At 38.1% G+C, this 144,179-nt stretch overlaps 1 protein-coding gene across 3 annotated transcripts; it reads left to right on the top strand.

Annotated features, from left to right (window-relative positions):
* Positions 1-90,293: 90,293 nt before the first annotated feature.
* TSC22D2 (TSC22 domain family member 2) lies at positions 90,294-140,196 on the top strand. Of its 3 annotated transcripts, XM_045503291.1 has the most exons (4): positions 90,353-93,416; positions 104,719-104,790; positions 136,355-136,406; positions 137,386-140,196. In XM_045503291.1, the coding sequence occupies exons 1-4, from the start codon at positions 91,438-91,440 to the stop codon at positions 137,644-137,646; spliced, it is 2,364 nt and encodes a 787-aa protein (XP_045359247.1). In that variant the 5' UTR covers positions 90,353-91,437; the 3' UTR covers positions 137,647-140,196. The 3 variants fall into 3 exon arrangements, 2 of the variants coding, with proteins under 2 accessions (XP_045359248.1, XP_045359247.1); XM_045503292.1 differs by lacking the exon at positions 104,719-104,790 and having other exon boundaries at positions 90,294-93,416; XR_006718643.1 differs by lacking the exons at positions 104,719-104,790; positions 137,386-140,196 and adding an exon at positions 116,547-116,706 and having other exon boundaries at positions 90,367-93,416; positions 136,355-136,411.
* Positions 140,197-144,179: the final 3,983 nt, after the last annotated feature.

Here is a 144,179-nt window from a genome sequence, read left to right as displayed (position 1 = left end):
TCAACCAACTGAGCCACACAGGCACCCCTCAATTTGTTTTTCTCTTTGTCACTTCTATCATTCCTAAACTTATAAAGGTATCCGTGCTCCAGAGATGTGGGAAATTGTTAAATTTGCCTCCTTTCAGTGTGTATGTGTAATATAAATATATGTATGCATTTGTATGTGTGTATATACATGTACATAAATATATATGTATATACAGACTCTTGAACCCACATGGACATTATCAAGGTGCACAATATGAGGCATTTGGGACTTTTTTTTTCTGACCCTGACACTGTGGCTAAGCAAAGAATCACTCTGCCAGTGTCCAGATGAGATACTCAGCCACCAGGATTTAAATCTTTGACTTACCTTTGCTCCAAGTGATATGATTAAGCCAAGATTATTTAACCCAAGCTCCCATGAGTCATTCCAAACCCTTGAATCATTCTGACAGACTTGAAAAAACTTCTGCTGAATTACTGCCTTGGAGAATTCTTTGCATGACTAGTTGAATGTTGAATGTCTGCAAGCCTTATGATTTATAGTCCTTCATCATCTAGGCATATGTCTGACCAAATGGGCACACCCATTGTATTTCCAAAGAGAAGAAATATCTTAGGTATTAAATTGGTAAGTCCCAGTTGGTTCTAAAGTGTAGGTCAGTAGAACAGTGCATATAATATGCTCCCATTTAGGAAGAAAAGGGGGTGGGAATATATATCTTTCATTTATAGAAAAAGATGGATGTAAAGATATCAATATGGATATAGATATATAGATGTAGATATATAGAAGGATACACAAAAACACTGGTCAGACCCAGGGGGCCAGGGGTGGTGAGGAGTGGGGGCATTTTCACTACTTATCTTTACGTGACTTTCTGAATTTTGTTTTGTGTGCCTGTATTACCTATTCACAAATAATTTTTATATTAAAAATAATTAAAATTCAGGAATTTCAGTGGTGATACCGTAACATTTTCTAGTCACCTTATGGAAATAATGCAGGGTTGATCATATAAGAGGTGACTAATTCCAAGGTGGTTTGGTAACATTCTGCATTATTCAAAATTTAATGTTTTGTGATGGGCAGTCCACATCTTTGCTCCCACCTGAATCTAGTACTCTGCTTTGGTTACAGGGAACTACATTTCCCAGACTCCTTTGATCTCTGGTTTCCACCTAGATTTAGCCAATGGCAGGCATGGGCACTTAAAAGAAGGGTAGGGAGAAAAAAAAACAAAAAAACGGGAAAAAACAGCTACCAGGGTTTTTTGTTTGTTTTTTGTGGGTTTTTTTTTTTTTTTTTTTTTTTCTATTTTCTGTGGTATTGCAGCACCAGTTATGTGGTCTCAGCTCCAACTGGGAAGCCTGCACTAAGATTCTAATTCCCACTGGGTGACTCTGGTTTCTGGTCTCTGATGATGCCACTTCCTCCCTGTTCCACCCAGTTCTAGGGTGGGAGGAGCTTTCTATTGTTGCTAATCTCTGGAATTTCTTTCTGGATTCCATGTTTGCCTTCTCTGGTCTTCCATTTCCTAGGTAACCAATTCTTTGTATCAAATTTCCTCTGTTGGAAAAGCCTGGAATGACTCTGCTTTTCTGGTCAGAGAGCCTGACCCATACACTTCACAAGTATACATTTTCTATTTCTTGCTTTGAAATATCCTTGCCCATGAATAAGAAAGACACCTCAGGACTCTTTCATATAATGTACGATCTTAGTTTCAGATCGCAGAGTTCCAAACACACTGAGCATTTGGTTGGTTTTTTTGTGCTCCACCCCTATATTTCATAACTACCACTCTTTATCATTGCCCAATGATGCAGATGGCTTTTTAAAGGATGCTATTTGTAGATACATACTTAGGAATAATTGCCTTTGCATTCTTTTCAGAACCAGACAGAGCACTTAGGACATTAAATGTGGAAACCCCTCTGGTCAGACTCTTCAGGATAGTGGCCTGGGGCCACGTGAGGCTCTGGCTAAGCTGTGAAAAAGTCAGACACATGGCCTTTCTCTGATAGATTTTAAGGGGAAATGACTGTGTGAGGCTCAAATAGAGACTTTACGTTTCTCAACTGGCTTTGGTTCAAGCTGTTCTAGTGCTAGAAATCAAAATCCCATTTCACATGTTCCTCCAGAAAGATAATTGTTCTTGACCAAGCCCCTGACCTTTATCTAAAGGTCATAGGCCTCTTATAACCAAAGGGTACTTGCTGAAAAGTTTAAGCCTAACTGATACAGATGAATTATAGGTTCATGAAGGTTTGACAACAGATTTTAAAGTTTTAACTCATCTGAAATGGTTGGGTTTTCTCAATGCATAAGTTTTCCAAACATATTCTGGCCTGGTATGAGCACTATAATCCTTCATAATTACAGGCAGTGCCTGACTCGAGGCTTCTGACTTATGTATGGTCCTTGCATCACTGCTCCTCTGGACTTGGTGTGACCCCACCCTTCCTCACCACCCCTGCACCTGTCACTTCTTTCCTCCATCTGCTAGTGGTGGGAATGTACCTCCCTTCCTCCCTCACACTCCCCTTCCCTGAAGCTGACCCAATCCTTCTACCCCCTAACCACAGCAATATGGAGCTAGCCTGAACCCCTGCACCCCATCCCACTTCAACTGTAGATTCTGTCCCCATCCTTCCACTTTGGTCTTTGGACCGCACCCACTCAACCTTTCGCTGACCCTGTTGATGTCCCACATATGGCCCCATCCTGCTATCCCAAAGGCCCTGCCCCTCCAACAATGTGCCCTTCGCCCTGACTATCCACAGGATAGTCCCTGACACAGGAACCATCCCTGACACAGGAACAAACAATCCCAACTATTAAAATCCCACCCCCATACATTGACCTTGTGAAGGTCCTGGCATCTGTCCCTCTTGCCCTTTAACTACTCCCCACTAATCTTCACTTCTTTTGTCAGGTCTCCCATCCATCAATTGTGACTCCTAACCTACCCTGTCATAGGTGTAGACACAGACTTACTAGAATGTTAATAAAGCTTAAACTTCAGAGGTTCTCTCACAGGTCCCTTCAAAGGTCCCATGTTTAATTTTGCATTCATAATGGTGCATTCTTCCTGAAGAAGGCCCCACACGTATTAAGGTCTGAAGTTCAGGCCACAAAACCTGGATCTGCTCCTACTTAGGTGATAACCCCCTTATTATCTTGGAATCAGGGGAATGTTCCCCCTCCCATCTCCTTGCTGCTTCTAGGAAATATGTGCTTCTCGAACCACAAAATGAACTTTGAATGCCCTCAACCTTAGACACATTGTTAAACTTAGTGGTTCGTTTTAATTATAAGACTGGTGTTTTGTTTCAGCTCTTTTTTAGGTTAAATAGGTTTTTGCTGATTGGCTTTGGAAACCAACCACTGAACAAGTGACTTGTAAACAAACTTCTGGAATGTAAGCCATTGCTAAATTGTAGGCTTTAGGGACTTAACATTAACAAAAGGCCATAAACTACGACATATATGCACTATTTTATATGTGTGGAAACCCATGTATAAATACAGACATTTTGTCACATGAAAAAAATTAACCAGTAATGTCCATCAAAAACATGTAGCAAAATTTGTAATATCAAATGAGTCATGATGTATAATTACAACCAGTCATCTATATTTTCTGAGGCAGTTTCAATTTTAAATGTTTTGCTCTACGATCACCCTGTATGACTCTCTAGTTTGTCATTTCATACCCAGAAACTGGTATAGTACCTGGCACACAGTGGGTATTCAGGCAATGCATGAGAAATGAATGATTGTATAATACTGTTTCATAGGCTATGTGCCCTGCTTTGGTTTTAAAATTATGGTTACTGACTATAATGAACATATACAAACAATTTAACTTTTTTTTTTTTTTTTTTTTTTTACTATTTTCAAGTATACATTGGCAGTTCCATAAGTTTATTTAATATTCCAAATTTCAGGGGCACCTGGGTGGCTCAGTTGGTTAGGCGACCGACTTCGGCTCAGGTCATGATCTCGCAGTTTGTGGGTTCAAGTCCTGCATCAGGGTCTGTGCTCAGAGCCTGGAGCCTGCTTTGGATTCTGTGTCTCCCTGTCTCTCTGCCCCTCCCCTGCTCACGCTCTGTGTCTCTCTGTCTCTCAATAATAAATAAACATGAAAAAAATTATTTTTTAATTCCGAATTTCACTTGCAAAATAAGATGGCTTGTATTTGAATGGAAGAAACAATATATACATTACTGTTTCTCTCCTCAGTGAATCTTTACCAAATGATTACACAACCTCTTGCAGAATATTGTGTTTATTTTCTTATTAATGTGGAGGAATGCTTTTATATCAATTTTGGCATGTAAATGGTTTTATTTTTAAAAAGTCAGTATACTTACAGCATTCTAACCTCCCACATAGTCCTGCTAAATGCTACAAATATGTTACACACACTCCAATTTTTAGCCTAAGAACTCATTAACTTTCAGTGAGACTGTGGAGTCCCTCCAGCAAATAGATTAACAAGGTGAGTTTGATGAAGAAAAATTTTCATGTAAATTATCTTAATCCTTCTAAGAATTCAAAAGGATTAATTATAATTGAATGATGACCAGGAATGCCTTTTATTTCTGGATTCCTGGACCACACCAGTATTACAAATTGGTTGCAGCTTCTCCACGGCCTCTTTCCCCTCCCCTTCTATCCCTTTATCCCCACAGGAGAAGTTAATTGTCAACTGTTGGTATTTGAAGGACACATATGAGTGTAAAATGACAGGAAGATTTAAAAATTGTAGATTGAAAATAAATTCTTGGTTCTAGGAAAATGTATAACTTTAGAGCTAGTTTTGGGATTGAACCATTTGTGTCTCCATCAGAATATCAGTCATTAAAGGGTCATCTGGGTGGCTCAGTCGGTTGAGCGTTCGACTTCGGCTCAGGTCATGATCTCACAGTTCATGGGTTCGAGCCCCGCGTTGGGCTCTGTGCCGGCAGCTCAGAGCCTGGAGCCTTCTTCAGGTTCTGTGTCTCCCTCTCTCTCTGGTCCTCCCCCACTCATGGTCTGTCTCTCAAAAATAAGTAAACATCAAATAAAGAGAAAATATCAGTCATTAGAATAACGATATGTTCTGATACCATTTGTCCTTTTTCTTCACTCCACCTCCCATTAATCCAAGAGCACTCCAGAAGAAACAATTTTTTCCTGTTCTCTCTCTTGTTTTTTTCTGCCACAAACATTTTTCATCCCAAATCATACAAGAGCACATCAAGAAATCTCTTGGTCCTGAACTGCAACATATACATGTGTCCACTTCCTACCCTGACTTTTAAGGTAATCCCTGCCACCTTTATTCCTCATCTTTGACCAACAAGTGAGAAATACAGCCAACTCCCTTTACCACAGAGCATGACTCATGCCCTTCATGGCCGGGAATTTACCCAGAGCAGACATAGAATGTGATAAATCTTACAGATTTTTATTTTTATAAGTGCATGAGTGGTCTCCACATAAGCTATGAAAGTTGCTCAGAGTCTGGAGTTTTCAGAATACCTGAAAGCCAGATTCCACTTAGTAGTTCTTTGAAGAAGAAAATTCCAGACATTTCAAAGGAGCAGATCATTCAGACAACTGGTGCTCCCTTTGCAAACCAGCTTCCATCCTCCCCACCCACTCTTTCTAAAATCTCCCCATCAGAGGGTCATTAGAATGCTGTTTGAAATGGTGGTGGTTTTTCAAAAAATACCAGCTTCCCCCACTTCAAAGAACAAACAGCAGAGCCATGAGTTATTGTTTCTTCCTGAGGAGTTCTCCTGGACAGAAGTCTAAGGAGGTGCCTTCATTTTCCCCTACTCTGTCCAGGCAGAGAGGGGAGGATTTTTTCTCCTTCCTAGTTCTCTGAACTAGCCTGAAGATAATTCCTTGTGAGGAACACTTCAGGCAAAATGTCAGATCTCCTACCTCATTTTATGTTTGTAGAGGAGGAAAAGTGGGAATGCTGGGGGAGGAGAGAGCAGTGAATTTAGTGCTTAAAAAACACACAGCACAGGTAGTAAAATAGTTCATTTTCTTTCTCCCCCCAGGGGCCTGAGGCAGCCTCTTCAGGACCTTGGTGCCTAGGTACTGGAGGAGGGAGCGGTTCCATCTAGTTCCATGGAGATAGCCATGAAATGTTGCTCACTTACTTCCAGCAGTTTGGGGTCTTTAATTACCAGTCCATGCTCCTAGAATAGAACTCAGCAAGAGGCTGGGAACCAGAGCTCTAAATGCTAAATTCTTTCTGCCTAAGGCTTGCTAGGGTACCTGATGAATTCTTGACCTTGTTCATAAACCTTGTTTTTATCAAAGTCAAATGGAGCAGACTTAATACTATTGAATATTTGACTATATTAACTACCTTGCCTTTTAAAGCAACTTTCCACTTAGAGCAGGAGCCTCCATTCTTTTTTTTTTTTTAAGTTTTTTTATTTATTTTGAGAGAGAGGTAGAGGGTGAGTGGGGGAGGGGCAGAGAGAGAGAGGGATAGAAAATCCCAAACAGGCTCTGTGCTGTCAGCACAGATCCCCACACGGGGCTGGAACTCATGAACCACAAGATCATGACCTGAGCTGAAATCAAGAGTCAGACGCTTAACCGACTGAGCCACCCAGGTGCCCCACCATTCTTCATCCCTGCAAGAGACAACAACAATCTCTATAACCCAATCTAGGAAACCAGAAGTAAATGGTCAGTGGACTCAGAAAAGGTAGAGAGGGGCAAATGTTCACAGCAATGCTGTTTCATAATAGCAAAAAGGTGGAAAAAGCCTAACTGTCCATCAACTGATGAATGGATAAGTAAAATGTGGTATATCTATTCACAGGGAAATTATTCAACCATAAAGAGGGAATGAGATACTGATACATGTACAACACAAGTGAAACTTGAAAACATGCTAAGTGAAAGAAGCCAGTCACAAAAGTCTACGTATTGTATAATTCCATTTATGTAAGATGTCCAGAGTAAGCAAATCCATTGAGATAGAAAGTAGATTAATGGTTTCTAGAGGCCGAAGGGGAGGGGAATTGGAGAATGACTGCTGACAGGTACAGGTTTTCTTTTTGTAGTGATGAGAATGTTCTGGAATTAGATAGTAATGAGTACATGCACAACTCTGCAAATATATTAAAAACCATTGAATTCACCCACTTCTATGGGTGAATCTTACGGTACAGAGATCATAGGTCAATAAAGAACAAAGAAAGAAAGGAAAGGAAAGGAAGAAGGAGAGGAAAAAGGAAAGAATGGGCTAAGGAAGAAGAAAGGAAGGGAAGCAGACTGGTTTGGGTAAATACTGAACTAAGTTTAATCTTACCCTCTCAATATCTCTTGCCTCAACAAGCCCCTCCCAGGAATCTTCTTCCTCTTCCTACTTTGTCAAATTTGCCCCCAGAAAATGAAGCTTTTACAGCCAGTCATGACCTCCAGCCTCCTTGTAATTCATGAAGCTGACCTCGGCCACATCCGCTTGGCACATCCTCCTGTCCCAACACGAATGCTTGGCCTCCCTGCCTTGGGCCCTTTGCTTGCAAGATTCTGTCAAGATGCCTCTGTATTGGTGGTTTTGCTCCTCTGCTCATCATGGTTACACAGCCCAAACCCTCTGCGAGTGTGCTGGGAGAAGCTAGCTCAGCAATGTGCACCCAACATCTCCAGCTATGTCCTCCTCAGCCTGGGGAAATTCAGAGTGGCTCCTGCTTAAACTTGAAAGAATTCCTCCCCAAAACCAAGTGCTTAGTATCCATAATTCCACTTAATCTTCACAACAACCCTATAAAGAAGTAATTATTAGCTCCATTTTTCAAGAAGAATAAACAGATTCAAAGTAGGTAAACGACCCAATCAAAGTCTTGTAGATTGGAGTTAGATTCAAACCCGAACTGTCGAAGCCAGCACTCTTTCTACTGTCTCAGATAAAAGTTCCCTCCCTTTGTTGAGCATCTATCATATGTCAAACAGTGTTCTAAACATATTAACAGTCTTATTTCATTGAATCTCACAACCCCACAAAATAGGTACTAGCATCCCATATAATGGATGGAGAAACTGAGGTTCAGAGATTAATTCTTTTTTAGAGAATATGTATTTGTCACTCACTGAATGCCTGGGAGATTAAGAAGATTTTTGCTTTCTCTGCGAAAAGTGAAAGATGCAAATAGTGCTGTCCTCTTTCTCCTTCCTCTTGCCTTTGAGCAACTGTTATGAGACCATAAATGAAAGGCAAAAAAGGAAAAATCAGAAATATTTTCCCAGACATCAGCAACCTGACAAATAATAAAGTACCTTTAAATCTCTTATTACGTAAGAATATTGAAATCCTATTTGTGTAATCCACTGTAGGTAGATTTTCTGTTACTTATAGCTAAGCACATTTCTAACTCGTACAGGAAGGTCCTATTACTAGCTTCTTACAGATAAAGAAACCGATGAAGGGAAACAGAGATGAAGTATTTTTCCAAAGCTCACAAATAGTAAATGACTGTGGTCTACTGATCATTTTCTCCCCTATGCTTCTGTTAATAACTTAATTTCCCCAGTTGTAGCTGGGCACATGGATGTCCAGATGGTCCAGAAAATGGTCATTTCCCAGACTTCCTTACGGCCTTGTGGGCCATATGACTATGGTTTGGTTAATGGAATGTGAGTGGAAGGTAGGAATATGATTAACTTCCTGGTCGTGCCCTCCAATTCTTCTTTGCTTCTTCCCATTGGTGGTGATGGTGAACCATCTTCAATCACATGGTCCAGGTTAACACCTCAAGAGATGGCAGAAGAAAAAGATAGAAGGAGCCTAGGTTCCTGAATGACCTCATGGATTGAAGTTGCCCTATACCCTGGGATTACTTATCAACTTGGGCTTTTAAGTGAGAGAGTAATACATTTCTATCTCATTTAAGCCATTGTGCTTTGGTGTCTCTTAAAGCACCATTATTAAGCAATATCGTGGCCAACCAATTTGCAAATATCAATCTAATTCCAGATTTGGGTAATTTCCCCTACAACTCCAAATATCTAAATCAGAGTTTGTGAACTCAAATGCCTACAGATGCTGGGTGGATAGCAAATTAATGAAGAAGGCTAGGCAGAAAGTAGGGTGAACTGGAGAGCATATATGTGGTTACCAAGTTCTAGGTCCTTTTTTCCCCGCTAGACTATATTTCTCAGCTTTTCTTATAATTATTTAGGGCCATGCAACTGAGGTCTGGCCAGCGTAATGTGGACAGCAGGAATGAATGCTGCATCCAGGCCTGGCCCACGAAAAAATTTCTCACTCAACAATGTACTCTTTCTTTTCCCTCAGTTGAAGTGGAAAAGATGCCCTGGGAAGTCTTAGGAGCCAAGCAGTGAATATGGCAAGGCCACAGGATAGAAAAAGACTGGATTTCTGGGCTACCACTTGGAGAAGAGCAGCCTAAATTACATTAACATGTAAATTTTGACATGAGTAAGAAACAAAGTTTTCCCAAGTTGATTCATTACATGCTTGGGGCTACTGTTAGCACCGCATAGAATAGCTTATCCTCACTAATACACAAAGGCAGCCCCAGTAGGAAGGCAGGCCCAGTATTGTCAGATCCTTTATTTATTTTTTTTTTTAAGAAGACAGAATGTTAAAAAAAAAAAAAAAAAAAAAAAAAAAAAAAAAAAACACAGAAGTATTTTTGTTTTGTTTTTCTTTTTTAAAGAAGACAGAAAGTTAAAACATCTCGTTTTCAGTGTTAACCAATACCGTAAAGGTCAGACATGACCACGATCCAGATGGATCCCAAGGACTACAAGTTTCCCACCTCTGCCTCAGTGATATAATGTACCCTGACCCTGAGACTTCAATCAGCTTCCTGTGTCGGTCCCAGGCTCCTGAGGTACAGATTCAATGGCCCAGCAAAATCCAGTTAATGTTCCAAGACTTGCCCCAATTTGTTTAATGCAGGCTTATTAAACTTTAAGCCAATGGTTTTTGGAGTATAGCTGGAAAAGCAGGAAATCACCTATTCTCTCATTTGATACAAGTAATATTTCCAAGCATTTGTCTGGAGCTCCAGTGTTTCTCTTTCATTCATATATTCTTAAAGTTGGACCTAATAATGGCTACATGTCCAACTACATTCATCAAAATGAAACTACAGTGAAACCTTGGTTTGCAAGCATAATTCGTTCTGGAAACATGCTTGTAATCTAAAACACTTGTATATCAAAGTGAATTTCTTTCTTTTTTTTTAACATTTATTAATTTTTGAGAGACAGAGAGAGACAGAGCATGATCAGGGGAGGGGCAGAGTGAGAAGGAGACACAGAATCCCAAGCAGGCTCCAGGCTTTGAGCTGTCAGCACAGACCCCGACGTGGGGCTCGAACCCACAAACTGCGAGATCATGACCTGAGCCAAAGTAGGATGCTTAACAGACTGAGTCACCCAGGTGCCCCATCAAAGCGAATTTCAAGAACCATTGGCCCAGTTGTGATCAATCATGTGATGTTCAGCGTCACAGACTACTCGTATAGCAAGACATCACTTGTTTATCGAGTTAAAATTTATTAGAAATTTTTGCTCATCTTGCGGCGGCACACTCGCAGAACAAGCTACTCACAATCCAAGGTTTTACTGAATTTATAAACTTTTCTCTTTCTGGCCACCTGCCAAAATTCTTTCCAACTCAAGGCCCAACTCAAAGATTATATCCTCTATGGGGTCTTTTCCATCCAGCTGGAGGAGGATGTTCCCCTTCTAAGTAGTGATCTCCTAAGGAGACCAGAAAATTTTCCTCTTCATAGGATCCGTTCCTGGGATGACTTCTAGCTCATAATATGTGCTCAATACAAGGACTCGTTGTATGTATTGGTGTTTTGTGATTGTTGTTGCATATATTATTATTGTTTTGTTTCACTTGATGTGTGCCTAAATCCATGGTTCATCATAATTGTGCCTTCCATTCTGTGGCAAGACGTTGTCAGGAAGCAGTGGAACTGAGGGCATTGTCTGCAATAATTGAATGCAGAAATGTCAAGTATCTTAGCTATTTAGAGGAGTAGACTCTGGAGCCAGACTCTGGAGACTGGGTTCCTATCCCATTTACTTTGAGTTGTATGTATCCCATACAACTTTGGGCAAATTACTTAACTTCTCTGCTTCTTGGTTTCCTCAACTGTAAAATAGGGGTAATAACAATAGTACTATTGTATTGGTCTGCTAGGGCTGCTATAATAAAGTACCAAAAATTGGGTGGCTTATGTGATCTCACAGCTCTGGAGGCTGGAAGTCTCAGATCAAGGTGTCAGCAGGGTGGGTTTCTCCTAAGGGTTGCGAGGGAGAGGTCTATTCTAAGCACCTCTCCTTAGGTGATGACTGTCTTCTCCCTGTGTCTTCTCTCTATACATGTATGTCTCTGTGTCCAAATTTCCCCTTTTTCAAAGGACATCAGTCATTTGAGATTGGGACTCACCTTGATGACTTTAGTTTAACTTGATTACCTTTGTAAAGACTCTATCTCCAAATAAGGTCACATTTGCAAGATTGGGGCTCAGGACTCCCACATGTCTTTTTGGGAGAGAACACAATTCAACCCGTAACTGTATTACACAATCAGGCTGTTGTGAACATGAAATGAATTAGTATGTGTAAAACATTGAAGAACAGTGTCTGTTACACTGCAAGCTTTTAAAAATATTGGATGGTATTATTATACTTCTTAAAATCTTGTTATACCAAGGTGACCCTTAAACATAAGTCATTGGAAATTATACTGTTTTGGTAGAGTTGTTTGGGGCAATGGTTGGAGAAAAGTGATGGCGGTTTCAGTCCTTGCTCTCAGTATACAGCAAAATAAAGGAAGTGTCAGTTCCTGACCCTGATAATACAGTAGAAGGTCTGGCAAGAAACAGCAAGTTATTGCACTCACCACAAGCTTGAAAATGACTCAGTTTGAGGGGTATGTCATACACTAAGAGGCACACCACAATGAGAATTTGTCCTCTGGATTATTATTAGGAATTGTTAATTCATGGTTAACAATAATCACTAAATCAAAAGTACAACAAAAGATTACAGCTTGAATTTTGCAATTCTGGAATTTGAGCTCTTTTAAATACAGAGATGGGTTTCAAAGTCTTAGATATTCTAGAGTAAGACGTTTAACTAAGTCAATGAGGCCAGTTGATGGTTGTGTGACTCAAACCCTAAAATAGAGCCCAACAAGCCATTCGAGTCACAAAAATTTATAAACATAAGTATTTCCTAATAATGCCCAGGGATGCAAATCCCTGATTTGTAAGAATCCCTACAAAAAGCAAAGATTCTCTCTAGTGGATATTATTTATCCTTGCTTAACAAAAGGGGAATACAAAACGCCAGTTCTCAATGTTTTGCTCTCATTCTCTTGAGAATATTTCAAAATTTTTAGTCCAACTCCTGAATCATTCATGAATGCAATTCTGTGGTGATATGGTTTATGCATTCCTTTCAGTCCTGACAGCATTTTAAATTCTGGCCTCTCAGTAAAAGCTTCAGCACAGGTCCCATTGCATTTGTTGGTGTCACAAATGAATGGGTCATCAGTAGGAAGAAGCCAGTGTCCTCTCAAAAGCCCCCTTCAAAGCAGAGGCTGCTTGGGTAGCATGTGTGATCTGAATATTACCTGCTTACATGGCAGTCAGTGATGCAAGGACCACCCAATCACGTGCGTAGCTGATTTCTGAATTATTACACCAGGTCAGGAAACCTAGCTCATAAGTATGTACCATGGCAACCCTCAAAGTTCAGATACACCATTTCAATTACATTAATCTGCAAATCCAGACTATTTCCCCAAAGTCATGCTTCCATCATTTGTGAGCTTTGAGAAGGGTAGGAGGGTATACCTGAGGCATCTTTTCTCTGCTCCCATCTCCTTCTCTATATATTCCCAACATTGTCCTCCCCCCCACCCTCCTCCACTCCCCCCACCCACACACACACCCCATCTCTCTCTTCTTTAGCACCTATTTGGTTAAGGTACATTGAACTAAGTCAGTTGCAAGATTCAGTCTTTTCACCTGAAGTATAGCCATCAGCCCTGGGGTAAAAATAGCTTTTTTATTTTATTTTGTTTTATTTGGATTTTTTTTCTGCTACTTTTAAGCAGGTAAATGAAGATTCAGAAGAAAGCCTTATGCATACTTTAAAAATAAATTATTTTCGGGGCGCCTGGGTGGCGCAGTCGGTTAAGCGTCCGACTTCAGCCAGGTCACGATCTCGTGGTCCGTGAGTTCGAGCCCCGCATCAGGCTCTGGGCTGATGGCTCAGAGCCTGGAGCCTGCTTCCGATTCTGTGTCTCCCACTCTCTCTCTGCCCCTCCCCCGTTCATGCTCTGTCTCTCTCTGTCCCAAAAATAAATAAACGTTGAAAAAAAAAATTAAAAAAAAAATAAAAATAAATTATTTTCTTATTATGGAAGTAATCGTGTTCGTTGTAAAAACTTTAGAAATATTGATATGTATTTTTTTAATTTTGTGTGTGTGTACACACTTAGTTTTATTTCAAGGAAGCAACTTGTAAACATTTAACATTTAAAACTGAGCATCATCTTTCCTTGCCCATGAAACAAAAAGAAAACTTTAAAGTAAGCAGAAACAAAATTATGATAGAAAATCTCAATTCCAAATAAGATCCTACAGGTTCTGCTGATTCTCCCATTGACTGGCAGGGCTCAAGTCCTCATAAGGAGAGAATTTTATTTTAAAAGTGTCACCTTGAACTGCAAGGATCGCCATTAAACATCACAATTAAATGCGTCAAAGAAGAAGCCTTGTTGTCAAAGTGCCCACTTAATCCATCCAAACATCTGAAACCCACCCTTGGCTGACCTTCTATAACCTCAGTTTCTAAAGTTTTTTTTTTTTTTAAACAAGAGAAAGTAGACAGATACATATTGGTAAATGCTAACTGTCCATATTTCCACAAAGACACAGTGTAATCTCTGAGCCAGTATAAGAGAAAGGAGGGAAAAAACTAGAATTCTATGCACTACTACACAAGAGTGTAGCACTCTCCAGCTTCCAGCAGAGCCGAGGGAGCAAAGAGTTTTTCTTTTTTCCCCAAAGAGCACAGCGGTATTGAGCTCATAAAGTTTTTGTTAAGACAGGAAGGGATAAAAATGAATTTGGAACAGAAATGGGTAGAGATTTTTTTTCCCCACTGTATTCTGTGCTAGGTATTTCGCTGCTCCACCCCGTCACCAAGTAAGTTGAGCACCATGTATAAAGGGAAAGAAAAGAGACTTCAACAAACAGGGCGAATGAGCACAAGAGGGAAAAAAGACTGCAACTTGCTCCCAGGGACTGGAGAAAATAAAAAAAGAAAGGTTCGAATCTATCAGTGTTCCATTAGTCATGTTCTCCTTCTTCCCCCTCATCATCATCATCATCTTCTTCTTCTTCTCCTTCCCCTTCTTCATCATCCATGTTGGGAACCAAGTAGTACTGTGATGGATTTGGCCAAATATCATCTTTGATGACCTCTCCTAAGTCATCTTCACCTGCATCAGAATGGTCAGGAAACCAGGTGAAGAAACTCTCTGGTTCCTCATGATGTCTCTTCCTGCTGGCTTCATTCTGCGCTTGACTTGAACGTGTGGTCACATCCTTTCCAGATTTCCATTTGATTTCAGTGGACTTTGAAGATGAATTACCACTCTCATTCAGGCAAAATTCTTTGGATGGAACTTTCTTTTCAAAGTAAGGGTTTTCCTCAAAATAAAAATCTATTTTGTAACCTGATTTAATACCCTCAAATTCTGTCACTTCAACTCTTGTCGAAAAATGCAGCACCTCTTCATCCTCTTCCCCAAACAGTGCAGACACTTGTGCGTGGTTGACAAATATTTTAACTAAAACCTTGGCATTTGGGGCATCAACTGGACCTCTGCTTAAAGGACGGTTGATGGAGTTTGTTATATTTCTGTCCTACTTTCAAAATCTCCTCACTGGCTTGTTCGTGAAGTCTATTTCATTTTGTACTTCATCAATATGTTCAGTTGCTTCTTGCTGTTCTTTTTCTCCCTTCAGAAAGTGCTGAGGAGTTGACGCCTCAAAAAAGGTTTTTTTCTTTGAGGTGGGAGCGAAGACTGGTGTCGGGGGGCCTACTGTGACAAAAGTCCAGGAAACAAGAGCAGACGTGTGTCTGGAAGAAGCTTTGATTACTCCAGATACAAATGTATTGTATTGTATTGTATTGTATTGTATTGTATTGTATTGTATTTTTTAAGTTTTATCTACTTAAGTAATCTCTACACCTAACATGGGGCTCAAACTCATGACCCCAAGATCAAGAGTTGCATGCTCTTCTAACTGACCCAGCTAGGTGCCCCAGATACGTATTTTTTTTTAGCAAGGAAAGATAACATCCCACATCCTGAAGCCCAGAAATAAGCATGGCTGACTAACATTTTGATGCAGTTTGTCAACTTGCATATACTTTTAAATCTCTGAGTTACCGTAGTCAGATCACCCAACTAGTCTGTCTAGAAGAAAGGCAGATTCTGAGAGGAATAAATACCAGGTTGATGACCTCCCCCATCCTCCCACACACACATACACACACACCCCCCACTCCATGTCTAGGAGCACTCTGAGGGACCATATCAATCAGTTTTCAAACTCTTGCAAAAGTTTCTGTCCTGGTTGCTAAGTCTCCCCATTTGTCTCAAGTCAAACATTATTCCAATGTTGACCGCTTGGCCTCAGATCATCAACTGACAGGTAGAATATAAATATACAGTAAAAAGGAAAAGACCTCCCAAATTTTTGAAAGGAGAAAAACAACTTTCACTAAGGCTAACTGGCTGGGCTAGTTCAGTGAGGAAGCACATACTCTGAACATGTGGACTCCATATTTTGAAAACTCAGCTCATGCTGAAGAAATTTACATCTACCAGGAGGAAAAATAATGTCTCTTGGTAGATTTTACAAATGCCTGCAGTTGAAAATGTATGTCCATGGACATGTCCAGACTCATTTTACATATAAAATATATACAAACTTGCACATCTTAAGAACATTTGCTAGAAAAGAATATTTTAACTATAAGTAGTATCCTCAAGAGAATATTAAAAAAAATAATTAAGGTTGTAATTCAAGAAATAAATACAATAAAAAAGGTAGGGCCCAAGAATAAAAAAGAGTTCTTAGAAATTAAAAATATGGTAGGTTAGGCAGAAATTTTAAAAACAGATTGAAAAATAAAAATCAAAGAAATCTCAAAGAAAGTAGAAAATACAGGTAGATTGAAAATGTGAAAGAAAGGCTAAATTGTAAAGTATAAATCCAAGCGGTGAATGTTCAATGACTAGAAGCTCCAGAGAGAACAGATGAGATGACAGGAAACTATAAACAAAAAAATAATAAAAAAGAATTTCTCAGCTGAAAGACACGAGTCTCTAGACTGAAGAGAGAAGGAAAAAAAATGCTATAATGCCAGACACAGTGAATGAAAAATGAACCCCGCTCAGTCACAAAATGGTGAAATTTCAGAATATCAAAGATTTTTTAAAAGGTTTTATTTAAATTCCAGTTAGTTAGGGGCGCATGGGTGGCTCAGTCGGTTGAGCATCCGACTTCAGCTCAGGTCACGATCTCGCGGTCCGTGAGTTCGAGCCCCGCGTCGGCTCTGTGCTGACGGCTCGGAGCCTGGAGCCTGCTTCGGATTCTGTGTCTCCCTCTCTCTCTGCCCCTCCCCTGCTCATGCTCTGTCTCTCTCTCTGTCAAAAATAAATAAACATTAAAAAAGAATTTAAAAAAAAATAAAAATAAAAAAATAATAAATTCCAGTTAGTTAACATAACATACAGTGTAACATTAGTTTCAGGTGTGCAATAGTGACTCCACACTTACGTGCAATAACTAGTGCTCACTGCAGCAAGTGCACTCCTTAATCCCCATTACCTATTTAACCACCCCCCACCCAACTCCCCTCTGGTAACCATCATTTTGTTCTCTATTGTTAAGAGTCTGCTTCTTGGGATTGCCATTCTCCCTCTCTCTCTTCCCCTATGCTGGTTTGTTTTGTTTCTTAAATTCCACATATGAGTGAAATCATATGGTATTTGTTTTTCTCTGACTTATTTCATTTAGCATAATACTCTGTAGCTCCATCCGCATCATTGCAAATGGCAAGATTTCATTCTTTTTTATGGCTGAGTAATATTCCACTGTGCGTGTGTGTGTGTGTGTGTGTGTGTGTGTGTGTGTGGACACTTGGGTTGTTTCCATTGTTTGGTTATTGTAGATAATGCTGCTATAAACATAGGGGTGCAGGGGCGCCTGGGTGGCTTAGTCAGTTAAGCGGCCGACTTCAGTTCAGGTCATGATCTCGCGGTCCGTGAGTTCAAGCCCCGCGTCGGGCTCTGTGCTGACAGCTCAGAGCCTGGAGCCTGTTTCAGATTCTGTGTCTCCCTCTCTCTGACCCTCCCCCGTTCATACTCTGTCTCTCTCTGTCTCAAAAATAAATAAACGTTAAAAAAAATTAAAAAAAAATAAAATAAACATAGGGGTGCATGTATCCCTTTGAATTAGTATTTTTGTATCCTTTGGGTAAATACCTCCTAGTGTAATTGCTGGGTCATGGGGTAGTTCTATTTTTAACTTTTTGAGGAACCTCCATACTGCTTTCCAGAGTGGCTGCACCAATTTGCATTTTCACCAAGACAGTCCGTGCTCATGAATCAGAAGAACAAATACTGTTAAAACAGCTCTACTACCCAAAGCAATGTACACATGTAATACAATCCCTATCATAACATCAAAGGTCTCTTAAAATCCAAAAATTTTCAGAGAGGAAAAGTAAATTGTCTTCCTTTCTAAAAAATCAGATTGGCATTAAACTTCTCTTTAGCAATACCAAATGCTACAAGACAATGGAACTCTGCCTTCAAAGTTCTGAGAGAAAATTATTTTATTTTATTCAATACTCAAATTATTAATTAAATTTGAGAGTAGAATAAAGACATTGTAAGTCAAGGAAGAACTCAGTAAGTTTACCTCCAATATTCCCATTCTATGGAAATGACTCAAGGATGTGTCCAGAAAAATAGGGGAGTAAACTAAAAATTTGTGGAGCTCAAGAAACAATTAAGCCAGTCAGGAGAAAATGGAAGGAAGACCTAGGGTGACAACTTTTCACCAAATGTAGAACCCAAAAATCCAGTTTAGAACTGGTAGAACAAGGTCTCCAAAAGGTAGGTGTCTGGAAAGAAAATGTATATGAGAAAGAATTCAGATTTGATAGTATCGTGAAGAAGTTGGAATATCAAGTTGTAAAAAATGCAGCAATGCAGGATATGGGGTGGGGCAAAAGAGACAATTAGAAATCCCAAGAAACACACAAGACTATGTAAAAAAGATATGTAACTATAGTACAGTACGTGGCTGATCTGTTAACAATCTTCATATAGAAAAAGGCTGTAAACCCTGTTGACCAATTTGCAGCTCTTGGAATCAACGCACACACCAGGAAAAAGGAACACTTAGGTCTGGTGGTAGAACAAGATGCATGTTCCCTTTCTTGACAATAGAAGTTAAAACTAAGCATTTCGGGGGCACCTGGGCGGCTCAGTGGGTAAAGTGTCTGACTGTTGGTTTCCGCTCAGGTCATGATCTCACAGTTTGTGAGTTCAAGCTCCACATTGGGCTCTGCACTGACAGCGCAGAACCTGCTTGGGATTCTCTCCTTCTGCCCCTCCTCCTCCACTTGTGCTCTCTCTAAATAAATAAATAAATATTTTTAAAATGTTTCCAAAAGAATTAAGCATTTAAATGTGGTAGAAAGGAATACAGAGATGAAGGAAAGGATAAAGACATTCATATGTTCACCTCACAAAGTGAAGCGTCAAGAAATATTGTCAGTAGTTGATGGAATTAAAAATAAGGATGTCACTATATAAAACTATATTTTTATACAGTTACAAAGGCAACTAACAAAGGATCTAAAAATGGTGACGTAATCGTATTGAAGTGGAGGAGAGGAAGGCAGAGTTTGGAAGATGGAAGATAAGTGAACTCAATCCATGTCTATCATCAAAGAAATCAACAGAGATTGTCTAAAATTGTTAAAGAGGAAAAGAAAAACAATCCGCTGAAGAGTGTGTAATAGTCTGACAACCATAGCACAAAGGCCAGGACAGGAGAAACAGAGCTGTGGTGAAGATTCTTATACCATACGTGTAATGGCATATCATCACCTAAAGGAAGATTATGATAAATGAAAGAGGTACAAAATATTTCTGCTTCCAGTCAAATGGAGTAAGAGGGACGAGATTTACCATCCTGCCTGAAACGACTAAAACATCAGACAAAATATATGAAAAAATGGCACCCAATGTACTGGACTTTAGGCAATAAAGGACAACGATCATTGAAAGAGAAAAGAGAGAATATAATGTATGTCTACGCAAACACTTGTGCACAAATATTCATAGCAACTCTATTGGTAATAGCCCCAAAGTGGAAACAACCCCACTGTCCACCAAAAGATGAATGGAAAAAGAAATTGTGTTACATTCATACAATGGGATGTGCCACATAGCAGTAAAAAAGAATAAACAACAGATACACATAACTACACGGACGAGTCTCAAATTAATTATGCTGAGTAAAGGAAGCCGCCCCTCCATTTGTACTTACCGTAAGATCGCGTTTATATAAGATTATAGAAAGAGGAAACTAATCCATGTGACAGAAAGCAGATCAAGGACTGTAGAGAGAGATAGGAGGGATGATTTTAAAGAGGCATGAAGCAAGTTTCAGGGGTGATAGGTATGTTCACTCTCTTGATTGTGGTGATAGTTTCATGGTGTACACAAATGTCAAAAATTTTCAAATTGTTCACTTTGAATATAAGTGGTTTATTTTATGTCAGTTTTACCTCCATGGTCGGGCTCTGGGCTGACAGCTCAGAGCCTGGAGCCTGTTGCAGATTCTGTGTTTCCCTCTTTCTCTGACCCTCCCCTGTTCATGCTCTCTCTCTGTCTCAAAAAAATAAATGTTAAAAAAAATTTAAAAAAAAAAAAGGGGGGGGCGCCTGGGTGGCTCAGTCGTTAAGCGTCCAACTTCGGCTCAGGTCATGATCTCGCAATCCGTGGGTTCGAGCCCCACGTTGGGCTCTGTGCTGACAGCTCAGAGCCTGAAGCCTGTTTCAGATTCTGTGTCTCCCTCTTTCCCTGACCCTCCCCTGTCCATGCTCTCTCTCTGTCTCAAAAATAAATAAATGTTAAAAAAAAAATTAAAAAATTTTACCTCCATGGTTAAAAAAGAAAAGAAAGATATTGCATAAACATATTACAGCGATAAACAATAATACATGACAAATATATATTTATACATATACCATATAACACATAACAAGTACATAAAAATATATAACAAATAATAGCAAAATAAATAATATACAGTATGTCATAAACATACTCTTTTTAAATATTTAGTTATTTTGAGAGAAAGAGAGGGAGAGAGAGATCCCAAGCAGGCTCCACGCTGTCAGTGCCGAGCCTGACGTGGGGCTCGATCTCATGAACTGTGACCCAAAATAGAGTCAGATGCTTAACTGACTGAGCCGCCCAGGTGCCCCTGTCATAAATATATTCTTTTACAGGTATGGTGACTACCAAAAGAGCTAAAAAGAAAAACTGTTAAAAGTGGTTCCCCGTGTGAGCGATTGGGGAAAGGCGTTCTTCAAGAGGAGGATGGGGAACTGTTGCTTCTTAGGATAAGCCCTTCCGGATTAGTTCATTTTTAACAATGTACATATGTGTCATTTCAGATGCACAGAGAAGCAGATGCTAGGATGGGATTTGACATGCCAGAGATTTACTGAGGGGAAGCCTATGAAGGACAGAGGGAGACAGACAGAGTAGGAATAGACAAAGAGAAGGTCAGACCATGATCAGGTCCGCTGCCTGTGAAGGGAGAGGGGGAAGTAAAGATTGGATAGGAAGAGCCTCAGAACCTGGCACAGTTCCGAGAAAGCCTCGACAGGCTGATGGGGGAGGGTCTGCACAAAAGTTGCCCATGAGAGGAATCCTGTATCAGGCAGGGTGGACCGGCACGGGTACCCAGGTACCTCAGCAGTGTTCGGTCAATGGCCCAGAAGGGTGGGGCTCCGCGTGAGTGCTATAGGCTCCAAAGATGTGGCACCTGGGCTTGCCATTCTGCCAGACACCCACAGCAGGTTCTCTTAAGGGGACATCTGAACAATGTATCTCTGTGGCTGCCACAGCAGGCATTGAATTGATTTTTATGTTGTTCAAAAAGTTTTTTTAAGAGAAGAATAAATTGGGGTGCCCCGGTGGCTCAGTCGGTTGGGCCTCTGACTTTGGCTCAGGTCATGATCTCACAGTTCTTGAGTCCGAGCCCCACATCAGGCTCGGTGCTGACAGCTCAGAGCCTGGAGCCTGCTTCGGATTCTGTGTCTCCCTCTCTCTCTGTTCGCCCCTGCTTGTTCTCTGTCTCTCAAAAATAGGTAAAAATTAAAATTTTTTTAAAAAAAGGAATAAATTCCTCTAATCAACAGGTGAAATGAATAAACATCCAAGTAGCACAGTCTTTTTCTTTTTCTTTTTTTTCCAGCAATTCTATACATTATTCAGTGCTCATCGTAATAAGGGTACTCTTTTTTTTTTTTTTTTTTTTTTTAAATTTATTTTGAGAGAGAGAGGAGCAGAGAGAGAATTCTAAGCGGGCTCTGTAGCACAAAGCTCGAGGCGGGACTCCAACTCACAAACTGTGAGATCAAGATCTGAGTGGAAATCAAGAGTTGTACCCTTAACCAACTGAGTCACCCGGGTACTCTTACTGTTCATCACCTATTTCACTTAGCCTCCTACACCACCCCTTCTGGTAACCACCCATCTATTCTCTATAGTTAAGAGTTTGGGTTTTTGTTTGTCCCTTTTTTCTTTGTGTTGTTTGTTTCTTTGTTTGTTTGTTGCACAGTCTTTTATAAAGTGCATCACCCACCTGGTTGGTACTGTGTATTTTGCATTCCTTTTTTGTTTAAAGGTATTGCACGGAGTAGGTTAAATTTATTTGTTTTTTTCTTAATTGAAGGGTTACAGTGAAAAACTGGAGAGGCAGCCATTTTCTTCAAAAACTATGCATAGAGTCAAGGAATAGGAGTCAACAAAGGAAGAGAGTCAAAGAATGGAGTCAACAAAGAGGAGGGTTGCTTGAGGACCTATAGATTCTGATGAAACAATCTTGGAATTACATACAGCCATTTAGAACAGACCGGGCTCATTAGAAGCCCTCTAATTCTGTAACTCTCAAAGCTCAAAAATTCCCAATGACTTCACAAATAAGACTAACAAATAATAAATTCTGCTTACAGTACAAGTAATTGGAAAAAAACAAAACAAAACTGCCATTTAGAGACCAAGTCGTATCTCTAACATTCTAGGTCCTGAATCATGATTTTTCCATGCCTAGTCAAAAAAAAAAAAGAAGAAGAAGAAGAAGACAAAAATTTATAAAAGCAAAATGCTCCCAAACACTTAATCCCACCCTGCAGAAAGGCAAGTGTATACGTTCTGCAGGGCAGGGGCAGAGAGGAAAGAGACGGCCGTCTTCACAATTGTGACTGAAGTTTCTCACTTTTGTTAACTTTATGTAAATACATGACCACGTGAGGGGCACCTGGGTGGCTCAGTTGGTTGGGCGGCCGATTAGAGCTCAGGTCATGATCTCGAAGTTTGTGAGTTCGAGCCCCACGTCGGGCTCTGTCCTGAGCGCTCAGAGCCTGGAACCTGCTTCCGATTCTGTGTCTCCTTCTTTCTCTGCCCCTTTGCTGCTTGCTCTCAGTCTCTCTCTCTCTCTCTCTCTCTCTCTCTCTCTCAAAAATAACAAACAATAAAATTTTTTTTTTTTTTTTATAATACACGACCATGTGAACACATTGCTAGCACCCCTCCCAGGGCCTTGGAAAGGGCCCTGCTGCTGATGCTTTCATCAGCATTTAGTAAATTCACATTTCTACACAGCCCTATTTGAAGAGGAACAGAAAAATAAAGGAGTGTAGATTCTCTTAACAAGTTTGTGGATATAAATACGGGTTGCTGGGCAGGGAGTGGCCCTTTACACACATGTTAGTACTGAAAATAAAAAGAATGTGTGCAGAGGCGACTGGTCGTTGGTATAAATCATTTCCCATGTGTCTGGCACCCCCAGACACTGATCACTCCCTGCCAGGCCCTGGCTCCAAACCCACGACACCCTCACGGGGCCTTCTGCACACTTAGGGCACAGTCACATCTGATTTCCCTGGGAACCTGTCACTCAGAGCAGGGAGCTGAATGACAAGAATGAGCAAGGCACATTATTGGGTTTTGTTATTAAAGAAAATGAACTTGGCTTGTTGAAAGCATGGTATACAGCGTATGGTCACAACTTCTTTTTAAACGAGAAAGAAAATGGAAGGAAGTACATGCAAATGTTAATAATAGTTCTCTTTGGGTGTCAAAAGTATGGGTAATTTTTATTAGCTTTCCCTCCACATTTTCTTTAATAAGCATGTATTGTCTTATTTAGGAAAAATAAACTTTAAAAAGCATTTACAAAGAAAGGTATTAACTTTAGACATGTATGCATATACAATATGTGTATTAATACATGAGATATGCAAGGAACTAAGGAGGTTTATTCATTTATTTTAAAAGATAAAACCTTTATTTTATGTTGATCTATTTTTGAGAGAGAAAGAGACAGAGCATGAGTCGGGGAGAGACAGAGAAAGAGGGAGACACAGAATCCGAAGCAGGCTGCAGGCTCTGAGTTGTCAGCACAGAGCCCGACGCAGGGCTCAAACTCACGAACCCCAAGATCATGACCTGAACTAGTCAAAAGCTTAACCCAATGAGCCAGGAACCCCGGGAACTGAGGAGATTTAAAGCTTCCGAGGACTCCTGGTAAGAATATTTCACGTGGTAGATATTCCGAGTGTGATCGGAGGATCAGAAAAGCAACGAATCCCCGGTTTGAAATGACCCTTGTATTCATTATCTCTGGCTGCATAACAAATTACTCCAAAACTTAGCAGCTTAACCCGGGAAACATTCATTATTTCACACAGTTCCTATGGGTTAGGAATCTGGGTATGACTTAACCGAATGGTTCTGGCTCAGGGTCCCTGTCGAGGTTGCAGTCAAGCTGTCTGGCAGGGGCTGCAGTCATCTGAAGGCTTCTGCAGCACTGAAGGATCTGCTTCCAAGATGGCTCATTCATATGGCTGCTGGCAGGAGGCCTCAGTACCTTGCCACATGATGATTCACAGGGCTGCCTGACTGTCCTCACAACCCAACAGCTGGTGCCTCCCAGAGGGAACGATCAAAGAGACAAAGAGAAAGATTGGGAGGCAGAAGCTAGAATGTCTTCTACGATTTAGGCCAGGAAAGGACATACCATCACTTCTGCCACAATCTTTTGTTGCACGGACCGATCGTGATGCCGTGGATTGTAGGAAGTGACTACAGCGGGGCATAAATTTCTGGAGGCAGGGATCAGGAGGGGCCTTCAATGTTCCATCCCCGTGGCATCCTTGAGAAACTAAAATTTGCCACACAAAAGAGTCGCAAAATAGAGAAATTTTTCTAGAGCAATATTGAGCTTGTGAGTCAAAATAATTTAAGCCTATAAAGGAAACAGGTATTTGAATTCTATTTTATATTCTGACTGATCAGATATGGCTCTTCTGAAAACTTACTATATTACTGGTTATGAGTATAATGTGACTTTTTAAAAATGTCAATTGGTTTCACTTCTTGGAACGTTACAGAAGTTTCTTCCTCCTGTCTTCAGAGAAGATTGGGTAGGACAAAGTAGGGATTTTTCTTTTCTTTTACAAACTTTACATTTTGGTTGCGTGGCTGTCAATATTTTTGTAGGCAAAAACAAACAAATACCCTTCAGTGGTTGTTTTCAGACCAGCTAGATGTCTAACTGATAAAAATTAATTCATCTCCCCCCTGCAGGTCAAATCTGTAATACTCTCCCCAGATTCCAACATAAGGAAAAAGCGGTTCATGAAATCAACTTAGAAGCCATATCGTATTGTTAAAAACAGTAGCCAGAATGGAAGGTCTCTTTGACTTGGGATTTTGTTTTCAAATGAGTTAATTTATTAAGGTGAAAAAGCATAATTAATAACATCAAAATTCAACCTACTTTAATACATTTAACCAATGGCTTTAATAATAAGAGTAAACTTAGGTGAAATGAGAAATGTCTTCAAATTTGCGACGTAAGATAATAGAAATATGGGACAGTGTGTCACGTCCTCAGAGCTATTCCTAACCAGAAAGAGAATAGGAGTTAGTATTTGCCATTACTGCAGACTCTTCAAGACCAGGAATTCTCCTGTCTTCAAATCCCAAGTGCCCAGTAGAATGCTAGGCATAAGGAGAAGGTCAGGAAGTATTTGCTGAATGAAGAAGGAAGGGAAAAGCAATAAATGTTTGAGGGAAATGATACGCTACAAAAGTCATTCTCATCCTAATTTCCACTCTTCCCTTTGCCCGCTCTGTTCCCAACTTGCCCTGACTTCAAAGAGAGTAGTTCCCAGGAAGAGAGCCAAACTCAGCCTCAGCATCTATAAAATCACCAGATCCCCAATGGCTCCTGATTTGTCATTCCACCAAGTCCAGTTAATTCCCTCTTCACACTGATATTTTAAATTCTAGTCCATAATACTAAAAGAAATGAACACCCCCCCCCCAACTTCTTGTTTTGGGCATCTATTTTCAACACCATCCCACAAATTTCTCTGAATCTACTCTCTCCCCCAGTATAATGATGGAAATGGAACATAGGACTCTATAGCCGATGGATTCTAACTCCTGTCTTTTTATCCAGCTGGAAAGCTACTTACTAGTTCTTTGTCTTCTTTTAGTAACAGCTTTTCTCCTAGGAATCTGCACTCTTGCTGTTAAAATTCCCAGCAAGTTCAAAGGCACTCTCATCCCCTCAAGATCTGCCAGTTAACTCACTGTTGCTACTCGGTACTGCCTTTGATAATTTAGCCCTTCCCAGAGTCAGGTTTTTCTCTATCTCAGGATAATATAAGGCTTTATCAAGCTGTCAAAATCCTGGATTTTGGCATAGCTTCCAAAAGGGTGTTGAAATATTCCCGAAGGATGAACCCTCTTGAACTAAGGAATCACTGAGGGGAAAGGAATGCAGGCAGGTCTGACAGGATCTGCAGCTTTCCCCTGATTTATTGTACCTTGCTTTATAGGAACTAAAGGCTCCTTCTGGTGAGTTCAGTACAGATGAGATACTCTCCGTGGATGGGGGATTTCACCACATGCTATTGGGTCATGCTTATCAAAACTCAGGTGTGCTCATCACTGACTCAGTAACCTCATTATTCACTTGGTTTCAAACTGTTTATCCCAGCACGCACTGTACCCCTCAAATATTTTTTCTTTGAGGGCTGAGATTTTATCAGGCACCATTATGGTTTCTGATAAGCTATTCAAAGTTTAAAGTACATATTTTTTTTTTTTTAAGTCAGAGGCCTGCATCTCCAAGTACAGGGTGGTCCAGGATAAATCAGACCCATGAAAAATATAAGGACTATGGCTGGTCTTTTTGTAATTGTTGTTCGAAAGGTAATTGTCCCAAATTACAAAAAGGAGAAAAAAAGAAAGAAGAAGAATATAAGGAATAATTCTAGGATAGTCTTTTGGTATGTTTCCTTTCAGTCTTTTTTAAAAAACATAACAGGTTAAGTGAAAAAAATTAAGAATTTTATCACAAGATTTTGTCCCCATTATGCTACGGAGTCTGCTGCTTCATAACTATGGCTTTTAAAGATGGCTTTGGGGGTGCCTGGGTGGCTCAATCAGTTAAGTGTCTGACTTCAACTGGGGTCATGATCTCACAGCTCGTGGGTCCGGGTCCCGCGTTGGGCTCTGTGCTGATGGCTCAGAGCGTGGAGCCTACTTCAGATTCTGTGTCTTCCACTGTCTCTGTACCTCCCCTGCTCACACACACTCTCTCTCTCTCCTTCAAAAGTAAATAAACATTAAAAAATTTTTTTGTTAAGATGGCTTTGACATGGGGCGCCTGGGTGGCGCAGTCGGTTAGGCGTCCGACTTCAGCCAGGTCACGATCTCGCGGTCCGGGAGTTCGAGCCCCGCATCAGGCTCTGGGCTGATGGCTCAGAGCCTGGAGCCTGTTTCTGATTCTGTGTCGCCCTCTCTCTCTGCCCCTCCCCCGTTCATGCTCTGTCTCTCTCTGTCCCAAAAATAAATAAACGTTGAAAAAAAAAAAATTTTTAAGATGGCTTTGACAGAGACAGGTTTTAGTGAACAAAATTAGGCTGGGAATTAAAAAAAAAGGGGGAAACAGAAGTCATCATATATTTTTCATTATATTATTTTTCATCATTATATTTCATCTTTGAATTATTTCTTATATGTATTTTAGAGTTTTGCCGTTCCAAGCATTATCAATAATACATTATATATGTTTAAGGGAAACCTTGAACTTGTTTAAAGGTTTATTTACTCTACCAGGGATCAGTGACACTTTTCATCTCTGTTTCTTAAAAATTAAAGAATCCAGTCACATCAAAGAAGAGGAATTTCCAGAATTGAGTTCCATAAGAAACCAGTTGATATGAATGTGTTCCCCGAGGTATAAAAATGTTTGCCAGTCCCAATACAGAGTGAGAAGATCTTAGGAGAATCTAACAAATGACACAATGCAGATTGCCTATCCCAAGTCCTCAGTCCTCAAAATTTAAATGCAGCATTCCACTTGCTCCTTTTTAAAGTTTAATAAGAAGAATAAGGTAATGTGTTGGAGGATTTTGGAAAGTGAGTGAAGATGAAAGGAGCAGTGTCTTATGTTTGTGTTTCTTTTACATTTGATATCTTCCCATATTAGACAGGGAAAGAAAATATGCAAGAATACAAAGGGCAGTGTTTTTAATAAAACCTTGGCTGCTTTTCTCTAAGAACTAATGCAAACAATTTTATCTCTTTAGGGGTCATTTTCAAAGCAAAGGGAAGAAATAAATTGTCAGGATCCCATAAGGTACTTGGAAAATACACTCTTTTTGTGCTTTAACTCAACTAGGGAAAAGAAACTAAGCAAAAAGCAAGATTTCACTCAGGTCTACTTCGGCCTCATGTGGAAGGAAGGAAGGAAGGAAGAAGGAAGGAATAGAGGTGTGTGGGGGGGTGGGGGGAAACCCTCTCATACTCCATACCCTGTATCATAGCATTTATTAAAAAGAGACTTTAATATTTGTTCTTTAACTATACAAATTTGAGGGGTGCCTGGGTGGCTCAGTCGGTTAAGCGTCGGACTTCAGCTCAGGTCACGATCTCGTGGTCCGTGAGTTCGAGCCCCGCGTCAGGCTGTGGGCTGATGGCTCAGAGCCTGGAGCCTGTTTCCGGTTCTGTGTTTCCCTCTCTCTCTGTCCCTCCCCCGTTCATGGTCTATCTCTCTCTGTCTCAAAAATAAGTAAACGTTAAAAAAAAATTTAAAAAAAACTATACAAATTTGAGTTTTCTAGCAAGGGAAGAGAATTATTTTTCTATTTTTCTGACATGATATGAAAACCTAAGTTAGCACAGAGACGCTGCTGTCAAGCTGGGGCCACCTGGGCTCCCCAGGAAGGAAATCCTTGGGAAGGATTGTATTTTATGGACCTACCTTTGACAATTCAGCTATGCTTCATTCCTAGATGCATTTCTGCCTCATGTGTTAAAACAACCAGCAAAATGTGTCGTCCCTCAAGTGGGCACATTTGGAAAAACTAGACGAGAACGAATGTACTTGGGCCACTTTCTATCTTAGAACAGCTACGAGGTGAGCTGCCACAGAAACAGAAACAGGGCACATCTGACAGGTTCTGGGTTTCCTTTTGAAAACAGGATATAGACCAAGCTTTCTGAAAGAGCCACTGAAGTTTGCAAAATGCTCTCTGCCCCTGGCTGATTGAGTGAAACAGAGCCAACTCTTAGTTTGGATTGGAAATCATGTGAAACTTATTTATGCCCTTTTTTATTTTCTCTCTTTAACTCTCTATCCGTCATCGAGCAGAGTCTGAGCATCTGAGCCGAGAATCTGTGTCTGGAGCTGGTTTACATTCATACTGGAAATAAAACTCAATATGGGGTGAGAATCCAGGCTAACTGAAGTCAACTCTTTGTGAACAAAATAACCACTCTATGTCCCTCCTCAAAGCCTAGAAGCTCCTGAGTAGTTCCCATAAATCCAGGTCCATTCAAAGGGTCTGCTCCTGGCTTTCCACCAGTAGCTTGCGTCCACATGCATCAGATTCGACTGTCTCTTAAATCTGCAAAATGTTATCTGCCTCACGGTGCACAGACTACTGTCCCGAACTGTATTCAATCCAGATGGGCGGCTTTGCCACTTCCTGACTTCCATCCTATTACAAGTATGAATGTTTTGAAACCAGGCAACCAAGAGACTGATATCCCAACTGAATGCGAAGCATATAATATTTGGGGAAAGCTTTCTGGTGGTATCCCAGAAAATGAGGCTATTATGGCCCCCATTAATCACTGGATGTCTGAAATTTTCAACCTCCCAACATGTGGATCAGATCACATTTGTGGGAGGACATACCATGGGCATGCCCAGGGTCACACACAGTTCTCAGGGAACCAGCTTGACCTCCACATCTTTCCGTATCACTCACAAAAGAAAGTCAGAATATTAATTTGATATTAATATTAGTTTGAATAAATGATTATCACAGGAATAAGCCATAACCTTTTAAAAAAATAATTTGCAAGCACTGGTGACAACAATTTATTGCAACAGCTGATCGGATCCATTAGCAGTTCAGCCCTAGTCTACTCAGATCACTACCATTCCCATAAACATCAGACCACTTCTCAATCATACGGTGGCAATTGGTTTATGTATCCACCTCTTCCTTGGGGGGCAGGGCCGAGTCTTGGCCATCACTTTATATAAACCAGTGCTCAGGCTATCGCAAGGATTCAATAACAGTTAGGAAAAGGAAGGGAGGGGCGCCTGGGTGGCTCAGTCAATTAAGTGTCCGACTTCGGCTCAGGTCAGGATCTTACGGTTCGTGAACTCGAGCCCCACGTTGGGCTCTGTGCATACAGCTTAGAGTCTGGAGCCTGCTTCAGATTCTGTGTCTCCCCCTCTCTCTGCCCCTCCCATGCTCACGCTCTCTCTGTCTCTCAAAAATGAATAAACCTTTAAAAAAATTAAAAAAAAAAAAAGAAAGAAAGAAAAGCAAGGGAAAGTTAAATTTATGCCTTGAATATCTCTAGAAGGATCCCCAGGAAACTGGTGTCGGGAGTTGTCCTTAAGCAGAAAATCTGGAGGACTGTGGTGTGAACTTGCTTTTCACTATATTATTTTGTATTCATTAGACTTTTTACTCTGTGTTTTATATGTGAGTGTGTTAGGATAGATATTTACTGGCTGAATAAACAAGTAGATGAATGAACAAGCTACATCCAGGAGCACAAGGTTGACGCCCGAATATTTTTGGCTATACTGACTTAATGGCAGTGTTTTCCTGACCCTGAGTTTCGAATCCTTTTAGTGACTCATATTCAGTTGTGTGCCAGGTCAAGAGAGTGCTGACACTCCAACTGACTCAGTGTGTCCAGACATTTTTAGCCTCAGAAGAGACAAAGAACTGTCACAAAGGCTAGACTTTATTGGTTTGGTTTTGATGCATTCAGCAGAAATGGAAATGCTCACTGCTTTTCTCAAGATTAGACGTTGCATCTTATCTGGAAAGAGCGACTATGATTACTTCTTTAAGATAAAGCTCTAATCCAAGCTCAAGGAAAACTGGAATTCTTTAGGAAAAAAACAAACAAACAAACAAACCACATTTGGTTCATGTCCTTAGCTTTGTGTCTCCTTTGAGCCCCAGAGAGGCATATTAATACTGTGAATCTGAGAACAGTGGCTTTGGGGTCAGGCAGAACTTTCCCAACTGCCCCAGGCCTCACAATGCTCGGTTGTATATAAATTGGGAACAATGGTATCTATCTCACAAGGCTGCCATTAGGCCTACATTAGCTAATGTATTTAAAATCCCTGAAACATAGGGCTCAAAAAGTAGTAGTTTTTATTTTTATCCTAAAATAGTCTCATGGCCCCGTTCATCCTTTAAGTTGGCTGGGGATCGACACCAGTCCTTCCTTTGAGACAAGCTTTGAGGCTTACCTCTGATGTGCAACCACACTTTGAGTTTACGAATGTGTTGCTCCCTCCTGTAATGAGTATAGTCTGGGTGTGCTGTTTTTGGCATGTCACTTCTTTTGCCTACAGTGTAAAGATCAGCAATAAGCTTGCTACTTCCAACATTCACCATGTCCTCTGCTTATCATAATCCCTGATCAGTCTTCTTCGACAGCATCACTTTTTATCCAACCGGGTCCAGATTATATAGTTTGAGGGCCGCCCCGGTGCTGTTGGAAATTTGTCAGCCCTGTCCTTTAAAGGGTGTTGGAAGGACATCGGTGCTGCAATCAAACATTGTGACAGTCTTGCCATGCCAAAAGAACTTGAGATGAGTTTGGGTTTTTGTCGTTGTTGTTGTGGTTGTTGTTGTTGTTTGGAGCTGGGGGATGAGGGAGGCAGAGGCCAGAATTTTCTGAAACCACAATCCTCAAATTCCTGAATGTTCAGCGAGTTCACCACGAGGTTTAAGGGCCCTGCTAACTTGTCTGGCTACTGCTGTTGTCTGGGCCTTCAATGACTGGCTGGGGTCGCCGGTGGGGGGGCGGGGGGGGGGGGAACCTGCCTTTCCCAGCATGGAAGTGTGCAGCTCTCCCTGCACTCCCTGCCCCAACAATGCCAAGAGCCAGAAACAAGGGGTGGGAGTGTTAGCAGGCCCCGCTTGAGTGGCAGCTGAGAGAGCCTTCATTGTGCCTGGCGCACCGAGAGCAGATTGTTATTCTGCAGGCATGCGTTAGAGCCTGGGCAGAAGGCGCCATGCTCTTGCCCCAGTGGTGTCTTGCTGCTGCTGGGAAGGAGAGGGGGCTGCCGTCGTGCAGAACTTCTGTGGGCCACGTTCCAAGAATTGTCCCTAGAGAGCCCATCACAAGGGGAAAACATTTGTTTCCTGAATTTATAACTCTCTTCCATTCCATGAGTTTATTATTTCCCTCCACCTTTCCCACCTCCTCTGCTGCAAAATGACATCATTCCGTTAACCCCACTCAATTACGATTATATTCTCACTACTTCAGGGTATCGTCACTTGAACACGTATACTTTGCATAAAGCTTTATCACATAAAGATCCAAGTTGGAAATAATTCTCCTCGTCTTCTGTTTCATTGTCATTGAAGTAACACCCTCTGGGAGGTTAGCTGCTGTCGATTTAGCCCAGTTACCAAAAGAATGAGGAGTCTGTTTCTACAAAGATTTTTCTGGGCTAGAGGGTTCTGAGGCATCGATCTATGAAATGACTCCCTCTTTGCTCCAGGTATTGAAGACTCAGCTCTCTGCTTACTCATTGGCGTGAACTCATAAAGGACCACTGCTAAAAAGTCTCCCAGATTCATCAGCCAAAGAGATGTGCTAGAATTAGTGTCTTACGATTCTGGCGGTGGGATGTTTTGCAGCAATCAGAGACAGCACGGTATGACTACATCCGGGCAAATTGAATGCAGGAAGTGGTGACCAAAGATATGCAGAGATCATCTGGGGAAAATTTTGTAAAGGACCCAATAAACACATATCATCTCTTCTGCCTCACCCTTCCTCCTCCCCCCAACCCTCACCTTCCAGAAGTAGAATTCATCAGCTTTGAAAGAATGAGAAATGTCAAATGCAGAAGGATTGTCTAGGGTGGAGTCTGCTGTGTTTTCCATTCCCCTTCTCCTCCCCCTCACCCCGCTACCATTCTGAGCCTGGAATATCAAAGGCACCAAAGATAGTGAAACTCTTCCCCCACTGACTCAGCCTCACCACTATGGGTGGGGATGGCAGGGAAGTGTGCATGAATTTCTCTAAGCCATTTTTCTGGTTCAAGCAAAAGGCAGAGGAAATGAAGGAATCTGTCCGATGCATGAAGCAGACTCTGATTCTCTTCTAAGACATGTGCCCACAAGTAGGCTATCATTATTTGAGTGTGCGTATAATTAAAAACCTTTCAGCACTCTAGGCATATTTCCTGTCACAAGGACTGAGAACTGATCAGGCTTACCACTGTTGGCAGTGAAGGTAAAGAGGGCACCGTGTGAACATACTTCCTTGTATGTGTAGGTGTACATTGGCAAAAATGAACATCCTTCAGCCATTTTTTTATGTTTATTTATTTATTTATTTTGAGAGAGAGAGAAAGAGGGAGTGGGGAGGACAGAAAGAGGGAGAGAGAGAGAGAATCCCAAGCAGTCTCCACATTCTCAGTGCAGGACCTGACATGGGGCTCAGTCTCATGAACCATGAGATCATGACCTGAGCCAAAATCAAGAGTCAACTGACTGAGCTCAACCAACTGAGCTATCCAGATGCCCTATCCCTCAACCATCTTCAACTATCTTGAAAGAGAGTACATTTTATTCATATAATTTTTAGAAGAAGCAAAATCCAGGCATGTAGTAAACCTTTCACTCATGCATTCACAATAAATATTTTTGGAATACATAAAAGCAGATATGCATTGTCAAAAGAATGAATGAGTGGGTGGATAGTTTCTAGAACTCCCTAAATCTACTTCTATACACATTTTAAAATTTTATTTATTTATTTATTTATTTATTTATTTATTTATTTTTCTTAGAGAGCATGAGGGTGGGAGAGGGACAGAAGGAGGAGAGAGAGAATCTCAAGCAGTCTCCATGCTCAGCACGGAACCCAACGTGGGACTCAATTCCATGACTCTGGGATCATGACGTGAGCCAAAATCAAGAGTCAGAAGTTCGATAGACTGAGCTACCCAGGCACTCCCACATTTTATTTATTTTTATTTTTTTTAATTTTTTTTTAATGTTTATTTTTGAGACAGAGAGAGACAGAGCATGAACAGGGGAGGGTCAGAGAGAGGGAGACACAGAATCTGAAACAGGCTCCAGGCTCTGAGCTGTCAGCACAGAGCCTGACGCGGGGCTCGAACTCACGGACCGTGAGATCATGACCCGAGCCGAAGTCGGCTGCTCAACCGACTGAGCCACCCAGGCGCCCCTATTTTTATTTTTTTAAATAAGCTCTACACCCAATAGGTGACTTGAACTCACGCCCCCAAGATCAGGTGTTGTGTGCTCTACTGACTGAGCCAGCCAGGTGCCCCTCTAAATCTACTCCTAAAGTCATGTACTGTATTTAAAAAAAAAAAAACAAAACTCATGTGTATGTACTTTAGTGGCCCAATATTTTAGAGTAACACTGAAAGTTAGTCTCAATCAAAGGGAATGTAATCACGAGTCTGTAGTAAATTTTTCTTTTTTTCCCTATTATTCAATATAAGGAAATTTAACATGAAGACTGGGGAAAACTATTTGCTTCATGTAGCTTTTGCTTAGGAAGCCTGATGTCTGTTCTTCATGGCCTTCCCTCCAAAATAAGTTGGATAAAGGTGTACTCTTTTGAGAGGACGCACTCACCAGAGCTGTGATGCCTGAGCTTGTAAAAGGAAGCTATATCACAGGTAGAAGTGATGGAACAATGTTGGTAGAGGCACAACACAGATCCAAAGGCATTTCCTTCTTCTGCCAGACTACAATCCAAATCTAGACCAACATGCTTTTGGTTTGGAAAGTCTTTTCAAAATATCAAAAATAATTCCAAGAAATCTAGTTTTAAAAACAAGTGAACTTAATCAAAGCTAAGATTTGCTTACATGCTTCCAAAGTAAGGCATAATAACAATTCCTTCCCTGGAAGGAAATAGACCATTTATTTACTTCTTGTATGTTACCTAGTTGTTAATATCAAAATGTGTTAATCTGAAAGCAATGACACTTACGGTCGTGTAATGTTCACTGAGCATTCAGTATCTTACCAGTTGGCAACAGCATTTTAAAATCATGTCCAACTTTGGCTTAGGTCATGATCTTGTGGTTCACGGGTTTGAATCCTGCATTGGGCTCTGTGCTGACAGCTTGGATCCTGGAACCTATTTCAGATTCTGTGTCTCCCTCTCTCTCTGCCCCTCCCCTGCTCACGCTCTGTCTCTCTCTCTGTCTCTGTCTCTCTCTCAAAAATAAACATTAGGAAAAAATTTAAAATCATGGTCCCTAACTGGATGGAGTTCACCTCATCAGGAAGAAAAAATTTTGTTTTCTGGCTAAATGTGTGATTAATTATAATGATTCACAGTTTCTATTCTGAGCCCTGCCATTCTACCCTGGGTAGCCCCGGGCAAATTGTTTAAATTTCCCCATCCCTCAGTTTTCTCATCGGTAAACTAGAACTAAGAATACCCATCTTCCTCAGCTATTCAGTGAGAATTAATTAATGTTTGAGATCCTCAGATGAAAGACTCTCTGGGCTATTACACAAACAATAAAACTGCTTTTATACACAGCTGGGCATGACTCACATGAGAAGAGACAAATTCTTGTAAGATCTACATCCTGTCAAGACCAGAATATATATCTGCCCTTCAATGGTATAAGTCTTAGACTGTGTCCAACAGAAATATAACGTTAGCCACATATATAATTTTAAGTTTTCTAGTTGCCAAATTAAAAAAAAAAAAAAAAAGGGGCGCCTGGGTGGCTCAGTTGGTTAAGCATCTGACTCTTGATTTCAGCTCAGGTCATGATCTCATGGTTTGTGAGATTGAGCTCTGTGCTGGGCTTGGGCTTTATCCTGACAGCATGAACCTGCTTGAGATTCTCTCTCTCCCTGTCTCTGCCCTTCCTCCACTTTCTCTCTTTCTCTCAAAATAAATAAACAAATTATAAAAAGTAAAAAGAAACAGGTAAAAATAATTTTAATAATATACTTGATTTAGCCCAGTATACCCCAAATATCATTTTAACCTGTAATAAGCAAGTATTAATGAGTTCTCTTATGTTCTTTTTTTTACAAGTAAGAAATTAAAATCTGGTATATGTTTTACACTCACAGAATATTCTGACTTGGACTAGCCAGGTGTCCAGTGCTCCTTACCCACAAAAGGGCTAGTGGTGCCTGTATCAAGAGTTCAAGGCTAAGAATTCCCTCAACTCCAGGCTACAAATGTCATCCATTGATCTATGTGCCCCTGGTTTCTCTTAGGTGGATAGGTCGGCACAAATATACTCTACTCTCATCTTCTATACTGTTTGGCTTCAGAGAGGACACTGCTAGAAAGTCCCTGCTTCCAGGAACACTCAAGAGATTAGCAAGATGGTAATGGAAGATGCTCCAGGAAAAAAAAAAAAAAAAAAAAAAAATATATATATATATATATATATATATATATATATATATATATATTCCCACTTCTCTCTTCCTCACAGAGGAGCAGAGGAGTGTCTTGACACATTTGGGGCAAGTTCCCTGTATTTCCTACCATGATTGCCAGCACACATTTGGCATCCCACACAGAATACACAGAATCACAGCATCACCCCCAAGACTTGGCTTAAGAACATTCAGTCAACTTTAAATGATTCCCCGTAAAGTTGATGAGAGTTTGAAATGCAGTAAACAAAATCTATTTTGTTTTGTTTTGTTTTGTTTCATTTCTTTGGAGGGAAACTGTCATTGTTGGATTGTTTGTTCGGTTGGTTGGTTGTTCTTCTTTAAACAGAAAAGCAGGAAACTATTAGAGGCGTGAACCATTGTTGATTTTAACCCTTAAATTCATTTGCTTTAGAAAAATCCTAACTCAAAAACTATAATGATTTTTCAAATCAATTTGAAATAGATAAGCCACAGTGTAATCTTATACAATGGTTTGCATAGTGCAAAATGCTCATGAAAAATATGCCTCAAGTTGGACACATTGGCCATTTCATTCTTCCCATTGATCTTTGGGAAACTGTCTTTTCTTGGTAATCTCTTAATTTCATGCTGAGACCATCCTGTTTCCACCTAAACTCCAGTCTTGATTTACCCCAGGTTTCTGCTTCATACCCTGCACTAAGCACCTTCTCTGTGACCCTCTTCACATAAAGTGTGGCATGATCTTGAGTCTTTCCAAGCTGACCTCAGGGTCATCAAATGTTTACCAAACATCTACCTGGGTGAAACACTGCCCTGCAGGAAATGCTACCATAAGTACGATGAAGGGCCTGCCCTCCAGCTGCCTCTATCTGGAAGATGTACATTATTAATGTGAAAGAAGGGCCAACCCACAGGAGAAAACAGCAAACGCTGCATACAAGGGTATTTTAGGTAGTTGAGGGGTTAGGACTTTAATATGTGAATTGGGAGGGGGGCATAAATATTCAGTCCTTAACAAAGGGTCTCGGGGTAAAGACACCCTCCCCAACTGGGTTGATGAGCAAAGATGAAAGTTGAACCCGAGATAGCCATTAAGGTGCCCTCCCTTCTGGATACTAGCAGAAGTCATGCATCAAGGACCAAATCGATAAACAATCATTTATATGTCAGTGCAGCTCTTTCTTGATAAGTCTATTATGTTGCACTTGGCTCCTGTAGCCTTTACTTCTTCCTGAGCTCCAGCCTGCGTATCTATCTGCCTTCTGGACATCTCCACCTTTATGACCCACAAGTATCTAAAACTCAACATCTCCAAAACAGAATTCATGATATTCTGATATTCTACCACCCAGCTTGTCCTTGCACCTGCCTTCCCAAACCTTTTTGGTACCAACAAAGGTCAGTCAGTCATTCAAGCTACAGATCTTCCACTCAGTCATTCAAGCTACAGATCTCCTCTTTCCTCACCCCTGAATTTAATGGACTAAACGCCCTGTCATATACACTCCTTGTCTTTCTTATCCCCATCCCTCCTCACAATTTCCACTTCATATACCCCAGTTCAGACCATCATTATCTTTCTTTTGAACTACTGAAAGATAATAATAACAATGTTTTACATCTACTGCCACTACTACAACAACTACAACTACTAGTGGGAGTAGTAGTTAGCATGTATTGAGAGCTCTCTATACGGCAGTCCCTGCCCTAAGCACTTTATAGGTATCGTTCCCTTTAATCTTCACAGCTATTATAATTTGCATTTTACAGATGAGAAAACCAGGTCAACAGAGGGGCTAAGGAACAGGCCCAAAGACACAGGTGCTAAGTGGTAGAAACAGGTGCTGAATCCTGGCAGTGTGAACCCAGAACTTGCCTTCATCGTGACCCTGAAGTATTCTGCCTTCTCAGCAGTGTAGTCCCTCCTTCTGGACTCCTCCCTTCCAATTCTCCCTCTACTTTTGCCATAATGATCTGTCTAAAATGCAGTTTGATGTTGTCATTTCCTGGCTTCGAATTCTCTAGCCTTCATTTCCTACAGGGTAAAACTCCATGGGACTCAAGACCACAAAACCCTCCAGACCATGGTTCTGCCTTTCTCTCTAGTTTTGAATACTTTACTTACCCTCTCACTCTTTTTACTCTAGTGCTTCTAAATACTGTTCTCAGAACATGCCATTCCTTTCCATGCTTCCAACGTGACACATGTGTTCTTCCTTCTTCACAGAATATTTTTCTTCAGTAAGGCACCACATTCCTTCCCATTCAAACTTCTGTGAATTCTTTATATCCCAGCTTGAATGGAGCTCCCCTCAAGGAAGCAAACCAATTAGTGAAAAGTCGTTTGCTGAACGTGAATTCCTGAATGCTTACTTTGTCAAGGGACCAATTTATCAAAACTTTAAAAACTTTAAACTACTTAGAAAGTTTATAACACTTATCTTGGATGAGAGGGTTTCTACAGCCTTTTTAAGAGTTCTGTGAGGTTACAAGTTGACCAGGTTAATTAACTGATCCCAGAATCCTGACCTACAGATTTTCCCTCTTTTCCTTCTTTGGCTTCTGTACCCATGTCTACACTTGACTGATGTACTTATCACCACATGGAGTAATCATTTCACATGTCTGAGATCTCTAGGATATTGTGAGCTCCGTAACAGTCTGGCTGTGTATTTTTACCTCTTGTCCCTATATTAAGTGGAGTGTGAAGTATGGTAAAGTTTCAATAAATATATTAAGCTGAATTTTAACTTGTCAATAAATGAGCACTTTTATGTTCTACTCCATTTCATCCATAAGGAAAATTTAAATTAAATTAAACAGACAAAACAAAATATGCATTCTAGAAAGTAGAAGTCATAGAGTATATATATTCAGGCCTGCTCCTAACATTTTGGGGGCCCACCTAGGAGTACAAATGGAGTATCACATACCTACCATAAACAAAATATTTTGAAGTTACAAAAGTAATCTAAGAAACTATTCAATTAAATATATTCTATCTTTTTACCTTGAAAAATATCTTCATAATTATCTGGAAACTAGAATGAAATTTAGAATTTTCAATGGTAGTATGGAGATATCCAATCCCAGACCTTGGCCCTTAGTCCGTGGCCCCTGGCCTATAGTCTACCCCTCTTTCTACCCCAGCTTAGTTCCACACTGTGAAATGCCACACACACAACATACACACTCACTCACACTTACATGGACATCTAGCCACCTAAGATAGCTGCCCCTTGGCTGCCTTTTGATTGCACAATGGTGCAGCCCACTCTCTTAGGAGGCAAGGCCCTGGAGGAGGCTGAGTGCTTTGGGGCAAGGAATTCCCAGTACCATGTAACTAGAATCCCTTTGGCTTACAGCCATTAAATATTATATTGGAAATGAAAAAGTATGGATGGTATATTAAATTTTAGAAGCAGTTTTTGAACTTTTTAAAACATCTATATGATAATCTATTCTTATGAAAAATTATATGCATGCATAAAGGTGCATAGAAAAAATCCTACATCAAATTATATGTAAAAAATTATACATCAAATTTATTATGACTGTTACTATCTCCAGGTGGTGGGAGCAGGTGTGATTTTTTTTTCTTTACTTACCTGTATTTTATATGTTTCCACTATGAACATTAATCACTTATGTTATTTTTAAATAAAATTTAAAATCAAAAACATTTTTTAAAGTACTTATACTAGGATAATTTCTACATGGCTAAGTGAAACATGATATTTGTTAAAACCTCAGAAACTTAGTACTTCCTATCCAGGAATAGTAGAGGATTTATAAAATATACCAAAAAACTCACTGGCTAGTGAGGAAAATGCATGAAGCTATTGAGACCTCCATATTTACAGACATGTGCTCATGAGGCTATGAATGTATACATTTATACTGAGTCATATAAAAATACTCACAAGTATACAGTGCATGTGTATTCATCCTGATGCCTGGAATTCTGTGGACAGAGAAGTGCTCTGTTCTCCATAGAGCCTGTCACTAGCTCACTGTCTGAATGTGGGCAAGCCACTGTGGGCCCAGAATGGTGTAGTCAGGGTATGAAACTAATCATTAGCAAGATACTCACTGAGTCTTACAAATGACCATCTCTCTGACTGATGTTACTAACATGGAATGGAGGGATATTATTTATTCACATTCCAGGTAGTTCTAAGGACTGTGTGTGGGGTGGGGGAGCAGGGTGATGTGGGTACACACACCATACCCCACATGCATATGCAAATTGCAAATGGAGCTTGGATGCTTATATGCATGGCGTTTCAATAACCTTAGATGTTGTTGGGGTTTTTTTCCACGGAGAGTAACCTTCTGCCTCAAGATAGAATAAGAATAATCATCATATAAGTTTTCAACAATCTTGGTAAATAACAAACTGACCCAAATATTCCCTCAGTGTTCAAGCTATAAATTAAGTCTAAACTAAGCTTCTCTGAACTCATTTTTAAGAGTTAGTTTTAAATTAGCATTTCATGCCATTTGTAATAAATAAGTGTTACATGTAAACAAAAATATGACAACATTTCTATTTTGGGGGGATTCTATCTAGACCATAAATATTCACTCCAGGATAAGTGTCTGGGGGTGAAAAAAGTCCATTCCCAAAGAACTGCTTATTTTCTCCATATTCTGAAAAATGAATCAGTTTGAAAACAAGAAAGTATTATACATTCTGAAGGTTTATGCATTCCATTATCAATTTTGTTTCTCACAATACTAAAATAGAAATATAATTGCCTTCATAAGCTACACAAATAGCAAGTGAGAAATCAAAGAAACATTCCATGGTGAAAGACAATTAAAAATATTGAATGCATTGCCATAACATGCCGCATTCACACTCAAACTCTTGTATTTATTCGTTGTATTTACTTGTCTAGTCAATTGTCTAATAATTATAAGGGTACATTTGAAAATCTGAGCATCTTGGCAATAGAACACATACATCCTTGGAATCAATCTTAAATTTGGTCGTTAAATTGACAAGATAGCCTCAGAAGCCTATACCTAATCTGTGGCAGAATGGGCTAGCCTTGCAAATTCACCACAATTTATAACATTGTCACCCTGGGGAAAAGCATTCCAAAACATGGCTCAGAAATCATTTAACCATACTTTCCTGCACTTTTGGACACAAGAAGAAGACAATGCAGTGCCTAGGGGAATGCTCTGACACTCCAGGGTTAGAGATGATCTGTCTCTATAGGTTGTTTTTGTTTGTTTTTTTGTTTGTTTGTTTGTTTGTTTGTTTAATTAACTGTGCTTTGTTTTTCTAATTATAAAAGGAATGTATGCCTGTTGCTATTAAAATTAACAATGCAGAAGGTAAAATTTAAGAAGTCAACATCACCCATGATTCTATTATTCAGCAATACCCACTGTCGACAGTTTGGTACATTGTCTTTTTATGCCTTTTTATAAGGGTTGGTAACTTGCATTTAAAAAAATTTATCATAGGGGCACCTGGGTGGCTCAGTCGGTTGAGCGTCCGACTTCAGCTCAGGTCATGATCTCACGGTTCGTGGGTTCAAGCCCCGTGTCAGGCTCTGTGCTGACTGCTTGCTCAGAGCCTGGAGGCTGCTTCAGATTCTGTGTCTTCTTCTGTCTCTGCCCCTCTTCTCCTCGTGCTCTGTCTCACTCTGCCTCTCAAAAATAAATAAATGTAAAAAAAAAAAATTTTTTTAATTTATCATAGGGGCGCCCGGTGGCTCAGCTCAGTAAGGTAAGCATCCAACTCTTGATCTTGGCTCAGGTCATGATCCCAGAGTCATGGGTTCAAACCCCACATCGGGCTTGGTACTGAGTGTGGAGCCCGCTTAAGATTCTCTCTCTCTCTCTCTCTCTCTCTCTCTCTCTCTCTCTCCCTCCCTCTTCCCCTTCTCCCCTGCTCACGTTGTCTCTAAAATAGAAAAAATAAAATTAAAATTAAACAATAATTTTTTTTAGCTTATCATACATAGTATTCTGCCAATAAACACACAAAAAGATGTTCAACACCATTAGCCCTTAGGGAAATGCAAACCAAACTCCCGGTGAAATATCATTTCACACCTACTAGAATGGTTATCATCAGAAAGACAGATAATTAACAAGTACGAATGAGGGTGCGGAGAAGTTAGGACCCTTACACATTGCTGGTGGGAATGGAAAGTGGTAGCCTGGCAATTCCTCAAAAGGTTGAAATACAGTTGCCATGTGACCCAGAAATTCCATTCCTAAATTATACCCAGGAAAAAGGAAAAACAGATGTCCACACAAAACTTGTATACAAATGTTCATAGCAGCATTATTCATAATAGCCAAAAGGTGGAAACAAACCGAATGTCCATCAACTGATAAATGGATAAGTAAATGTGAAATACCAGGTAGTGGAATATTATTTGGTAATATAAAGAGATGAAGTACTGGGGGACACCAGGTGGCTCAGTCGGTTAAGTCCGACTTCGGCTCAGGTCATGATCTCACAACTCATGAGTTCAGGCCCCGCATGGGGTTCTGTGCTGACAGCTCAGAGCCTGCAGCCTGGTTTGGGGTCTGTGTCTCCCTCTCTCTCTGCTCCTCCCCCACTAGCACTCTGTCTCTCTCTGTCAAAAATAAATAAAAGTAAAAAAAAGAGAGAGAGATGAAGTACTGATATATGCTACAACATGAATAGCTATTTAAAAATCGCCCTAGTGGGAGGCGTCTGGGTGGCTCAGTGGGTTAAGCTTTGAACTTCTGCTGAGGTCATGATCTTGTGGTTCGTGGGCTCAAGCCCCACATCAGACTCTGTGCTGACAGCTCAGAGCCTGGAGCCTACTTCGGATTCTGTGTGTGTGTCTCTCTCTCTGTCCCTCCCCCACTCACACTCTGTCTCTCTCTTTCTCTTTCTCTCAAAAATAAATAAACATTAAAAAAAAAAAAATCATGCTAGGGGCACCTGGCTGCCTCAGTTGAAAGAGCATGCAACTCTTGATCTCGGGGTTGTGGGTTCAAGCCCCACGTTGGGTGTAGAGATAACTTAAAAATAAAATCTTAAAAAAAAAATCACCCTAAGAAGCCAGACACAAAAGACTGCATATTGTGATTACATTATTACAGAACATCCAGAATAAGCAAAGCTATAGAGAAAGAACATCCAGAGATTAGTGATTATTAGGGCTGGGGGGAGGAAGAATGAGGAATGAAACTTAGGTGCAGAGGGTTTCTTTTCGGGGTGATGATGATAATCTAAAAATTAGCAGCAATTTACAACTCTGTGTACTAAAAACCATTGAATTGTGCATTTTGAAAGGGTGAATTTTATGCTATGTGAATTATGTATCGATAAAGTGTTATTAAAACACATATATTAGCTGTGCAACCTTAGGTTATTTAAGCTGACTCTTAATTTCTTTTTTCTATAGGGTACTGTGAGGTTCTATTAACATATATATCTAACATAGGTTTAATATAGAAATATAATCACTATTAGATATATAATCACTGATATATAGGTACATACATGTACATAATCATGAATATATAATATATAATAAATATATATTTCATATTTTTATTGTATATGTAGATACATATGTATATACTTATATATATATTTAAATACATCACTTAACATCGCACCTGGCACAGAACAAACTTTCTGATAATGAGAGCTATTAAATCCTTTATGCTACAGCAAACCTCCTGTAGGTTTTTTTGGACATTAAACAATATTTATTTTACAGCCTAATATTTTTCAAGGTAGTTTAAGAGAACTACTAGAGCAGTTAAACAGGATTCTTAAATATCAGTAATAATAATCTTTGTCAGTTTTAGTTGTTACAGAGCAAACCTCCTTTTTAATGTCTTTTTTATGTCTTTTCTCGGTATAAAATAACTAGCCATTCTCCTCCATGTAATTTCCTCATCTTATATTTGAAAATCCTAATTATAAATCTACTCTTCTGGTCAGCTCTCTTCTTGATAAATAAACTCAGATTCATAACACTTATCTGACTGGTGATTTTACATTTATCTGCTTGGTTCTATTAATTTGTGTACTAAACCATTCTAAGAAGGCAAGACCCATGCCTGTTTTTGTTCAACCCTGAATCACCAGTGCTAGTGAAGGCCAGACACATAGAGCTCAAGATATAATTGTTTAATGAATGAATGAATGAATGAATGAATGAATAGATATGATATCTGCTCAGTGCCTTCCTGTAAACAGGTGGTTCGCAATGAGGGATGGGGTGTGGAGAGAAGGCGGGTTGTCATACAGGATACATGTTGTCATGCCTGAATCACCTGCGGTGATTTTTTTTAAGTTCCCTGACACCTCCTCTCCCCAGGGCGTATCAGACCAGAGCCAAGAGCGTGCTACATCTGAGGCAGGAAGGCCTACTTCACCCAAAACACACCTCATACAACCAGTCACTGGTGACAGAAATATCACCAAAGGACACAAAACCTTCCATTCATAATCAGAGATAAAGGTTAAGGTTCAAATACCTTCCACCAGCGTGATACCCTGACTAGACCAAGAGTCAACAAAGCTGGCCTGTAGACCTGCTTTGGCTTCGGATGTGAGTATATGACAGGAAGGAAGGAGCATGAGTATGCAGGCAGCTGAGAGTCCGACAAAGGTGTGGAGAGGTGAGGCACAAGCAGGAACACAAAGGCTTCATCTTCTTCATAACTTTGGCGGCATCAAGCCTGCTTTCTCTTGGGCCCATCTGTTTTCTGCTCTCAAGGTAAAAAGCTCTTAAGTCCCACTGCCCAGGATGAAGCCCTGCCTCGGCAGTCAGGATCTGACCACTGGCCCACACGGTGATGCTTCCACATATAAGATGGGAAGATAGCTTCTTGCCTACCACGTGCCACCTTCATTCTTATTTCCCAGCAGGTGTTCTTTTTTTTTTTTTTTTTTTAACAGAGCCCTAATGGCTAGTTCACACGAACTGGATCACCTTTGATCCAGTCTGATTCCCAGGATCCTCGACTGTATTCCAACTCTATTTTTAACTTTTTAAACTGTAAAATATGACACATATAGTGCATAGAATACAAATGAATAGTTTCACGGGTTATTATACAGTCAACCTCTAGGTGACTAATACACAGTTTACATTATACATATATCCAATATTACAATAATTTTATTGCATGTAAGTTAAGCCACCATAGGAATAATTTTTAGGAAAAACAAAAAGAAATGATATATTGTAAACACTTCCGAAAGACCCTACCCACGGTCCCTTTCCAGTCACAACCCCTACATTCCTCTCTAAAGGAACCATTCTTCTGACTTTCATGACATTCACTTTTCTTGCTTTGCTTAATGGACTTAACACTTAAGTACGCATCTCTAAAAAAATTGTATGATTTTGTCTGCTTTTGAACTTTCCATAAATGCAGTATATAATTCTTTCCGCTGGATCCCATCCACTCAACATTGTTCTTAAGATTCATCCACATTATTGCTTGTAGCTGCAGTTGGTTAATTTTTATTTAGACACAGTATTCTAGTGAATGAATGTCCCACAATTTGTTTACACATTCTACTGTTGATGGATACTTGGATTGTTTCCAGTTTCAGGATATTATGAGTAAAACTGCTCTGAGCATTCATGTACGTGTCTCTTGATGTACATGTGCACCTATTTCTGCTGCGTGTATATCTAGGAGTAGGATTCTGATAACTTATCTGGAAGCATGCGTATCTTCACCTTCATTAGATAATGTCAAACTATTTTCTGAAATGACCACCAATTTACAACCTGACCAGCAGTGTTTGAGAATTCTCTATACATTGTATTATCAGACTTTTTAACCTTAGCTTATCAAGTGAGAAGTAGGATCTCATCATCATTTTGATTTTTTTAATTTTTTGATTTTTAATTTTATTTTATTAAAAAAAATTTTTTTTAACGTGTATTTATTATTGAGAGACAGAGAGACACAGAGCATGAGCAGGGGAGGGGCCGAGAGATGGAGAGACACAGAATCTGAAGCAGGCTCCAGGCTCTGAGCTGTCAGCACAGAGCCCGACGCGGGGCTCAAGCTCACAAACTGCGAGATCATGACCTGAGCTGAAGTTGGACGCTTAACTGACTGAGCCACCCAGGCGCCCCTAATTTTTTATTTTAAGTGACCTTCATGCCCAATATGGGACTTGAACTTACGACCCAGAGCTCAAGAGTCACATGCTCAACCTGCTCTACCAACTGAGCCAACCAGGCACCCGCTCCTCATCATTTTAGTATGCCTTCCTACCCCCCTCCCTCTTTGGGGAACACTTTCTTTCCTAGCATTTGCTCTTCCTTCACATTTTGCTCACGAGTTCTTTTCTACCTGCCAGCACGAATTCATGATTTATTCCAGTGGAGCAAACTATACCAAAAATTAGTGGCTTAAAACAATAAATATTTATTATCTTGCACTCTCCTTAGTGTAGGTCAGGAATCTAGGAGTGCCTTAGCTGGGTGGTTGTGGCTCAGGGTTTCTCATGAAGTTACAGTCAAGGTGTTCACCAGGGCTGCAGTCTGAAAGCTTCCCTGGGGGCAGAGGATTCACTTCTAGGGTGGCTCACTCCTGTGCCTTGCAAGTTCATGCTAGCCTCCACAGGGCTGCTTCCATGTCTTCATGCATGGCAGCCGACTCCTCCCAAAGTGAGGGATCTTAGAGAGGGGCAAAGAGGAAATCACAGTGCCCTTTCTGACCTGGTCTTTGAAGTCACTTCTGGCATATTCTATTCATTAGGAGAGAGGCACTAAATATAGCCTGAAAAAAAAGGAGAGAAAAATTAGGCTTCATTTCTTGAAAAATGGAGTATCAAAGAACTGTGTACATGTTTTAAAACGATCGCACAACACAATTCGAAATCTCTTGAGTGTCACCATCTGGCAAGCACCAAATATAATCGTTATTACGGGCATTAATGGATGTCAAAATTCCTGGGCAAAAGTTTGATTTAAAAAAACAAAACAGAAAATGTGCATAACCACGAAGTATCTTCTCACAAGATACTCACTAATTACAAAGAGAATCATAACTTTACAGTGGAAAAACTTAGCAACGCGACCTTGACCAAGTTATCAAAATTAACATCACAATAATGAGACATATCATGTGACTTCCAATATGATGCACTGAGGACACATAACATCATTTCTGTGGTATTCTTGCCAAAAATGCATAACTTAAATTTAATCATGGGGAAATATCAGATAAGCTAAACCCAAGTTTACGAACATTCTACAAAATAACTGGGTAGTACTCTTCAGTAATATCAAGGTCATGCAAGACAAAGACAGGTCGAGAAATTGTTCCAGATTAAAGGAGATTAAGGAGACTAGAGAGATATAAAAACGAAATGTGATCTTGGACCAGAAAAAAGCACATTAATCAGACAACTGGTGAAATTTGAGTAAGTTTAGTAGACTGGTTTAAAGTGTTATAGTAATGTCCTGGTTTTAATAATTGTACTGTGGTTATTTACATAAGCTGTTAACATTTGAGGAAGTGGGGGAACAGTATATAGGAATTCCTTGTCCTAGTTTTGTAACCTTTTGGTAAATCTGAAATTTCAAAATGAAAACAAAAAACTAAAATATTATTGTAAAAACATAATTATCTTAATTAAAGGATCAATAAAAAAATATATGAGTGATATAGTCACATCAGAAGCTCACTAGTCTCTAACAGAGGTAGCTGCTGAGAAGAATTGCAACCGTTTTCTATATGGCCTCCATTTCTCCCCTCTCCTAGTCCTACCTGGCCTTTCTGGTGAAACCCACACTAGCTGTCTGTCTAAAACATATATCTGATCATGTCATTCTGCTGAAACCCTGTCACGGGCTTCTCACATCTAAGGAGAAATCCATTTTTCCTAGCAAGGAATCCCCACATGAATCCTTGGCCATAACTATATAGAACACATTCCCTAAGACATGCAATGGATCTTTGCATTTGCTATTCCCTCTTCTTTGCTGGAAAAATCCTGATGTTTTCTTGTAGATTAATCTCCAAATGTCTGTTTTTCTGTCTTTTGGGGGACCCTTTTCTCTCCAAATAGAGTTCATTGTGGTCTCCTGCCTCCTATGGCATTTTGTAAGGGATCTCCCTTGTTGCATCTGTTGTACTATGTTGTATGTAGGTGCTGAGACATCTGTTGTTGTTCTTGCTACTCTGAGTACCCTTAGCTTCTAGAGGGTCAAATCAACCTCTATTAATTCCCAGCATCTATCACAGTAACAAACAAATGGTAGACATATTAGTTATTTATCGCAATGTGAAAAAAACAAATCAAAATTAAATAAATACAAACTTAAAGCAATAAATAAAATAAATAAAAGCCACTTAAAGCAATAAATATGTATTATCTAGTATAGTTTCTGAAGGTCAGAAGCCCAAGAGCAGCTTAGAAGGAAGTATTCTGTCTCAGGGTCTTATAAGATTCAAATCAAGGTGTCAGGCAGGGCTGCAGTCATCCAATGGCTTGATTGGGGCTGGTGAATCTGTTTCCAAGAGGGCTTGCTCACATAACTATTGACAAAAGGCCTCAGTTCTGGTCCAGCTGTTTGCGGAGAGCCTCAGTGCTTCACCACAAGGGCCTCTTCATAGGTCACAGACTCTCCTCATGATATGGCAGCTGGCTTTCTCCAGAGCAAGTGGTCCAAGAGAGAAAGCATGGCAGAAGCTACAATTTTTTTTTTCAATAAACTATCTCAGAAGTGACATACCAACACTTTTGCTGTGGTCTATTGGTCACACAGAGAGCTACCCTGATAAATGTGGAATAGCATCAGACAGACCACGCATACCAGGAGGCAGGGATCATTGGGAGCCATTGTAGAGGCTGATAGACACAGTAGGCACAAGTATTCAATGTCTAAAATGAAGGAAGGAAGGAAGGAAGGAAGGAATTTACCTCTTCTGGACCATATCCCAAAGCACTTGGTGATTAAAGAACCAAAATGAACTTATTTATCTTAAGGTAGTCTTTGCTATAATAAAGTCACTTCCAGACACTGATTAGGAACATGAAAAGTACTTGAGAGAGGTTCCCGATGCATTAGTCGCCCCTCTCTAATTGAAGGACCTTATAATTTTTCAGGAATATGGACTTAGATCAGGGGAGACAGGATATTTGACCTGAGGTCACTAATAAGGTCAGGTGACCCAGCAGTAGGCTCCCTGTCCACTGAGAATTATCAGGGTGAGTTTTAGATGAACACACCTTCTGGGTTCAGAACACTGAGTCTTCTCCTGTCTTCATTAAAGGGAGATTCATTTGTTCAGGGGATGGCCAGCTCATAGCACATCAAAATGTTGAGCTTTTCCCTTTTCTAATTTTGGGATGAGACATGCTTTTCCATTACATCCTGCTCTCTGGTGGAAAAGCAGAACAAATATCTGGCCATCCCTGTAGATTTTTATTGAAAAGTCTCATATTACTTAATAGCCATGTACCTTAGAGAAGGATTTACAGCCTTAAACCTTCGCGTCGTCCTTCTGCCTCACGCTACTTCCCTACATGGACTGTCCTTTCCTTAACTCCTAAAACCAACCTATTCTAATTCTACCAGTTCTTCTAGTTCCAGCTGAGTATCTGCGCCTTCAAGAAGTTTCTCTAGATCATTCCTTCCAGAGAGTTCACTTCCTTATTAGACCAACCCTCTCTTATAATTGTTTCACTCTTACAGCATTTGAGTTTGTTCTTTAAGTATTTAGGTACATGCAGGATATGTCATACATATTTTAATCTCTGCTTCCCCAAAATAAATATTCTTCTTTTTTCAAAGTAAATATTCTTTAGATGAATGGATACATTTGATTTTCTTCCGTAGAATAACATTTAAAAAGAACTCTTTACCCTTGAAAACTTGAGGGTAAATACTTCTGTAATATTCACACCATTTTTCAATCTTTTGTTCTTTAGTCTGTTTCTTTTTGCCTTTGTTGTGATTTCAGGTTTTTTAAATTATTACACTCTTGAAGGTAGGACACCAATACTGTATAAATAATAAGTTACATGCGTCCCTTGTTGATACACTTCCCCTTTAACAAAATTAAATTCACTAATCACATTCATTTCTAAAGCCTTTTGAAAATGTGTGTCATGCTTATGGGTGGCCACATTCCACAGAAGTGAATATGTGCTACAAAAGGAAAGGAGGCGTGGGGGTGGGGAGGAAACCCTTACAAGGCAAGAGAACTGAGCATGTGCAAAGTTCTGAACTAACCAAAGGAGGGCAGAGAAGTGCAGTTTTGGAAATAGGAGAACGAAAAGAGAAAAGGAATTTAAGGGAGAGAGGGGAGTCTGACCACATTCAGATTACCCAGAATCCACAAATGGGGAGAGGGCACGTAGGGAAGGATGCCTCTTCATCAGAACACTGCTGATTCTCAGGGCCTTTCTGGCTTCTCTTTAGCAGGCCCCATCCTCTGGAGATGCCCACACCAAGATACTACTCCTCACGCTCAGAGAGTCCTGAGATTCCAGCCCTTTACCTGGCATGTTTGTCTCCCTGCCTCAGAATTGAAGACGGTAGGGTGGGATGGTGGAGTCCAATGGACTTGGAAGAATTCTGGCTCTGCCACTTAGAAGCTGGCAGGTTACCCAATGTCTTATAGCCTCAGTTTTCTCATCCATAAATTGGGGTTAATAATACCTACAGCACAGGTGTTATTGCGGATCACAGGAATCACAGGATTGTTGTAAGGATTACACATTAGTAGGTATTCAATAAATAGTAACTATGGAAAGCAGTCTTGCATGGTGGCTAACAGCATGGAGTCTGGATCTGTGCTGTCTGGGTTTGAATCCTCTTTGCATTAGCTACTCTCTGTGTAACTTATTTTCTCTGCGATTCACTTTCCTAGTCTGCCAATGGGGGATAATAGTAGTTTAGCCTGTATCTCAGAGTTATAGCACAGTGCCTGGCACCTAAAAGGCATTCAGCAGGTAGAAGTAGCAGTAATTATTGCTGTTGTTAAAAAGATGCAGCGGAGGGCAACCGTTAAGACTGTGTGCTCTAGTGCTGAACTACCCGGGGTTCAGATCCTTGTTCGACTCTTTAACAATTGTATGATCCCAGAGTCTCCCTTCCCTCATCTGTAAATTGGGGATAATAATAGTATCTACTTCATAAGATGAAATAAATTCTTATATGTAAAGTGTTTAGTGCTGATGCATAGTATACAATAAATGCTAGCTGTCAGCATTATAAAGTCCAAGCAGCCATAGCTCTCGTTTTATGTGGGTCATTTTAAAGCTTGATATTTAATGAAATGAACTTAAAGTTTATGTGTTCTGTGCTGACTAACCCGAACTACCAGTTCCCTTGGAAATAAGCCAGGCTATTAACCATAAAAGGTTTTCAACAGGGTCCCAGCTGACCATCTTTTCGGGGTCTGTGTGTGTAGGAGATGGCAAGCTGCATTCTTAAAACCATTCTCTCCAAAGAGAAGACCGTAAGGTTCTCAGAAAAATTAAATGCCCTCATTACCCGAGAGTGCCATTGTCTCAACTCTCCCACCCTTTACCTTAATGACTGGCACTGTGAAGTCCCACATAAAGGGAAGAGACCTCATAATTAGGCATGTTGGAGAATCATACCATGTGCTACAGACTGTGGTTTTCAATGACAAACCAAAAGCCAGCCACTTCAACTCGCATTTTTACTTTCCTCTCCAGCTGTACTGCAGGAACAGCACAAGTCGTTCGTTCAGATACCGGAAAGGCTGACAGTCCAGGAAACTTTTTTTTCATTTCTTCAGCCAGTAATCTTGCAGCATGGTGATGTCACCCAACAATTATGCAATATGACTTAACTGTTGGATAGGTGACAGAAATTCCACTGACACCAAGATCACAATGAAACTGCTTAGCTGCTAAATTAGTCATATTGTACATTACCGATAAGTCACTTTTAAACTGATTAACTGCCAGTTCAAACAGCACTATTGTCTAGTTAGGAAGGCAGGGCCCTATCACTCATAGTTTAAATGATCACATCCAGTTATTCCAGTGTCTGAATAATGCAAATGGTTATTGAACTTCATAACACCACAAGCCACTTGAAAAGGGACACAGTGTGAAAAGGACACACTTTCTATCTTCTATTTTTAAGGGGCAATTTGTATAATATTTTCTTGACTGTATCCTCAAATTAGTTGTTCCAATGTCTTGATGATTTTCCAAGTCCAAGTAGCATGAGAATAGGATCCTGTTCCTCAGTGAAGACAGGGATTATTTAGCATTGTTTTTTCTTTCTTCCACAAGTTGGCCTGTGTCCTACAATTCAACTACACTGTGAAAGGGGGCTTTTTACTGACCATAAGCCACGAGGTGGATCTCACTTACTCCATAGTATCGGTTATTAAAATAATGCCTAAATTTTCCTATTTAAAAAGTAATACACGTGTGTTAGAAAAAAAATAGGAAATATTGAAAAGTACAAAAAAGAAGGAAAGCCCCCACAATCTCATCCTTCCCCAAAACGATCATAACTAAAACTTTGTACATTTCTCCAGATTTCAAAAAAGAATGAATGTAGCAACCTAACAAACCTTTTGTCTGGCAGTGTGATGGATTGCTGGGCATAGAAAGATAAATAAGATTCCAACTCTCTCCCCTAAGAAGTGTACGGCTTAATCAAAAAGAATGAAATCTTGCCATTTGCAACGACGTGGATGGAACTGGAGGGTATTATGCTAAGTGAAATTAGTCAGAGAAAGACAAAAATCATATGACTTCACTCATATGAGGACTTCAAGAGACAAAACAGATGAACATAAGGGAAGGGAAACAAAAATAATATAAAAACAGGGAGGGGGACAAAACAGAAGAGACTCATAAATATGGAGACCAAACTGAGGGTTACTGGAGGGGTTGTGGAGGGGGGATGGGCTAAATGGGTAAGGGGCACTAAGGAATCTACTCCTGAAATCATTGTTGCACTATATGCTAACTAATTTGGATGTAAATTTTAAAAAACAAAAAATAAAATTGAAAAAAAAAAAGCCCACGGCTTAATGTAATGGGGTATTTGGACACAAAAGAGGCATTTAGCACCAGCTGGAGAGAACAGAATGTGGAGTGGAGGAGATGGAACGGATTATCAGAGCAGATTAGAAAAATCCTGGAGCAGGGCTACTCAACGTGCGGTTCACAAGGTGACACCAGCTCTTACAAGCTACCTACAGAAACAGAGAGAAAGCATTTAAAACTTTTGGGACATTTTGACAGAGTCATTGTATGTCTTTTGAATCTAAAACTAACTTTTTAGGGGCGCCTGGGTGGCTCAGTCTGTTAAATGCCCACTTCGGCTCAGGTCATGAACTCGCATTTCGTGAGTTCGAGCCCCATGTCAGGCTCTGTGCTGACAGCTCAGAGACTGGAGCCTGTTTCAGATTCTGTGTGTGTGTGTGTGTGTGTGTGTGTGTGTGTGTGTCTGCCCCTCCGCTGTTCACACTCTTGTCTCTCTCTCTGTCTTAAAAATAAATAAAGATATAAAATAAAATAAAATAAAATAAAATAAAATAAAACTAACTTTTAAAATTGGACTTGTATTTTGTATGTCTTTTTAATTTCACTTTTGTTATATTTATTTTATTGTATTTTCCAAAAAAAATCAGTCCAAAGTGGACTCAAAATTAAACATTAAAAGCTCCTCTGTCACTATAAATAGTTTGAAAACCATTGTCCTCAGGGACACAATAGCTTAGCTAAGTATAGGGTAACCAACCGTCCTGGTTTGCACTAAAACTGGCAAAGTCCCAGGCAAACCAGGATGAGCTGGCCACCTTACAAGTGTTTAATTGTAAGAACCCTTTGCACTTAATTGCAAGAAAAAGTTAGTTCATGAGAGAATAGATCACATGAAGGGGAAATAATCATCAAGAAAAAAGGAAGAAAATTTCTCTGAGCTGAAGAGAGGTTTTAGTCTTTAGGCCAAGAGTTCATTAATGGCAAGGTAAGATTATTGAAAAGAGAGTCACGGCTAGCTACATCCCGACGCACTCTAAATTCCAAGGATCAAGAGAAAACTATGAGATGACACACACACGACAAAATAAACAAAATAAATTATTAAGGTGGTAAAATACAACATTTATAATACTACATTCCTTTAATGAGAAGATATTTGTGGGGCGCCTGGGTGGCTCAGTCAGTTAAGCATCCGAATTTGGCTCAGGCCATGATCTCATGGTTTGTGAGTTTGAGCCCCGCGTCGGGCTCTGTGCTGACAGCTCAGAGCCTGGAACCTGCTTCAGATTCTGTGTCGCCCTCTGTCTCTGCCCCTCCCCTGCCTATGCTCTGTCTCTCAAAAATAAATAAATGTTAAAATTTTTTTTTTAAAGTTACTTGCTTTAGCTAAGTTAAGCGAGAAAACAAGGAAGAACAGTCCTTTGTATACAAATATAAAATGAGGGTAATAAGGTGGAAATAGAAAACAATACTATGAGAAAGGAAAATGCCAACATGTTAAAGTTATTAACATAATGTATTTGATTTGGCATCAAATTTGTCTCTAAGCTTCCTGGTTGGGGATGGAAAGGTTAGGACTCACAATCATTTAACTTGCTGTTATTATGATGAAGGAAGAATTATTTATCGGGCTGTCTGCAAGACATCATTTCCTGGCACTGCGATCTAAAACAAATTCTCTGAAGGAGTTTAACAGTGGGGGCATCAAGTGGTATGATAGATGCTGTCCTCAATAGCATTTCTATAGCAAATGTAGGAGTGTGTTGCATATTTGTGTTTCTTACAGGGATCCTCATTAAGGTCAGTGAAGGGTTTCAAGATATAAAAATACATTACAGCCTAAACGCCTTATTTGATCCAAGCATAGAACGGAGTACCCTAGAGGAGAAGACAAATACTATGTCATAGTGTCTCTGAATATTTTTTCTTTCAGCCAAACTAATGTGATAACATAATTTGACGTCTCATGACATCAGAAAAGAAGGTCCTCTGGTAATTTTGTTGTTGATTAAGGGGATATAGAAATTCCAGTTTCAAAAGAAATACAGTTAGACTTTGTGTACCTAGCCCTTTTAGTACTCTGATGTTAATATTAATTAATTATTAATTAAATGGACATCAAATTTGTGTGAGATTAAGCTACTCTGCTTCACATAATAAGTGTTATTTTAGATATAAATAGTATTAACACATAGTGGTCTTACTTCTCCTCTGGCACTCTCAATAAATTTAATAAATATTGCAACACTCTCATTAATGTAAATGGATTTGTCAAAATATTGTTCTTTTTTAAAATATTTTTTATTTATTTTTGAGAGAGAGAGAGAGAGAGAGAGAGAGAGAGCGTGCACAAGCAAAGGAGGAGCAGAGAGAGAAGGGAACAGAGGATCTGAAGCGAGCTCCACACTGACAGCAGTGAGCCTGATGTGGGGCTTGATCATGACCTGAGCTGAAGTCAGACGCTCAACAGACTGAGACACCCAGGCACCCCTGTCAAAATATTGTTCAAATACCCGGTCTTAATAATTTTAAGGTAGAAAGACTTCTTTCATATGCCATCTGTTTGAGCAAAAATCAGTTTGCAAATCAAGTATGTACATTATGATCATTTTTATAGATAATGTTATTTATAAAGATAATATTATTATTGTTTTGTTTAACTGCACGTAGGGGTAGGAGTAAGAGATGTCTCTATATCATCCCTAAAGCACAGCACCCAAGTGATCGTCCTACACCAGCATCTACCTCTTGCATTATACTTGCCCTTTAATGACCTACACGATGATTGCAAAGCTTGGATAGTTTGAGGAAGCATGCAATGGTGGTTAAAGACAATTCCCAACTTGGCCGCATTAGCAGCTACGTGACTTTGGGCATATCTTTACACTTCCCGATTCTCCGAATCCTCATTTTCAAGAACAAGACTGGATTGTTGTGAGCATAAAATGAAGTCACTGATACTTAATTAATAAAGCTCCTGTAACAAAATAGGTGCTCAATAAATAGTATACGCCGATTTACTTGCCCCACCCCTAAAAGGATTTATCCTGTTTCTACAGACACCATTTCTCTTCCCTGCAGTGTCTTCCCTTAAACCTGATTTCAGTCCAATAAAAGTTTTGGAAAAATAAGCCACAGTCTCTCTTCCCATGTTCACTAGTGAGGAGTAGCAAACGGAAGGAGCAGGAAGATCTGCCACGTTATGTGTGTTGTCTTGCTTAAGGAAGGCTCTGTGTTTTCCCAAACACTTAAACATCTGTGAAGTCTCAAGTTTCTACCTTATTATTAACGCACTTGCCTCTGGAGAACTATCTCACATTATATCAGCATGCATCCTAAAACAATTTCTTTCTTCCTGTTTTCATCTTCACAGATTCCTAGTTGTGACACAGGAGTACAGTTGGTTATGTCATTATCATAGGTGACAGTTTCAGAACTTCATGTCATAGCATTTGGGACCCTAGGAATGAAAATTACATTTTTCTATCACTTCATCTATATGTCAAAATGTCTCCAGTCTTTATTTTTTTTATATCAATGGGTTTATAATCAGTCTCTCTAACATATGTTAAGCATGCTTTACTTAAATGACCCTTACTCGATATGGAGAAAATGAGATAAGGATAATGAAATGGATATCTCTAATTATCAGGCCCCAGTTGGGAAAATGTGACTAGGTTTATCCTTCTTGTTTTTTTTTTTAATTTGTTTTGATGTATATTTATTTTTGAGAGACAGAGAGATAGCACGAGTGGGGGAGGGGCAGAGAGAGTGGGAGACATAGAATCTGAAGCAGGCTCCAGGCTCTGAGCTGTCAGCACAGAGCCTGACGTGGGACTCAAACGCACGAGCCATGAGATAATGACCTGAGCTGAAGTCAGATGCTTAACCGACTGAGCCACCCAGGGACCCCTATCTTTCTAAAAAGAACAGAATCCCATGAAATTTATATTGCAAACAAACAAACAAAAAAACAAAACGAAAAGAAAAAACAAAACATTCCAGTGCAGGAATGTTTCTGGTCCATGACAACGTGTTCTCATTATAACTTTGCCTCCGTATTTCAGACAGAAGGAGTTAAGCAATTGTAGGGAGGCCTGAGAGACTCAGGAATGGGGCCTGCCTTCCTAATGATCTATTGCAGTTGTATTGCACATCGATTGCACAACAAAGGTTTCTATTTTCCTACTTTTTTTTTCTTTATCATGTGCCAGTTATGCCTTTTTTTCCTTCACTCTCTTCAAACCTCACCCTTTCTCATCTTTTATGCTTTTGTTTCCGTGACATAAAAACCTCTAAGAAGGCAAATTGCTTATTGTATACCTCAAAGCCCCAACTACGTATGATATAATTAGCCTTGTAAACATGACCTGCATCTCTTCCCCTGAAAGCTTTCCTGGCAATTTATCTACTTAAACTTGGGTTTTCTACGAACACATTTCCTAGGAAATGTCCCCAGATGGCATGTGATCTTTCCATTTTAGACAAGCTGCCTTGATCAGGTGTCACCCAACTGACCTGCTTTTCTCCACCTTTATTCTCAACACAATGTTGTCTCAACAGACTATCCACTAAGTCCTGGTTTTTCTTCACTGAATTCCATTCTCGGCCCTATCCAGATACCACATTTGCCACACGCACTCGTTGCTAGCATACCCTTTATTCCCTCATGATTCTCACAGGGCCTCTGGGCGACCTTGAAACTCCATAAGCGTTTCCCCAGTGTTCTCCTCCGATACTTCAACTGTATGGAGCTTGACTTCAGGTTTGCCACCACCTCACTTCCTTTTTTAATTTCCAGTTGGCTGGGAGCCAGCCCTCTGCCTTCTACCCCTTGCTCACCTTGCAAGCTACCTATTCAGGCCATCTGTTTCTTCACATTTCTCTTATTGTTCAAAAGAGTAAGCCCAACCCAAAGCAGTGAAGATGAATAATGGGAAGAGATCAATGGAGGCTCTGGGATGCTCTAAGATCATAGATCATAAAGCAGAGGGACCCTTGGTGCCATCCAGTCCAATTCTGCCATTTTACAGATGACAGTCCTGGGACCTCAAAGTCTAATATCGTGGACCATTCAAATGAATCAGTACCAGAGAATCACTACCAGGAAGGGCATTTCCAAGTGATTAAAATCATTAACTTTGGAATCATATATACCTGGGTTCAAATCCAAAGCTATGTGGCCTTGTGCAATTCATTTAAGCCCTCTAATCCATAGTATCCTTACTATTAAAATGGCGAGGATAACACCTATCTTACTGGATTATGAAGCTGGATGTATGATAATTATTATTTATTAACTAGAACCCAGCTCTGTTGACTTTTAGTCTAATGCTCTTTACAAGATAATGCTGTTATTGTGGCTCTCGTGCCAATCTTCCAAGATTCTATTTTTAATCTTCACTGATGATGGTGCGACTTTGAGCAATTTATTTACAAAACTGTGCTTCAGTTGATTAATCCATAATATAAAGCTAATAATAACACCTAGCGTACAGGTTCTTGTGAGGATGAAATAGATAATCCCCTGTAAACATAGCATTTTACACAGGGTCTGGCATGTAGAAAACAACAAGACATCGAAGTGTTCTGTCCCAAATGCCCAGAGCGAATTCATGAAGGATCAGCATAATCACCTGCCGCATACCCGCAGCAACAGATTCAGGGTTACGTACTTGGCTCTCTTTGGCCTGCACTACACATATTCATTCATTCACGCTGGGCCTCAAACAATAGGTAAGACTAAAGCATGTGGAGATGGAAGAAAAGTCGTTTTCCATCAAAACTACTGTGAACAAAGGAGAGAAAGGGCAAATACGTTGCGTGTCTCTCACATGTGAATTACTTGCTTGGTTTCAAAGGTTTCAGACTGGCTTTCCCACCTATAGTCTCAGATCCTCCAATGCATCATCCCTGCTGCTGCCAGAAATAAAATATTAATTTGAACATGATTACAATCCTTCCAATTTTCCTGCTCCCATCAGATTCAGAATAAAGTCCTAGCTCCTTAGCACAGTCCTTCAGTCCTGCCACCACCTCTTCCCACCGGCCTTGCCAACCTCAATTCCGCCACTCTGCCAACTGCCCTCCCTGAACCACTGGCCCACATCTATGAAATGAAGTTAGTAGATTCAATGGATTTAGCTGGTGAACAACTTGGAATTCCAGAACAAGAGTATAGCTGTGCAGTAAAGATGCCTTCTGGTGAATTTGCACATATATGCCGAGATCTCAGTCATATTGGAGACGCTGTTGTAATTTCCTGTGCAAAAGATGGAGCGAAGTTTTCTGCAAGTGGAGAATGAGGACATGGAAATATTAAGTTGTCACAAACAAGTAATGTGGATACAGAGGCAGAAGATGTTACCATAGAGATGAATGAGCCTGTTCAGCTAACTTTTGCACTGAGATACCTGAACTTCTTTACAAAAGCCACACCACTCTCTCCTACAGTAACACTCAGTATGTCTACAGATGTACCCCCTTGTAGAGTATAAAATTGCTGATATGGGACATTTAAAGTACTATCAGGCTCCCATGGAGCCATCTTCTTCGAGGATGAATAAGGGTCTTAGGCATTCTTAAAATCCAAGAAAATAAAATTAACCTCTTTGGGAACTACTTCTGAGATGCCAGCATGTACTTACATCTCTCCTGTCATCAAATTTGTATCTCTCCGTACATATTTTCTTGTAAATGACCTATTTTTCCCTCCATTCTTTACAATTTGTTTAAATAATAAAGTCCAAAGTCAAATCTAGTCTTGTTAACCCAGAAATATCTCTGCCTTAATCTACAAACACTCATGATTTTCATAACAAAAGGGTTTGACTATAAATGCAGTTTTAATTTTTTTCAATTTAATTAAAAGGTATTTGGGGGCGCCTGGGTGGCGCAGTCGGTTGAGCGTCCGACTTCAGCCAGGTCACGATCTCGCGGTCCGTGAGTTCGAGCCCCGCGTTGGGCTCTGGGCTGATGGCTCAGAGCCTGGAGCCTGCTTCTGATTCTGTGTCTCCCTCTCTCTCTGCCCCTCCCCCGTTCATGCTCTGTCTCTCTCTGTCCCAAAAATAAATAAACATTGAAAAAAAATTAAAAAAAAAAAAAGGTATTTGAATTTCAAACATTAAAAAAAAAAAAAAAAAAGCAAGAGAGATAAAGTCCCTGATGTCTCAGAGTTGATGGTCCAGTGGGGTAAATCAGACAGTTAACATAAAGTTAAATATACAAATAAATATTTCTAGACAGGGACAAGAGCTATGAAGATCATAAAGTGGCATAATATGCTAAAAAGTGGCAAGGGAGGAGAAAGACAACATAAAATAAAGTGGCCTAATCATGGCATTTGAGTTGAAAACTGATGAGGGGCCAGTCATACCAAGGGCAAGATTGTTCCAGGCTGAGACAAGAGTAAGAGCTCAGGGTGCTTGTTGAAGGAAGGAAAAGATGGTTTGGGATCAAGTTCAAGGATCTAAAGGAGACTCAAGCTCCTCCTGCATAGGAACCAGGATTATACTAACTTTTCAGGCCAGGAATATAAGGCAGAGAAAGCACCAAAATGATCGGGTTCACTTTAGACTGGAGCCTTTGGGGGTTGGAGGAGTGGTCAGGAGCTAAGATGAACTGGTGAGTGAAGTAGGTTTCTACAAACCATTTCCTGAAGAATATTCCAGAAATGGTGGACAAGACCCCGAAGTCACCCTCAAGTCTCAGTTTGGGAAATACTCTCACACTGCTCCCCCACCTCCTACCCTACAACCAACCACCTGGGTGCTCATAATGTATATTAGCATATTAAAGGCTCTGAATAACTCAGCATTTTGCAAACCTGGTTAACATTAATTTCCCAAGTTAATTTGACCATTGCCATTGTATGTGTTTTATTTTGTTTTGTTTTGTTTGAACGCAGCAAGGCCTAAATCCTGAGAAGCAGTACTTCAGGAAGCTCTGGTCTAAAATCAGTCTCCACAACCCACAAGGCTTGCTACAGTAATTTATAGCTGCCAATTCTATTTTGTTCCGTGGAAGCATTTAATAAATAAGGAGTAGGGATTTTTTTGAATAGATACAATAGTTTGGTTTGCAAGTGTAAAAGTAGAGTGCATGGGGCGCCTGGGTGGCGCAGTCGGTTAAGCGTCCGACTTCAGCCAGGTCACGATCTCGCGGTCCGTGAGTTCGAGCCCCGCATCAGGCTCTGGGCTGATGGCTCAGAGCCTGGAGCCTGCTTCTGATTCTGTGTCTCCCTCTCTCTCTGCCCCTCCCCCGTTCATGCTCTGTCTCTCTCTGTCCCAAAAATAAATAAACGTTGAAAAAAAAAAAAAAAAAAAAAAAGTAAAGAGTGCAAGAGTCTCAATAATCTAATTTCACCAACTTATTCACCTTAAAATAATTGCGACAGAATTAAAAACGGTTGATATGTGTAATGATAAATATATGTGAATATAAACTAAGTTCTATGAAAAACAAGAAGTCTATTAGTAAAGGTTAAAATTCAATTCTAATGCATTTTTATGCACTGCAGACTAGTCAGATTTTGTAAATTAAAATTAATAAGTTTTGCTCAACCAAGTGCAAAAAAATTAAGTTAACATCACAAATCCAACTTGCCTATTTTGATTACAACCATTTTAAATGGCAGAGCTATTAAGCACACTTTAAGATTAATTTTTAAAAATCAAATACATTAGACTTCATAAAATAGATACTTAATAGAGAAAAACCCATGTCAAAGGCTAATTAATACCACTGACACTCTCTCAGTAACTAAAAGTAAGACTAATAGCAAGTTCCTCCAATACTATTTTATATTATAATATATTTAAAGTCCACTAGAAAATTGACATTATGTTTCCTGCTTAAGTCTATTCTAATACACTATTCAAAATGGTTGTTCTAACCATATGAGAATGTTAAATTACAATCACAGAGTTCACATATATATCATGAGAATATACAGAACCCACTTCCTAGCTAGGTTTTTTTAATTTTTTTTTATTTTTTAGAGAGAGAGAGATTGAGAGAGAGAGAGTGAGTGAGCACATGAGTGGGAAAGGAGCAGAGGTAGAGATAGGAGACAGAGAGAGAGAGAGAGAGAGAGAGAGAGAGAATCTTAAGTTCCACGTTCAGCGTGGAGCCTGGTGCAGGGCTTGATCTCATGACCGTGAGATTATGACCTGAGCTGAAATCAGGAGTCAGAAGCCTGAGCGAAAATCAAGAGTTGGAGGCTCAACTGACTAAGCCACCCAGGTGCCCCACTAAGTTTTAATTATAGCCATCTTTGTCAAATAACTCTTCACAAGTTTCCATTTTTCTAATACGTTTACAATTATGAGTCACGTCAAATAGAATGAAGATCTCAAAATAAGTTACTGAGGAAACGAATGCTAATAGCATAATAACAAAAAATGGTAGTGGTACAATGTATTCTCAAACCAAGTTTCCTCTGGTAAATATCAAATAATTTGTTATACTTCCAAACTGGTCATCAAAATATAAAACGGTACCTTAATTATCCAGTTAATTTTTGTACAGCTAATAAAATAAGAACAATATCATTGTTAACTAGATCTAACCTAAGCCCCCCAAATGATTGCTTTATATAAGCCTTTAGTCAAAATTCACACTTAACTGACCGAGCCACCAGGCACCCCCAAAATTCACTTTTTAAAGTCTACCTTTTGTTTGCCTTGTAAAAATCAATTCAAAATTATAACGAAGAATTTTTATCACATTTTAACAAATCTGTGGCTGTTTTTAGCATCTCAGTATTCATTCTTTATAGAAGAAAGTGCTTTAGCACTCATTGAGGTCATTTTTCTATTTTTTGGAAGTCATGCGGGCCGAATATTAAGGAAGAATGTATACAAGAAAATACTCAATTAAAATGCTTTCTCAACTAGTTAAATGATACATCCACATCCATATGATGGAATATCACAGATTCATGTAAAAGTCACATTGTATGGGGAGAAGCCTTTTTAATAAATGATAGTGGGTCAATTAGATATATGAAAAAATTTTTGATCATCTACAACAAGCAATATGTAAAAATCAACTTTTATTATATTGTAGATCTAAATGTGAAAGGTGAAATATATGACTTTTAAGGGTGCCTGGGTGGCTCAGTCAGTTGAGCATCTGACTCTTGGTTTCAGATCAGGTCATGATTTCACAGTTTGTGGGTTTGAGCCCCTCATTGGGCTCTGTGCTTACAGTGTGCGCCCTGAGCCCTGCTTGGGATTCTCTCTCCCTCTCTCTCTACCCCTCCTCCCCATTTGTGTGTATATGCTCTCTCTCTCTGTTTCTCAAAATAAATAAATAAATTTATATATATATATATATATATGACTTTTAGGAAAAACATAAGAGAGTATCTTCATGACCTTAAAAATAGGCCAAATTTCTCAAACAGGACACAGAAAACACTAACCATAAAAAAAATATTGATAAGTTGGACTACATTAAAACTAAGAACTTCCATTCCATTAAAAGTCACCATTAAGAGGCAAGCCATAGGGGTGCCTAGGTGGCTCAGTCAGTTAAGCATCTGACTCTTGATATTGGCTCAGGTTGTGATCTTGTGGTCATGGGATCAAGGTTCCACCCCTCCCCCAAATCAGACTCTGAACTGAGCGTGGAGCCTGTTAGAATTCTCTGTCTCCTTCCTTTGCCCTGTCTTTTGCTCATGCATGCGCACTCTCTTTCTCTCTCTCTCTCTCTCTCTCTCTCTCTCTGTCACAAAGTAAATAAATAAACGTAAAAGGAAAAAAAGAGGCAAGCCATAGGGTGGGAGAAGATATTTGTACTACATACCTGACAGAGGAATTTTTCAAAGATGTAATGAACTCGTACAGGTCAATATGAAAAAGCAGACAACTCAGGAGAAAAATAGACAAAAGACTTGAAGAAATCTTCAATATTTCACAAGACAGGATAGACAAATGACTATAACAAATATGTGAAATGAAAATTAAAACCACAACGAAATATCACTACCCACCCAACCAAATGGCCAAAATTGCCCTGGATTTCTTTTTTTCTTCTCTTTTTTTAAAATTTTTTTGATGTTTATTTTTGAGCAGAGAGAGAGAGAGAGAGAGAGAATGTGCACGTACAAGTGGGGGAGGGGTAGAGAGAGAGGGAGACAGAATCTGAAGTAGGCTCCAGGCTCTGAGCTGTCAGCACAGAGCCCAACGCCGGGCCTGAACTCACAAACTGTGAGATCATGACCTGAGCTGAAGTTGGACGCTTAACTGACTGAGCACCCAGGCATCCCTGTCCTGGATTTCTTTAAATGAACATATCATCACAGTAATAAAAAAGACAAGTGTATCTATATGTTCCCATAGAGTTTATACAGAAAGGATAAATATATAGATAGGCCTTATCCATACAAGTTAAAGAAGAGTTTCAACCAATTACCTTTGATGGCTTGGCTTTTTTAAACTGAAAGTACCAAGTGTTACCAAAAATCAAAAAACAAGTGGAACCTTTAAACATTTACCAGTGAGAGTCTAAAATTGGCACAGCCACTTTGGAACTGTTTGGCATCATCTGGTAATGCTGAACGTATGCCTAACAGACAACCCAATAGTCCATTTTCTAGGAGAGAAAGGAGTGTGAATGTATACCAGAAAATATGTCCAAAGATGTTCATTCTCATCATTGTATTGCATTGTATGCAAACACCACGACATATTTGACCATTCTATCTTTGATGGGCATTTGTGTTGTCTGCCCCTCCTGAGCTATTATGAATAGTGCTGCTCTGAACATAATGATGAGAGGAGCTAAACAAAAACAAAAAAGAAAAAAAATACTGTAGTTTTATAAATATTTTATAATAGACCATCCATTCTGTAAATACACCATTTATATAAAGTTCAAAGTGAAGGTGGGGGAAGAATCCGCTTTAGAAGTTGGGATGAAGCGGGGTGCCCAGGTGGCTCAGTCAGTTAAGCAGCCAACTTCAGCTCAGGTCATGATCTCGTGGTTCACGAGTTTGAGCCTCGCGTCGGGCTCTGTTCTGACAGCTCAGAGCCTGGAGCCTACTTCAGATTCTGTGTCTCCCTCTCTGTCCCTCCCTCGCTCAAGCTCTGTCTCTTTCTGTCTCAAAAGTAAATAAACATTAAAAAAAATTAAAAAAAAAAAGAAGAGACGTTGGGATGGAGCACTGTGCCTGGAAAGGGGCATGAGGGAGGCTTTGGGGGAGCTGTTGTGTCCTGTTTCTGGGGTGCCTGTTGGGCTCTGTTGGTTAAATAGGGGTGTTCACTTTGTCAACATTCATCAAGCTACTCGCAATTTGTGCATTTTCAGTTTCATGTTATCCTGCAATAAAATCTATAAAAATTCTGTTGCATACATAGGCATGTGTCTAGTACGGGGTTAAATAAAAAGGAAAATGCAGACTAGAATGAACACCAGGGTCCCTATTGGGGGAGAAATGGATGTATGTATAGCAGGTTGACTGGAAACACACCAAATACTAAAGGCCACTCACTCTGAGCTGCGGGCCTTCTATTTTTCTTTTTTTGTAGTTTTTCTGGATGTCCCGGATTTCCTTATCTGACCAGATTAGATGAAAAGGATAAATGTTACCTACGTTCTCCCGCCAGGATTTATGCAAAAAGAATAAACTAATCTTATCAACACTTAGGCTTTGTCTATACAGGCCAAAGAAAGAGTTGGAAGCAATTACCTCCAATGCTGACTCAAAACATCAGCCTGATATGAAATACCTATTATAGGAAATATTATTGAGGAGCTATGAGGTAAACTTGGAAAATACGGTCAACAAATGATTCTCTCTTCAATGTCAGGAGCTTCTTGCCTTGGGAAATATCGGAAAAATTGCTTCATTTCGCCTCTAAAATCCTAGCATACCAATAACTTACCTACCATTTGGACATTTTAAATACCTCATCAGAAGTCTAGTGAAATGTATTTTATTTTTTTTTAATTTTTTTAATGTTTATTTATTTTTGAGCCACAGAGAGAGACAGAACACGAGTGGGGGAGGGCCGGAGACAGAGGGAGACACAGAATCCGAAGCAGCCTCCAGACTTTGAGTTGTGAGCACAGAGCCCGACACGGGGCCGAAATCACAAACCGCGAGATCATGACCTGAGCCGAAGTCGGATGCTCCACCGACTGAGCCACCCAGGCGCCCCTACTGAAATGTATGTTAATTAAATAAGGCACAGCATAATGCAGCTTTCTTCTAACCCAAGAAACCAATGAGTAAAGGTTTTCTCCTCCTCTCCCTACTGGCTGTGTCTTCTCCCCCGTCCCTCTTTCCCCTACTCTTCCTAGGACTGCCTTGCCTGCCCTGGTGCCTTCTCTTTGTCCTCCCTTCTCCTATTTGGTCTCAGTCCTAGGCTGCAAGTGGGACTGGAAGGTTAGTTAGGTCCAAAGCTTAGTCCTCCTAGTGTCCTTGAAACGCAAGCTGAAATGGAGGCTCCACTGTAAAATCGGAAGTGCAAAGAGAGAAGAGAAAGTGAACAATTCTCAGCTTCTTCTCCCTTCTCCCAGCTCCGACCCCTCCCCCTCAGTTCCCCAACCCAGGCCCAGCTGTAGGTCAAGACGAATGCAGCTGCCAACACTGCGATGCCAGCTTGTTCACACTGAACACCACTTTTCACGTGGTAGGTCACAGAGCAGTAGGGGAAAGGGAAGTGGTGATGCAATATCTAATAGCCATGCTAGGGGTGGGGGGACCAGAGAGCTGTTAGGGAAAAGCAAGATCCGGACAGTGGAATGGAGCTCATATCCAAGTAACTGAAAGTTGCTCTTGTCACCTATCATCACAGAATGTGCAAAGCAGGTGCTGTGCGCATTACCGAAGAACAAGAAATGATTGCTCAAGTGAGACTACATACATCCAAGTTATTTGAAAACCCTGAACTTCTCCAAATATCAGGGATGAGTTGCAATTATGAAGATAAATGCTTTAGGGACTTTCAGAGCAACTCATATTTAAAAAGAGCACAAAAACTCGGGAAGATTAATAGGCATCCTAGAAATTCCCCCAACAGAAACTCTGAAGTGCGCATCAAGACTTTCCATTTCATGGGGACAAAGGAGGGGGGTGGTTTCCACTGGGCCCAGCAGAAGGGAGCAGAAAGGTCACATCCACCCAATCAACAAATATCTGAAATCCCCTCAGGCAGGATTGTGATATGAGGCCAGAGGACAGGACACAGGACAGGACGCAGAACACAACAGGATGAGACTTCAGGCCAGAGCCAGGAGATCAAGAATCCGTCCACAAACGAAGCAGGGGAAGCTGCTTTTCTCGCACTGCGCACACCAGGCCCCCAAGAGCAGAAGCACAGAAGAGAAGGATTGTGCTTCGGCCAGCCTGCTTGGCAAAACTAGGTGGTGGGCTGAGAAAATGGCCTGGGGCAACTGACTAGGTTTGACTATTTGAAGTCTGAGGAAGGGTGGGAGTGGGGCAGAAACTAAAATGATTTGATAGAAAAAGCATGAAGTCAAATGAAAGGGACAAGATAGAAGAGAGGATACTCACTGTAGGAAAGTGATGGTCAGCAGGTTGAGAGACATGGGGGCGGGGAGGTGGGGAAGCGGGGAAGGAAAGAGGGTAAGATTAGAGATGGAGGAGGAAAACAGCCCCAGAAGGAGTGGAATTCACTGCAGAACACAATTGCAGGCCCCAATCTGAAACTGTGCAGGCCCAAGAGTTGTGGTTTGGGATGCTCTTACTATTGGGCTGAGGATTTGCTTTTTAAATAAATGAACCATAAATGATCCATACAGGTTTTGTAAACTTTTTATTATAAAAAATTAAACATACAAAAAAGTAAGGAGAGGGGCGCCTTTTGGCTCAAGTCATGATCTCACGGTTTATGGGTTTGAGCCCTACATCAGGCTCTATCTCTCTCTCTCTTTCTCTCTCTCTCTCTCTTTCTCAAAAAAAAAAAAAAAGACAAAAAACAGAAACAAAAGCCAAACAAACGAAAACAATTTCTTAATATCAGGGGCTATTTTGAAGTTATTTCTATGATAAAACCTCTCCTTCTGTTGCTATACCCAAACTTGCTTGTGCATTTTAGAAAAGCTTAGAAGGCCTAAGGAAAACTTTACTAAAAGAAGGAAGGGGTCAGGTGTGGAGTAGAGGAAAACATGTAAGATTCCACACACAACTCTAAAAGACTCTACATCGGGGTGCCTGCCTGGCTCAGTTGGCGAAGCATGTGGCTCTAGATCTCAAGGCTGTAAATTCATGCCTCTATACTCATGGGTATAGGGATTATATAAAAGAAAAAATCTTAAAAAATAAATCAATAAAGGACTCTTCAGCAATCAGTAGACACAAAAACATCCTGATGACACCAAAGAATTAGGAGACCTAAGTGATGGGGAAAAAGACATTTTCTCTTCTGCCTACCTCAAAGGTTGTGAAACTTTTTGATGGTGAATCTTCATCTGAAAAAAAAAAGAAAAAAAGGTATATTGTGCTAATATAGTATGTGTGCCCTAAAATATTTTAAAAACAGCTGTTGTTAGAGGATAAGATTTAAAAATAGAGGTAGACGATTTCATTTTTCCCCACACCCTAATAAATCATCATGGTCCCCTCCCTTGGAGACGCCTACTCTCAGTTGTCACAGTTATCCCCAGAGCAGTCTTTAAGTGGGCATAGGGAGTCAAGGTTGGCAGGTTTAAAAATGAGCCTAGGGGTACAAAGAATGGTAGAGGTCAGTGGCCTCGGCTCTGCTGTACGTTAGAGTCAGCGTGGGAGGTTTTACAAAATGTGAACACCCAGGCCCCAGCCTATACCAATCAAATCAGTAATTCTGGAGGTGGAGTCTGTGAATTTTTATTTTTATTTTTATTTTTAATTTTTTAATTTCCCAAGTGGTTCTAATATGTAGATAGGTTAAAAAAAAAAAAAAACAGTGGTATAGGTATTCAAAAAAACCCAAACAATTGCTTAACTTCAGGATATTAGTTCTGACTTAAAAGCATTCTATTCTACTACTCTCCCATCTAAGAGGGGGAAAATGTTTTACTCTCCAATAAAGAAAGGGTGAAGGGAAGTGGAAAGAAAAGCACAATGAAACTTTAAAGTAAAAACCATACCTAATAGGGGTGCCTGGGTGGCTCAGTCAGTTAAACAACTGACTCTTTTGATTTTGGCTCAGGTCGTGATCTCATGGTTCATGGGTTCGAGCCCTGGTAGGGCTCTGCAGGGAGCGCTAAGCGTGCTTGAGATTCTCTCTCCCTCTCTCTCTGTCCCTCACCCACTTGCACATGTATGCACGTGCTCTCTCTCTCTCTCAAAATAAATAGATAAACTTTAAAAAAAGTACCTAATAAAATAATAGTAAGGTTCTCTCAGAAAAGGGTGGTTTTTATTTCCATATCCCAGGTTCTAATTTATGACATCTTAAACTGCTCCAATTTTGACAGACCCTATTTTCATTTAATCAAAAACACTTATCCTATTAGATTATTAAAATTATCTAATGACTATTTCATATTGCAATCATGGTTATTTCATATGTCAAAATAATTCTGGCTACTTAAATCTTTTGTTTAATCAAGTTTATCTCTCACTTAGGGGGAACAAACTGACTGACCTGAAAAAAATAAAAAGACGTTTTTGTATCTCTGAGGAACTGACTTCATCAAATTATCCTGGAGGGAAAAGCAAGTACAAAAAATGTGAACTACAGGCAGCTGGAAAGCACAATTCTGCACAATGAATGACACATCAAATCCTGCAGGGAAATATGCACCACAATACATTATTTCCTGTGGCTTCCTGCCTGAGGAACACTGAAGAACAGTAAAAATTCTTCCAGAAATTATTTCCTCAGCTGTCTTATTGATGGATTTAGCATAGATATTTGGTCAGAATATTAAGTCGTTGTCAAATCGAAACATGTATATTGACAAATGTTAACATAGCTAATCACAAGTGCCACTCGGTTTCTTAAAATGAAGGTCAAGAGAAATTTGAACTGGATTCCATTTTGTCACAAGCCTGGAATGCTAAAATGCTGTGGCAAAGCCATCAATTCATTCATCTAAGTCAAAAAGCCTATAAAATCACAGTCATCTTTGCCCACATCCTTAAATTTCACTATTCTACCAATTCCACAAAAGTTATATTGACATTATCGCTTGTGCTAGAAGCAAAGTTAATTGTCTTCTGCAGGGTACTTACAGAAAATGAAACGAGCGATCTAAGTTTATTTTATGATGTTTAAAGAGACTAAAATGAGCTTGTTCCACAAATAGCCTTCATAATAAATTCTGGGAAGTCACAAGGAGACTGCGATGGCAGCACATATCTATTGTAGATGGCATTGCACATTAGACCGGTCACAGGAAATAGTTAAACTGGAGATGGGTTGTCACAACACATTCCAAGTCAGGACACATAGTGATACCAATAATTAATACCTTTTTATGATTTTACATAGTACTTGACATTTTCCAATGACTTCTGATGACTTATCATTCCCTGCTTGACATACTTATTGCCATAGTTCTGGAACTCCATATCTCTCACCAGAATGACTCCTAACTAGTCTCTCACCCACTCCAGCTCAACCTCCCAGTCACCAGTGTTCTCTTGACAGTACATCTTAGCCTGTCACTCCTGTTACCTACTTTCTGTTTCTCACTTCCCAACTTCCCGTATTTATTCCTTACCCTAGCCACATGGAGCCTCATGCCATTCCCCAAATACATTCTTTGGTTCTAGATTCTATTCCTTGACTACACACCATTCCTTTCCTTTTTTTTTTCACAAACGTCCTCAATTTCCCTTTGCCTGACTGGCAAATTCTTGACTTGGCTTCTGACCAAGCCAAAACTTTACCTCATCTGTGGAAGCCTTTCTGGAAAACCCCAGGGCTGGTCTTATTGGCTTTTATGCCATCTTAACCTGTGTACACACTCTTATTGTCATCTTAGCGTCACTGTCTATTTCCAAATCTAGGTTCTTCTCCCTCCACCATCATCCCTAAATAGAAAATGAGCTCCTCCCCTGGGGCACCTGGGTAGCTTGGTCAGTTAAACATCTGACTTGATTTCGGCTCAGGTCATGATCTCACAGCTTGTGAGTTCAAGCCCCACATTTGGGCTCTGCACTGACTGTGTAGAGCCCTCTTGGGATTCTCTCTCTCCCCCTCTCTCTGTCCCTCCCCTGCTTGTTCTCTCTCTCTCTTTCTCTCAAATAAATAAATACTTCAAAAAAAGAAAAGAAAATGAGCTCCTCCCAACCAGTCACTCTGTCACAGTCATTTAGTATCCCCAGAGTCCAGCAGCTGCTCAATTCAAGGAACTGATTCAATTGCTGAATGATTGAAAGGATTTTTGTTCCTATTCGAGGTAGATAAAATGGAATAATACAAAGTAGGAACTCAGTGCTCTTTCATCTAGATCAACAGTGAGAAATCTGCTTAATTGTGAGCGAATTCTGGAAAAAGAAAAATGGTTACTGGTTATGTTTTTTAAAAATATATAAGATGAAAATATTTTTTTCAGATGACAGAAACTTAATGTGGAAAATATGCACTGAATTGTCAATATCTGTGCAGATTTGAGAGGCAGCAACATAGAGATTTTTTTAAGCTTATTTATTTATTTCCCAAGAACTGGAGATCATGACCTGAGCCAAAATCAAGAAGCCGATGCTTAACCGACTGAGCCACCCAAGGCTCCCCCCGAGATTTTTTTTTAATCTTTCATCTGGAAATCCATTTTGGGCAGAACTACAAAGTTGGGTGAGTGGCAGTTTGCTCTTCATCAACCAGGATCATTTATTTATTCTTGACATCTGGATTATGGAGTACCATAGGACCACACGGTCCTTGTTCTTAGGAAGACTTCTTCAAAAGCTGGGGCGCCCGGGTGGCTCAGTCAGTTAAGCAACTGACTTCAGCTCAGGTCATGATCTCAGTCGGTGAAGCATCCCACTTCGGCTCAGATCATGATCTCATGGTTTGTGAGTTCGAGCCCCGCATCGGGCTCTGTGCTGACAGCTCAGAGCCTGGAGCCTGCTTCAGATTCTTTGTCTCCATCTCTCTCTGCCCTGCCATTCTCTCTCTCCCTCTCTCTCTGCCCACTCGCTCATGTGTGCACTCTCTGTCTCTCTCTCTCTCAAAATAAACATTAAAAAATTAAAAAAACAAAAACAAAGGCACTTTTTTTTTTTTTTTTTTTTTTTTTTGGTCATCCTCTCCCTGCAAGGAGTCTCTTTGGCTCTTCTTAAATGGATTCTTCTCCACCTTCCCATCCTTTTGCCTTTGTGAGCCAGGCACTAGAGTTAATACTTAGCAAGCCCCCCCCCCACCATGCCCCCCCCAAAATTGCTCTTTAGCAGCCCCACATAAATAATACCCTAGGGGAAATACCTGGATCCATGAATAGTTGTTTATAAACTATGATTCACAGGGTCTCAAGGGGTTATGTAGCAATTTGGGAGACTGGTTGGATGGGCATGTTTTGACTACTTCATCATCTATAGGCCTTGAGCATTTTTGGAGTCCTCTCATGTAGTAGCATGAGAGCAAGACCACATGTAACACCTAAACACTCAAAGTGTATCTACGAGACATCAAAATAGCTATCTAATTTGAGTAAATCAATTATCTTTAAAGCATATCCATCCAGGATGGGAGAACTGGTTGTTTTGCCTCGTGTAAAAGGTAAAAACAAGCATATATTTAAATATATATTTAAATTTTTCTACCTGATTGTTTTAGGTTAAATAGACACCGTCATAATGGGATTCAAATGATTACTTCCCTGCACCCGTGAGATTATTATCTCAGAGGTAAGGAAATTGACATTTTTCGAGCACCTGCCAAGGGCTTTATAATTTCATCTTAATACTTCAACACGGCAATGAGGTAGGTTATCACATAGCCCCATTTTACAGGTGAGGAAATTATGGTGCAGAAAGGTTAGGTAACTTTTCTGAGGTCATAAGAATAGCATATGATTAAGCTGGAGTTTGACCTCAGGTCTGTGTATCTACAAAGCCAGCACTCTGTCCCTCACACCCCACTGCCGCCAGAGGCCTACAGAGTTATAAGGAACCCAGAAGATCAGCCAGGGAAATGCACTCAGGCCTTACTCCATAACTGCATATAAACAAGACATGCCAGACTGTTGAGTGTGGACTGTTAGTGCCACACAACTCCGGGAAAGGAAATGCCTCATCGGTTTAGAAACTCCTATAGAACCTTCACCAGACATAGCATCAAGCAGTATCTTGACTTCACAAATACCACAAGCAGTTAGCTATCACTCTGAGAAAAGATCAATTTCTGCATGTTCGGATATTATTAGGTGTCCTCTTATATATATTTTTAGGTAGCTAAATAATTTGATTTTTTATTGTTTTAATCAAAGCCATACATGCGCATAGTTTAAACGATGGAATTTATATGGTCTATCGTGAAAAATAACCGTCCTCATGCCCCACTTTTCTCCCCACTCCAAAGGCAACTATAGCCAACATTTTTAGCTATTTTGTTTTGTTTGTCTCATTAATTGGTTGGTTGATGTTTTTGGTGGTAACTTCCACAATTGTACGTGTATTTGTTTACATTGTTAATTTAATTTTATTTTTTAATGTTTATGTACTTATTTTAAGAGAGAAACAGTGCAGGCTAGGAGTGGCAGAGGAGAGAGAGAGAGAGAGAGAGAGAGAGAGAGAGAGAGAGAATCCCAAGCAGGCTCTGTGCTGTCAGTGTAGAGTCTGACATGGGGCTTGATCTCACAAACTGCAAGATCGTGACCTGAGGGGAAACCAAGAGTCAGAAGCTTAACCGACGGAGCCACCCAAGTGCCCCTGATTTTTAAAGTATAGGCCTTCCCCACAACTCCTCACTATGGAAGATAAGGACATAGCCTTCCTTCATTGCCCTCTGCCTCCCCATCACACACTTCTCCCCTTCTCACCTCTTCATGCACTCAATATCATTAGATCACAATTTTGGTTGTTAAAAATTTTCCTTTAATGTATATTCATTTTTGAGAGAGAGAGAGAGAAACAGAGTGTGAGCGGGGGAGGGGCAGAGATAGAGGGAGACACAGAATCCCAAGCAGGTTCCAAGCTCTGAGCTGTTAGCACAGAGCCCAACATGAGGCTCAAACCCATGAGCAGTGAGATCATGACCTGAGCCAAAGTCGGTCACTCAACCGACCGAGCCACCCAGGTGCCCCTTGGTTCTACTAATAGTTAGTGTTTATATTATAGTAGGCATATCAATGTTACTTATACCTAAGCTCTGTCATATAAATACTATATTTCTCCTATTCTTTTTGGCTCATACTTTTGTTTCCCTGGGGTTATTTTTTGTTTGTTTTATCAAGTATTCTATGTATTACCACTAATTGAATTCTCCGTCCATTATTTGACCTTTTTTAAAAAATGCTCAAACACATCAGGATTCTTTTAATTTCATCTTCTTAAAGAAGTCCCTCCTTGAGCCTTGTAATGAGCCTTGTATTGACCACCAGATGGATGGTCCTGGACACCAGAGGCACACTTGTCACCCAGGCTTTCCCTTCCCTATCTCCTGGAACCTCCTTGGCCTGTATCCTGTCTCCATTGTCTTCCTCTGTCTTGCCTCATTCCCTCATTTTGGTGGAGCACATCCTAAAGTAGCTTCTGAGAATGGGCATATGACACGTAAAAGTTTTTGAGGCCTTACACGACTGAAATTCAACTTGTTTTCTATGGTTTCACATTCCCAAATCTCCAACCCTCAATTATTTTCTAGATCCTCTGAATGTCATACAGTTTGTTACAAATCTCTTAAACGGGTAGGCCCACAACTCGCCAGAGTATTCTAGTAACAGTCTGAAGAATGCAATACAAGAATTACTTTGTGATAACTGAATTTGGTACTCTAAATTCAATTCTGCCACAGTTACATGTTGCAGTTATCGTACCTTTGCCTCTCCTGCCTACACATGTTCCTATTTAGGATTAACAACTCTCAGTTTTGCCAAGGTCATTTCAAATTCCATCCTCGTATTCGAAAGTGTTAATAACTCTGTATCTTAGCATCCACCATAAACTGAGCTTCATAAAATATCAAATTACTAATACAGCACACAGGTTCTTCTAGACTCTGAAACTTGCTGCCATGTCTCTTAATGGCCAATGCGAAATTATTTCAAACCATTAAACAATCAGAAACCTTGAAACATATGCCATAATTGTTTAACTTTATTAGGAAAATAGTACTCTGACAGTCGAGTTTCAAGGTCCCAGTTCTGGGGGATTTATCCTGGTGCTTTGCAAAGGTGTTCAGCTTCTGCCTTTCAAAGGCCATCTCTTTCCTTATTTAAAAAATTAGGTAGTACATAATTCTTTTTCCAGACCTCAAGCTTCCATTCTGTTAATACTAAACAGATACATAATTAAAGAGGCAGCACGGCATAGTGAAAGAACACTTGCTTGAAGAGTGAGAAGATTAATGTTACTAATGCTAATATTTGAGCTACTATTACTCGGATGTACTACTAACCCAATATCTAGTAATCGATCAAATACGTATTGAACACCTACTGGGTTCCGGGTATCACACTAGGTACTGAGGCTACGGAGTGAAAAAGACAGACATGGTCCCAGGGCTTGTTAAATAGGACAACAGACACTGAGCAAGAATAACAAGTTGACCATGACAATAACCTAACCTTTATGAGACTCAGTTTCCTTGTGAGTATACTAAAATAATAATATCACTCCATGTGTTGCAATGAGGTCATATAGCAGAGAAACTTTATAAACTCTCTCTCTCTGTCTCTCTCTCTCTCTTTTTCTTTTCCATACAAACTACAAGCACCTTCTACTAGCTTTGGTTGTTCCAGAAGCAGGGAGCATACCTTTCTCCCATGTGTAACTTCAGCAAGTAATCAGTGCTTGTCAAGTACATGGAAAGTCAACACGTGTGTGCTGAACAAGCAACAACTCCAAAAGGAGTCTGTATTTTCATACATGTAAAAGTCTTCTCATTTTCCCACCAAGATTATCCACCCATTCATGAGCAAATGAACCTTATGCAATTAAAAAGCACAAAGTCATACTTTACTAAGACACTTCCTTTTAGCAGGCATTCGTCATTAAGGTGTGTATGTTTGAATACGTGAAGTATAACATTTAAGCTTTCATCTATCCCATTTTACATAACAAGCGATTGTCCCTAAAACAATTTCAGAGGACAGAGTGTAACTTTTGAAGTGTTTGACAAAATTATTTGAGATATGGAAAGCACCTAAATAGGACACCCAAAACAAGTCAATTGCTTTGAATTTCAAAATGAGATGTTAAAAAAAATTGAATTAACTCTCAACAAAGTTTCAGCCTACAGAAAAGTTTTTGAACAATGCTAAAACACCTTCAAATAAGTGTATGAAAATGTCAACTAACCTGCTTCCCAGCAAGTCTATCGGATAAATGGACTTTAAATCTTCGGACACTAAAATTTGTACAGCAGACAGAGTTTTACCATGGAAGGTAATTGTTTTGGTTTTATTCCCCCCCAGAGAGCCTAAGGAATAGCTGTGATTTCTGTTCTCATAAAACCAGAGACCGGAAGGGCTTGAAGGGAGTCTAGGAATTGTCCACTTTAGCCTCCTTATTTTTCAGAGGAGGAAAAACAGAGGCCTAGAGAGGTGAGATGATTTGCCAGTTGCAGAGCTGGGATGAGAACCAACGTCTCCTCTTCTCTGGGACAGGAAGCAGCAGCAGCCTGCTGAAAACATTGCCTGGTATCCCGGGAATTTGCTTGTCTGCTGTGTGGAGATAGTCTGACCTTGGAGAGTCTAATTCCAAGACAGTTACACATACATTCCAGCTAAAGACACAACTTCATTTTAATTGAAATAGAATGGCAGGCCAACACCTCCAGTTGGTTTTTTGTTTTTAGGAATAGAAAAATGACATGCTTTATCTCCTATTATAAAAGCTCTACTCCTTAACAGAAGTAAACAGAAAGCCCTCTAGAGAGCCTGACCCAACCACAGTAGTGGTTCCCAACACACCAGCCTAATTAGCTGCTATACCCCAAAGCCTGCACTGGCCCATTGCTTCCTTCACATGGCAAGTAACAACCTCCTGCCCACTTCCTTCCCCAATCAAGGACCTCATTATCAGCTCTATCCCTCAAATTCATCCAGAACAGGTTCAACCCCTTTCTTCTGGCCTTTCCTTCCAACATGATGAGTTCACAAAACAAAACAAAAAGTCAAAAAGTAGTTTCTCTTCACAAGTTTGGGAAAATATAATCTGCTAGTTCATAAATTATAATTGTAAAATGGAGCAATGGAGAGAACATGGGACAAAGAGAGCAAGCAGACCAGTTCAAATATGGTTCTGATTCTAAACTCTTGAGGAAGTCCTCAATCTCTCTGAGGTTCAATCTCTTCATCTCTAAACTAGAGATGCTAATGTTTATCCCATAGAGTTGCTGTAAAGATTAAATAAAGGGGCACCTGGATGACTCAGTTGGTTGAGCATCTGACTTCAATTCAGGTCATGATCTCATAGTTTGTGAGTTCAAGCCCCGCGTTGGGCTCGCTGCTGCCAGCGCAGAACCTGCATCAGATCCTCTGTCCCCCTCTCGCGCTGCCCCTCTCCTCCTCTCAAAAATAAGTAAACATTAAAAAAAAAAAAGATTAAATGAAGACACATTTTAAGTGTCTACCACACTGCCTGGCACACACTAAGCACTTACTCTTTTCTGTTCTCTCTCTGCTGCTCACTTTTTCTCCATTTTCTAGGAACCCTGTTGAATATGCAAGTATTGTCATTTGTTGTATGATTCTACTTTTCTATATGTTTGGAATTTTTCATTATAAAAAATTTCAAGATAAAATAATTTAAAATGATCATTTTCAGATGCTAGCAATGCTTAATAAATACAAATAATCTTTCAATCATGCAGATTTGGATGATAATATATTTCTAAAAAACAATAATTTAGAAGCTAGAGATTGTCATTTTATGCACATTGAGACATATATAATAGCCAGTGTTCTTAAGGAGGTTTTATTCTGATAAATAAGCTATACAACAATGCTTGAACAGCAGCTGACCACCTTAACTGTTGCTTATGAAGTACCATTCTGATTGTATATCTATTTGGAAAACACTACTTTTATCAAAAATATTTCCTATTTCTGCTTTCAGTTCATGTAATTCATAGTCATTATGGGATTAACTACCAAACTGGGTATCTTTTACAAAAAATTTGTTTTATCGGTTTGTCATATGTAGCCTGAATGCTGATCAACAACTGATGAAATCATATTCAGTTTGATGCATTTAAGTAAAATTAGTGAGCTCATAGTTCAGAATGAATGTTTGTTTATATTTTTTAGAAAGTGCTATTTTCCACTTGAGACAATATTTTGCCCTTTATGATAAAAATCTCTTGCCATTTTTAATCTAGCTATAAAATATAAACATTTTAACCCATGGTTCTATATGTTTCTTTGAACTAACATGGTTAAATACTTAGGGCCAGCTCACTCGACCTCTCTAAATTTCAATTTCCCAAGTTAGATGGTTAAAAATACCTTATATTTACAATGCTACCTTTCTTTTAAAGACTTTGTAATGTGTTCAACTACTTTGTTATTAATTCCGAAGCGTTCCTTGGGCTTAGTAGAAGGTATCTATTAAATGCAGCTTACCTAAAGGGGACCACAGTCATGGCTGAATGACTTGCCCAAGGTCACAAAGACATAGCATCATAACAATCAAATGATATGACACGTGACAACCATAAAGTACTACACAAATTCAAGGTATGACCAGAAATATGAATAGATCTGTGATGAATTCTCACAGTTACTGACTACTGTTCTTAACGCTCTTTTCCCTTGACTTTCTGGCCAACACTAAAATAAAACTTACCACCAAAACATCTCATAGAGCATAGCAAAGAGTAAGAAGAAGCTGGGAAATATACAGAACTCCTTGAAAATATGGTGCCATGTTATTTTTATGGATAGTAACAGTGACCCTGCTGTGGAAATAGCCTCCAAGATTCATTTATTTATTTTTTAAAGAATAAAATAATTAAGTTTAGAATTCTGACCAAACTCTAACTTGGGGATTGACTTTCAGTACTTCAGATCTCTTGCTACATCTACTCAATTTCCTACTTGGCTGGAGAATTATTGGGAAATCTCATAATGCATCCTAAGTACTTGCTACATGATGCCCTCTACACAGCTACAGAATATCAGCAAAATGTGTGTATTATTTTTCCTTATTCTCAGAACTATTTCAGAGTATAATGAGCTGCTTCAAAAGGGTCTGAAGGCCCCTAATGAAAGGTGTTTAGGACGTGCCAGATACCACGGTTGCTATGAAAATTATCAACCAACTAGAAACATTAGCTATTTTATGCCAAAAAAACAGTGTTTTAACAATGATTCATTTTTGGTCGTTAGCTGATTATTCTAAGTTCTCATTATCTTGAAACTATATTAGCACCAAAAAAATATATGTTTTCAAATTTGGCCTCTTTTGTGTGATGGTTCCATCTCTCATGTACCAACCATAAATTCTTTGCCTCTGGGACTGCAAATACTTCAGGATGTAATGGAAAGTTAGTATCACATGGCAAGACATTTGTTCCCATTGCAGAGTGAGGCCAGCTCTGAAATTCAAACCCTAATGAGAACAAGTATGTAAATGAGAGCAGCCAAACTAAACAGATGAAGAAAACAAAGCCCAAGGAGTCTATAAAAGACATTTTTTTTAGCCTAGGTATTCATTAACCCATAGCATTTAGATTCTCTGAATTAAAAATAGAGCCTTCTTTCCAAGTTTGTTACTGTAGTGACATATCTATAGACCTACATTTAAAAAACTATATGGGAAGAACTTTTTACCCATAGAGTAGATCTATTTATTAAATCTTCCTATGAAAGGAAATGGGAGACTATTATACCAAATATTAAATGCATTTTAATATGCCTTAAATGAATATGATTAAAAAGGGTGGTGTCAAAGGAATGTGTTTTCGTGATCAAAATTTCAATCCGTGCTTTCTACGGAATACTAAAGATGCTGTATTCTCGAGGACTTCTGCATATGATCCAATGTATAGCTCGCATATTTTCTTAAGTTTCTGCAAAGATTAAAATTGATTCAATAACAAGTTTAAAAAAATGTCTAATAATTAAAATGATTTCTTTTTTAATTCCTCTCTTTTTAGGTTTATTTATTTTCAGAGAGACAGTTGGGGGGGGGGTGTTGCAGAGAGAAAAGGAGAGGGAGAGAATCCTAAGCAGGCTCAGCTCTCCCAGTGCAGAGCCTGACATGGGGCCCGAACTCACAAATTGTGAGATTATGACCTGAGCCAAAATCAAGCGTCGAATGATCAACCTACAGTACCACCCAGGCGCCCCTCTTTCTTATTTCCTCTTAAAGATACATGAAGTACCTATTTTTTGCAGGGAATTTCCCGTGCCAATCTTCCATGATTTTAGACGTATTTATTGCTTTACTTTCATTATGGTGAATGAAAATGTTGTAGGGTATTATAAAAACGGAAAGTTCATTTATACAGTATTTATTAAAAAATCTAATATGTATCTGGCTCTACCACCTTCAGAATGCAAGAATTGGGGCTCCTGAGTGGCTCAGTGGGTTGAGCATTGTACTTTTGATTTTGACTCATGTCATGATCCCAGGGTGGTTGGATTGAACCCTGTGTCAGGCTCCATGCTGAGTGTGGAGCCTGCTTAAGATTCCCTCTCTCTCTCTCTCTCCCTCTCTCTCCCTCTCCCACCCTCTGCCCCTCTCCCTGGATCTCTCTCTCTCTCTCTGTGTCTAGAATAAAAATATATACATACTAAAAACAAAAAAAAAAAATGCAAGAATGAACAAGACTGATGAAAGCCCATGCTCTCCTAGGCAATCCATTTTAGCATGGGAAGATAGACAACAAACAAAATAAGGAAATGACATAATGTATTAAAAGGTATTAAGTGCGGGGCCCCCTGTGGCTCAGTCAGTTTAGCATCCGACTTTGGCTCAGTTCATGATCTCACAGATGGTGGGTTTGAGCCCCACATCAGGCTCTGTGCTGACAGTTAAGAGCCTGGAGCCTGCTTCAGATTCTGTGTCTCCCTCTATCTCTGCCCTTCCCGGGCTCTCTCTCTCTCTCTCTCTCCCCCCAAAATAAATAAAACATTTTTTATAAAAAAAGGTACCAAGTGCAATAGCAAAAAACTAAAGCAGGAAAGAGGATAGGAGCTGGGAGCAGAAGAGGCTTGCAGTTTTAAATAGTGTAGTCAGGGTAGGCCTCACTGAAAAGTGACATTTGAGCAAAGACTTGAAGGGGGTGAAGGAATTAGACATGCAAATATTTCAGGCAATAAGCAGAAAGTACAGGAAATGCAAAGGTCCTGAGGCAGGCGGGTACCTTGGGGAATCAGGCAATAATTAGCATATTTGAGTATCACCAAAGCTAAAGCAAAAATGTTTTGTGGACCTATTTATATGTTGGCTGTCACATGCAAAACCAAGACTCCAAATTTGTCCTTTGGGACTCTAGATTCATAAAATATTAGAACCAAAAATAGTAATGCTCTCAGTCAACCTCCTTATTTTACAGATAAAGAATATGACACCCAGAGAGGTCAAAGACACACAGCTACATAGAATTCTGCAGAGCCTACAATAGAACAAAGGTTTCCTAACACCCCATTTTCATTCAACTTTATTTCTTATATTTCAATTACACTTCTGTCCTTTATGTCTTTTTAATTTCTTTTTAAATTCCTTTTTAATTTCATAAATTAACTCTTTAAAGCATTTTTGCATTAATTTGATTCAACTGAAAAAGCACCATTCATTCCTAATGTTACCTTTTGATGGAATTCAACAAAACTGAGCGGCAGTTTATCTTTTGATAGAAATTACAAAGTGTTATTTATCACATGACTAAAATTGTCATTTCATCTGTTGTTACACCTTTACAAAGCTACTTTTAATTTAGGTGGTATGGAAACGTACATTTTTTAATACAAAAGTAACACACTCAGATAAAAATTGTATGTGATTGTTGTAGAAAATTTGGAAAATATGTTTTAAAATGAAACAAAAAAGGCCAATAACCTCATCACCCAGAGATAATACTATTTAAATTTTGATGTATTTTCCCCTCAGTTTTTTTCCTATGCATACATGTAACCTTCTTTCAAAGGTGAGATACAATTTTGTTTAATGTTTTTTAACTCAATATTCTACCACATTCATCATTTTTTAAAAATCATCAGATGATAACAAATGTTCATCTTTAAAATGGTTTGATTTTTTTGAAAATAGAAGTCAACTACATGTAAAGTTCATTAATCAGGTGGACTATATAGTTTGTTTAAAGTAATATTTTCCGGGGCACCTGGGTGGCGCAGTCGGTTAAGCGTCCGACTTCAGCCAGGTCACGATCTCACGGTCCGTGAGTTTGAGCCCCGCGTCAGGCTCTGGGCTGATGGCTCAAAGCCTGGAGCCTGTTTCCGATTCTGTGTCTCCCTCTCTCTCTGCCCCTCCCCCGTTCATGCTCTGTCTCTCTCTGTCCCAAAAATAAATAAACGTTGAAAAAAAAAATTAAAAAAAAAAAAAAGTAATATTTTCCTACCCACAACAAGATACAATTATAAAGCAATATGATCAATATGTATAAGCTTCATAATTAAGCTGTAAAATAATTTAAGAGTTTTGGAATGGTAGTTAACAAAAATGCAATATGGGAACACGTGTACCCTTTTTAAAGAGGATAAAGTCTTAATGCTTTATAATCATACAAACACCAAATTTCATCAAATAATAAACAATCTATTTCAAAAGTATTAGATAAGGTAAGCAAGCCTTCTTTCTTTGTTTGGAACTTACAGCAGCCCATTTACATTTACACTGGGGTCTATAGCACAAAATATGTAGGTGCTTCTTCTTCCATGTTCCACTGGGAAAATAACTTTGTGTGCTTCAGAGAAAAGGATGGCTTACCCATCTATCTCTGCTGAAGCTCCCAGACATGTTGGCCCTGCTTTGGAGTTTACGATGGTAAGAATAAATTTAACATTCATACACATAAACCTAGAATTGGGAGAAGACAAAGGAAGGAGTGAGGAAAGTGGCGAGGCCAGCTGTCGCCACCAGAACACGAGTGTAGCTTCGTTAAAAACAAGGCTACTCTAGCATTCTCTTGCTAAGAGAGAGCCCATGAATCGAGTAAAAATTATCCACTGTTCAACTGTACCTGGACAAGAAAGAAAAGGCAATCCACCGATACTGAACTGTATGGCCTTGCCTTCTACCTTTTCCATAAGGGTCCCTTCTTTGTGGCTCTTTTATGACTAACTGAATATCTCCCATCCTCCCTAGATTTATCTATGTATATTTTTATCTCATGGGAAAGATGAGGCTCAGCACCGAGCCTCCCTAAAATTAGCTCTACTTGTTAGAAGTTCTCCTTGTCAGGTGGTTCTATCACACTTATCTAATAATTGCCCTTAAACAAAATGCCTTCTTTTTCTCTGTAGTTCAGAGTTGGGTTGTTTGTTTTTTGTTTTTTGGGTTTTTTTAGGTGGGGCATTTCAAGTTCTTGAGTAATCAAAATCACTGACATTAAATTAGTTAGGGTTTCACTGAGAAAAAGACTTGTCTCTCACAGGTATTTAATCAGTTGTTGTGCTATAAAGTTATTAAATCTATGTATAAAAAATGTCATAGAGATTGTTAAATATTTCTACCATTTTGGTATGATACAAATATTATAACCATATGAAAAGAAACGTATCGTTGACTCTTTTAACAGATCCTTCTGAATATAATACACCACATACTCTAAACTATGAGAAGTTAGGAAAACAGAGAGGTTTCTTTTTAAATGTAAATCATAGCGTGTTAATCATGTGCCTGTAACCCTCCTGTGGCTTCTCATTACATTTAAAGTAAAATACAAATTCTTTCACTGGGCCAACGAGATCCCTAAGATCTAGGGCCTGCCTACTTCTCAGATGCCCCTGTGACACACTGATTTCCACCACAGTGCCATTGTACCGTGTCTGCCTCTCTTTCTTAAATGCTGGCTTTTAACAAAAAGCCCACCAGCCAGACACCTAAGATGCCTTTGCCGCCACCTTCCACTGTTGTTTGTTTCTTCTTCACACTTATGAATCTTTGAAATTACCACATTATTCATTGATTTCTTTGGCATCGGTTCCTGTTCTAAAATATAAGACCTATTAGAACAAAGACTTTCCTTTTCTTGTCTAGTTCACAGCTGTTCCCCAAGTCTAGCAAAGAGACCAGCACATAGTAGTCTTCTAAATATATATTAGATGAGTAAATAAGGAGATATTCAGAGCTCTTTGTTCAAAATATAAGCTTGATTTTTTCCATCAACATAAAATATTAATAAGCAAAATTATTTTAAACGCAGTAGTTAAGCTTAAAGCAATTCAGTAGTTGCTTAAAGCAATACTTGGGGAGAATACATGGAAAATGAATGAACCATTATCACATAATTTATCTTTCTTTAAAATATGCATTTTTGTGAAAGGGTTGATCTTTTTTTCCTGAAAGGGTAGAACCATTGTATTGATGGAGAACCTATCAAACAAATATAAATGAAATAGTTATAAACTGAAAATCTAGAAGTAAATCAGCTATTGAACAAACATATGCAATATGCAAAAAACGATTAGTACCACAATCCAGAAGAAATGGGGTGAAGATGGAGAAACTATTCTAAATCTTTGAACATGAAAATATATTTGTATCTAGTCAATTTAGTTTAAAAAATAGGTGAATATCACAAAATGAGGGTCACAGTAATAGTTATAGTTATTCATTAGATATTTGATGGCCAAAACTGCAACAAGCCTATGGTTAGCATTTCACCTTGATTTTGCATTTTCCTATTTCCTTATTTCTTGCTAGCCTCCTTCTTCTCCAAAGATATCAGGTGAAAGATGGGAGAGAGGAGTGAAAATTAATTTATAGAGGAGCAGCTCATTACGTAACCATTTTAAGTAACACCCAAATCCTTGTGCAAACATGGGTCATGTGTTGAGCTTTTAATGAGTATGAATGCTGTCAAAGTAGGATTTCAAGTATTCTAAAGTTAAATGTTAAAAGTGTTTTGTTTCCAACGACTAAAGAGATAGTTATTTTGGAATTAAAACACAACTGCTAATACAAAGTAGTCAAGATTCTATTTGTGCCTTTCAACCGGTTTACTATGAATTGAAAGTAGTCCAATCAGCCAAGTTAGAATGACCTTCAGATTATCAGTCAACACTTAGACCATCCCTCATGTCTCGATCCAGTTTATACAAGTTTCTACACTAAAACATATTTTTTTGAACTTCATAAGCTGATAATAGTAACATACAGAAGAACTATAACCTAGAAGTCTAGAATTGGCAATGTCTTTCAGTGTTTTTTTGTGAGTATTAACGTTACAACTTAAAATTACAGGTATACTACCACTTGAAGTAATAACATAATTACATATGCATACACCAAATTCACATACACAAGAAAGACAGAATAGATGATGATTCACCTTACCAAAAAATTTTCCATTAAATGTCTTTAAATAACCAGCTCATCTATGACAGAATATGGCTTCTTCATAAAATCCTGTAATCTAGTAACCTTTTTTAAAGGTTTTTATTTATTTCTAAGTAATATCTGCATTCGTTGTGGGGCTCAAACTCACAGCCCTGAGATCAAGAGTTGTATGCTCTACCCACTGAGCCAGCCAGGTGGCCCAAGTAACTTTCTTTTTTAATTGACAAATTGCATTGAAAATGTGACTGTCAATAATATCACAGTGAGTTGCCATCTTTTCTTCCAAAGACACCAAAACACTGCCACATGTGTTATCTTTTTCCATCTATTCTTTCAGTGGGAATGGTGGTTTTAATGCCTCTTCACCACAATGTTGCTTCTTTTTAGTAATGGGAGACTGAGGGATTAATAGATTTGCCAACAGTTGCAAGACAAGTTTAAAATAAAACTGAAGCTTACTCTTGATCTCAAGTTTTCTCAAATTAGGCAATGTAGATTTCTTTAATTGTATCCCAAGTGGTCATAAGTAGCGTGTGTGTGTGTGTGTGTGTGTGTGTGTGTGTGTGTATTTAAAGGTAATATAGTCACTAATAGATTTTCTGTTGAAGTTGCCCTATATTGCAGCATTAAGATAGATTTCAGAACTACATAATTAGTATTTTAGATTCTAAATTAAGTGCCATAATAGAAGAAAACATGCTTTAATAGGACACTATATTTATTATTCAAAATGCACCATTTCCTCCCACCAAATTGCTATATTTTGCCTGAACTTCAAAGATCACTGGGACTCAAGGGAATCTTCCCTATTAAAAAAGACACTATTGTTTCATAGTATATCAAACTTTAGAAGACTAATAGAACTTTTCTTAAATTTGAAATTTTTACACACTTCATTTGCTGTCAAGTGATGAAAAGATTGTGTATCTCAATCAGATTATGTTTTCTTTTATAAAAGTATTTATGGAATTTCACTATGCTTAGTCTTCTTTCATGGCAGCGTTGTTTTGTTGTTGTTGTTGTTGTTGTTTGATTTGCAGACAATATTATACAATGGCCTCAGTGCAAGTGGTTATTAGTAAGATATTGTCCCAAAAATAGAACCCCAGGAAAACCATAGTAATAAATAAGGACTACTTGTTCAGACAACTGATATTTATTTCTAGCGAATGCTTTTTGAAACCTGAAAAGTAGTCCTCCATTTTGTATTTTCCAGCATGTTGGTAATAAAAATTTAGAAAGTAAACACAAGCTATTTCTAAATCCCAAAAAAAGTTGTTGGCGAGGACACAGGCTGTCCAATTCTTAATGCACACAGGGAGTGCTCAATAAATGTCACTGACTGATAGCATTAATTCCGAATGTTACTTCTCTTAGTCTAGGCAGTTGCTTAATTTCTCCTGAAAGTATGAGTCTTTTTCTCTATCCCAGAGTATTTAATATACTATTACTATTTTAAATGTAATATGTATTTGTTGAAAAAAAATAAGGTTTTCTTGAGTATCTGTAGTGCACATTCCAGGATCTTGTGACTATGAAACAATTTACCATCTGGTACTGATATGGTTAGATAATAACCTAGCAGAAATTGGAGTATGATACTCTCAAACAAAGGAATCTTGCTATTGTTGTTGTAGTGTTTGGTTCAGTTTGGTTTTGTTTTTTCTGACCATCAGTGGAAACAGTCCTTAGTTTCTAAGTTGTTGGCAATTGTTTTTTTTTTTTTCTTTCCCCCCTGCATTGTTCTTCCTAAACCTACCTCCCATACGTGGCTTTAAAGTAAGTCTTTGAGGGAAGTATAAGATGTAGGACACTTAAATTGGGTGCTCTGGAGCAGTCATCAAGGACTCCCACAGTTTCCACATGTAGTTTTTGGTGTAAGCATGGAGCCAGCATAGTTGTATGAAAACCCTTAGTCTTGAGGTTTGGGACTCCAGAGGTCTCCCCAGTTTCAGTGACTTAGGCTACCATTTTACTTATTATCAGCTCTCCTCACACAGAGTGTATATCCTGGCTGGTACATCTGGCTTCCTATCACTTTAATTAGTTATGTGGAGGATTTTAATCCTTTGTGGGTGAACCATGAATTACATAGTTGTGCATTGTTTGATGACAATTATGATTTTTTTTCCTCTGTAAAATGCTTTCAAATCTATTTTTAACAACCAGAATTTTTACCATTTCTTCATAGCAGTTTTATGCAATAAATTCTCTACATCTCTAAGGAGCGAATGTATAAAAGAAGCTAGGGCCTTTAAGACTTTTGGAAAACTTACTTTCAAGAGAACTATTTTATTGTCTTAAACACACAAAAATCTTTAAGCATATAAATAAAACATTTTAACTTTATACATCTTATTTTTTGTTAAGATGTCTTTTAACATCCTTAACCCCATTCTTATCAAAAATATAGCCCACTTGCAGATCTCTTCTAAATTATCTTTATCATCATTGTCATTTCATAATCCTTTACATGTTAAGGAGAAATGATCTTACAGATTACTTACGACTTTTCCCTTAAGTGTGTGATTTAAGAGTATCATAACAAGTAATCAGGAAGTTTATGTAATAAGATAATGTAATGGGATAAGCAGGCATCTGGTACTTATTTTTCCAAAATTGATCACCATTTTTTTTATTTAAATTTTTTTTTTTTTTTTTTACATTTATTCATTTGTGAGAGACAGAGCACAAGCAGGGGAGGGGCAGAGTGAGAGGGAGACACAGAATCTGAAGCAGGCTCCAGGCTCCCAGCTGTCAGCCCAGAGCCCAAGGCAGAGCTGGAACTCACAAACTGAGAGATCATGACCTGAGCCAAAGTCGGACGTTTAACCGACTGAGCCACCTAGGCGCCCCAATTGGTCACCATTTTTAACAATACGGCAAGTAAATACAAAATTAAATTAAGCTTTTGTAAGTTTATATTGGATTTAACCAGTTGATCTAACTTATTAATGGAAAAATCTCTAACAATTCCTGAAATTAGAGATTTAGAAATGAAATATTCCATTAGCTATCTCTGCCACAATAGCAGCATAACGTTACACTTTGTTCCTTTACTCTCTCCCATCTTCTTAACAAACAGGGATGTTATTATCTGGTCTTATTTCACATCCTGACCTCACGCACTTGGGTTTGGAGGACATGGTTTCTACTAAGGTTAAAAGACATATGTCTGTATATTATATTTACAACTAAGGACCTAAAAATTATTAGTAAATTGTCATTATTGAAACATCTTTGGGGATAAAAAGTATTTCTACTCTTCAAAGATAAGAGAGCTGAGCATAATGGTTAACTGATTTATGTAAGTCATCATGATATGACTGCTAAAACTGTGATATGAAATCTTGATTTCCAGATTTCTTGGATTTTACCTAAGTGATATATTAGTGTGTCAAAGTTCAAGAGCCACGTTCCCCATTTTGTTTAACTGTTTAAGAGAGTGGCCTTACCATTTGCTTTTGCCAGGAAGTAGCTAAAAGATAATCAATTCTCCAGTACTTTGGTAACTGCTCTCTGTACTGGGAGAGGAAAGGGTGCTTTCTGACTTGTTCTGGTTGTTCATGGCCCAATTCAAACCATGTTAACACTCTGGCTCCAACTAAGAGTTTCAGAATAAACAAAAGAAAGAACCATTACTATTTAACGCAGTAGGTTCTACATTTATGGAGCCCATAAGCTGATTTCGTGCTGAAAGTAAAAACAGTCTTAAGAGTTTAAATGAACTCTTCGACCCTGGAATTACAGCAAATTCAGGAAAATCAGGGATATGTTGGTAACCTCTAATCTTTTTTTAAACTGACCTCACCCTGGGCAAGTAACCATCTCCTGATGCCATTGTTGGAGACAGAATTTCTGGCCGAAAGATCAGTTTTCTGACTCAATCTGGCTTGCTATTCTTGGTTAATCATCCCCATTTCTCTCGACATTTCACTCTTCTGACTACAGTGGTGAACATTTATTTTCAGAAAAGACTTTTTCAAGTGATTCGGTTCCTCCAGCGGTTTCCCTCTTTATCCTGGCTAAATCTCCCTAACTCTCATTTCTATCGCCCTTGTTTCTGTAAGATTCTGCTAAACATTAGACACAGCACATGACCTCCATCCAGTCTTCCAGTGCCTCGGAACAAAACTGGCGCGGTTGTAAGCTCCTCCAGGCTTGGCATTCAAGAGTCTTTAGCTCTTCAACTCTTAAAGACCTACGGCCTAAATTTTAAATTTAAAAAATTTTAAATTAAAGAAAAAAAAACCGCTCCCCTTTTTTAACCTTTAGTCCCGCCCACCGCCTCCCCCCCTCCAGCCTCCACGCGAAACTGCAGGAAACCGGAGGGGGCGGGGCGGTGACGTCACGACGCCGGTGCGTCACGGAACGGCGGCGGCTGCGGCGCTGGCGGTGGCTGCGGCAGCGGCGGCATTTTAGTCGACAGCGGCGGCGGCAGCCGGGCTGCTGCTCCTCCCAGCATCCCTGGCGCGGCCATTTCAGCCCCATCTTGGCGGAGGGGAGGGAGCTGCAGCCGCCGCTTCAGCAGTTTGAATTTCAGTTTCTCCGGGGTTTGCGAGCCGGGCGCATCGAGGAGGAGCCGAAGAAGCTACCACCGCTACCTCACACAGCCGGAGCGCCTCCGCTCGCCGGCCAGCGGGCCGCCGCCACCACCACCACCACCACCACCGCCGCCCCTCACTCTCTCAGGAGCCGCGAGGGGAGGCCGAGACCGCCGCCGCCCGCCCGCGGGGGTGGCTCCTCTGTAAGCGGAGGACCGAGCTTGCTTTCCCCTCCCCCGGAGCGGGTTTCCGCCAGAGACAGTCGACATGTCCCTGGGGCTGAGCTCCGGCTAAAGCCGGGGAGGGGGCCGCCCGCCCGCGCCGAAGCTCCGCCGCCCGCCCGCGGACCTTCAGCCAGCCCCGGCCCGCCGCTCCTGGCTGAATTAGGAATCCCCGGCTCCAGACTCGCCACTCCTTCCCCTTCCCTCAGCGTCCGAGAGAGCCCAGAGCTGACGCCGGCACTGGCCTGAGGAGCCCGAGCGGGGCAGCACCGCCCCTCACGCCGCCGCCTCCTCCTCCCCTTCGCCCTCCCACTCCCACCCCCAGCCCGGCCTGCTGACCGCGCTGAGCTTCGAGCTGGACTGACCACGGCGGCCCCGGAGACGGGAGGAGGAAGCAGCCGGCCCGCCCCTGGGATCGCGCTCGCGCCGCCGCTGAGGGGATTGAATCGAGGCGCCGCGACTGCGGGAGGCGAAAAGGAAGGAGGAGCCGCCGCGCGAGTGCGACGGGGGCAGAGCCGTAGAGACCGACACTGAAGGAAACGGGGAGGAGGATGTCTCGCAGGGCGGCCAGCGTCCGGATCAGCCAGTGACTTTTCACAGCGGCGGGCCTCAGACCCCAGCGCGGACGCGGACTTTGTCTTTGGGGGCCCCTGCTCTGCCCTTCCTGGTTTCCGGCAAGATCGCAGAGGAGCCGGCGTGCCTCTCTGCCCTCCAGCCTTCCTCACCATGTCCAAGATGCCGGCCAAGAAGAAGAGCTGCTTCCAGATCACTAGTGTCACCACGGCCCAGGTGGCCACTAGCATCACCGAGGACACCGAGAGCCTGGACGACCCGGACGAGTCACGTACGGAGGACGTCTCCTCCGAGATATTCGACGTCTCTCGGGCCACGGATTATGGCCCTGAGGAGGTCTGTGAGCGCAGCTCCTCGGAAGAGACGCTCAACAATGTTGGGGATGCGGAGACTCCCGGGACCGTCTCCCCAAACCTCCTCCTGGACGGGCAGCTGGCGGCCGCGGCGGCTGCTCCTGCCAACGGAGGAGGAGCCGTTTCGGCCCGGAGCGTGGCTGGGGCGCTGGCCAGTACCGCGGCGGCGGCGGCCGCCACCTCGGCCCCCTCCGCGGGAGCACCCGGCGGTCCCCCGGTCGCGGGCTCGTCTGCCGGGCCAGGGACTGCGGCCCCATCGCAGCCCCCCACCACTTGTAGTTCCCGATTTCGCGTGATCAAGCTGGATCACGGGAGCGGGGAGCCCTACCGACGCGGCCGATGGACGTGTATGGAATACTATGAGCGGGATTCGGACAGCAGCGTCCTGACCAGGTCCGGGGATTGCATTAGACACAGCAGTACTTTTGACCAGACTGCGGAGCGGGACAGCGGCCTGGGAGCCACCGGAGGGTCGGTGGTGGTGGTGGTGGCCTCCATGCCGGGGGCGCACGGGCCCGACTCGGGAACTGACAGTTCCTTGACTGCTGTGTCACAGCTACCCCCGTCGGAGAAAATGAGCCAGCCCGCCCCGGCCCAGCCGCAGAGTTTTGGCGTTGGGCAGCCACAGCCACCGCCGCCCGTAGGTGGGGCTGTGGTTCAAAGCGCGGCTCCAGTGCCGCCGTTCCCGGGAGCCGCGGCCGGGCCGCAGCAGATGATGGCAGCCCCGCAGCCGAGCCAGCCCCAGGGAGCCGGCCCCGGCGTCCTCCCGCAGGGGCCCAACGGACAGGGTCTGCCGCTGACGAATGTAACCCTGACGCAGCCCGGCGTGCCCCTGCCGCCGCAGCCCGGCCCAACCCTCGGAGCGCCAGCGACGCAGCAGCCTCCGCAGTTCGCGTACCCCCAGCCTCCGCTCCCGCCCGGGCATTTGCTGCCCGTCCAGCCCACGGGGCAGAGTGAGTACCTACAGCCGCACGTGGCCGGCCTGCAGCCGCCAAGCCCTGCCCAGCCTTCGTCCACCGGCGCCGGAGCGAGCCTCGCCACGCCTGCCAGCCTGCCAGTGGGCACCGGCCAGAATGCCTCCACGGTGGGTGCGCAGATAATAGGCGCGTCTTCCCTGCCCGGTGAAGCCGTGGCTCCGGGGCCGGGACCCGCGCAGGGCGGGCAGGCCGCGCCTGGTCAACCGGCTGGAGTGCCCCTGGCCGCTGTAGGATGCGCGGTGCAGCCGGGCCTGGTTCCCCCTGGGACCGGGCAGCCCCAGTCCGTGCCTCCGCCGCAGATGGGCGGCAGTGGTGCGCCGTCGGCCGTGCCTGGCGGCCCCCACGCCGTGCTGCCCGGAGTTCCAAACGTGCCTGCAGCCGTGCCCGCTCCAAGCGTGCCTAGTGTATCTACCACCTCTGTTACTATGCCAAATGTACCCGCGCCTCTGGTCCAGTCGCAGCAGCTGAGCAGCCATACGCCAGTCAGCAGGAGCGGCAGCGTAATCCAGCATGTTGGGCTGCCCTTAGCGCAAGGCACACCCAGTGTACCAACAAGTCTACCACAGTCTGACTTAAGCCAGTTTCAGACTCAGACCCAACCTTTAGTCGGGCAAGTTGACGATACTAGAAGAAAATCAGAACCCCTACCTCAACCACCACTTTCTCTCATTGCTGAAAATAAGCCTGTTGTGAAGCCTCCTGTTGCAGATGCCCTGGCAAACCCCCTTCAGTTAACACCTATGAACAGTTTGGCCACCTCTGTATTCAGCATAGCTATTCCTGTTGATGGTGATGAAGACAGGTATGGAAATCTTATTTAAAATATTTGTTAGAAATGCTTGACCAAACATTGCAGTTTAGAATGCAATTCGAGTTCTTTTTTTCAACTTGAGGCCCTTAGCATTTTTAAATACAAAAATTTCTTTGTGTTTATTAAGATTTGTCAGTTCTTGAAAGGGCATTGGTTTTAAGTTGCTAATGTAACGGTGTGTAATGAGAAAATTGGTCTTGTCGTTTAAAAGCACTGACGTGGATAAGGCACAACATTTGTTTATTCAAAAAGGTGGATTTAAGCTTAATTCTGTACATTTACAGGTGGTAACTAGACTATGCCCTATTGGATTGTTCTTTTCTTAGGCAACAGTCACACTTGAACACTTATGGCAAGAGAGTTCTGTCAGTGTGAGTTTTGATACCAAGACATGAAATTTGAATTTTTCCATTCTGGAAAACCAGAGGTCCTCTAATGGGGAAAGATCCATGTAAGGTATCTCTTCCAGTGTATCCGGAGAGGCTGGAGAGAGAATGGTGAAATGTCAAGCCCGGCTTTGAAGATCATATTGTCCTCCAGCCTTTTTAATAAAAGGAGATAGAAATAAGGTCAGGAGGCTTCCCAGTGACTTCATTAAGGTCCTTTTTTTGTTTTGTTTTTTAAAGCAAATGTGTTTGAAAGATATTCTCTTCCATTAGTTTTTCTTTTTCTTTTAGCTACAGGAAAGGGAGGTATGAAATAAGATTCTTTGACAGTAGTAAAAGCTACAGTTCTTGAAATTAGAGTAATATGATTAGTAAAAGTATTTGTGTCAACAATTGGCTCCCTCTATTTAAGGGATGCTTTTTTAATGGTTTAACTGAAAGTTGGTGTATTGCCATACCAATTCTATAACAGTTGATGTTTGGTTATGGTTCATTGGGATTTTAAGTGGGTTTTGAGGAAATGTCACAGGGAAATTTGACATATATTGCAAATTTTTATAAACCGACTTGTTACAAAGCTTTAAAATTACATTTTAAAATCACAGAGAAAGTTCCAGGTACTTTACGGTTAGGCATTTATTTGCTGGGATTTTTGTTTTGAGAGAGGTTAATTTTAAAAGATTAAAAGATATCTTTATGGATTTCTAGAATAATTGGTATGTAGAACAATGAGATCTGTTAAAGCTTTTTCTTCCTCTGTGTCTTCTGAGTTCCTTCACATTCTTTTCTTAACTTTTCATTTCTAATTAGCCTTGTATTTTTGTTATATACTTTTGTTGGTTTGAAAATTGCTCACTGAAATTCATCTTCTCTGCTTTTTGTAATTCAAAGTTCATCTTTTTTTGTAGGTGACTTGCTTGTTGGGAGTCTTTCTTCCATTTGAGAACTCTTAGAGAATACCACGTGTCCATAAGTGAGCTCAGCTAGCTAGTCATTGAGAAATTTTATATGGATGGGACTACCAAGTAAAGAAACTGATTCCACAAGCCATCCAGAAAAATCTCTTTACATCTGCTCCCATATTTCACTTTTCACACATAGGGGTACACTTGAAGTGCAGATTGAGTTTGTTTGTTTACCTTTGGTAAGAGGCAACAGGTATCTTCCCTTTTCTAGCTACCAGAAGCCATTTTTTTCTGATGGGTTGGTAAATAACCATTTGCTTGCCTCTCTGTTCCTGTTGTACATTGTCCCCATATCTCCTCAAGAAATGACTGTTTCCCAAACCACACCCTCTCCTTGCAAAGCACATACACATCTATGAATGAAGAATGTATTTTCTCTCCTCCTCACACCTTTCTCAGTTTACAGCATATGTAATTACATTCCCCAGGACTTGAATATGATGATATGGCATGAAGCAGAGAGATCTGTTGACAAATGGAAACTCTGGGATGTATTCTTTAGGGTATGACCTCAAAGATGAAATTATTTATCCTCTTATTTTATTAAAAAAGTTGATAATTTTAAGAATCTTATTTCCCAGTGTGAATGTTTGAACCACAGATACTGCTGTATCTGTTCTTACTGCAACAGTTAATCCAGTGCAGGGGTTTTGATATGTGTGCAGTCCTGTATTAAATGTGGTACTTCCCTTCCCCTCCCAGTCTTTTAAAATCTGCATTGTTTATCAAATGTGCATTTCTTACTTTTGTTGTAGTTTTTCATTGGTTTTTAATTTAACATGCTAGTTTTCAAGATGTAATCTTACACATTTGACTATTTTGTCACTGGACCAACACACCTGGTGAAGGAATAAATCCATTAAGTAGAAATAGTTTTTTTGTTTTGCTTTTGTTTTTAATGGAAAGGCTTTGTAAAAGAGAGGGCATTTTAAAGTTGTATGCTTGAAATTAAATGACACAGTTTTTCTAGGTGTATGTTTAAATTACTGAGATGACTATTTTTGAGGAAACTGTACTAACAAAATCATAATTTTAATATGGTGATTTGGGGTTGCCTTCTTAAGTTAAAATCTGCATACAATTTTAGTTGCAGTCATTTGAATGCAAAATAAAACATATTAGAGTGAGAGATATTGAGTAATTACGACTTTAACTTTGTGAATAGGTTGACAAATTTCAGATCCTAAAAATTTATAAATATTTGCTTTTTTTTTTTTTTTAAAGAAGATATCAGTAAACATGGCCTAGTCCTTTGAGAAAAGGAAGGAAAATGGAAGATTAACAAAAATGACTGACCAAACCAATGATTCTTTTGGTTTGATATATTGAAAACTTTATCTTGTTATTTTGGTTCCATTACCTAAAGGAAGGCTTCGTTTTGTGACCATTTATTTTGAAGAAGAGGACCTTTTAATAATATACCTTTAAGAGGGCTGATGGTTGTATATAGAAAGCAAAAAGGTGTTTTAAAGTTCTTAGTTAACATTGCCTTTTGACTTTCTATTATCAGTTACCATAAAGTTTACATATTATTCTAGCCTTTCTCATTGAAAAGGCTTATGTCAGTTGTTGATTCTTCAAACTGATTTTGTGTAAACTGGAGGATATAATAATGGTTGAAAATATAGTTCATAAAAAAGCCACTTTTACAGTGGAAGTTACATTTGTTTAAATTACCTGTACCCTTAACAGACTCCTTTTCTGTAAATGGGGAGGAGTGCAAAATATTCCCTTTTGGAAAGGGAGCACAGTGCAGATCGTTTTCCACAGACAGCTGACCAATGTGAACTCTGTAGGCCACATTCCAGGAACTCTTATGAATGGATGCAATTGTGAACTGTCAACTACAACCAAAAGATTGTTGAAAACCTGATTGTAAGGATCCCTTAGTGGCCAATATCTCTGTATCTTGTTGGTTTTATTTGTGTAGTTTGCTAATGACTGATTAAGTATTATAAATTGTGAATGTTAAGTGGTGTATCCTGACATGTGCTATATATACAAATTTTGTTGCTACAGTTATACATATATCTCATATACACACACACTTTTAACAGAGCTTTTTAACTTGCTGTTTAAGTGAGAAGATTATGCAAATGTATATCAAGAGATTGTAACTCTTAACCTTTATCATAAAATCTACAGATACTTCTTAGAGCTCAAAAAGTCTCACTACATTTAGTCTTTACAAATGAAAGCTCCTTAGCTGAATCTATATTTCTTGGGAGCTTTTGTTTCTTTATCTATATTGAGTTGTAGAGATAATTTTGCCCTACTAGATTTACAGTTGATGTTTAAGTCACACACACTAGATATTATCTTACGTACTCTTACCAAGGATTTTGTAATCAGTGTAAAATCCTGCGTGTGAGTGACATTATTTAGTATAAAAACTGATAAATGGTGGATCCATCAGAGTGCCACACTGATTACTAAAATATACTTTGGTTATAAACATGGCTTTAAGTAAAGGAAATTATCATAGATTTCCGAAAAGATTGATGGTCCAAAAGTACCCAAAATTCCCAAAACTGAGTTTTATCAGTAGGAGTATGACTTTTTTTTAACAGAGACATATATATTTAAATTTTTGTATGAACTAAATTCTATAGGCTAAACATTGGATAACCATTAAAAAACATAATGGCTTATATGTGTGTGGGTAAGACACACTCTAAGTAACTATTTTAGTAACACTATTTTTTCCCTGTGGAGGAAGTAGGGTATGTTAAACTAAATTGCTTCTATTGGAAGTCTATTTTTTTTTTTTTTTAAAGTACTGGTAGTGTGTTATAAATGTTTTCTACTTTCTGAGAATAAATGTAATATTAATCTGTTGAGAATTCTGATAGCACTAATTTGGAAATCGTAAAACATGATACTGGATTTATGGATCTGGTACTTGGTCATTTGGAATAGAGTTTAGTCTTTCTGTGCACCAGATGAGATTGGAAGCAGTCCTGCTCTCTAGTGTCCTAGTAACAAAGAGCACCCAACAATCAGATGGTAAAGAAACCAAAATGAGTCTCTTTACTGAGGAATGGTTGATAGGGGAATATTAAAAGGTCTTGACTTTTCTTTCCTAAAATAGCGGAAGTTGGGGCAGGGGGAGTTAGAGAGTGATGGCACATAACCAAGACAGAAGAAAATAGAGCGAAATGACATGAAATACGGTCTCAGAAGGAACAGCAACACTTGTTACTAGTGAGGAAAAGCCATCTAATTTCTTTTCTTAATAATTGTTTTAGACCAATATGTATTTCCTTTTCTGAACAGATACTGTTTATTTCTTAATTGCATTGCAATTTAAATACTCTTTAAGTATGAGGAAGAAAGGGTTTATAAAAACAGGTCTGTCTGGATAAATGTAGCCTGAATGATGATGTTTCTTATTAATTGCTTATTAATGGGAAGAGTAGGTTTTTAAGAAGAAATCTTATTAATTGACAGTATTTAAGGGGTATGTATAGCAAAATTCCTGAATTGAAATCCCTTAAGTTAGTTTTTTCTTTATACTAAACCAAGTGGACTTGTGATTTGAAGCTGCTGTTTTAGATGGTATAAAACAAATTACTACATCCACAAAGAATGTGCATACCTGAGTCATTGGTATAATTTGGGTCTTTCCCACAGCATTTCTTGAACATACCAAATTACTCCATATTTGTTACATTCTTAAGCTAGTATCGTTCAGGACAAAAACTTCTCCATAAAGATTTAGGAACAATAACCAATTCATATCATTCCCATACATCATTATGCAACTTTCATAATATATTTTAATATATACACTTCAAATTTGACTGGTATTTAAGGTATTATCTGCTTTTATCTTTAAAAATTGTGTTTATAAGTTCTGCTTTTAAACCAGGTGAATTAAATTTCATCCATGCTTTTCTGGATTGCTTCTCAAATTTAAAGTCCCAAATTAGATTTAAGTATTAAGTTTTATTTCTTTGTACCCAAGCTTACATTTGTTAAAAAGAATGAAGTCTTATTAAGTCATACATTATATGTAATAGTTATGTGAAATTTCTGCAGATCACTGAGTTAATAATTTTAATAGTGTGTTCACCTAGGACATAGACTATTAATAAGTGCCTTGCTAATTAGAGTAGGCAAGACAAACAAGTGAAGTCTGAATGTTAAATTACTTAAAGCCTCTTTTCCCATAAGCTTTCACTAAAATTTAGTGAAACAGGGGCACCTGGGTGGCTCAGTCAGTTGAGCGTCCGACTTCAGCTCAGGTCATAATTTTGTATTCTTGAGTTTGAGCCCTGCATCAGGCTCTGTGCTGACAGCTCAGAGGAATGGCTTCAGATTTTGTGTCTCCCTCTCTCTCTCTCTCTCTTCCTGCCCCCCCCCCAATAAATAAATGTTAAAAATTAAAAAAAAATAAAATCTGATGAAAGAATATTAATATATAGAAACTGATTAATATGTCAATTATTATAAATAATGCTGGTGTAGTTTAAATGTTACTTTTAATGTTTTAGGGTATCTCTCTTCATTATTACACAAGTAGATTGTTTAATCTGTGAATGAAGGATACCCAAAGCAAAGTTTAAAACCAACTAGTTTCTAAAGTAGAATTAGAATTAAGTAGAGAACTAAATAGTTTTATAAGTTAAACCAAAACCCATCCTTGCTTGACTTGTATTCGGTCTCCCTTGCCTTTGAAAACAAAGCAAAAACAAGGAGAGGAAGGCTCTTGGTCAAGTAAAATCAGTAGTATGTTTAATTATGTATTAGCATGTCATATGAATGGCCATTTACAGATAGTGGAGTCAGACATGCCTGGGCTGAAAACCCAGCTGTGCTACATACCTGAGGCATTTTGACCTTGAGCTGGTTATTTAGCTTTCTAAGCCTCCTGTTTCCCCATACGAAAAATGAAGATAATATCTGTGTTGAAGAGTTTGAGAGGATTAAATGAGGTATACAAATAATTTGTAAATAATCCATACATAATACAGTATGTATGGCAAGCATACATCACAGAAATGTTAGTATTTCATTGTCCAAACTGCTCTCTTGATCACCTCTTGGTGAGTCATACCAAGAGTCTTCTGTTCTGATCTGAAAGTGTAATTCCATGGTATAGATGTTAATAAGAGAAAGGGAGACATTGTTTTCAGCCAGAAAAGTCATGATGTTATAAGATGTATAGTAGTTATGTTCTGGTCATGACTTTTCTACCACTTAGCCAGTTTCTTTGGTTAAGTTTTTTAACTTCTCTCAGTTTTCCTCATTGGTAAAGAAGGAGTTTGAGACTTGGTTAGATTTTAAAGTTTCTTGTATGTGACTCTGTATATTTAGACATATATATATGTCTGCCAACTTAAGCCTTCTTGCCACCAGACTATCATGTGACCAAAAAAAGAAATAAAAAAAAATTAAGCTCACAGATACTCATCAAGTAGGTTGGAAGCCCAAGAAAACATTTAAAGTAACAATGTCAGTCATTTAAACTTTCTTTGTGTTCCCTGAAGAGTAAGTACTGGTATACAGAAATAAGACTATCCTGCCCTCTCAAGATCTCAGGCTATATGAAAATGTAAGCTTTCGTATACATTATAGGCTGTGATGGAATAAATATAAGGTACTAATGGGAATAGTTTAGGGCCTAACGCCAGATTTGGTAGACCTCTGTTTAAAACAATTTATTATCTGCATAGGTAATACCTTTTGTACAGTTCAAAATATACAAGAGTATAAATTGAAAGCCTCTCTGATACCTCTATCCTCCAGCCACCCAGTTTCTGTCCTCAGAATCAACCCATTGTTACTTGTGCATTCTTCAACTCTCGAAATGAATCTTAAAAGGGCCATTTAGGTTAGGTCAGTTGATAAGCAAAGCGGATGATTTTCCAAGTAGAGAGAGACAGCAGTTTGTGTGACAATGGAAGAGTGAGATGTCAGATTTGAGAAATGTAGTTAATTTGACGGGAACTAGAGTGAAGGATTTAAATGTTACAGTGAGAAATTGAATTTTTTTTTTTTTATCAGAAGTTTATGGTTGCTGTTAAAGGTGTTTCTTGAAGCTTTTATTGTTAAAATAGTATGTATCTTGGAACCATTTCAGTACCCTTTTCAGTGATTATTGTACTTTTAATTAAAATCTTGCAATAAAGTTGTGTATAAGGAAATCCTGGGGGAGCTCTCAGTCCCAGAAGTCAGGATTCTTATCCAATGGAATGTACAAAATAGCTTGGTATACGTAGCTCTAAGTTTAAGTATTTTGTTTGCCTCAATATTACCTTAGTAATGATGAAATATTTGGCATATGTTAAGATTCTCTACCAAAACTTGATTTTTATATAGCATGATTTGGAAACTGTAATCCTGTTTTAAACACAAATCAAGCTTAATTATATCTGTGGCCTTATTTATGCATAATATCATTTGAACTTTTCAGCAACTATGGGGAAGTGTTCCTCCCCTTTTTATGGATTAAGAAAACAGACTTATAGGATTTGAATACATAGTTATTAAGTGACAAAGCATGGATTCAGACTTAGGCCTTCTGACTCCAAAGCCAGTGCTCTTGGATTTTTCCAGAGTTAGTTTTGTTCTGTTACTTTGCTGACTATAGTATAGAGGAAGGAAAAGCTACTCTAGCCACTAATCTGTTGTGTTGTAACCCTTTACCTAAAGAATAGTTTTAATTATTTTAAATCCTTAGATAATGTTGGAGGTGGCCCTTGTTCTTCTGCTTATTGTATTTCCCTGGTTTCTATTTAGAGATCTCTGAAGTTGAGTTTTGACATCAGGGAAGAAGGTATTTGCTAAGTTTAGGGCTCATGTACCTCATACTTTAAGCTTCAATAATTTTGGTAGCTTAATTTTGAGGTGTAGTATATATCTATATTTTCCTCTCTGTTACAGTTACCCTACAAAGATAGTGTCTTAGCAAAGCAGGTAGGTATATGTCATGTTTGAGTCACATTGTGATGTACTACTCTCATGTACTTAGATATTAACAGGACAGGCTATTTAGTGTATAAAGTCAGAGAAAAAGATATATTCGTTCATTGGTTTTGAACAATGTCTACAAATGGGGAAACAGCATTTTAATTTAGGTGGCTGAAATAAATTCAGAATAAACCACACCTCAGTCTCCCTAAGAAGTGCTTTGTTGGCTTTATATTTAGACTAATAGTTAGCATTGACATCAAATATGTTATTAGAAAACTGGTTTCAAATTTTATTTCTTGGGCAGAAGAGAATTTATGACCAAAATTGTGTAAAATTCAGTATTTCTTTCCAATAAATTTTTAATAACGTCAGTTGCCTCGTGGTGCCTTCAGATTACATAGACTATAACCTTGAAATGATCCCCATTAACAGCGTTTTCCTTGGGCTCTTAATTTCCTCAATTTTATGCCATTCCAAAACAGAAGTCTTTGATGATCAAGCCCTTCAGTATTTACAAATGGCTCTTTTGAAGTTCTGATCAGCTAGGTTTAACAGACTTGACTCCTTTAATCTATGCCTGTTAATCAATGTTTTGAGACTAATTGTTGCTATTTGCAAAAAATTCCTCTGTTTATGGAAAACACCGTGCTGAAGTATTCCAGAAACCAAATGTTTATCCTTGCAATCTAGACTATTTGAATTTTTCTAGAGTACATAGATTGTATAACTCCATATGGCTTCTTCATTTTGAATGTATGTAAAAAGTGATTCACTGCCAGCTTTTGCAACCTGAGTATTTGTTCTGACATGTTCTGAAGACTTTAGGTCCATTTATAGTATTTTATTTCATTGGTTCCTTTTTTGCCCCAAGATCCACGACTAACTGCAGATACATTCTTTTTTCACTTCTACATTTAACTTATGAGAAACATTTCATTATTAGAGTCTATGCTGTAAAAATGCTGGAATCTCATAACTCAAGTCATATGACTTCATTTAAAACCAATTTATTTGGCATATGAATTTGATTCAAGTTAAATATATATGTATGTATGTTTCCAAGGTCAGGGGATCTGAAGTTTTTTTAAAGAATGTCATCCTTATAAATATATTGTAAATACTCTTTAATGAATTTTAAATTCCAGCCTTGCAGAATAGCCTCCACGTTTACTCTTTGTTATCCTCTCATATTTACTGCTTTCCTCTTTGAGTCACTCTGTTTTAAATCCAGGGTCTCCAAACAGACCTATGTGAATAGCAAACTTGTCCCCATATGGTCCTGAGTAAGCCTGGTAAAAGCCAATTGAGTTTTCAGTTGGTTCAGTTCACTTTCGTTTAATTTGGTAGACCGAGTTCCAGTTACAGTTAAAAAAAAAAAAAAAAAGGCCTGACAGATCTATCTTGAGAGGGTACAAGCTATTAAATAAACGGTAGTTAGCAGGCTCTGAATCCTTGATATTAGGTCTAATCAGTTTGATTACCTGAGGCCTGGTCTAGAGAAAAACAGAGAAAGGGTTAAAAGAATAGGAAAGAGTTAAAGTAATTAGGGCAGGCAAAGAGAAGTAGATATGCTGAAAATGCCAATTAATCAAACAGTTGCTTTGGTGACACTCTGGCATCTAGTGTCTGTCTGCCTTTCCTAGTTTTAGATCATCTAAGAGGTATCCTAGTGGTTAAAATAAAAAAATAGCCTTTAAAAAATATTTTTTTAAAAAATTTGATAATACAATGAGTCTTAATCAGAATTTTGAAATCCTGGAATTCTGTTGAGTATTTGTTTGATTGTTGATCATCGGTAATTCATCGCTCTTCCAGTAGAATTTGGGAATAGTTTTCTTATTGTACTAATAATAAAGACCCAAACCTAGAGAGGTTAAAATTTAACTCTATGTTTAGCATAGTAGTTTAAGAGCATAAACTGTAGGACCAGATTGCTACCTACTAGCTCTGTGATGTTAGGTGTTTTCGTTTTGGTGAGGTAGAAATAATAATAATACCTACTTTTGGGGCTGTTGTAGAATTCAGTTAATATACATAAATAAACAGACAAACCCAGAATAGTGTCTGGTATTTAATAAGCACTTAGGTTCTTAACTTGCTGTTAAGACCCTTGCCACAGTGGGGGTCAAGGATTTTAGAAGTAATGTGACAAGTTTTTGTTAGCTTCCTAACATACAGATTGAAGTTGGGAAAACTATGGAAATATGCTTAGGTACAGGGGGAACTATTAGAGAGCAGGTTTAGTAGTCAAATTTTAGTAGTCTCTTAAGAAATCCAGGGATGTGAGATGAATCATGCAGGCTGGGAGCTTGCCTTGATGAGCCCATCAGGTAAGATTCTGTGGTTATAGCCCTAGGGAATGTGTCTCCAGGGAATGGTAGAAATGGATGGTGATTAAGGTGTATAAGCTCTTACCCCTCAAAGGGGCACTGTACTAATGCCAGAAATTAGAAAGCTGCCATACAATTGCTGCACCGTTTTTTGCCCTAACCCAGAGAAAACACAAATAAATGGGTTCTGAAGGTAGAAGAAATCATGTCAAGTCCAACCCAGAAAAGGACTCGTTGGTCGTCATCAAACCCTATTAAATAGATCCTGTTAAGATTTTTTATATTATGAAGGTGTAGCCTAATTTATTGTATATAAAAACTGTACCTGAGAATAGCTTTGCTGAACTGCTAAGTGTTTAGAGATTTATAAAGGCATCTGATACAGACTAATGTTGATTAGGCTGTGAACTGATTCATGTTTGTGTAGACATACACACACACACATAATTGGGTGCTATTTTATCTGTATTACTCCTTTCTTTTATAACTGTGATCCTGAATTGTCAGGGTCTGCTGGATTTCATCCAGTTTTTTAATTTCTTTCAAAATGTTTTTAAGCAAGCTTATGTAGTGTTTTTTTCTTTTAAAGCTTTATACTATATTAGAAATCTAAGATCTTCCATCTTTTTTTGAAAAATAGTGATTTGACTGTACTTTCTCAACCTCATTTCCATTTGATTCTTGGATCTCGCAGGAATCCTTCAACTGCTTTCTACCAAGCGTTCCATTTGAACACGTTTCAGGAATCAAAGAACCTCTGGGATAGGTATGAATACTTACATATGGAATGCATACATGCAAAAGTGTATGCATGAATTGCTTTGCACTGTACTGGTATCACATCATTAAAACTAAACTTTATATGTCATTTTAGGGGGGGAATCATGTGGTATCTAGCATGGGACAAAGCAGCAAAATAAACCAAAAGGACAATCTATATTTTAAATAGAATATAAGCATACTTTTGTTTTTACTTATTTTTTAAGTATATTTACTTTTTTGAAGGATTTACATATTCTATTGAATTTTGCTATATGAAATATCCACTTACCCTTTATATTTCAATGTAAAAATATATTCTGTAAAATAAACTACGGTTATTTTACTTTTTCCTATTTTATATTTCTCTGTAAACGCCTTAGTGACTCAAAGCGAAATGTTACTTATTAAGAAATTGGAGAAGGGACGAGACCAAGGTATTAAAGTAATAGTCACTGTTTAATTCTTGCTGCGAAACTTTAACATCAAGCTTGTTTGCTCGAATTCCCTAGACCTGCATTACTGTTTTATAAACTCCTAAAACAGCTTTTCTCATAGAAATGTTATATAAATTTCATTTTTAACTTTTTAAAATATAGAGTGAAGTCTTACGAGTTCATTTATGGCAAAAGATAATTTGGTTTATCTTTCTGCTTATTACATAGTTTTAGTATATGCTCTGTTCAGTTATTTGGCTGAATATTTATTAGCACTCCATTCTGTGTTTAATTAATAGAATGAGCACAAATGCTGTTTTAAAAATTCACACAAAGCTTTGCTAGATTCTTTTAACTCTGCCTGGCAACGCATTTGTGTCCTCTGGCATAGTTTGGATAACACTCATGGACTTAACTTCATCTCTTTCATTAGAGAAGAGTATCGCTAAGTGCATGTACATGTCATGTTAAGACATGGTTTACATTGCCTACAAATGGTAACAGTCTTTTAATTCTTAGACTTGATTTGCTGTGTGTCACTCTGAAGAAATTGTCTAACAAAGTATCTTTTTGGTGATCTGTTCCTTAACTGAAAATGTTTTAAAATAGTTACTTGTAGAACAAGAAGTTTTAAAATTTATAGTACAATGTTTATAATTTCAATTTTGAAATTATACAGCTATATCAATATAAAGTAAGACATAAGTGTAACTTGTGGCATAAAACAAGCATGGATGCTCAATCATTCAAACGGCTTATCACATGTAGCCAGGATGAGTAGCTTGGGTTGTACTTTATACTTTTGTATTAGAAAAAGGAAAAATGGCACTTTATTTAGAAATGTGTAATAAGAGAAATTTTAGTTGAATGGTAATTTATTTCAAATAGCTAGATTTTGTAAGCTACCATGATATCAATATGATTAAGAGCTGTTCATCAAAACAATATAGAAAGGTTTGAGCTTTATTTTTTATAATTTTGACCTGATATCAAAAGTTTCCTTTGTTCCATTATAAGACAACCACAGAAGTTGCCTGCTCATCATTTGTTGTTATAGCTAAATACTCCTTATCTGTTTTCCTTTTTTAGATACAGAAATATTTAAGGTATCAGAAATGAGGCAAGTTGCTATATCTGTAGTTTCTCATGGTTTGAAAGTATTTTCTCTTCTCCCTGAAGCCTGTTGTCCAGAGCCAAAGATGTTAATAGATACTTGTCTGTAGTGTGTTGACACCAAACTTATATTATAGATCAGCCATTCTTCACTTTGGTACTAAAGTGACAAGTCCAACTCCATAGAAACGAACTAGTGGCTTCCTTTGAACCTTTCAACTAACTTACTAGATTTTCAGTTGAGAGCAATAGTGGCTAGCTTTATTAGTTGTAACTATACGAGTTCAGTTGGTAAATAGCTACAGACTTTTTAATAGGTATATTAGCAAATAAAGTATTGTGGGACTATTCGTTTTTTTTCCATTGCAGACAAGGGGTTGAAGATTTGTGTGTTAAGCTTTAAAATATATGAAATACTCTTATCCTAACCATGGTCGTAATCTCACCAAATTGCCATATTCATTTTTTTACCATTATAAATTAAGGATTTTTTTTTTTTTAATTACACTAATTTGGCAAATAAATATTTTGCAGGGGATGATTCTATTGAATAGAACCATTCAGGAGTTGAAGGGACTATAAATCCTTTACAGTATCTAAGTTTGAGGTATAAATTTGCTTATCAGTGTTGATAAGTACATTTCAGGCTCTTATTTATGAAATCTTGGAACTCCTATTCTGTAGAGGCAGCTTTTAAACCCTGTGCCAATTTTCATTAAACCTGCCCTGAATACCTGAAGATCCTTGGTTTGCTTTATTTGAAAGACTGGAATCTTCCCTCCTCCCCCCCCCCCCCCAGATTCTTTTAGCAGAGTATCTTTTAATCAAAACATAAGTAATTAATATACATTTCCTCACATTGACTCAGAGTTCCCTAATGGCCCCTTTGTTTCCTTCTCTCTTTAAATTAGAATTAGCAAATTGAGAAGATTTTCACCCATCTGCCTCTACCTGTATTTAGAGATTGTCTTTCTACTGATAACCAGCACTTTATTCAGTTATTATACTAAAGTTTAAGCATCTACCTGTAGGTGCCATCATTGTTTTCTATCTTCCTGTCATTTATAGAGTACTCAGGAATCAATCAGCTGAAACCATTGCCAAATTTAACGACAATTGATACTGATACTTTAAAAATAATACATCCCTTTCTTAGGAAGCCCAGAGTGTTTGCATTGACTATTTATTAAGCTTCCATAATTAGCTTTCTGGAGATTATTTTACTATAATTATACTTAGTGATATCCTAGCTTATTGGCATTTTAGAATAGTAACTTTAAAATTTGACTTTCTATTTCTCTGTAAAGAACAGCTTTCCAGACTTAATTATTGGCATTGCTTTGTTACCAGTGCAATGGTAGGTAACAAATTAGTTTAGAAACCTATTTTAACGATCACTGGGGAACAGGCTGTTGTTGAGTCCTTCGCAAAAAAGCTAAGGGTAAGGATTTATAGCAAACAAATTTACCCTCTTGTATATATCGGGTCAGTAAGGTAAAAGAGTAGGGAGGAAGAAACTTTTGCTCAGGTAGACTAAAGGAAGAAATTAGGTAGCTTGTAAGGATTTAGACTTCATTGATAAATGCTTGCAGTATTTCTGCCTTAATGAAGAAAATGCATAAATGTAGTTAACAAATGAGAGTAACAGTTGCTAGGTGCACTATCCCCTTGAGTTGGCTTGTCCTTCCTTATGATAGCACCAGTATTTAAAGAGAAATAAATAAGGAAAATAGCGCACATGAGTTAAGTTAAAGAGTGTCTAAATTTTTGATCTTTATGCTAGATACCTGATTTCATTTAAATTGCTTTGTTTTGTTCCTATGAGATTGCATTTTTGAAGTTAGGAGTAAATCAGAAATAAGCTTCTTGTATAAGATAATTTGTTTTGTTTTACTCATCCTCCAAGAAGCTTGGGTACATCATTAACACCCCCTAGTACTTACTAACCCAGATGGTAAACCTCAGGTTTGAGAACTTGGCTAATCTAGTTTTTGTGAATGCTTTAGTGATAGGACTTTAAAAAAATCTTACTGAAGTATAATTTTTATCAGAAAAGTACACCATTCATAAATGTACAGTTCAACTGAATATACTTTTATAACCAGCACCCAGATTAAGACACAAAATTGTAGTTCCTTATTTTGTGTCTGTCTTCTTTCACCCCATGTTTGAGATTTATCTATGTGGTTCTGCACAGTTGTAGATATGAACTACAGTTGACCCTTAAACAATGCTGTGATTAAGGGCACTGGCCCTTTTCTCTCCCTCCCCTGGACGCAGTTGAAAATCCAAGTGTAACTTACTGATAATATAAACAATCGATTAATACATATTTTGTACGTTATATGTATTAAATATGGTATTCGTGCAAATTAAGCTACAGAAAAGAAAATGTTATTAAGAAAATCATAAGGAAGAGAAAATACATTTATAGTACTATAAAAAATTAAGGTATATTGAATTACTATGCTATACGCATGAAACTAATATAACATGTCAACTATAAATAAAATCCACATATAAGTAGGACGTGTGCAGTTCAAACCCATGTTGTTAAAGGGTCAGCAGTACATAATTTTCAAGAATCACCATAATGAGTTGTTGGAAATTGTTACTAGTTAAATATTCTTTCCTTATTAGATGTTCTGTACTTACTAGAAGTACCTTGAGGATATGAACCTGAATTGTTTTGTAAGCAACCCAGATATATTTTCTAATAATTTCTATATAGTACTTATGTAATTTATTATATGATTACATTTTGACATATTCCAGTTAAGGATATCCAGTAGAGGATAATCAAAGACACAAAATTAGAGGACAAAGTTTTAGTAACCTGTCACCTTTTAGGACTGGATCTCAGATTTAGAGAAAAACCTAAAGACATGTTTATAAAATGTTTAGACAATAAAGTAGGAAGTTATAGGTATTATCAGATGATAGCATTTATAAGTTTAACAGTCTGAAGCATGTGTAGAAAATTAGAAATTGAAAGAACTTGTGTGTAAATTCAGGAAAGTTGAAACTTAGGTTAAATAGGTAGAGTAAAAAATCCCTAGATGTATTTAGTTGCCTGCATTTTATGGTATTGATCAGCAAGTGACAGTCCTGTCACAAAAGCCAATGTAATTTTAGACAATCTTTTTAGATCTCAAAGAAACAGGAAAAGATGATGACAGACTTAGTATACTCCATTTCTATAGGATAGTTACTTTAAATACAAAGGTAGCTAAAAACTACTTTCTTTATACTCTACCCAGACAGTCAGGTGGGTGTTTGAACAGAGAGGCTTGAGCTTACTTTCTTAAAGTAGACACATGCTCTGTAAAAAAAAAAAGTCTTTCCATCACTACAAATTAATATTAATACAGTTAACAGCTGTCTTCCTGCTTATGTCAGGAATGTTGACTTTGAGGTTTAAAGCCAATTACTTCTAAAATCCCTGTTTTGTGGAGTTTTATTCCCTGCACTTAGTTCTAAATGGGAAAGAAGAGATAAGAAAGGCGTTGGAATTGTGCTACTTCTGTTTTATCATTGTTGGCCATGATTATCAGAAAACCTCATAGAACTGTGTATTTGCTTAAGGAATGGAAGACTAGCAAACTCTTAGAAAAGAATCCTGTACCAGAGGCATTTAAGTGTTGGTCACAATAGGAAAACCAGTGAGCTGGGTCTTAACATGGAAAAAGATAAGTGAGAAAATCATCACATGATTGAAAGTGATAACTGTCATTTAAAATTCAAGCATTTGAATGTCTCAAGTACAGCTGGAGGGTACTGGGCAAGGCTTCTTTAGGAAGAGGCTTTTTGAGTTGGAACCTGAAAGGTGGATAGAATTTGCTCATACAGAGTTAAAGAACTGAGGGAAAGGGAGAATTCCAGTTAGAGTAATACAGTGAGCAACTGTGTAAGTATAGAGCATATGTGTTAAGGATGGTTAAATTTGTTGCACAAAACATTTGAAGACACCAGAGAAGAGCTGTTGGGTTAGACAGAGACCAAAGAGAATAGAAAGGTAATGAAGGCCTGAATTAGGCAATGGAGATGAGAAAAGAATAGTTATCAGAAGGTAGGAATTACACGATGTTATAACTTACTGGATATTTGACTCTAGAGTCTAGAACCTAATTGACTGAGAGAATGGTGGGTACCAATAGGAAGAATTATAAAAGAATTGGTTTGGGAAGGAGAAAATAGTAATGAGATTCTGGTTTTAGCTACTTTGGGATGTGTGGAGCTGCTGGAAAGTCAAGGTGGAAATACTCAGGGTACAACTGGAGCTGCAGACTTGCAGCTTGGTAGAGAAGCCAAGGCTAGATGAGATTTAAGAACCATTTGTTTGTTTTATTTATGTATATATGCATATAGAGTTCAAGCTTTAGGGAAAGCTGAGTTTGCCAAGGAGTGAGCAGAGTAGGGTAAAAGGGTCAAGCCATAACCTTGGGAAACATTATCTACTTTTAGAGAACAGGAAAAGCTCTGAAGAGGGTAAGTGATCTTGGAAAGTAGAAGATAGATTCTGGGAATATCATTTACTAACTAAAAAAGAAGGGAACATGTTTGAATTTTGAAAAAATTTCAAATTTACAGAAAAATTACAAGAATAACAAAAAGCTCCAATAATCTTACCAAGATTAAGCATTCATTAACATTTTGTCATACTTGCTTTATGACCCTGACATATTATTTAGGAACCATTTAAGAATAAGTTGCAGACATCCTGTGCATTTGACCCAAAAATACTTTTAGCATAAGAAGATTCTATTATCTAACAACAGTATAATTAGCAAATTCAAGTTTAATATACTGTTATCTAATACACAGTTTATATTCACATTTTGCAGTTGTCCCAGTAATGTCTTTCATTACCATTTTTTACCTGATCCAAGAGCCAATACAAGATCATAGATCACATTTAATTATCAAACACCTGTCTTTTTTCCTCCTTCTTATGTAATTAAATACTTCTCTTGTATTAGTCTTCTCTGGGATTGTTAAAAGTTTAAATATTCACCACAAAAAAGGAGTGCTAGTATTCTGGATAAAATGATAAGGTAAAACACATCTGCCTAGTTAGTCTGTATTGTCAGGGTTGGGGAGAGGAGATAGGCAAGATGCCTAAAATCCAGCTGAAACAACTGTTGGGGCTGGAAAAATGTTACAAGGGGATGTCTTTTATTTCTCAGACTTGCGGGGTGGGTAATGGCAAGAGAAGAACCTGTGGATATTAATGTGGGTGTGTCCCTTAGAACAGAAATGCAAGTGTATTCATGTACCAATTTTTTCTGTTAGGTGATTTTTATACATACATATTAAGTTGGGATTCTAATCTGGAATTGGAAAAAGTAGTGTAATTTGAAGACCTTTTACTCACCTGTTGGGGTTACAAATTATGTAATTGCTATCCTTTATATTCTGTTGTATCCTCCTAATTTTATTCTGATAGTTGTGTAAGGTGAATTATCTGCTACCAGATTTTTAACCATAGATCTGTGTCTCATTGTTTGATGTGATTTTTGGTGGATTCTAAGCATTTCTTTTCCTCTCTTAGCTTTTCTATGGCTGGCTGAAATGGGACACCTGACTTGCTGACATTATTTTCATCACATGACCAGACTTCAAAATTGATGATGATAAATTATTAACAGCTTATCCATTATTATATGCTTCTCATGTGTTTACCACCTTCTTCTTTAGTTAGTAAATTTTCTTAACATAAGTCACCAAAGCCTACTCTGAGAGGTCATGGTAATTACTTTCAGGGTAAAATTTGAGAAACAGTTGAAATAAGTGGAAATAGTTGGTAAGGTCTTATTATTGTTAATTTATTTTTACGTTTCACCAGAATAGTTTTAAGTAAACCAAACCTTTGAATAGAACAGAAACTTGTATGTGTGTATTAGTGTGTAAACTAATTTGCTAAAACCAATTTATTTTTTCTATGGAATCTAGAACTCTAACAAAGCTTTTTAAGAAAAACTTTTACTGAACTTGTTCGGATGAGGATATTTAAATATAGCCTGAAGTTGTTGAGCCAGAACAAATATATATAGCATCTGTTTTGTTTTCTTTCTAGTCTTAAACAATTTAAAATTTTAAGCTCACACTTCACTCAGTGTATTTAAACTTCCAGATAGTTTGGCAGCCTTTTAGGAAGAAACAAATACCAAGTGGAGTTACTTTATGTTTTTGTTTCCTTAATTTGGGTTGGTACGTAGTTAGATGAAATGACTGACTATATTCTAGTTGGCATTTTCTTTATTATTTATGTGTGCACACGCATACTCATACTAATATTCTAAATTACTCAAACTGAGGGTTGATGGGGGGGGGAGGGGAGGGTGGGTGATGGGTATTGAGGAGGGCACCTTTTGGGATGAGCACTGGGTTTTGTATGGAAACCAATTTGGCAATAAATTTCATATATTGAAAAAAATAAATAAATAAATTACTCAAATCAGGAAATATATTAGATTTTTGTGATGGATATAAAGCACTTAAATGTGTTAGTGTACCAAAAATTATCTTCTGTGTTTAGGTTTCAGTTGAATACTTTTAAAACATTTTTCATATTTGACAGAAATAAATTTAAATAGGTGGTAATAATTTAGAATATGTTTTGATATATATCCTTAATAAATAGCATTTTTATGCAATTTTGTTTCCTGGTTGTTTTCAAGGTTTAAAGATCCTTGATTATAAATACCAAAAGATTTGGAAGGTGCTGATTGTTATTTTTTTTTCAGTTTTTAATTTGATATTTGACCCAGAAACAGTGGTATATATAACCAGTGTCTTGGAAGCCAAAAGTGTGTCTTACTGTATATCTCCCTGTGGGTAATGTCAGGGTAAAGAAAGTATTCTTGCCCTGGGGTCTACCCACTATTTGAAGGTAACAAGGAGTTCCGGAAGAGTTGTATTGTCTGATTAACCCCACTCCTTCTGTTCAGAGTGACTATTAACCATTGAGCTTCAGAAAATTTATTTGCAGCACCTGTTTCTGTTTTAGGTATTACTAACTTAGTTCAGAAAATGTTGCTAAATGTATGTTTGGGATGGTTATATTATGTTTCAAGAAGGAGATATTAACTCTTAAAAACGTAATATGTGATTCTCTCTTAAATTTTAAGAGCAGTTATATTTCCTTATGTTAGCTGTTATTAATAAAAGCTCAGTCAGATATCCTGCCTTCTGTTAACAAAGCCTGCCATTCCTTATCACATGTGTATTTAAATAACATATAATTGGCTTCTACCTACTCTGTTTTCCATTTTTATTTTCTGTTCCAACTCCCAATTTATTTTAATCCTCTATAAGCTGTTTCTACTCCTTTTGAAAGAATGAGGAGTGTAAATCACTTATGAATGAACATGATCTATTAAAAACATCAATAACCTATGTATTTTTCAGAGCTGTATGAATGAAATTTTTAAGCCATACATTTTGTGTTTCTTTCACCAAAAGATGGATTGGATATAGTGCACAGCGTGCTAAACTCCTTCTTTAATATTTTTAACATAGCTAATCATCTTAAATTTTACCTTGGCTCATCCACAGATACAGGTTTCCTTTACTGTGTATGTCTTTTTATATGTGAGTTTCTTAGAACACACTGTCTTTCCAGTGTTCTTATTCTGTTAGGTACGTTTGGACTAAAACTTTTCCGTAAGTTTATCTTTGATGTTCTTAGCTTCCTTTCCCCAATACGTAATCTGTGGAAAGACTATACTTCATTTATTGGGAGCATACAGAGTTGTCCCATTTCCCCCTTTTTTCCATTTAAAAAACAAGCATTTCTGATCTTTAGAAAAGCAAGCATTGATTTATCATGTCTAGGATTTCTCCAAACAGTGTAGTGAAGTTTTTAAGGATGTGGTTTACACGTGAAAGTGAAATTTTATATCAGACCAAACCTAAGCACGTTTATTCACATAGCAAGTTCCTTTAGGAACTCTTGCAGATTTGTTTGATTTTGCGTATCGGTTTTCAGATGACTTGGAAATTGTAGATCATCCACTTTCTTGCCCCTGTGCTCTCTACATTGTTCTATCAATATAAATTTTCCATAAAATTAGCTAAATCATGGTAAACCTAAGCCTAGTTCTTCCTGGACTATACCATAAGAACTTTCAATAGCACATACTTGGTTAAATGGGATTTTTCCTTCTCACAAATTGAAAAAGAAGGAAATGATAAATATAGGAAATGTTCAGAATTTGTTTTTGATAGCAATCTTGCCAGAGATTCAAGATTATGATTGATCTATTAGAACAACTTTCTAAATAAATATTCATTTTGGGGAGAATTCTAATTTTAAAAAGAATATCTAATTAGTCTTAACTATGTTCATCTACAAGCTATTCAGTTACCCAATTTTATTTCACATTTTTAATAAGGATTTCCTACATTTTGGAATTTAGTCATTGAAACCCTTCAAATGTGACCCCTGTACTTGGTTGCAGCTAATTTTGAAAATACATGCTGGGGGAAAAATCTGATAAGGAAAATTTTGTATTTTTGAATATAATATAGCTCTTAAGTCCTAAATTTACCATACATTCGTATAATGCACACACTCCTTAAATTTTTTTTTTCTATAAGCTTCATAATAAAATAACTAAGTTTGCTTTATATGACTGGTGTGATTCTTTATTCCAGAATCTTTCCAGGCATTTATCGTTAACAGTGCTTATTGTTGACAGGCCCTTTAACAGAGGGTCAGGTAGTGTGGCTTTTAAATGGCCAGTCCATCAGAGCCTTTACAGACAAGCAAATTACCAGCATTACAGGTACATATATTTCAGGAAGCATTTACTCTGCTACATATGCCTGGGTTTTGTGTCTTCTCATGGGACTTGTCCCATAAAAGAGTACATCATCAAAAAGGACTTTTTAAAATCATGGTAGTATTGTGGTTGATAGGAGACAAGAGTTGCTTAAAATGTTTTGATAATATGTTAATGAAATGACCACGACTTTAAATTACTACTTACCTCATCGTTATGGGTTTTTGCCTTCACCAGGTGATTACATTATAAGGCTGTACTTTGACAAAAGATAGTAAAGTTGTATGATTTTATTGAAGTCAAATGTGTTGTGAGATTACATTTGGAAAGATATTTATAAATTGGAAAAATTCTAATAGTTCTTCAGATTGTGTAGGAGACTTTTAAAGACTGTGTGTGATAGAAAAAAAACCCATTAAAAGTTAAAATCTGTAACAGCATAACTCCAACCCTCTACATTAGGGTCAAATATTTCTGGAGATTGCTGCAGAGTTTCCTTTACAATGCTGTCTTTGAGTTTTCTGTGGCTTTGCATATATTGATCTTCCTCGGTAATGGCTTCCTTTCCCCCCTTTCCCTTGCCCTGTTATGTCTTTTTATTTAGAGGGATAATTTAAATTGGCAGAAATGTGCCCATGAATGTGTGGGCTGCCTTTTCTGTGGATTACTGGCAACTAAAAACAGAAATGAGTATTCACACTAGATAGAAAATGTTACAAATATTACCCTTCAACAATTAAAATAGATGCCTAATTGAAAGCTTTCTTGTAAAATTTAATAAATTCAAGATTATTAAGTAATTTTTTATCATTTATTAAATATTCCTACCCCTAATTTCATTCTGTGCCCACACACAGATGAGCTGTAGGACCACTTCTGAACAGGATACATTGTTATGTCTGTTATATAAAATGCATAATAAAATTTTATTCTATCATGTTGTCTGATTTTTAAGTTGGAGATGGTAGAGACAGATTAGGATTTAGGTATAAAAATTGAGTGCTGTCTTGAGCATTTAAATGATCGGTATGGATTATTACTGATCCAGCCACGTGTGCTGTATGTAAGTCTAGAAAATCATGTGGATGTGAACTAGATAATAGATTCAAGTGCCATTCTACAGGACTACAAAACTGTCTGTAGCAAGTTAATGGTGTTACATTATAATTTCTGGATCATGATCTTAAACCTTTAATTGGTTTCCATTTCTCCTTGACTCTTTACTAACAAGTATTCCTGATGGCCTGAAGTCCATGTTGAAATTTAAAGTTTGAAGTATCCAGATTAAATATGAAATTATTTTACATTAAAAAAATTTTAAGTACAAAATATCAGTTGTGTAATCATGGTAAAACATAAAACTTTGCTATAAAAGATTTTTAAAGGCTATTTGATTAAAACACTTATTTACTTAAACTCTTTGCTAGAATTTTTTTTTAGAATTCAGCATCGGAGGAGGAATGTGACATAATAATGATCGAAAGCCGAAAGTTTAAAAGTTGTGATGCCCTCACATGGTTGGAGGGTTATTCTAGCTTCTAAGGACTGAATGTTGTCCACAAGAGTGTCTCATCAGGTCATAAATTGGTAAGACTTAATGGATTAGATTTTATGTATTATACCTGATGTTATTGTATTGAGATGAATATTTATGAACAAAATGAGCACATTGTATAACTAAGAGTATAGTACTAAATATAAGTTCAAACTTGGAATTTTAAATACTTGGGGGTATGTAATCCTTTCAAAATTTCATGAGGCTGAAGGCCGTATCTTTGCAGTGGTGTTTAATAAATAATCAGTTTAAAAAATAAAGTGACATCCTGTGCTATAGTAACATTATTTAAATACTGCTATTACATCTGCTGTAGATGTTCACAGTGTAGTTAAGAGCCCCCAAATACTTTCTAGTTATTATCCCAGGAGAGATTTAAGAACTAATATATTAATCTTTTATTAGAAAAAAAAAAAAACCACCTTACATCCATTTTTTCATACAATATAGTTTAAATTACTTTTATTGCTTCTGGGATTTTATTTTTTGTTAATAAAAGGCATTTTTCTGCTAGATGTCTGTAAAAATAAAGCCAGGAAATTTTTCTCAGTTCCTGTCTTAAGAACCAATATTAGGGGCGCCTGGGTGGCGCAGTCGGTTAAGCATCCGACTTCAGCCAGGTCACGATCTCGCGGTCCGGGAGTTCGAGCCCCTCGTCAGGCTCTGGGCTGATGGCTCAGAGCCTGGAGCCTGTTTCCGATTCTGTGTCTCCCTCTCTCTCTGCCCCTCCCCCGTTCATGCTCTGTCTCTCTCTGTCCCAAAAATAAATAAATGTTGAAAAAAAAAAAAAAACCAATATTAAATGAAAATGATAAACTTATAAGTCAATATACTTTTTTGTATGCCCTGAAAATAAAACATTTCCTTTCAGCATTGTATTCTGCTTGGAAAACAAAAATCTTTAAACTTGTTTTATAGGTCTTCTTATTTCACTTTGTTTTACACAGCTGTATTTTGTAGGAGACTCTTAGGAAAATACAGTTTAGACTAGGATAAGATCTTAATCTTCAGTCTTCAAAAGATCATCATCATATTTTGCATATTTAGGTTAAGTTTTATGTCCAAGGTCATAAAGTTGTAGAAAAAGTATGTTCATTAAAGTATGGTGTACATATCCTGTAAGTGTATCAAAGATTTTTTGAAATTATATAAATAGGCTACCATATCTATGTCTAACTTTATTCTCAACCAGAGATATGTTAGTCTCTCCTTTACATACATTCTATCTTTTGAATAATATTCTAAATTGTTTCTGATTGTATTACATGACTTTGATCATATTATATGAACTTAAGTTTCTTAAAGCAGTAATTACGATCAATAGTAGTCTGGAAGGAAATATCACAAACTAGTAATTGCCCCATATTCTATAAGATTTTTAGTTTTTATTTTTTCCTTTACTACAATAATTCTATATACCTTGGGTAATTAGGAAAACAATTTCTAATTTCTTTAGTGTAGGATATCCATCTTTGGTAGTCAGTGGGTGAGTGGGCCTCAAGGGATCATGAACCCTGTGAAATTTTGGATGAAACTTTATGTTCAGTTTTTAGTGAAAGGTTCAGAGCATTTGTCAGATTTTCAAAGACAGTTGAATAACATTTGTTAGTGAATGTATTTAAGAGACACAGCCTTGTAATATACCTAACTACATGGTGTAGGAAAGAAATTTTTAATGAGTACACTGATTCTGTAACTCTTACTAAATTTTATCCAAGGCTGATTTATCATAAGTGATCATTAGACTGATGGAACAAATCAGAGCCTACCCACTTTTAGTTTAGGAATTTCATACTGTCAGTCTCTGTGCTCAAATGTTGATTGGATTTCTCCACAGGATAATTTAGTTTTGCTACTGAGTGGTTACTATGTATCAGGCACTACCGCTACCTATTTTTGGCATGTTATTTAATTTTCACAACTGTTGTATTATGTAGGTAGTATCCTCAGTTTACAGAGAAGGAAATTGAAAGCTTAGATTGGGTAACTTGCTCATGTCACATAGCCATTAAGTAGTGGGGCTGGGATTCAAATCTAGCTTTCTAACTGGAACTATGACTCTCAATTTTACGTCGGTATGCAGAGAGTAACCCTGGGGAACTTAAAGGATAAGGGAGAATTTTATATTGAGTGAAGACGTGAATATATAAATTTGATTTCCTTTGAACCTAAGTAGCAATGGGTCATCCTTTATTATAAAACCGTCTTTTAAAGCACTTGTCCAAAAAACTAATTTGATAAGTTGCTATTTAAATATGTATTGCATTCGAAAATAACTTCTATTCAAATTTAATGCTTGTGATTTTAAGCAACTATATATGTGTTAGAAGTGTTTAGTATTTAGTATTGTACCAAGTGTAACTATTAAGGAACTCGCCCTTTGATATTTAGGATTTATAAATAGCAAACAATGGGAAGCAGTTTAAAAATCTACTTTGAACTGCAAATGTTTCTTTGGGTAGGGGAATGAATCTCATGTAAAACCTTCTACTAAGTGCTATATCAGTTTCCCGTTTGCCCTTAGTTGTGAAAAATTCTATTAAGATACCTCGTCAGTGTTTATTTTTAAAACATGTATGCAGCAAAATTTATTTTTTAGACACATGGTTTTTATTTTGAGTCCCTACTTTGTGTAAACCTTTTCTATTGGTTTAATTTTATTTTCAGATGAGCTTCAAACGTTACAACCTTTTCCTATTTTTAAGTGTTTATAATAAAGTTCTAAGTAGGACTTTAAGTTAAATCCACAATAATAGTACTGCTTAAAACAAAAACCAGTAAAACTGTAAGAATTTGTTTACTCTTCAGTTAAGTTGAACTAGTCTGCATATCAAGTATAAACTTAATTTCTTCAAGACCATGGTTTAAGGTGTACGACAATTTGATAGGTCATCAGAACATGAGAATATTTAGAAGTCTTTTTTTCAGTAATATATTTGAACCCCAGCTTCTTTAGTAGTAACATATCACCTTTTCAAAATTAAAACACAGAATGTTTGGGAAACAGAATAAGAGCCATCACACCTAATCCAAGTGTTTAACACAATTACTGTCTCGGTGTTTGCATATTCCCTTCCAGACTTTGAGTACATATGCAAGCATATCAACAATTGCGATCACAGTTATGTAGCTTTTAAATAGTTTTTAGTGTTCCACAGATTTCTCCAATTTGTACAAAGCTGATACTGGCATGTCATAGGTTTTAAATTTGTGACTGATAATTTTGATATCTCTGATACCATCTCTTCTAGTTTTTCGTTCTACCTCACTGTTTTCTTCTCAGTCCCCTTGGCAGGCTTTGCCTTTCTGTTTGTCCTTTTAAGTATTAATTAGTGTCCTCAGGATGCTGTCAATACCCTCTTCTCACATTCTTCACCATGCTAAGAACATGTAGATGGTTCTGAGTGTCATCTGTATATTATAGGAATCCATCTATATGCTCTAGGCACTAAACTTGTGGCATTTCTAAACTTGTACCTAGGCATTTCTCCTTAACATTCAAATTTCTGTGTTCTCCCATAGCCAGTTAATTGCAAAGTACTGCCACGTCTACCTCCTGAGTATTTTTTCAGCCTATCCGTCTCTCTCATCCCCATTTGGGACACAGTCCTTTCTTATGTGGAAATGCAGAAATCTTCTAACTGGTCTTCATTATTTGAGTTTTCTAGCATGGCTAACTGTACCTACTGTTGTGTCTTTTTACTTGTCTGTGTGTCCTTTTCTCCACCCAACTGTGGCACTTCCTTTACTAAACATTCTTTCCTGACCCTAGATCTTGATTATGTTTACCCAAACACCCTCTAAAATCTTAACCCTGTCATAGCATTTATCATACCTCTAACTTGTCTATCTCCCACACTTACATTCATAAATTCTGGGGTAATGTTTATTCTGTAATGTGTAATCAGCATCTGATAAATGTTTAAATACATTAAGATCCCCCTAAAATGTAGCATCATAAAAGTTAGTAACTGGGAAGAATGTTAGAAATTATACATTACAGGCAGGAGTCAGATGTAGAAACCACACCATCTCACTCCTAAGTTAGTGTTCCCTGTTTTTTCTTTGATATTTAGATTTTGACTGCTCTACCTTACTCATACAAATTATATAGTTAATATGTTAAGCGTTTAATATGTGCCAGACACTAATGCATTATCTCACCGAATACTGTTGTCTGATCCTATCATTATTCTTTGGAGAGGCCAAATAACTTGTGTGAAGTCATATTATAAAAGTGATAGAGTTAAGATTCAAACCTGGGTATGACTCCAGAGCCAAAGCCTTTTTATTCACTACCATCTCTGAGTTTATCTTCTGAGTCTAGAATTATAAATCTGACTTGGAAGGGAATTTAGTGGTCATTTATGCCAACCACTTGTCTCATACTTGTCTCCTGTGTATAACATATCTTCTTAGTTGTTGTCTAGCCTTTGAACACCCCCAGTGATGTTGATCATGGTGTCCTGGTCTTCTTTCTTTTTACAGTTCATATTTAAACCTTGTAAAAATTCTTCCTGTATATCAGAAAATCTAAAATATGAAGCAGAAAAATCAGATGATTGCCATCACTGAAAGCATTGAGTAGAGAGATTAGGTTTATGTAAAAATAAAAGCTGTATTGCGTATTCTGTGGAAACCTTCAAGTGAGAACATTCTCTAATTTAGTGTTTTCATAGCTGAAATAATTAAGAATATGGATTGCAGTTCGTAGCCATAAATCATCGGTGTTAATATAGATGCATTTCTAAAGTTTTTTTTCCAAAAATGGGTAAGGAGACGTTGCTTAACATCTTAGAGATCACAAGAATGCTTTCCTACTTCATAATTATTGATTCTAGTAAAGATGCAAAGGTTTCACAGGACTCCTCTATACTGCTTTGATCCACCAGTGTGTAAAAAGAGCAAAGTACTGTACATATGAATTTCTTCAGACTCCTGGATCTAGTTCACTTAGAACTTCCACTTGTTTGTGAGACATCCTTAAAGGCATGCCAATTTGAATTGTCTTCTTTATCGGATCTAACCAAACTAGCAAGCCTGTGGTCTCTTTCCACCTTCAAGATAGCTTTTGGGGTTTTTTTTGTTTTGTTTTTTTCATTTCTTCTCTTTAGATTCTATTTTAATCATCTGTATAGAATGATATTGGGCAATTGAGAGAACTCACACATGGATATTTATGATATATGTTTATACAATTAAGCCTTTCATTAGGTTCACAAAATTATTTTCCCTAAGTCCATGATTCTAATGTAAAAGATCTTTGTCGAGGTTTTTATCCAAAAGATCTTTAGGAGTTTTAAAGTCCACTTTATTTTCCACAAAGTCTTCTATGAGTTTTGTCATTACCATGATCACTTCTATGGAACTGCTGCGATTCACTGGCATAATTTTGTCAGAAGTAACCTGAAAGTACACAGAACTCTAGCTACTCTATTTCTCAGACTTAAACCATTTTTCTATTTACTTCAATTGCCAGTTATATAGAAACTAGTACCCTTTCTTCCTCCTCAGTGAGTAGCAACCAGAGGCAAGGAACATCACAAAAAAAAGGTTTATTGACCTTTTATTTAAGATGTTTTAGTCAATGAGAAAAAATTTCTCAGGAGACATGCCCATTTTTACTATGTTCTAGGGATATCCTTCTCATTAGTTTCTAATATTTAAATGGGTAATTTCATGGGGCACCTGGGTGGCTCAGTCAGTTAAGCGGCCGACTTTGGCTCAGGTCATGATCTCATGGTTTGTCAGTTCGAGCCCTGTGTCAGGCTCTGTGCTGACAGCTTGGAGCCTGGAGCCTGCTTCAGATTCTGTCTCCCCTCTGTCTGCCCCTCCCCCACTCCTGCTCTGTCTGTCTGTCTCTCTCTCTGAAAAATAAGTAAACATTAAAGAAAAAAAATTTTTAATGGGTAATTTATTAGTTCTTTTTCCTGGCACGATTAGCCCACATAACATAAGTTCATGCTAACTTACAAAATACAATTAGGTAACATATTAATACTATTTTATTCCATCTTTTTTTTTCAATTAAATGTTTAATATCAATTTTATGCAAAGTGTTATAATTAGTAGACCCTCCAGATGAACACACTTCCTCCCTTTACAGTTTAATTCAAGGATGAACATTCAATAGAGACAACAAAAACAATTATTTATGGAAGAATGAAAAGGGTGGGGTCTGTTGGCAAGAAAGGAAGAGAGCAAAGAGAATGTAGGTGAAATATTTCCATTTCAGATGACTGTGTCTTAGCGCTAGAATCTAAATTGATTTAACAAATTTTGGGTCATGATGTAATTCTTAGAATTCATCATAAATGATTTTACCCAATTTGAAGTATACAAATGATTGTAAAATTCTATCATTTACCATGTCTATATCACAGTATTATATTTACTGAGAAAAATTCAAGGACATAACAACCCTTTAGATTTTATAGTAGTGCTGCTTTATCCTTTTCTTCATTGTCCTGTCAGAATCTCTTTTTGAATTAAGTAATTCTAAAGCAGTGATTCTCAACTGGAGTGATGTATAGAAGCAAAGCAGTACTTGTCCCACTCTTCTGATTTGTTTTCAGTAATATTTAATTGTTGAAATATCATATAACACTAAAAGAAGGCACAGGAGATTTTTAGTTAAGCACTTTTTTTTTTTTGAAATTTTTATGTTGAAATAATTCAGTTATATATCAGTGGCCTTTGGAAGTATCTCCCACAGTAAGTTAAGATTATTTTTATGCTAAACAGTCGTTATTGTTCAATCCACAGGAGTGCTGTGCTTAATAAATATTGATGTAAGTTTAAATCTCAAGCAATTTTTATTATAGCATATATTTTGTGACTGCCTTAAATCTTTAACATTTGACTCATTGACTACAAAGGAATCAAGTAAATTTAAGGCATAACTAGCATTATTTCGTTCTTTGGGTGAGGTGTAATACTAATCATAATTGATTTTTATTTGTACCTCACTGCTTCATTCGCGATCTAAGATACACTGGAATAGTAACCTTTTATACTGTCAGTCCAAATTTTATCCAAACAGTAGAAGGAACTAATTATTTTTTTAGTGTTCATTTTTTTAGTGTTGAAAAATGTCATAATCATCACACAATCCTTTAGGGCAGGTACAACTATAACCCCATTTTACAGACAAGGAGACTGGTTTTAGTATGTTAACTTGCTATGTGATCATAGCAAGTTAATCACCCCACTAGAAGGTAGTGGAATTGGGATTTAAAACAAGCTTGTCTAATTTCGGAATCCTGTGCTCTTAAAACCACTTTATTATTCTTTGAGAATTTAGTCTTTTGCTTAGGCAGCTGCTAAGAAGGAAGGTGTCTTGCCCCTAGAATGAAGTAGAGAACAAAAGAGAAGTAAGCAAGTGGTAAACTGATGACCTAGACAACTTTCGCTCTTCTGGGCATATATTCACAATACTTTATATTTGTTGAAAGTGAGCAATTTAATTTTTTGCTTACACCCAAGCCAATCCAAAATTTTTAAATATCCCAATTGGAAAATATTTATTGATTTATTAAAAGTAAAATAGACCAGAGTTTTTCCCTGATAAGATATTCTCTTCATTTTGTTAAGAGCTGATGACTGTTCCTTTAGTCTAAACCAGAATAAAGCATCTGTCTCTTTAAAAACTTTGTGATACTTTTATTCTTCTGGGTTTATCCCTATTTTGAAACAGTGCATTGGTAACCTTCATTTTATTTATTACTATCCCTGGACTTTGGGACAGATTAGGAAGAGACATAAGGTGGCAAAGAAAGACTAGTTAATAACCTAAAAACACAAGCTAGTTTTGATCAGAAAATCCTCAGGGCTAGCGTGATAGAATTTTACTTTGTCTAGTATGTTGTCCATACAATTATGTATGCTTTTTCTAAAAAGCTTTTATAAATAACATCTCTGTATCTTTAAGAATTGGGCATAAGTGAAAAGATTAGCTTTGGATAAACAAAATTATCTCTGTTGCTCTTCACTGGTATTTGGCGTTTCGTATTCAGGGGGATTGTCTCATTTTCACTCATTTGGTTAGGCCTCATTGAGAAAATGAGATTGAGAGGATTTTTTCAAGAAGATCTGTTATTTTTTGAGAGAGAGAGCACGCATATGCGTGCATGTGTTTGTTGCACAAGCAGGGGAGGGACAGATGGAGAGGGAGAGAGAGAATTTCAAGCAGGCTTCACGCCCATTGTGGAGCCCAACTTAGGGCTGGATCTCACAACAGTGAGATCATGATCTAAGCCAAAATCAACAGTCAGGCACTTAACCAACTGGGCCACCCAAGTGCTTCAGGAAGAATTGTTTACTTTTTAAAAAATAATGGTATATAGAATGCTGGAGATGGAAAAAAGGCAACTGCGAGGCCTTTCAATTCAATGAAAGAAATAGTTAGCTTTCCGAAGAAGGGTAGTTTCTTCCCAAGCTCATCTTCCATTAACTCTTCATCTTAGTGTTCTCCATTGTTTTGGCCCCATTTGTCTTTTCAGTGTTTAATAAGCAAGCTCACCTCTCACGGTTTTGTGCCACCTACCACATTCCAAAAACTCTCAAATCTAGACTTCTAGGCCAGAGATTACTCTACAGTTCTAGATACCTATTTCCAGCAACGTTCTATCTATATTTCTCCACCAGAATCTATATCCCAGAGGTCTCAAAATTCAACAGTCCCAAGTGAAACTTAAATTTCTCTTTTTCTCACCTTTATTCTCAGGTTCCTCTTTTACTCACTCCCTGGCCCCTGCCCCCTAAAATCTAGCCATCTTCCTATGACACATTAACCATCTCCCTACTCCTAGTTGCTTCCAAGCTAAAGAAACTGCAGCCATCCGTGGCATTTTCTTTGTTATAGAGGTGAATCTCTTTCTTTTATCATCCCTCTGATCTTTCATAGATCCTCTGTGCTTCAATTGTAAAAACTGTTTCACTTTTTCCTTGCTTAATACCTATGACCAAGCATTTTGCAGTATCCTGATATTTCTTCTCCCCCCTCCTTACTGGCTTAGTTCTTTTATTTTTTTTTTTTTAAGATCCATGTTACTATCTTTCCTTCTCACCAACCCCCACCTCACACACATACCAAAAAACCCCAGATGTGAAGGTTACACTAAGTTCCATAAAAACCTTTGAAACTAAATGACAGAGAAAGCCCAGTGGGAGTAACTAGCCTCAGGACACAGCAAATCCGAGGTGAGGCCAAGATGCAGCATGTGTGTGCTAATTCCATATCTAGTGATCTTCCCACTGGTGGACATCATCTAACTTCATAATCTTCCAACTAGTGTTCATTGAGCATTGGGCAGTGTGCAGAGGAGACATGAGAATTTATCATTTTTTATAAAAGTGTCATCTAGAAAGATAAATGTTACTGAGATTTGGCTACATAGGATATTAGAGGCAAAGTTTGTTCAAGATTATGCTCTGTTGGCTCTAAAGGAATTTGGATTACCTAGATGTATGAATTAGATATTAGCCAGCAAGAAGATATGGCAAGTTTCGTTTCAGACTAAAAATGAGGAACGAGATTAAGGAATATTTCCCAAATTGTTTGTTTTGAGTTTAGCTAAAATGAAGCATTAACCATGTCCATTAGATGGCAAGGGCTACTTTTGGGAAAAGTCAATTTTGCCATTAAACATGGGAAATAGCTTTGGAGGTGGTCTAGTACAGCTACCTTATGTTAGAACTGAAGAAAGAGGTCCCAGAGGTAAAGTAGTAAATGATATATTTAGGACTCAAATTCCAACTATACAATTTGTGAGTTCAGGCTTCTACAGCATTCTTTAGTAGATGGCTGACAGCCCATGGTAGGTTTTGTGTATAGCACATAGAGTTTTGTCTGGTGGGAGCTATTAGAACACAGTCTATGGTAGATACATGGTTAGAGCCATAAGGATAGTGTGGGACATGACTGACTATACTACTTCTAGAAAGGTTAGAAAACTAGCCTTTACAGAAAAGAAAATATTTGAGCTGACAGCCATAAAAGAATGGTAGAATTTCCACAGAAGTATTAAGAGAATGAGAAACAGTATGAGCAAAGTGTGAGAATAAACCACGGAGAGTCTCCAGGAGTTTTCAATATCCGCTTTAAAAGTTGAGCACGCATTTGGAATGGGAGGGAATAATGTAAATGATAGCATTAGAAATAGTAAGCTGGTTCTGATTTTTTGTTTGTTCGACCCATTTTTATGTCCTTGCTGAAGAATTCTGAATTACTTTTAGAAACGTTAGGTGTATTTAGCTATATAAAAAGATTGTTTTTATAATGGGTCCACTGCATGCTTGTTGGTCTCTGAAATGAAACACAAATATTGAGTGTTTTGGTTGTTTTTTTTGTCGTTGTTACTGTTTTTATTTCCCTTGACATTCTTTTCTATCATGTTCTTTCTCCAGTTTTGTTCATTTTCATATACTTGCACCATGAAAATTTCCTTAGGTCTTGAAAGTGCTATTATTTGTTCATAGTTAAAGGGAAGGAATGCTATTGTTAACCTTTTAAAGGAGAATTGATTTTTACTACAAAATGATTGCTAAACATATCCTTTTCCTAACACGGCTGAAGTAATTTGCACTCTTAGGTGTTTTTAATGTCCTCGTTCACATAACGAATTTTTTAGTTTTTCTCTCTTTTTCTGTTTAAATTTTCTATCTTTCTAGGAAGGATCATCCTTCAGATCACTGAAAAACAGATCTTTTGTTAAATTAAGGTTTACTTTAATCACCAATTCTGATGTTTTTAGAAGTTGGTCAAATATCAGCTTCTATCTTAGCAACTAAAAGAATGGCTTTAGAGTATCTAGAATGATTATACAGGACTACATCTACTTTACTCCCTTTCAGTATAATCACATTATTTTTGTAAGGTATTCTGGGCTAGACATCAGTTGGCAACATTTGAAATCCTTTCTAATCTCTCTTTCCTTTTTTACTCCTACATGCCAATGTATATCTCAGTCTAGATAATTGTCAGTCATATACTGGCTTCCCAGTCTTCAGGAAGTAAATTAAAGTAACCAGGACTGTAGTGTCAGATTTTTAATTTGGGTTTAAGCCACTTCACACTAATGGATTATGCTGTCATCAGATAACCTATTGCTGCTGTGTAAATAGTCCAATGAAATCTCTTTCAAGAGAACCTGCTGTAAATGTAAGCACTCCAACATTAGAGAAAATGCCACCCTCCTCCTACCCCTTTCTCACACCCTTTCTTATTTCAGTCTGACTCAAAGGAAGAAAATAACTTTTTCATCCTGTCAAACCTTGCCTAATGTTAGTCTGATAAAAAATAACTAGCTAGTGCATAAGCTCATTTATCTTAAGTAGATATGATTTTACATTTAAGTATTTAACTTGAAATAATAGAATATTAAACTTTCTTAGTTTATTTGGAATATTTGGATTATAGTGGTAAAATTGCTGTGCATGTTTTACTTTTGTATTACTCTCCAGTTTTTCCAGACTAAATTTTTACATCTTCTATTTTAAGTGTTTTAAGAGAAAGAATTTTAGTTTGGTTAGTTTTTAAATTGTTTTGTTGGAGTGGCTTTACAAGAAAACGTTATCAGAATTTTTATGCTTAATACTAAAATAATTCCCCCAAGATATCCTTAGTTGGAAGTGTAAAGAGATCTGGAAAAAGAAGGTAAAGTTTACATTATTCTTATCTATGCCTTCTCTGGAATGTACTTTTAAAGTAACATTTTTATTATATAAAGTTATGTAGCCTATTATATCAAAAAAATGTTTATCACGGACTTATTTTTTTCTTACCAGAATCACTTTGAACAGAAATAACTATACTAGGAGTTATAAACATTATTTACATGATATTTTTAAGTGATTATAATTCATTGTAAGCCAAAGAAGTAAATTTTACAAATCACAAATATGACTTATGTTCATTGTTATTTTGAATGTTGAACATAGTACCTATCTTCTGGAATGAAGTGGTTCATAAGGAAAGTAGAGTTGTTGGCTCTCCTTCCGTCCTTTCTCCCTTTTCTGTTTCCTGTCTGCCATTTGTTCATGTCTTGAGTTCACGTTGTACAGGGTAATAACTCTTCTGTGAGTCATTTTCATTTTGGAATGTGTTGTTGTTTTGCTTTGTTTTGTTTTTGAGTACTCTCCAAAGTGCAATGAAAGTATCTTCTATCTCTGTCCCCCATCTGCCTGCCTTCCCAGACAGATAACCACTTTCTTTGTGTGTATGCACAAACTTCCAGTTTCTTTATGCACATACAAGCAAATACTGTATCTATATCCATATCCCCCTCACACAACTGATCATATACATACATCTGCACCTTTACTTTTAAAGATCTCCAGGGTACGTTGTTCCCACCTGAATACACAGAAAAGCATCTTTATGGGGTCTTTTTTATAGATCAGTAGTATTCAGTTGAATACTATACCATGATGGCTATACCATGATCTTAATTCCCTGTTGTTAATTAGAAATCTTGCTGTTACAAACAGTGCGATAATGAGTAGCCTTGTAAATATATTATTTCCTATGTATGTAAAAATATCTATAGGATAAATTCCCACATGTAGGATGGGTGACTCAAAGAATAAATAGAGTGACAGTGTGTGTGTGTGTGTGTGTGTGTGTGTGTGTGTGTATAAAATTGTGATATAAGCAAATTGCTCTCTATAAGGGCCAGTATATGACTTACATCACTATACGAGAAGACCCATTTCCTACCGCCTCACTCACAGTGTATTAAATTTTAATATGTTTGCCAGTCTGTTTAGGGAAATGGTATTATGTTATAGTTTTAATTTGTATTTTTATTATGAATGACATCTTGAGTTTTTTTCATGTCTTTTAAACTGTGCGTGTGAAATCTACCCGGTTTTTCTAATTGGGATTCTATTCTAATCTTACAGGTTTGTAGAAGTACTTTATATTTTAGTGGAAGTATTGAAAGAGTTCTTTATTTTTCTATATTTTGAGGCATCTAGTTAGGCCTCTCCCACTCCAAAGTATTACAGAAGTTCTTCCTAAATGGGCTTTTTTAAAGACCGTATACAGATGATATGGTTGACTGGACAAAGGGGGTCTGAGGTAGGAGAGAGACTTTGTATTAATTGTATACCTTTTTGAATTTTATGAATTTATTTTTTACCATGTGCATGTATCTTTTATTTTGAAACAAATATAGATTCCTAAGAGGCTGCCAAAAAAAAAAAAAAAAAAGGACAGAGAGGTCTCATGTACTCTTTCACCCAGTGGTATGTGTCCTGTCTCCTTGCCCCCCTCCTGCAATGGTAACATCTTGCATGACTAGAGCATCCAAAGCCCAGAAATTGATGTTGGTACAATCCACAGCATGTATTCTTTTTTACTCTTTAAATATTCATTTCTGGCCAGGAGTTTGACCTTAAGTTAATTAGATGAATGTAAAATATGCTAAGGACATAATTGGTTTCTGTAGATGCTAAAAACAAATACCTTTATATAAATATTTAACTGAGTTTTTAACTGTTCTTTGATAAAAACTTTTGCACCATTGTAAGACTGGTTACTTGAGAAAACAATAACATTTAGTTTTGTGAGTAGTCATTTTACCTGCTTGTTTAGCATGAATAATAAATAGCTTGTATCATGCACAAAAATCACTTATTTTGTGTTATTAATAAAAATCTTCATCGGGCCTTTTGTGAACTTAATAATGAAATTAAATAGATTTTTGTTTTTATATTGATAGAGAACTTAGAGTCAGTTAATTAGAATACATAAAATTTTTTAGTTCTTAGCTTAATTTACTGTTAACTTTGTCTGATAGTTTTATTCCTGACTGCAGAAGTTTGCATTTGGCCATAGAGTAAGTTTACATGAATTTTACTTATTTTGGCTTTTTCAGAAGGAGAATTGTTATTTGCTCTTAAGTGTTAAGCTGTAAATATTTTTAAATTCCTCCTATAGAAGAGTGATGAATTTTTTTTAACTTTCATAGCATACGTTCATTAGATACATTTTTTGCAATCAGCAATTTGATAGTTTTCTTTCTAAAAAATACAGATACCTGTTTCTTAGAAAAGAGGTCAGGGGGCGCCTGGGTGGCGCAGTCGGTTAAGCGTCCGACTTCAGCCAGGTCACGATCTCGCGGTCCGTGAGTTCGAGCCCCGCGTCGGGCTCTGGGCTGATGGCTCAGAGCCTGGAGCCTGCTTCTGATTCTGTGTCTCCCTCTCTCTCTGCCCCTCCCCCGTTCATGCTCTGTCTCTCTCTGTCCCCAGAAAAATAAATAAACGTTGAGAAAAAAAAATTAAAAAAAAAAAAAAAAAGAAAAGAGGTCAGATGTTACCCAGGTTAGAATTAATCCATTTTAGTAGTAATGATGATATTTTAGAGCTTATTGGCAGGGGAGGGGGGGTGAAGGTTGTAGATTATTTACTGGAAACAGTACATGATTCTTGAGGACTAGCCTCTAAGAAAGACTGTAGCTTCTACTTGGGAGTTTATGAAGAATCATTACCTTATTTGGGTAAGGGGGCTTGAACATGAGTATATCAGATTTGCCAACTCAATCAAAGAAGTTCTTATAAAAGATTTGATTTTACAGTTTGGGGAATTCCTATAGTGGAGTTTTAATTGGGATTGTGACTCAACACAGAAAGTTAGAAGGGTCTTTTAGCAAAAGATAATTTTTAAAATAATTTTCTGCATATAGATACATATGAGCTTAAGATCTCTTCAGCTTTCTAACAGAGGAAAAGAGCATTTTAGTTCTTGGTAAATAGGTAAGCTATACTGGCTGTCTAAAGATCACTGAGTCTTTTCCAAGAAGTTACCTCCCTTGTTCTCAGAGCTCATCTTCTTTTAGGAATGTGCTAGATAAGATAAATATAGTATTATGCACATAGTTTAATCTTTGGATCCATGCTTATGCTTTCACAAATGACATTTGGTACATAGTTAAAGCATTTATAATATACATAAGTCTGTTATTTCTTTTAGGTTAATAGATAGTTGCTTATTCCTTTCACACCGTCTTACTGTCAAGGTAGAAAAAGCATGTGTTTTGACATTGTCTAGTTTCAGTTCTGTCTGTAGCATTGTATCTTTGAGTAAATTACTTGGCCTCAGTTTCCTGAACTGTAAAATGAGATTGTTTCTCAAGCTTGGCAGTAAGGACTCACTAAAGTTAATATGTGCCTGCAAAAGTGGGCAGTCATTTAAGTGTTCTTTGTCTCTACCTTGTTGCTCTGTTACTTAGCATTTGTGCTGAGGGGAGAACAGAAAAAGAGCAAAGAAGTCAAGATGTAAGAGAAGAAATTTGCTCTGTTTTTATTTTAAACAAGTAGCCATGATGTCTCTGTCCACATTAGTAAAGACAAAGAAAAAAGTTGATTTCTCATAAAGAGTTTTTTAAAAAGTGAGATCCAGTTAGCCTAACCTTGCCTTCATGGATTTTAATTTTTAGAGAGGAGAGACTGGAGATGATTTGTACAGTCACTGAGCTGAGAGCGTGAGTGAGGCAGTTAGCCTTTTAATAAAGATGAAAATGTTGGGAACTTGCAAAGCCAGAGGTTCATATCTGGCCTCTTCTCAGTAAGGTTGCCAAGTAATCTACTATGATAAGAGTAAGGAGGCCCGGGAAGAAAAGCTGTGGTGTGGGGAGCCAATTGGGATGAATTTAAAAATGAACAGCTTTGAACCAGGCTGTCTTGCTGTACCTTTGATACATTGAGTTTTATTTTTCCTGTGAATATAATTGTAATTTACTTAACCATTGAATTTAGGGGCTCCTGGCTGGCTCAGTCAGTAGTGCTTGTGACTCTTGATCTCAGGGTTGTGAGTTTAAGCCCCACATTGGGTGTGGGGATTACTTAAAAATGTATGAAATCTTAAAAAAAAAAAAAAAAAAACAAAAACAAAAACTAAATTCAAGCTCATTTGATTCTTTGGAGGGGGGTGCTGTAGTTTTAGGGGAAAATCATCCTATAAAAGATATTTTTATTATTTATATGTCTATATGTCCATTTCCTCAGTACCCACAAATTTTAATTCTTCTAGTAAATACTAATCATGATATGTTTTTATTCTAAAAGAGTGACCCATAGCAAACAGAAAGTTTCTTTTTAAAAATTATCCCTTTCTATAGCACTTATAGTTTACCAGAATAGTTACAAAGTCTTGGTAACTTAAGTTCAGAAACTGGTTAACCATCAAGTTATAGTGTGGTGAATGCAATTATAAAAAAGAAAACAAGACATAATACTTTAACATTAGGTCAAGGAAGCAAATAAAGGAAAATTTTTCATTCTGCTTTTGTTGATCAGTTTCATTTTTTAAGAATGTGAAGCCCAAACCACTATGTTGACTTTGAATATGGTAGAAAACACCTTGTGACCCTCATTGAAAACCCTCATTGAAATAATAGTCTTAAACCATGTTCAGGGATTTTTAAATAGAATACCCTCCTATTTGATTGTTTAAGACTGCCATGTTGATATCCTTATTATAAATCAGTTTCTCAAATCTTTAGTTTCTATCAGTCATCTGGAGGAGTTGTTAAAATAGATTTCCTGGGTCCCACCTCAAGAGTATATAATTCAGTAGGTCTGGGGTAGACCCAAGTGTTTACATTTCTAACAAGTTCCCAGATGATGCTGATATTGCTGGTCCAGTGACCATACTTTGAGAATTACTGATTTATTCAAACTCAAAATATTTTAATGGCTTTCTGACATAAACCGGTAATTGTTTCAAATCTAATTGCTATCCTATTTACTCTTTCAGTATGCACTTGAGTTCCTATGTGCCAAGCACTGAGTTTACTTCTTCATACAGGTGAAAGATAAAGAACCTCTCTGAAGGAACTCAGTCTGATAGGAGCTAACAACGGAAGTATTATTTAACTCATTTAATCCTCACAGGAGTTTTATGAATTGAGGTATATAATTCTTATTTTAGATAAAAAACCTGAGTTCTAGAAAGGTTAAATAATTTCCCAGAATTCACACACTGAGTGTGTGGAGGAGCTGGAGTTCACTATTTTGCTTTCCTGGTTATGCAGTACAAAAAGTTTGTGAAGATTGGTGAACCGTAAGAGAGATGGAGTAATTGGTTCTGCCTTAGGAAATCAGAAGGCATTACAGAAGAAGTGGCACTGGAGCATCTTAAGGAAAAAGGTAGCCAGATGAATTGGAGGCATGAGCATTTGCAGCTCGGGGAGCAGTTCTGCAAAGCCATGGAAACCTGAGAGAACATATGTTTCACAGACTGTAAATAGTTATGTAAGACATAACACAATTGGCCAGCCAGATGGAGTGTGAGAAGAAAGGAGACCATAGAAGGCAGGGGTCAAAGTCATGAAGGGTAAGAAGTTTTGTATTCAAGTTAAGAAGTTTTAAAAATAGAATTAGGTTTTTTTTTTCTCTCTCTTACGACTTTCATCTTTGTAAACCATTGGTTCTCAAAGTATGGTTCTCAAAGTATGTTCTGTCAGGTAGCAGAATCAGCATCGCCTGGAAACTTGTTAGAAATGCAGATTCCTGGGCTCCACCCTACACCTTCTGAATCAGTAACTGAGGTAAAGCCCAGCAGTCTGTTTTAAGAAGTCCTCTGGATGACTGGTGTGTGCTAAAGTTTAAGAACCACTGCCATAGGTTATAGAATTCTTTAAAAACAGCCTTCAAACTAGATTGCTGTAGTGATAGTAATTGTGTCTGTGACTGATTTAATTCTGTTTTAAGTACAATACTTAACAAAATTGGGATATTAATACCTTTTAAGGGACACATATCTTCATATCCATTTATACTTTGCAGACTTATTCCTCCATTGCTGTAAAAGAGGTTCTGAGTCAGGATTAGAGTTTATTATATCAGCAAAGAATAGGATGATAATTATTCCTTAGCCTAAGGGAATGGTTTGGAAACTTACTAATATTATTTTAATCATAAAAAAAAAGTAATAAACCCTTTTTAGGAGTTAGGGTTTATTTTTTGTTTTGTTTTGCTTGCTTGTTAATATGTAAAACTGGTGTTAAAGTTAGCATTGAAGGTGTTCTGTTTAAAACAGATGTGTTAAAAGGCTTGCATGTATTCACATCAAGAATTGACTAAAACTAATATAGTTTTTCCTTGACATAGAAATAAAAAATATAGAAAGTACAATCTAGGATGGTCAGACAGACTCTAATGTAAATGCCTAGAAGTAATGCTAATGTCTTCTATGCAAATTGTAGGCAATATTTGGTGACCATATCCAAGTGGTCTCTGAACTGAACTTTACACCAAAGCCTTATGGTTTATATAATTGTTCTATCGTTTATAGTTACATATAGCCATACTTTGTTTTGCATAGCTCTACAAGCATTTAAAGCCTAACATGTATAATTATTTATTAACAATCTATATATATCGTTTCTAGTTATTAGGTCTACAAAAGCCTGTTTCATCTTAGAAATAGCAGCAGCAAGAAGTGAAAGAGTATGCTATAATTAATGTGGTTAATGCTCAGATAAACAAGTTTAATGTTTTCATGTACTGATTCAGTTTCAAGGATTTAGAAGTAGGAAGTCCACTGAGGCATTGACAAGCACCCCTTCATTTTACAGATGAGGAAGGAGGTCCAGGGAAGTTAAATACTTGATTTTGCTGATGGTCACATAGGTAGTGAGTAGCAGAACCAGAATTATAACCATATCTACTTGGATTGCAATATAAAAGGCACCACTACATAAGACGGGATATTTCTGCGCCTCAGTCTGATAGAACATTGAGGGTCTACATCATCTAAAATAAGTGTTCAAATATATTAGCATCTAAATTTTCTTAGGGTATACTTTATGAAGAGTGATTTTGCAAAGTTTTATATCAAAATTGTTTAAAGATCTCTTTTTGTATTGTTAAAGTAGATTAAAGTGTCAGATTTGTCTTTACATGAAAATCTAATGACTGTTCTTCAAAATTTACAAAAATACCAAGAAAAGGATATAGATCTTCACTGTTCTTACTAGTTAAGAGGACAGTTATTGAATCTTCTGTGTAATTATCATACAAATGCTAAGGTTGACCTTGGGATATATTTACCAGCTAGATTACTTCAAATTATTTCCAGGAAAAACTGGTCTAAACCACGTACGTTCGTAGGTGATTTTTACCAGCCAGTAACCTACAATCAAAGTATGTAGATTTGCCAGAATGTTGAGAACGGTGTTAACCAGCCCAAAGGCCCTTTAGAAGCCAGTTCTGAAAATTTTTAAGCCAGAATTAAAATCTCTAGAAGAAAAGTCATCATCTGAATTTTAATGCAGTAAGTGACTACTGGAATTTCCACATGAAAGTCAATTAGAATATATAGTTAGTAAATGAAGTTTAAAAGATGTGGAGAGTGTAGTGCTCATTCAAAATTTATCCTTTTAAAAGTTCACTGAGTTAACTCCTGAATAGGGAGTTACTTTAAAGTAGCGTATGTATGTCATAGGGAAATTAGAAATGTTGGAACTACAAAGGATTTCTAGAAGTCCTGTACTTACTGAGATCCTTCATTTTCAAAATGAGAGCTCTGAGTACTGAAATTTTGAGAATAGACTTTTAAGCTATTTTAAGTTATTTTTGGTTTTAAGTAAAACAAATGTTTTTAATTATTTTAAGAGTTGGAAAGGATGTTACATTTTTTAGAATAATTTAATGAAATATTCTAATTTTTTCCAGTGCATCTGGGGGAGGTGGTGTAGCCATTGACAACAAAATAGAACAAGCAATGGTAAGTAAAAGTTAATAGTGCTCTCATTTTATAGGTTGTTTGTTGTAGGAGGCAGTTGGTTTTTATCAATTCTGAAAAACACCTAAATTCTTTAAACCAAGATGACCAAAGTATATTTTTTATATAATGACATTTAATTGAAACTGCTAAAAAAACATTGAGAATTTTTAGCCTAGAAATACCAGTGGAGTTACTATTATCTCCCATTTGAACATCTCACATTTCATGCATTACCACTGATAAATCAGGGCCATTTTAAGGGGCATACATAATCAGAATGCATTATGTGCCTTCAAATATTCCAGCATCAAAAATAGTTTATTGACAAAAGAATATTAAAATGAAAATTTCAGCTAGAAACCTTTGTCATCCATTTATAGATGCTGTTTTACTCATCTCTAATGAATAGACCTGTTCATGTTGAATCTGTTTCTGATTTCTATTACTGTCAATTTTTTTATTCCCTTAAAGATATTCTGCTCATATGGTATATAAAATATTTTGATTCAAGCTTATTAAAATTATAGACTATAAATAAGGACCATTAGCCTCAAACTATTTTTCTTTAAGATTTTAGAGTTGGAAATCGTAGGCACCTTATCTCTTAAAGAAGTGCTAGAACTAGTTAAATATCACTTGAATATCCTTTGTTCTCTTGGTCTAACATCTAAGCATGTGATTTTAAACTTTTTTTTTTTAATTCTAAGCTTATAATTGACAATTTAAGGAGCCTAGTATTTTTGGAAATCACTCCAAAATTTGAAAAGAAATCCTGGGCTAGCTGCCTAGTTGGAAACTGGATTTTTTCCACTCTTATCTCCCTCAGGGCCAGTCAAGATACAGTAGAAACATTAAAAGCAAGAGCAAAAGAACTAATATAAAAATGCCTCATGTTTATAAGGCACCAGGTAGGCCAGAACCAAATAGCAACACCTTTCCCTTATATTCTTTTTGACATTACTGATTTTGTTTTTCACAGGATCTGGTGAAAAGCCATTTGATGTATGCAGTAAGAGAAGAAGTGGAAGTTCTAAAGGAACAAATAAAAGAATTAGTCGAAAGAAACTCTTTACTTGAACGAGAAAATGCACTGTTAAAATCTCTTTCAAACAATGATCAATTATCCCAACTCCCAGCCCAACAGGCCAATCCTGGTAGCACTTCTCAACAACAAGCAGTGATAGCACAGCCTCCGCAGCCAACGCAACCTCCACAGCAGCCGAATGTCTCCTCAGCATAAAGCTTTCTTGCCTCATTAAGAAAAAAACTGAAAGCAATCTATCCTTGTGTGCCACTGGTATTCTTTCCACTTTATACGAAAGCAAGTAGCCATGCTTCGGTTGTGTGTTTGGCCTTTTCAGTATTAGACAATCATTCTACAGGAGCTTTTCCTCTCTTTGAGATGTCATGCAGCGCTGTTGATGTCCAGTTTTATGTCATCAGTACACAAGGAGAATAATAGGTGGGGTTTATTAAAGCAAGCCGAGTCTGCATTTTACCTGGTGCGCATGAGTGGGGTCTTTTCAGAGCTTTGGTGGCTCTCCCATGTTTCCTATTACCCGTGGATTTACCCTGAGCCTTCCTCGCACATTATAAATAACAGTTCATCTAAAGAGCCACTTTTCTTTCAATATCAGTAACATTTGCCTACGTAAGTTTTCATTTATTTGTGTTTTATTTATTACAGGGCTGCTATTTTCATAATGTACATGAACAATGTCACAGAACTTTTTTAATTTTTTTGAATAATTATAAGTATCAGTAAAGGATTTGAAAGACAGGATTGCATTTAATAGATAAAATGTTTAGGCAATAATTGAACAAAAGAATCCTGGCATATTTCTAACACTAATGGCAATTTACCTTCGGTATTTATTTTCAGTAGTAAAGACCCAGCTTGAATGTAAATTTTGTATAGTGTAAGTATGAAGAACATAGTGCAACTGTACAGGTAGTCACCAGTTATTGTGATATAATAAATAATTGGGCTATTTTGATGAAGAAAACTTTGTTCATTTGTTTCTACTTTCTAATAGAGAAATTGCCACGATTCCTCTGCTTTTTGACATTTCGTATGACTTTCTTTTTTCGGGTGGGAATAAAAAGCTGTGAAATTGTTCAACCTACTTTGTAACCAAAGAAGCAAAGCTGTGTAATGGAGTTTTTTTTTATAATGCACATTCTTTATGTATTTTTATTTAGTGTTTTCTCGGTCACAATTTTCTTTGCTGTCTAGCATGATCTGCATGACCTATAATCTTTGAACCACTTTCGTACCTCATGTTTTTATCCAGCACTCTTATTGTAATATGTACTAGTCTGTGAACAATGTCAAATAAAAGAACGAACAGGTAGTATGGTGGAGCTGAGCTAGTGTCCCATACACTAGTTGTAAAAAAAAAAAAAAAAAAAAAAAATGAAGTGAGCCATCTTTTGTTCATTTAAAATGGTGTTTTGAATTTCGTATGCAGAAAACGTTTTGTTACATTGCAGATTTTAATGTATTTAATAAATGCAACATGCAGATTAAGTGCAGTGTATACTGAGTATTTAAATTAAAATGTACATTTCATAAATACAGTTTCAAGAGAAAGCATCATTTTGTGTATACTAACACATTAAGTGTATGTCAGAAATTGATGTATAAATATATATTTTAACACATTTTCTGAAATTAAACTGCAGTTTTGTTGAAATGTTTGGCTCTATATGTGTTCAAAATTTAATTTGATTAGATTTGTATTTTCACAGTTCAAGATATTCCTTAAATGAAAACCTGTGTTCTTAATGATTTAATGATAGTTCTTAAATTTTCAAAGTAAAATAATTTAAGAATGCAAGAATGGTGAGCAATATTTGTACTCAAGATTCATATTATGTCAGTGACCTTTAAGTAAGAAATCCTTGTCTACCAAAACTTTTACTTGAATTCAGAAAGGTGCCTGTAGAAAACTTAACATGCTGTGTGTCGATAGCCAGCTAGCTAATCAGGAGTTAATGGGAACCAATAGTTAGCTCTCTGCGTTGTTAAAAGAGGATAAATAACTGTTCTTTGTCTATTTAAAATTAAAACTTCATCAGATTTAGCCATAAAGGAAATGCATAAAATTGGGGTGTATGTAGGATTACCAAATATTTTATGTTCTAGTTGTGCTGGAGGATACATTGTTGAATATAAATAAAATTTTAATGTTAATGAATAATATGAGAAAAAACTAAGGAACTAAGGACATAAGCTTGAGAAGTAATCCTGTAGGTGTGGAACAGGATTCTAAGTAGAGTCACCACCAGTGCGTTAGGAAATGAAACTTCCGTGTTGGAATGTCAATCACAAGGCTCACCAGGTGTGCTCCTCAAGTCCAAAAAAAGTGTGATATTTAAAACTGGCAGAGAAAAACTAGTATTAGAAAAGGTTGAGATTTTTGTGAAAATACAAATTTTGGTTCTTGGGATAGAAAAACACTTCATAAAGTAATCACAAAGGAAATGATTGATAATGTTAATTTAAAATGGTAATTAAAAGCAATTATTACTATTTTTGCATTTAAAAAAAAAAAAACCACCACAGTAGAAAATATGGGTAGTTCACAGAAGAAATAAATGGCAGTTTCTAAAGTTTCAGTCTCTAGTAACCTAAGAAATGCAAATTAATATTTAATGAATTGTTATTTGTCTTTTAAATAGCAGGACCTAATGTAGAAAGGCAAACTTTCCTGTGTACTTCTAGAAAGTAATTTGACAATATGTATCAAGAGCCTTAAATATTAATAAACTTTTCAGTTTAATGACATAAGATAACTCATGGTGCGGTGTTCAAAAGATGCAAACTTACAATAGTGCTCGTCCTTTGCTCTCCCATCCTTCTCCTTCCCATTGGGTCCCCCTTCCCCTTACATAACCCCCAAAACAGCTGTGAAAGGAAACCTTTACATCCAAACCTACCCTCTTGAGGCACGCCCTCACCCCAAAGTCAGGGACAGACTTAAAGGTGGGAAAGCTTAACTGTTTTTTAGAATAAAATACACTGTATTTGAGAACAACATCGAGACATTACCCCAAGTGATCGGTTTGTTTAGATCTTAAGTAAATATCAGTTTGACCTCAGATTTAAGGTCTCTTAGTCCACATAATTGGAATATTTATTGGGATGCCAATTTGGGGGGCACAGTCTTACAGGAATGCCATCTGTAATTTTCTCCTGTAGACCAAAGTGCCACACAAGTTTTCTGTTGGTTTACCTGAACCAACCAGAAAATCCTAGGTGAAGAATTCATTTCTGATAATGGCAATATGTCTGCAATACAAACCAAACTTTCCCCAAAGAGAACTTATTTTAGGTAGTTAACAGTGTGATTTTACAGCTTGCTACGCCCCCTCCCAAAAAAAGGCTTATGAGGCGTTAAACATGCGGTTACTTTAACTCATAGTTGTATGTTCAAAATAGCTGGATATTTCAATTCTATTATAAATGTTCTGGGATAAGTAGAAGTATTAAGGTGGAATGCTTTGCCATCAGGTCCCCAGAGATAGGTAATCACAACTGTCTTTATCCACAAAGAATTATCACAGGTCAGAGATGATGATGTTTCTCCAAATTCAAACTGGTCACTCCTAGACCTTTTAAAAAAGAGCTGGGGGAAGTCCTTAAGATTAGAGTAACTAAAACACCTGTTCTTAGATGGAAATTCACCTCTGTAGAACTAGAAATAAAATAACAGCTAATTTGGGGGGGAAATTTTTCAAATGATCTGAAGTCTAATTTTTTTAAAGGAGGCTCAGTGCAGGCACCTTGTGACTTGACTCAATTCTCTTCAATACTTTTAAAAGGACAAAGCCCAGGTCTAAAGATTCACAGTTTGAGGACTTAGACAAACCAACATGTACAATGCAATAGTGAAAACATACAAAGATGGATTTGTCAGGGGAGGTTCCCTCTCAGAGATGACACCTGATAAGGAAACAGTGCTCCAAAGTTTAAAGGAGAGCACAAACAAAACTTGAATTGCCACAGAATTGTTTCCCAGGAGACAGACTCAGGCAAAGTCTGACTCACCATAGTAGGTTGGCAGCTAGAACAAAAATAACTTCCCGAATGATTTTAGGCAGTGGGATTGTGACCAGATAAGCAAGCAGTTTAGAAAAATTAATCATTCTAGTTACCAATGGGAGGTGAATTGGTGGGCTGAAACTGGAAGTGGAGAAGTAATTTAGGAGGTACAATAATCCAGAAATGAATAGGCAAAATTACAAAATGATAAATAGGCAGATTAGTGATGCTCATGAGGAAGTTTGCCTTGGGTCTTTCTATACCATTATCCCCTCTACAGTGAACATTCCATTCCCAACATCCGGTGTCTGTTCTTTCTGCTTCCAAAGAAAGATCAGAGAACCCTATGTCTTAGAATGTTTTAGTCAAACTCTTCCTTCCAACAGCCATAATACTTCAATGAAATGAAAGTCTTTGTTTAAAGGAATTTCAAGAATTTAGCAAAAGGGTAGGGGGAATGGAAGACCCCTGGCTTCACATTTATGCCTCTGTAAATTCAGCCCTCTAGGTAAATCAAATTTAGTTCCTTTATGGTGACTAGAATTAGAGTGTCCCAGAGCATGAGTCCAAATCCTGTCCCTCAAGGCTATCCTTCCCCAAGAAGGATAATGTGAGTTTTGGCCCCATTGCAGATACTGAAACCCAAGTGGAAATAGGTTTTGTTGGCTTCGCCTTTTCATTCTTTGACACAGTTCAATTCAGAAGGCTTCTTTCTTCCCTGTAAGTCCCCTGCCTAAGCAAAATAATCTCTTCTCCCACCCCTTCCTGCCTCAAGCCTAGTAACCCATGTTTCTATTTTCTAGCAATACTAACCTAATGGCTTATTATTTAGTGACATATATTTGCACCCTTTCAACATTCTAGGATGCAACTCTGTTACATGTACTCCTATGCCAAGTCACAGAATTTCTATAGCGAGATCTGTTCTTTGAATGTATGTATTCCTTTGTCAGTGGAGAATATCACTGTACAAGTGCTATTTAATGATTTCCTTGTGGGCTCAGTTGGTATGGCATGCTATGTTCACAGATGAAAAATGGTAAGTGAGGCACATACACCAAGCTACAGGTCATAGACTTTTTTTTTTTTTTTTTTTTAACAATCATCATAAATAAAAGTAAGACAGCCTTTCAGGATTGGTAATGATAAAGTAAAAAGTTGGTATTTTGCACTGATACAGTCTACTTGGTCATAAAATTTGTTCAACATAATGAGTTAGCTTTATTTTTTTTTTCCTTCTCCTTACCAGGAAAACTGATAGATTAGGCAGTTTTGAGAATTCTTCCATGATGTGTTGTCATAGATTGAGCTATAAAACAGCATCTAACTTTATGGACTAAGACATTGCCCACAGAAGCCAAAGTTATCCCTTTGAAAGAAGGAAGAAAGAGGTGTGGTAACTTAGATCATAAAAATAACTGAATTTTAAAACAAGGCAAATGCCACACTTCTACTTGCCCATATAAAAAGTTTTTACCTTTTCATTTTTCTATATAACAACTGTAAAGTAGTCTTGCCTACTGCAATCCAACTGTTTTCCAGATCACAGTTCTTATCCTCATTTCACAGGCAAGCAACGCATCTAGAGATAGGTCATACCTGAGGAAGTCCATGGACAACAAGGGAATATTTTCCCCACACTTGGCGTGAAATAATTTATCAGGTCAGTGTCTTATTCCAGTATTTCTACTAAAATAGATAACATATAATTTAATCAGACAGAAAAAAGGACTATGTGTAACTTTGTCAGTCCCCTAAAGGTTTTGTTTTTGTGAAGTTTGGGGGGTTTTTTTTTGTTTTATAGAAACACTGTTGGAATGCACTTTAGTTCTATTTCAATTCAGGTGCTGCACCCTGTAATAGATGTTTGGAGATAGATAAATGGGACATGATTTGTGCACTCCAACAGCTATGGTCCATGTAGAAGTAAAAACTAAAGTGCCATTGTTTATTCAAAGTGTATGTCATAGTTTGTGAACGTCATATAATCTGTTGAATGAAAGGTTCATGTAAATCAACAGTAATATTGCCCTGCCACATGACATTGCCAGGAAGCAACTTTACATCACCAAAAAGCTTTAACATCAAACAGTACTTTTAGAAAGAGGGGACTTGATGAAAAGCCTCCTATCTCTATAATTGAGCCTGTGAGGTGTCCCCTAAAAAAAAAGGAACTAATCTGAGAGAGAAGTTTACACATTTTTTAATACTCTTAAGTTTGTAGATAATGGAACTGATTTAAATCAAACTTAACTAGAATAGAATTTGTGTGTCAATGAGTTATATTCTCTATTGTCTTATAAGCAACACACTCATTATCTTGGCTGACAAAACCAGCTACCATTCAGTGAACCAAGTTAAGAATAACTCAGGTGCCTGATGCCAAAAATAAATCTGATAGAGCTGGAATCCAGAAACAGCTATGTATTGAGTAAATGATAAAAGTAACATTTCAAATTAGTAGGAAAAGAATGGATTATTCAACAAATAATATTGAGACAACATAACCATTTGGGGAGAGAAAATAGATCTCTAGCTCACAAAAATTAAATCCAGCTAGACAAGCTAGACAAGTCTATTGCTTTTTGGTCACATATCCCTTGTAGAAATCTCCCTGTGAAAATTCAGATAAGCAAAAAGTTTCATAAGATTATGAAGAGATGCCCAAACTCAGCAAAATAAGGGAAATGCACAATAAAAAGAAGCTATCTCAAATCTAGTTGGCA

The sequence above is a fragment of the Leopardus geoffroyi genome, chromosome C2 (assembly GCF_018350155.1).
Source record: "Leopardus geoffroyi isolate Oge1 chromosome C2, O.geoffroyi_Oge1_pat1.0, whole genome shotgun sequence".
NCBI classification, from domain to species: domain Eukaryota; kingdom Metazoa; phylum Chordata; class Mammalia; order Carnivora; family Felidae; genus Leopardus; species Leopardus geoffroyi.
This window is presented reverse-complemented; position numbering and strand designations above follow the sequence as displayed.

What these genes read in the sequence shown, in the direction of transcription:
- TSC22D2 (XM_045503291.1), top strand. Translation starts at nt 91,438, where the DNA reads ATGTCCAAGATGCCGGCCAAGAAGAAGAGCTGCTTCCAGATCACTAGT. An exon ending in TCAAAGAACCTCTGGGATAG is followed by an intron (nt 104,791 to 136,354) that starts GTATGAATACTT and finishes AATTTTTTCCAG; the next exon opens with TGCATCTGGGGGAGGTGGTG. An exon ending in ACAAAATAGAACAAGCAATG is followed by an intron (nt 136,407 to 137,385) that starts GTAAGTAAAAGT and finishes TGTTTTTCACAG; the next exon opens with GATCTGGTGAAAAGCCATTT.